The sequence below is a fragment of the Stegostoma tigrinum genome, chromosome 6 (assembly GCF_030684315.1).
Source record: "Stegostoma tigrinum isolate sSteTig4 chromosome 6, sSteTig4.hap1, whole genome shotgun sequence".
NCBI classification, from domain to species: domain Eukaryota; kingdom Metazoa; phylum Chordata; class Chondrichthyes; order Orectolobiformes; family Stegostomatidae; genus Stegostoma; species Stegostoma tigrinum.
The window spans coordinates 99,975,786-100,107,559 of NC_081359.1; the positions used below are offsets into that span (position 1 = coordinate 99,975,786).

The 131,774-nt window shown below is 42.8% G+C and overlaps 1 protein-coding gene across 1 annotated transcript; it reads right to left on the bottom strand.

The window, feature by feature from the left end:
- Nucleotides 1–52,504: 52,504 nt before the first annotated feature.
- Nucleotides 52,505–120,871, bottom strand: LOC125453583 (interleukin-13 receptor subunit alpha-2-like). The gene is made up of 11 exons (XM_059646793.1): nt 120,691–120,871; nt 91,750–91,903; nt 88,607–88,764; nt 86,531–86,678; nt 78,792–78,912; nt 78,311–78,486; nt 78,084–78,211; nt 73,154–73,298; nt 68,776–68,869; nt 59,671–59,761; nt 52,505–53,914 (listed from the first exon to the last, which is right to left on the bottom strand). Exons 2-11 carry the CDS (start codon nt 91,850–91,852, stop codon nt 53,828–53,830), a joined length of 1,251 nt encoding a protein of 416 aa, XP_059502776.1. The 5' UTR covers nt 91,853–91,903; nt 120,691–120,871; the 3' UTR covers nt 52,505–53,827.
- Between the last annotated feature and the right edge of the window lie 10,903 nt (nt 120,872–131,774).

A 131,774-nucleotide genomic window follows, 5' to 3' on the forward strand; every position in this document is an offset into this window, starting at 1 on the left:
ATACAATATGTAAGCAAGAAGGCTAATGGACCATTATCATTTATATGAGAAAAATTGAATATTAATGTTATACTGCAGTTGTAAAGGCCAGTTGTAAGGCCATATCTCAAATACTGTGTGCAGTTTCAGATCTCCTTATGTAAGGAAAATTTCAATGAACAAATAACAAAGAGCAAAGAAAATTACAGCACAGAAACAGGCCCTTTGGCCCTCCAAGCCTGCGCCGATCAAGACCTTCTGTCTAAACTTGTCATCTATTTTCTAAGAGTCTGTATCCCTTTGCTCCCTGCCCATCCATGTACCTGTCCAGATACATCTTAAAAGATATTATTGTGTCTGCGTCTACCACCTCCGCTGGCAACGCGTTCCTGGCACCCATCACCCTCTGCGTAAAAAACTTTCCATGCATATTTCCCGTAGCCTTTCCTCCTCTCACTTTGAACTCATGACCCCTAGTAATTGAGTCCCCGACTCTGGGAAAAAACTTCTTGCTATCCACCCTGTCTATACCCCTCATGATTTTATAGACCTCAATCAGGTCCCCCCTCAACCTCTGTCTTTCTAATGAAAATAATCCTAATCTACTCAACATTTCTTCATAGCTAGTACCCTCCATAGCAGGCAACATCCTGGTGAACCTCCTCTGCACCCTCTCCAAAGCATCCATATCCCTTTGGTAATGTGGCGGCCAGAACTGTACACAGTACTCTAAATGTGGCCGAACCAAAGTCTTATACAACTGTAACATGACCTGCCAACTCTTGTACTCAATACCCCGTCCAGTGAAGGAAAGCATGCCGTATGCCTTCTTGACCACCCTGTTGACCTGTGTTGCCACCTTCAGAGAACAATGGACCTGAACACCCAGATCTCTCTGAACATCAATTTTCCCCAGGACTTTTCCATTTACTGTATAATTTGCTTGTGAATTAGATCTTCCAAAATGCATCACCTTGCATTTGCCTGGATTGAACTCCATCTGCCATTTATCCGCCCAACTCTCCAATCTATCTATATTCTGCTGTAATCTCTGACAGTCCCCTTCACGATCTGCTACTCCACCAATCTTAGTGTCATCTGCAAATTTGCTAATCAGACCATCTATACCTTCCTCTTGATCATTTATGTATATCACAAACAACAGTGGTCCCAGCACTGATCCCCGTGGAACACCACTGGTCACAGGTCTTCAATTTGAGAAACGCCCTTCCACTACTACTCTCTGTCTCCTGTTGCCCAGCCAGTTTTTTATCCATGTGGCTAGCACATTCTGGACACCATGCGACTTCTCTTTCTGCATCAGCCTGCCATGGGGAACCTTATCAAACGCCTTACTGAAAGCTTCGGAGACCATTCAGGAAAGGTTTACTAGGTTGACCTGGAGTGAGTGAATTGTTTTATGAGGATAAGTTGGACTGATTCTGCTTAAGTTAAGAATAGTGATTGTTACTTGATTGACATTTATCAGACCCTGAATGTTGTTGTAAAGGTAATGTGGAATTTACACTTTATTCTTATTGGTCAGTCAAGATCTAGGAGGCACTGATTTAAAATTGAGGGTCATCCTTTTAGCACAGAGATAAGGAGAATATTTTTCTGCCCGTAAGGATTGTGTGCCTGTGAAATTCTTTGCCTTATCGTATGTTGGAAGTGGGATTGTTGATTATTTTGAAGGCATACGTAGCTAGACTCTTATTAGGTTGGGTATTCAAGAATTAACTGTTGTAGATGAGTGTAGAATATGGAATGCAAGAAACAAATAGACCAGTCATGATCTTATTGACTGGCCTGGCAAGGCCAAAGGAGCCACATGGTTTACTTCTGCTCCTGTAGCTTATGTTTGCATGCAAATGCGTCATTCTACAGAGCTCTATTAGGCCAGGCCAATCCAAAGATAACTCTACTTTCTCTCCATAGATGTTGCCAAACCTGCTGAGCTTTTCTAGCAATTTCTGTTTTGGCTTCTGATTTCTAGCAGCTGCAGTTCTTTTTAGTTTTTAATCCAAGGATGTGCAGGTTAGGTGGATTGGCCATGGGAAATATGAGGTTAGAGGGATGGGTTGGAGTTTGGATGTGGGTGTCATGCTCTTCAGAGGGTCAGTGCGCAATCAATAAGCCAAATGTCCTCTTTCTGTACTGTAGGGACCCTTTGATTCATCACTTCCCCCGCGCACCCCCACCACCCGCACCGCCCACCACGCAACCCCCCCACCCCCCCCCCCCACCCCCGCCCCCGATAGACGTATCCCAGCCACACTGGAGCAAGTGGCCAAAGGAAATAGTGACTGCCCCATCACATGTTGTGAATGGTCAATGGGTCAGTTACTTAGAATCATAGAACGCCTACCGTGTGGAATCAGGCCCTTCGGCCCAGCCTGTCCACACCAAAGCTCAAAGCATCCCACACAGACCCACCCCGCTATTGTTCACCTAATCTACACATTCCTGAACACTGTGGGCAATTTAGTGTGGCCAATCCACCGAGTCTGCGTGCCTTTGGACTGTGGGAGGAAACCGGATCACCCAAAGGAAACCCACGCGGACTCGGGGAAAATGTGCAAACTCCACACAGACAGTCACCCGTGGGTGGAATCAAACCCGGGTCCATGGCCCTGTGAGGCAGCAGTGCTAACCACTGAGAAACCATGCTGCTTGATACAGCTTACCATTTGTCGAGATTTACAGCCAACATACCTGGCATCACACCAGCACTGAAGCGCAAACTTCACAATATGCATTTGCGTGGGAGGGAAAACGTTTTTTTTGGCTAGATGATAGAATCCTGCTTGTGGATAAATCCACTCATGAGTTTACTGCAAAGTAGCAGAGTGAGGCAGCCAGCTTATTTGCTTATCAAATCTTCGAGGTTCTGCCCTCTTCCAGGGCATTGTGAGGTAGACTGGGCACTGCCCAGGGCCAGAAGTATTGAAAATAGGCCCTTTCATGAGTCAACTTTAATTAGGTTAGCCATTATTATGCAGGAAAGTCTTAATTTACCCTAGCTCAGCAACAAGCTGAGCCAATTTGCTTTAAAATAGTATTATGGAATCCTTTGCTTCTACTTGGGAAGAAAAACAAGGGTTTGGTTAATAACCTCAATCAAAAAACCATAACTCCTACAGTGCAGCTCTCCCTTAGAACTAGAGATTTAGGAAGTGGTGGAGAGAGACAATATCAAGTAGAAATTGTGCCAAAGTCCTACTCTTCTACATTAATATATTCATTCAACTCTTACTTATTTTCAACAGGAGTGGAAACAGATTAAGTTGATGTCCGCTTGTAAATTCCAACAGGCTTCAGCCAATAAAATAAAATGTGAGGCTGGATGAACACAGCAGGCCCAACAGCACCTCAGGAGCACAAAAGCTGACGTTTCAGGCCTAGACCCTTCGTCAGAGAGGGGGATGGGGTGAGGGTTCTGGAATAAATAGGGAGAGAGGGGGAGGCGGACCGAAGATGGAGAGAAAAGAAGATTGGTGGAGAGGAGAGTATAGGCGGGGAGGTAGGGAGGGGATAGGTCAGACCAGGGAAGACAGACAGGTCAAGGAGGTGGGATGAGGTTAGTAGGTAGGAGGTGGAGGTGCGGCTTGGGGTGGACGGAGGAAGGGATGGGTGAGAGGAAGAACAGGTTAGGGAGGCAGAGACAGGCTGGACTGGTTTTGGGATGCAGTGGGTGGAGGAGAAGAGCTGGGCTGGTTGTGTGGTGCAGTGGTGGGAGGGGACGAACTGGGCTGGTTTAGGGATGCAGTGGGGGAAGGGGAGATTTGGAAGCTGGTGAAATCCACATTGATACCATTGGGCTGCAGAGTTCCCAAGCGGAATATGAGTTGCTGTTCCTGCAACCTTCGGGTGGCATCATTGTGGCACTGCAGGAGGCCCATGATGGACATATCATCTAAAGAACGGGAGGGGGAGGGGAAATGGTTTGCGACTGGGAGGTATAGTTGTTCATTGCGAACCGAGCGGAGGTGTTCTGCAAAGTGGACCCCAAGCCTCCGCTTGGTTTCCCCGATGTAGAGGAAGCCACACCGGATACAGTGGATGCAGTATACCACATTGGCAGATGTGCAGGTGAACCTCTGCTTAATGTGGAAAGTCATCTTGGGGCCTGGGATAGGGGTGAAGGAGGAGGTGTGGGGGCAAGTGTAGCATTTCCTGCGGTTGCAGGGGAAGGTGCCGGGTGTGATGGGGTTGGAGGGCAGTGTGGAGCGAACAAGTGAGTGACGGAGAGAGTGATCTCTCCGGAAAGCAGTCAGGGGTGGGGATGGAAAAATGTCTTGGGTGGTGGGGTCGGATTGTAGATGGCGGAAGTGTCGGACGACGATGCATTGTATCCGGAGGTTGGTGGGGTGGTGTGTGAGAACGAGGGGGATCCTCTTTGGGAGGTTGTGGCGGGGGTGGGGTGTGAGGGATGTGTTGCGGGAAATGCGGGAGACGTGGTCAAGGGCGTTCTCGACCTGGGCCATCTCCAGCACATCCCTCACCTTCCTGGATCTCTCAGTCTCCATCTCAGGCAACCAGCTTGTAACTGATGTCCATTTCAAGCCCACCAACTCCCACAGCTACCTAGAATACACCTCCTCCCACCCACCCTCCTGCAAAAATTCCATCCCCTATTCCCAATTCCTCCTCCTCCGCCGCATCTGCTCCCACGATGAGGCATTCCACTCCCGCACATCCCAGATGTCCAAGTTCTTCAAGGACCGCAAGTTTCCCCACACAGTGTTCGAGAACGCCCTTGACCGCGTCTCCCGCATTTCCCGCAACACATCCCTCACACCCCACCCCTGCCACATCCTCCCAAAGAGGATCCCCCTCGTTCTCACACACCACCCCACCAACTTCCGGATACAACGCATCATCCTCCGACACTTCTGCCATCTACAATCCGACCCCACCACCCAAGACATTTTTCCATCCCCACCCCGTCTGCTTTCCGGAGAGACCACTCTCTCCGTGACTCCCTTGTTCGCTCCACACTGCCTTCCAACCCCACCACACCCAGCACCTACCCCTGCAACCGCAGGAAATGCTACACTTGCCCCCACACCTCCTCCCTCACCCCTATCCCAGGCCCCAAGATGACTTTCCACATTAAGCAGAGGTTCACCTGCACATCTGCCAATGTGGTATACTGCATCCACTGTACCCGGTGTGGCTACCTCTACAATGGGGAAACCAAGCGGAGGCTTGGGGACCGCTTTGCAGAACACCTCCGTTCGGTTCGCAATAAACAACTACACCTCCCAGTTGCAAACCATTTCCACTCCCCCTCCCATTCTTTAGATGACATGTTCATCATGGGCCTCCTGCACTGCCACAATGATGCCACCCGAAGGTTGCAGGAACAGCAACTCATATTCTGCTTGGGAACCCTGCAGCCTAATGGTATCAATGTGGACTTCACCAGCTTCAAAATCTCCCTTTTCCCCACTGCATCCCAAAACCAGCCCAGTTCGTCCCCTCCCCCCACTGCACCACACAACCAGCCCAGCTCTTCCCCTCCACCCACTGCATCCCAAAACCAGTCCAACCTGTCTCTGCCTCCCTAACCTGTTCTTCCCCTCACCCATCCCTTCCTCCCACCCCAAGCCGCACCCCCATCTACCTACTAACCTCATCCCACCTCCTTGACCTGTCCGTCTTCCCTGGACTGACCTATCCCCTCCCTACCTCCCCAACTATACTCTCTCTACCTATCCTCTTTACTCTCCATCTTCGGTCCGCCTCCCCCTCTCTCCCTATTTATTCCAGTTCCCTCTCCCCATCCCCATCTCTGATGAAGAGTCTAGGCCCAAAACGTCAGCTATTGTGCTCCTGAGATGCTGCTGGGCCTGCTGTGTTCATCCAGCCTCACATTTTATTATCTTGGATTCTCCAGCATCTGCAGTTCCCATTGTCACAGGCTTCAGCCAATATGTTGGTTTTTTTGTTTACTTATTTTGTTTTCAACCCATAATTGTCCCTTCCACGATATTAGATGGCCCAAAAGGGATAAACAAATTGGCTATTCTCGTATTTTCAAATTTGCCTGGGGATCAGATTTTTCTTCCCTGTCATTATTACTTTGCCTCAGAGTGCAGTAGCCTATTCAGAAGATGGAATATTCAGAGCAGTGCCTGATCACTGGGGGAGGCAGCTGCAGCAAATATCATGGCCACTCTGCACCAGAGGCAAGCCTTTTGAAATATTTTGGCTTCGCTGTGAAGGCAATCAGTCTCAATCTCTCCCTGAATGATAGACTCAATTTCTTAAACTGGGGGAATGCAAGATCAAATTGGTTAGAACCAGCGTCACAAGACAGTGCTGTAGCTTTAAAATCTCAAAGATGCTTGATGCCTGATTTGCACTGTTCTATCAGCTTAGCTTGCAACATTACTTCAGAAGATATGAATCATTTTGGTGTTTGCAATGATGGGAATATTGGAACTAGTTAGTCAAGATGGTGCTACAAAGAATGCACCAGGGAACTATTATTGCACCATTTTTATTTTTAAAATGTTTGCAATGTCAAGGCAACGCACTTTTTATACTTGCAATTCTTTTCTTTTTTCATCAATGCAAGATCTACGCCTGAACATCTCACAGGGGCCTAGATAACACTCAGGCATTTGATCCCAGTCTAAGGATGAGCAAATGCCTGGGAACACTGTTCAGTCTTTTTCCTTCGAGCCCTCTGAAATCTCACAATTCCAATCATTCTAGTAGATCATCTCCACTGCTGCCCTGACCCTACAAACACTTCAAATTCATGTTGCTTCTCTTTGTTCATCACTAATCTGCTTCTGTATGCTGGTTCACTATTCCACATTCCCAATTAATTAATACTAACCCTCTAACCTCCCCAATCCCTGTCAGTTAATACTAAGTCTATACCTTTCTCCACATCTCCTGCCATTTATAAGGAACTTTGTTTATATTCGATATAACGTAGAACTGGAGGAACACAGCAGGTCAGGTAGCATCAGAGGAGCAGGGAAATCGACATTTTGGGTTGGGACCCTTCATCAGGGGAATGGGGCTTGGAAATAAAAGGCGGGACCCCAATCCTGATCACCAAACCATCATCTCCCAGGCCATCAAAAATCTACTGCAAGCTCCTTTATATAATACCTGTCACAGAATACCTACAGTGTGGAAGGACGTCATTCAGCTTATCAAGTCCACATTAACCCTCCAAAAGGCATTCAACCCAAACCTACCATAGGCCCATAACCCTGCATCTTTTATGGCTAATCCACTTAGTTTACACATCTCCAGACATTATGAACAACTTAGCATAACCAATCCACCGAATCTGCACATCTTTGGAATAAAGAAGGAAGCGGGAGCACCCAGAGGAAACCCGTGCAGAGACAGGGAGAATGTGCAAACTCTGCACACATAGTCACGCAAGGCTGAAATCACTGTTAGTGAGAGAACTGCTGAAAGTTAGGTTGTATGGACGGGGTAACAGATACCAGTGGCACATTGACCAAAGCTGGAAGAGTGCAACAGGTTGCGTTTAATAGAATTCAGAGATCACAGAAGCTGGTGCAGATGGGGGAAACCGCAGGGATAAGAAAAAGTTATATCACAGAGGGTATGGGGTTCTAAAAGCAAAGATGAGAATTTTAACATTATGAGGCTAGAAAATAAAGTAGACCGGTAAAATGAGTGACAGGGACGAAGGGCTTTAAGAGTTGAAACAATGTCCTGGCAGAATCAGTAGCTCAGTTACAGGAATAAAAAAAACACAGTAAGTTAGCTTCATTCTGCTAATGGTTGAATGTTTATGCAGAGATGCATAAACAATTGATCGGCTATAATGACTGACATCTGCACAAAAGAACGAATGGAAAAAAGAAGGGAACTGAAAGTGTTAAAAATGGATCTGAAAACAATATTCAAGACATAAATAAAGAATTACTAAATTGTAGCTGGCACTCAGGGGATGGTAATCTGACAGAGGCGGAAGCTCTCAGTGCCAAAAACAACAGGAAATTAAATTTAGCAAAGGAAATTCCTGCTCGGGCCAGGGCCTATAAATGCAAAGAGTTCTCCATCTGACATAAAATCATAGAGAAATGCACAAAATTACAGGAACAGGAGTAGGCCATTCAGCCCATTGAATCATTGATAAGTCCATATTTTTCAAATATGAGAAAATCCTATCCCTAAGGATCTTCTCCAACAATTTCCTTACTACTAGCAGAAGGCTCACTGACCTGTAGTTTCCCAGATTATCCCTGTTGCCCTTCTTAAACAAAGCGACAAGGTTGGCCCATTCAGTTAGATCATGGCTGATCTCCACATACCTGTCTTTGGCTCATATCCCTTCATACCTTTGTTTTACAAAAATTTATCTCTCTCAGATTAAACTTAACAATTAATGTAGCACCCACTGCCATATGCACAATAAAGTTCCAAACATTTACCGGTGTGTAGGAGTGCTTCCCACGTCTGTTTTCAACAGTCTTGCCCTAATCTCAGAAAATGCCCCCTTGTTTGAGAATCCTCATGTGTTTAACTTTGTCCAATTTGCCTTCTCCTCTTAATATCTTGAGAATTTTAATGAGTTAAACCTTAACCTTCCAAACTCCCACATTTTCAATGTTAGGTATAATTCTTGTAAACCTCTGTTATACTCTTTCCAAGTCCAATATGTCCTTGCTAGCAACATTGAGGGCCGAAGAGCCTGTTCTGCGCTGGATTGTTCTATGTTCTAAAGTGTGCTGCCCAGATCTGCCCACAGTACTACAAGTGGGATCTAACTAGTATTTTGTATAAGTGCAGCATAACGTCTGCAATTTTATACCCCAGTCCTCTAGAATTCCATTAGCTTTCTTGATTAATTTCTGCAGAAAATATCCAGAGTTAATCCTCGAGTATCCCGAGGCAATCAAGGCTAGCTAGTAATTTGCACATGAGCGACTATCTGAACAAAAAGAAAGAAAACTACAAGTCAATCTGAAGGTCATCAAGAGAGCAGGTGTCAATCCCTCCACCTCTGGAACCAGGGCTATGGGCATTGCTGATGATAATTCCTGTGTCAATTCCTGCATCTAATGACTTCTTGAATTTATAATTCCATTATCATTACAAAACACGATGAAATGCTTCATATTGTCTTCATATTGTACAAATTCCCTTTCAAGCCACACACCTCCTCGTCAAAAAGTGAAAGGAACGATAAGTAGGGTTTAGGAAACTGAAGAGAGGCAGAGGCCTCAAAGAATAAAGTTAGTAGGAAAAAATCTAACAAAGAATTAAGTGAGCTAAGAAGGGCTATGAAACGTCTTGGTAAAACAAGATTTAGGAAAATCTCAAGGTGTTTTATACATAAGTAAGGAGCAAGAGAGAAGCTAAGGAAAGAGGAGGCCCAATCAAGGATAAAGGAGCGAATTTATGTGTGGAGAAGGAGGAAGTGGGTGAGGTCTTTGACAAATACTTTGCATTGGGGTATTCACAAAGAGAAAAGACATGGTGGATGGTGAGTCTTGGAAGAGTGTTTTTTTCTGACTGAAGATCTATGACAAGTAGCGTTCCGCAGGGATCAGTGGTGGGACCTCTGTTGTGTGCAATATACACAAATGATTTGGAGGAGAATGTATTGGCCTTATTAATAAGTTTGTGGATAGCACAAAGATTGGAGGAGCTGCGGATAGTGAGGAAGATCTCCAGAGGATACACTAAGATATAGATAGGCTGAAGACTTGGGCAGAGATAAGACAGATGGAGTTTAATGTGGAAAAATGCAAGGCAATTTTTTTGGAGGATCTAATGCAAGAGACAAGTATATAGTGAATGGCATAACTCTTTTCAACATACAGAGGAATCAAGTGAGGGATCTACGGTTCCCTAAAAGTGACAGCACAAGTGGACAAGGTGGTTAAGAAGGCAGACAACATGTTTGCTTTCATCAGTCAGTGCATAGAGTAAAAAACTGGCAAGTCATGTTGCAGCTGTGTCGGACTTCATTGAGGTCACGTTTGGAATATTGTGTACAGTTCTGATCAACATACTACCAGAAGGATGTGGAGACCTTGGAGTGTGTGTAAAAACGGTTTACCGGAATGTTGCCTTGTTTGGATGGTATTAGTTATGAGGAAAGACTGGACAAACTTAGGCCATAAGACCATAACACCATAAGGCATAGGAGTGGAAGTAAGGCTATTCGGCCCATCAAGTCCACTCTGCCATTTAAACCATGGCTGATGAGCATTTCAACACCACTTCCCTGCACTCTCCCCATAGCCCTTGATTCCTTTTGAGATCAAGAATTTGTTGATCTCTACCTTGAAGGCATCCAATGTCCCGGCCTCCACTGCACTTTGCGGCAATGAATTCCACAAGCCCACCACTCTCTGGCTGAAGAAATGTCATCTCATTTCAGTTTTAAATTTACCCCCTCTAATTTTAAGGCTGTGCCCACGGGTCCCTGTCTCCCCGCCTAACGGAAACAACCTCCTAGCGTCCACCCCTTCTAAGCCATACATTATCTTGTAAGTTTCTATTAGATCTCCCCTCAACCTTCTAAACTCTAATGAGTACAATCCCAGGATCCTTAGCCGTTCATCATATGTTAAACCTACCATTCCAGGGATCATCCATGTGAATCTCCGCTGGGCATGCTCCAGGGCTAGTATGTCCTTCCTAAGGTGTGGGGCCCAAAATTGGACACAGTATTCTACATGGGGCCTAACTAGAGCCTTATAAAGCCTCAGAAGCACATCGCTGCTTTTATATTCCAACCCTCTTGAGATAAATGACAACATTACATTCGCTTTCTTAATTACGGACTCTACCTGCAAGTTAACCTTTAGAGAATCCTGGACCAACACTCCCAGATCCCTTTGCACTTCTGATCTGCCAATTTTCTCACCGTTTAGAAAATAGTCCATGCCTGTATTCTTTTTTCCAAAGTGCAAAACCTCACATTTACTCACATTGAACTTCATCAGCCATTTCTTGGACCACTCTCCTGAACTGTCTAAATCTTTCTGCAGCTTCCCCACCTCCTCAGTACTACCTGCCTGTCCACCTATCTTTGTATCATCGGCAAACTTCGCCAAAATGCCCCCAGTCCCTTCATCCAGATCATTAATACATAAGGTGAACAGCTGCGGCCCCAACACTGAACCCTGCGGGACACCACTCGTCACCAGTTGCCATTCCGAAAAAGAGCGTTTTATCCCAACTCTCTGCCTTCTGTCAGACAGCCAATCCTCAATTCAAGCCAGTAGCTCACCTCGAATACTATGGGCCCTCACCTTGCTCAGCAGCCTACCGTGAGGCACTGTATCAAACGCCTTTTGGAAGTCTAGATAGATAACATCTACTGGGTTTCCCTGGTCTAACATACTTGTTACCTCTTCAAAGAACTCTAACAGGTTTGTCAGGCACGACCTCCCCTTACTAAAACCGTGCTGACTTGTTTTAATCTGACCCTGCACTTCCAGGAATTTAGAAATCTCATCCTTGACAATGGATTCTAGAATTTTACCAACTACCGAGGTTAGGCTAATCGGCCTATAATTTTCCATCTTTTGCCTTGATCCCTTCTTAAACAAGGGAGTTACAACAGCAATTTTTCAATCATCTGGGACTTTCCCTGACTCCAGTGACTTTTGAAAGATCACGACCAAAGCTTCCGCTATTTCCTCAGCCACCTCCCACAGAACTCTAGGATGTAGCCCATCGGGGCCAGGAGATTTATCAATTTTTGACCTTTTAGGTCTTCTAGCACTTTCTCTTTTGTAATGCCTACTGTACTCAACTCTGCACCCTGGCTCTCCCTAATTGTTGGCATACTACTGATGTCTTCCACTGTGAAGACTGACACAAAGTACTTATTAAGTTCTTCAGCTATTTCCTTATCTCCCATCACTAGCCTTCCAGCATCAATTTGGAGCAGCCCAATATCTACTTTTGCCTCTCGTTTGTTTCTTATGTATTGAAAGAAACTTTTACTATAATTTCTAATATTACTACCTCGCCTACCTTCATATTTGATCCTCTCCTTCCTTATTGCTCTCTTTGTTATCCTCTGATTGTTTTTGTAGCCTTCCCAATCTTCTGATTTCCCAGTGCTCTTGGCCACTTAATAGGCTGTCTCTTTTTCTTTGATATATTGCCTGACTTCCTTTGTCAACCATGGCTGTCTAATCCCACCCCGGATAATCTTTCTTTTCTTTGGGATGAACCTCTGTACTGTGTCCTCAATTACACCCAGAAACTCCTGCCATTGTTGCTCTACTGTCTTCCCCGCCAGGCTCTGCTTCCAGTCGATTTTCGTCAATTCCTCTCTCATACCCCTGTAGTTACCTTTATTTAACTGTAACACCATTATATCTGATTTTGCCTTCTCTCTTTCAAATTGCAGACTGGACTCTACCATATTATGATCGCTGCCTCCTAAGTGTTCCCTTACTTGAAGATCTTTTATAAAATCTGGCTCATTACATAGCACTAAGTCCAGAATAGCCTGCTCCCTGTGGGCTCCATCACAAGCTGTTCCAAAAAGCCATCCTGCAAACATTCCATGAATTCTCTTTCTTTGGATCCACCAGCAACATTATTCACCCAGACCGCCTGCATATTGAAGTCCCCCATGATCACCGTGACCTTGCCTTTCTGACATGCCCTATTTATTTCTCGGTGCATCTTGCGCCCCTGGTCCTGATCACTGTTGAGAGGTCTGTACATAACTCCCATTATAGTTTTTTTGCCTTTGTGGTTCCTCAATTCCACCCACACAGATTCCACATCTTCTGACCCTATGCCATTTAGTGCCGTAGATTTAATTCCATTCTTAACTAACAAGGCAACCCCACCCCCTCTGCCCACCTCCCTGTCTTTTCGATATGTTGTGAATCCTTGATTTGTTTTCCCTTGAACAAAAGCTGAGGGGGTGACCTGATCGAAGTTTACAAAATTCTGAGAGACACGGATATTTGGGGACTTTTTCCCACGATAGAACAGGTATAAGGTAAAAGGGAGCAAGTGTAAAGGAGATGTGAGAGGCACATAGGTTGGTAAGTGCCTGGAATGCACTGCCAGAGGAAGTGTTGGAAGCTGATATAACAGCAATGTTTAAGAGGCATCTTGACAGATACATGAATAGGCAGGGGATAGAGGGATACAGACCACATAGAGGCAAAAAGATTTTTTATTTAGAAAGGCATCATGTGTCAGCACAGTCTTGATGGTCTGTAGTGATCCTGTTCCAGCCGTTTATTGTTCTCCTTTCTTTGATTTGAAATTATATCACTGTTCCTTCACTGTTGCTATCTCAAAATCTTACAAATCCCTCCCAAACAGCATTATGGGTGCATATACTGTCCACGGACTGCAGCAATTCAAGAAGCCAGTCTACCTCCAACTTCAAAATCTTGTACATCCAGTCTTTGCAGCTACTGAACATTGAGATATTGGTCTGGATTATCTGTGGGCTGCGAGTGTCTGCATAGATGTTTTCTCTGAGGCTGCTTGCTCTTAATCTTCAAGTAAGGACCTTAAATTCCTTATAAGACCACAAGATTTAGAAGCAGGTGTAGGCCAAATTAAGCCATTCAATGAGTACATGGTTGATCAGATAATCTTCAACTCCATTTTCCTCCCTTTTCCTCAAACCCTTGCTTCCTGTACTGAGTAAAAATCCATTTAACTCAGCCTTGAATATACTTAACAGCCTGACCTTAACAGCCCTTCGTGTTAAAGAATTCCCCAAATTCACTAGCCTCTGAAAGAAGAAATTCCTCCTCATTCTTCACCCAGAGAGTGGTGGATATAAGGAATGTTCTGCTCCAGAAGGCAGTGGAAGTCAACTCTCCGGATAGTTTCAAGAAAGAGATAGATAGAGCTCTTAAAGATAAGTGGAATCAAGGGTTATGGGGATAAGGCAGGAACAGGATACTGATTGTGGATGATCAGCCATGATCATAATGAATGGTGGTGCTGGCTCGAAGGGCCGAATGGCCTACTCCAGCACCTATTGTCTATTGTCTACTGTCTCATCTCTGCTTCAAATATGGGACCTCTCATTCTGAGATGATGGCCTCTGGTCCTAGAATCTTCTTCCCAGGGTGAAGTTGGAAATGAGAAAGAAATAATCTTTCCATAACCACCCTGTGAAGTACCCTAAGAATCTTGCAAGAGCAAATTACAGCAGATGCTGGAATCTGCACTGAAACCAAAAAATACTGGAAATCACAATGGGTCAGGCAGCATTCATGGACAGAGAGCAAGCTAACATTTCAAGTCTAGATGACTCTTCATCAGAACTCAGATGAAGGGTCATCCAGAAAAGAAATACTAGTTTGCTCTCTCTCCACAGATGCTGCTTGTGATTTCTGTGATTTCCACTTTTCCAAGATCCCAAGAATCTTACATGTTTCAACCTGTTTCATTTCTCATTCTTCTATACTCCACCGAGTGAAAGTCCTACTTATTCAACCTGTCCTCATAAAATAGCCCCTCTAGTCTCAGGGTCATCCTTGTGAACCTTCTCAGGGCCACTTCCAATGCCAGCATATCTTTACTTGGATAAGGGGCCCAAGACTGTTCACAGTATTCTACCTGTGACCTGATTTGTGTCTTGTATAATTTTAGCAAACTCCTCCTACATCTATAGTTTGAAATAAAAGCAAATAATTCATTTATCTTCCCTGGTACATGCCAAACCTGAACGCTAACTTTTGTTTGGACTTTGCAAACTTCCAAATCCCTCTGTGTTATAGTTTTCTGCAGACTTTCTTCATTTAAATAATATTCAACTCTTCTATTCTACCTATCAAAGTGCATTTCCTCACATTTTCAGTTTTGGAACACTCCTTTCTTTATATCTACGTATAGCAGGCCTCACTACTTTAAACTATCTTTAATAATAGTCAAATAGAGCAAAATATATCTTCCAATTAAAATTGAACAGACCTGTTGATAGATTTTCATCTGATCTTCCTGGAAACATGAACACTCATGTTGACATTACCATCAAAAAAGCACAGCAACACCCCAACTTCCTCAGGAGGTTATGGAAATTTGGTATGTCCACAAAGACTATTCCAAATTTTTATAGATGCACCATAGAAAGCATCCTAGTTGGATGTATCACCGCATGAAATGGCAACTGCTTTTTCCAAGGCTACAAGAAACTATGGAGAGTCATGTACACAGGCGATCCATCATGCAAACCAGCCTTCCATTCAAAGACTCCACCAACACTTCTGGCTGCCTCAGGAATGCAACCAACATAATCAAAGGCCAACACCCCCAAAGCCCACCATTGTGATTATACACTCTTCCACCCTGTTTCACCAGGTAAAAGATATAAAAGTTTGTATATACAAAGAGATTTAAGAACAGTTTCTTCCCTGCTTGTTCTTAGACTTTTGAATGGGCATCTTTAATGTTAATGTTGGTCTCTCTGCACCTTCTCAGCTTGAACACTGTATCCTGTACTCTGTTCTGTTACCTAGATACACTAGTATAGTACAATCTACCTGCACAGCACGAGACAATACTTTTCACCAAACCTCAGTGTATGTGACTATAATAAATCAAATCATTGATGAAATCATTGGCTCAGTAGGCATTGGCTGTATATGGTACATGTTTGGCATGACAAAATTCAACCCTGTATTTCTTTTGAAGTCCTGACCATCACATTTATTATTGTGCTCTTGCTCTGCATTTTCTGACACGTAGATGTCTCCCAGGGAACTCCTGCAGGATTTCTTTTCATCGTTCAACAGTCATACATCTATAAATCCTCCACGAGTGTTCTGCTTGCTGCATCTATTCAGTTCTTGATCTCTTGGACTATATTCTAATCATCTTTACAGATAGAGCTTTCTGTTCTTTCTGTGCTCTGTGTCAACATTTTTCACAACTTTGTCTGGGATTCCCCTCAGTTGCCAATAAAGTGTTAATTATTGCCAAAGAGTGAGATTATACCTCAACAAGAATAATATCCTCTTTTTTCTGCTTATTTCACTGCTGATCCTCAGAGCACATCAACTGTTACTTACAACTTGCCTGAAACAAGGACTATTCCCTAGCCAAATCTTATCAGCCTAAACCTAAATCTTTGTAAGCTCAGGGGTATTTTGAGGTTTCTTTCGATCCCAGTACAATTACCATAAGCTTGTCATCTGCTTTGCCTAGAATTTCAGTCCCATGAGGTAGTCTGCAAAAATTTAGAATCTATATGTGACTGTACCATTTCTTTTCCTATGTTCGCATACCTCTGTTCGGTCTCCATCAAAGTTCTGACATAAAATCAACTCCCTTCTTCAGAGACCCAACCTGAAACATCAATTTTCCTGCTCCCCTGATGATGCCTGGCTTGCTGTGTTCCTCCATACTTTGGTACCTCTGACTCCAGCATCTGTAGCTCTTGCTATTCTAGTGAATAAACTTGGATTGTAATGTGAGACAAGATCAATAAAAAGTGGCTCCTCTTTAATCCATTCAAAAGGTGATATCTGTATCCACTTTGCATTGTTGCCCTTCTTTCAAACTCACTAATGAGCTGTGTAACAGCAGCTAAGTTGGGGATAAACTTTCCCATTTGATTCCCCAATGCCCAAGAAGCACCGTATATTACTTACACACTTCCATGCCAAACATTTTCTGATGGCTCTTGTCTTCCTTAAATCCACCACGATGCTCTAGAGAAGGCAATGGCCGAGTGGTATTATTACTAGAAAATTAATCCAGAGGCCCAGTTAATGTTCTGGGGTTCTGGGTTTTGATCCTGCATAGCAGATGTTGGAATTTGAATTAAGCATACAATGATGACCATTGTTGTCAATGGGTGGTGTGAAAAAATGAATCTGCTTCTGGAATCCCCTTTAGAGAAGGAAACTGCTGCACTTACCTCGTCTGGCCTATCCACCTCTCTGGACCCACAGGATTAACTCTCACACTGCTCTCTGGGTAATTAATGCTGACTTGGCCGTTGACATCCACATATTAGATTAGATTCCCCACAGTGTGGAAACAGGCCCTTCGGCCCAACAAGTCCACACCGCCCCTTGAAGCATCCCACCCAGGCCCATTTCCCTATAACCCACACACTCCTGAACACTATGGGCAATTTAGCATGACCGATCCACGTAGCCTGCACATCTTTGGGTTGTGGGAGAAAACCGGAGCACCCGGAGGAAACCCACGCAGACACAGGGAGAATGTGCAAACTCCCCACAGACAGTTACCCGAGGCTGGAATCGAACCTGGGTCCCTGGTGTTGTGAGGCTGCAGTGCGAACCACTGAGCCACCGTGCCACCCTCAAATCATGATTTTTTTTAAGAAATGCCTTGTGGTTGGATAATGTACCATTATTCTAGGCAGCTGGCATTTCTCATTGAATATAAGGCCCATGTCCTGTCCTGCCTTGAACATATCCCTAGCCTTGTGATCATGTTTCTTCCTTTTTCCATGTGCAAGGATATTTTTCTAATTGCAAATGTTGTCCTGTTTCCGTTCCAGAATTCTAGATATTGTCATTTCGGACATCCCAGGCATTGAGGAGATTCTATGTACTGGACTGTTGATACAATATCAGATGGATGGTGTAATACGGGCAGTCAAAGACCTTGTCTCATAGTCTGAGGCTAAAGGTCAGAAACAATTGTTTACATGTGGTTTTGTGAAAAATTCGGTGGTTGAAAATTTTGTCAAACTACTTTTAACTAATAAATCGTACTCCTAACTCCTTTGTTTAACTGAGTGGAATCCACAAACAACATTACTTTGCCATTGGATTGGGATCAATTACTAATCCCGAGCTCTACTATATCAGTTCTGTCACTGTCACTATGACTCTCATTTCATTTATCACTGTCAAATTGAGATATTTCTTCTCCCATGAGAGGATGAGGAATTTTTATGGGAATGTACAGGAAGTTGGGTTTAGAATACTGTTACAGAGTAATGATGCAATTTAAATAAACCTTTGAATAGCATTGGAAATCACGCCAAAGTTCTCCCTTCTCCATTCTGAAGTGTTGTATCCACTCTATCTCTAAGAAATTAAAACAAATATATTCATTTATGGTCAACAAAGAGTTTAAAAACAGAAAGTACTGGAGAAACTCAGCAGGTTTGGCAACATCTGTGGAAAGGGAAACAGAGCAATGGTTTAGAGTCTAATGATTCTTCAAAATTTAGATTTGAAAGGGTTTTTTTTCTCTCTCTCTCTCTCCAGGTGCAGGCAAATCCACTCAGATACTCCAGCACTTTTTGGGTTTTATTTCAGATCTTCAGCAATAAGACTATAAGACCACAAAAATGAGGAACAGGAGGAGGCCATTCAGCCCCTCGAGCCATTTCCATCATTTAATTGGACTATGGCTAATCCAACATTCCTCGCATCCATTTTCCCGTTTGTAGTGGTTAGAACATGGTCAGGCAGGTGGACCTCATAGATTATGAGTCCCTTGATTGGGGCTGTTAACTTGGTCTAATCAGAGAACCTTGGCTGACAGATATAAACAGTGGTATGAGTCCCCCTATATTTGTCCCCCTACAACCACACATCAACGAATACCAGTCACGATCGGACATAGAGCAGTTTTTCCGCCGTCTTCGCCTGCATGCCTACTTCTTCAACCGGGAACCCAACCCTCCTTCCACTGACCCCTTCACCCGCTTCCAACACAAGTCCTCCTCCTGGACACCACCCCCAGGCCTCCTACCCTCCCTCGACCTCTTCATCTCCAACTGCCGTCGAGACATTAACCGCCTCAACCTCTCCACCCCTCTCACCCACTCCAACCTCTCCCCCGCAGAACGGGCAGCCCTCCGCTCCCTCCGCTCCAACCCCAACCTCACCATCAAACCCGCAGACAAGGGTGGCGCAGTGGTAGTATGGCGTACTGACCTCTACATCGCCGAGGCCAGACGCCAACTCTCCGACACCACCTCCTACCGCCTCCTCGATCATGACCCCACACCCGAGCACCAAACCATCATCTCCAACACCATTCATGACCTCATCACCTCAGGGGACCTCCCACCCACAGCCTCCAACCTCATTGTTCCCCAACCCCGCACGGCCCGTTTCTATCTCCTTCCCAAAATCCACAAACCTGCCTGCCCTGGTCGACCCATCGTCTCAGCCTGCTCCTGCCCCACCGAACTCATCTCCACCTATCTGGACTCCATTTTCTCCCCTTTGGTCCAGGAACTCCCCACCTATGTCCGTGACACCACCCACGCCCTCCACCTCCTCCAGGACTTCCAATTCCCTGGCCCCCAACACCTCATATTCACCATGGACGTCCAGTCCCTGTACACCTGCATTCCGCATGGAGATGGCCTCAAGGCCCTCCGCTTCTTCCTGTCCCGCAGGCCCGACCAGGCCCCCTCCACCGACACTCTCATCCGCCTAGCGGAACTCGTCCTCACACTCAACAACTTCTCTTTTGACTCCTCCCACTTCCTACAGACTAAGGGGGTGGCCATGGGCACCCGCATGGGCCCCAGCTATGCCTGCCTCTTTGTAGGTTACGTGGAACAGTCCATCTTCCGCACCTACACAGGCCCCAAACCCCACCTCTTCCTCCGGTACATTGATGACTGTATCGGCGCCGCCTCTTGCTCCCCAGAGGAGCTCGAACAGTTCATCCACTTCACCAACACCTTCCACCCCAACCTTCAGTTCACCTGGGCCATCTCCAGCACATCCCTCACCTTCCTGGACCTCTCAGTCTCCATCTCAGGCAACCAGCTTGTAACTGATGTCCATTTCAAGCCCACCGACTCCCACAGCTACCTAGAATACACCTCCTCCCACCCACCCTCCTGCAAAAATTCCATCCCCTATTCCCAATTCCTCCGCCTCCGCCGCATCTGCTCCCACGATAAGACATTCCACTCCCGCACATCCCAGATGTCCAAGTTCTTTAAGGACCGCAACTTCCCCCCCACGGTGATTGAGAACGCCCTTGACCGCGTCTCCCGCATTTCCCGCGACACATCCCTCACACCCCGCCCCCGCCACAACCGCCCCAAGAGGATCCCCCTCGTTCTCACACACCACCCGACCAACCTCCGGATACAACGCATTATCCTCCGACACTTCCGCCATTTACAATCCGACCCCACCAACCAAGACATTTTTCCATCCCCACCCCTGTCTGCTTTCCGGAGAGACCACTCTCTCCGTGACTCCCTTGTTCGCTCCACACTGCCCTCCAACCCCACCACACCCGGCACCTTCCCCTGCAACCGCAGGAAATGCTACACTTGTCCCCACACCTCCTCCCTCACCCCCATCCCAGGCCCCAAGATGACATTCCACATTAAGCAGAGGTTCACCTGCACATCTGCCAATGTGGTATACTGCATCCACTGTACCCGGTGCGGCTTTCTCTACATTGGGGAAACCAAGCGGAGGCTTGGGGGCCGCTTTGCAGAACACCTCCGCTCAGTTCGCAACAAACAACTGCACCTCCCAGTCGCAAACCATTTCCACTCCCCCTCCCATTCTCTTGATGACATGTCCATCATGGGCCTCCTGCACTGCCACAATGATGCCACCCGAAGGTTGCAGGAACAGCAACTCATATTCCGCCTGGGAACCCTGCAGCCATATGGTATCAATGTGGACTTCACCAGTTTCAAAATCTCCCCTTCCCCCACTGCATCCCTAAACCAGCCCAGTTCATCCCCTCCCCCCACTGCACCACACAACCAGCCCAGCTCTTCCCCCCCACCCACTGCATCCCAAAACCAGTCCAACCTGTCTCTGCCTCCCTAACCGGTTCTTCCTCTCACCCATCCCTTCCTCCCACCCCAAGCCGCACCCCCAGCTACCTACTAACCTCATCCCACCTCCTTGACCTGTCCGTCTTCCCTGGACTGACCTATCCCCTCCCTACCTCCCCACCTACACCCTCTCCACGTATCTTCTTTACTCTCCATCTTCGGTCCGCCTCCCCCTCTCTCCCTATTTATTCCGGTTCCCTCCCCCCATCCCCCTCTCTGATGAAGGGTCTAGGCCCGAAACGTCAGCTTTTGTGCTCCTGAGATGCTGCTTGGCCTGCTGTGTTCATCCAGCCTCACATTTTATTATCTTGGAATCTCCAGCATCTGCAGTTCCCATTATCTCTGAGTGGTATGAGAGGTTCTGTTCACGCTGAGGGTTGGCTCTGAGAGAGCTGGATCAGTGTCAAGGACTCTCCATGTGTAAATAAAGGGTGACCTGGTCATGGCATACCAGCATCTGTGAAGTTATTTCACTGCTCTTTGCCTGTAACCCTTCATTCTCTGAATGATCAGGAAGCTGTCTGTCTCAGCCTTAAATATACACAAGGGGTCTACTCCCACAGCTCTCTGTGTTAAGGGGTTTCAGAGACTCAGCCCTCTGAGAGAAGAAATTCCTCCTAATCTCAGTCTTAAGTTGGCAGCTCCTTATTCTGAGGCTGTGCCCTCTTGTCCTAGATTCTCTCATGAGAGGAAACATCTTGTCAGCATTTACCCTTCCAAACCCTTTAAGAATTTTATAGTTTTATGGTTTGACTCTTGAGGACTTTAGCCAGAACAAGATATCTGCCAAGTGTTGAAGTAACTAGAACATAGAACGTAGAACACTACAGCGCAGTACAGGCCCTTCGGCCCTCGACGTTGTGCCAACCTATGAAATCAATCTGAAGCCCGTCTAACCTACACTATTCCATTATTATCCATTTGTTTATCCAATGACCACTTAAATGCCCTGAAAGTTGGCGAGTCTACTACTGTTGCAGGCAGGGCATTCCTCGCCCTTACTACTCTCTGAGTAAAGAACCTGCCTCTGTCCTATATCTGTCACTCCTCAATTTAAAGCTGTGTCCCCTCATGCTAGCCATCTCCATCCGAGGAAAAAGACTCTCACTGTCCACCCTATCTAATCCTTTGATCATCTTGTATGTCTCTATTAGGTCATCTCTTAACCTTCTTCTCTCTAACGAAAACAGCCTCAAGTCCCTCAGCATTTCCTCATAAGACCTTCCCTCCATACCAGGCAGCATCCTGGTAAATCTCCTCTGCCACCTTCTCCAATGCTTTCACATCCTTCTTATACTGCAGTGACCAGAACTGTACGTAATACTCCAAGTGCCATCGCACCAGGGTTTTGTACAGCTGCAACATGACCTCATGGCTCTGAAATTCAATCCCACTAACAATAAAACCTAACACACCGTACGATTTCTTAACAACCCTATCAACCAGGGTGGCAACTTTCAGGGATCTATGTACATGGACACTGTGATCTCTCTGCTCATCCACACTATCAAGAATCCTACCATTAGCCAAATACTCTGTATTCCTGTTACTCCTTCCAAACACCTCACACTTTTCTGTATTAAACTCCATTTTCCACCTCTCAGCCCATCTGCAGCTTATTTATGTCCCTCTGTAACCTGCAACATCCTTCCGCACTATCCACAACTCCACCGACTTTCGTGTCATCTGCAAATTTACTAACCCATCCTTCTATGCCCTCATCCAGGTCATTTATAAAAATGACAAATAGCAGTGGCCCCAAAACAGATCCTTGCGGTACACCACTAGTAACTGGTCTCCAGGATGAACATTTCCCATCAACCACCACCCTCTGTCTTCTTACAACTAGCCAATTTCTGTTCCAAATTGCTAAACCACCCTCAATCCCATGACTCCATACTTCCAGCAATAGCCTACCGTGGGGAACCTTATCAAATGCTTTACTGAAATCCATATACACCACATCAACCGCTTTACCCTCATCCACCTGTTTGGTCACCTTCTCAAAGAACTCAGTAAGGTTTGTGAGGCACGACCTTCCCTTCTCAAAACTGCCTAATAGTGAGCTTTACTTCTGTTTCACACCCTTTTACCTTCAGGTTGTTGGTTTTAAGTATGTTTTACGTCTCTTTGGCCTCCTTGAGGAATGCTGTCCTGCCTTTTCTTCAGTAATTTCTTGAACTTTTCCTTGTTGCACAATTTCAATTTCACTGAATATGTTCATTTGGTAGGATCTTTTATTTGTATTTGCGGTGATAAAGACACTGTAATTTGCAATATTTTCTGAAGTGTCCCAATCATCTATTCTTACAACACTAAGCACCTCTTGCTGGACATTCATCACATAGTGATTCTATTTTGAGCCACATCTTTTAATCCTAATATTGTTGATGATGCTAATTCCTGCTCTTTTGGCATTGAATTCTTATTCCACACCCTAACTCTTACGTGGTCCCCAAATAATTCACCCTTCAAAGTTCAGCACCTGCAATATCCTGTTGGCTAATTTTAATCCATTAAAGGGGCTTCCATTATTTATAGAATCATAGAGTCATAGAGTTTTACAGCACAGAAACAGATCCTTCGGTTCAACCAGTGCACGTTGAACATAATCCCAAACTAAACTAGTATCACCCGCCTAAATGTTAAAATCACTGATTAGATCATGCCTGTTTTATGAATAAATCGCCATTAGTGCTATAGTAGGCATTAAATACTTTAAGCAATACATCATGCTCTATAGTGTTGTCTTCCACACTTTGGCTTTCCGAAATAACATCTACTATTGGATCTATAGCATGTAAAAGCATGCTGATTTGATGACATAGCAAGAATTGATGATGTTGGTGTCTGAAATAACACAGTGTGGAGCTGGATGAACACAGCAGGCCAGACAGCATAAGAGGGGCAGGAAAGCTGGTGTTTCAGGGGTCCCGACCCGAAACATCAGTTGAATTGATGTGCTACCTCTTTGCTGGTTAAGTCTAAAGGCATCTTACAGGGTTCACGTGGCCATTATTCAGAGCTCCCACTACCAGGCTCATCGTGGACTTTCCACATTGTCAAATATTTGAGGTAGTTGTTAGGTCTCCAGAAGAGTTGCCATCCATATTGGCTATCGGTCTTGATTGAACTCGATGAGCACTTAGCTTTCCCTTATTATTACTACCATGTGATGATCCTGTATTTTCACTCTTTATCTACTGCCAGTTTGTCACTACATTTTGAAGTCTTCTGAGGTGTTTTTTTCATGCCCTTAGTATGTTATCTGTCTAAAAATCTGGAATCAAAATCTTAAAGGGGCTTTTTTCTTGCCTCTAGAATATTCTCCTTTTCTCGCTTTTGCTTTTAACAAAGTCTTCTGATTTTTTTTTGGAAACTTCTTGCTTTTTACTCAGGTACACCTTCAAACTGTCATGGTTCCATGTTCCCTTTTCAGCTGTGTCCCTTGGACTCTGTTGTAACTTCAGATCTTAGTTTTGGATTTCTTTTCCCCTTTGCTGCCAACACACTTAAACTTGTGCGATAAGTAAAAACTGCCACCTACACATTCATCATTATAGCATCATAGAATCCCGACAGTGTGGAAACAGGCCCTTCGGCCCGATGAGTCCACACCAACCACTGGAGCATCCCACCCAGACCCATCCCCCAATAACCCACCTAATCTGCACATACCTGAACACTATGGGCAATTTAGTGTGGCCAATCCACCAAGGCTGCACATCTTTGGACTGTGAGAGGAAACTCCATGCAGACACTGGGGAAAATGTGAAAAATCCACACAGACAGTTGCCCAAGGGTGGAATCAAACCCGTGTCCCTGGTGCTGTGAGGCAGCACTGCTAACCACTGAGCCACCGTGCCACCTCTATTTATTTGTTGGATGTGAGTGCTACAGGCTGACCAGTGTTAATTGCCTGATCCTTGTTGCTGTTGAGAAGATGATTGTGAGCTGCCTTCTTGAAGTGCTCCAATCTACTTGCTGTGGGTTGACCCACAATCCTGTCAGGGAGGGAATTCCAGGATTTTGACTCAGCGACAGTAAAGGAATAGCGATATACTTCCAAGAAAGGACGGTGAGTGGCTTAGAGGGGAATTTGAAGATGGTGGTGTTCCCATATATCTGCTGACCTGGCGCTAATGGATGGAAGTGGTCATGCGTATTTCTGTTTCTGTCTCCATGTGCATAGTTCCTGAAGTTGTTTGCTTTCTAAATAAGGATATTCAACTTGATATGCAGCCAAATACTTCTTTACTTATATCTGTATATATCTGGTTTTCAAATGTTAATGCCTTGCCTAAGACATAGAATCCCTACAGTGCTGAAAGAGACCTTTCGGCTCATCAGATCTGCACCGACCCTCCAAAGAGCAAGTTTCTGCTTCAGTGACCACTTTGAAGAACCCAGAGCATTAACTCTGCTTTCTCTCCACAGAAGGAAGAACGAAGACCCTAACACTGACCCCAGGGAACTCGACTATAAACTTTCCTCCAGTTCATAAACATCACTTAACAACAACTTTCTGTTTCTTGTCATTCAGTTAATTCATATCCGTGTTGCTACTGCCCCTTTCATTCTATGAGTGATAATGCTAGACCTGCTGAGTTATTTCAGCAATTTTTCAGTTTTTGTCCCTCTTCTGCATTTGCCTGTTAGCTTTCAATACACTTTCAAGAGTACAGCGCACAGGATTTGAAGCAATGTCCCAGTTCACGCCTCATCAGTGCTTATATAAGTTTAGTAAGATATACTTTATATATACTCAACATATGCTCTATGCCCCTATAAATAAAGCTTAGGAGACTTCGTATTTTATTAACCCATACTTTCAACCTGACCTCAGAAGATTCTCAGACAAACCTTGTCCATCTAGAAGAGCAAGGGCGGAAAATACATGCGAATATCATTACCTGCAATTTACCTTGACTTGGAAATATATTACTGTTCCTCCACTGTCACTAGAAGGCACCTCCTCAAGGGCACCTAGGAACAGACAATAAATGCTGGTCAGCCAGTGACACCCACATCCAATAAAAACCTGTCACCTTCAATGACTTATACACATATACACCCAGATCCCTCTGCTCCTGCACACACTTTTGAATTGTGACCTTTTATATTTTCTGTTTATGCTTGTGGAATCAAAATTAGTTACGTCACTCTTCACTGCACTAAATTTCACATGTCCCTTCTTTTAGCTTCATGATGCCTTTCTGAAGTTCAATGCGATCCTCCTCACAGCCCTCGATGCTTCCATGTTTTGAGGCACTCATAAATTTTGAAATAATGCCCAAGACCTAGATCGAGAACAGAAAAGGAAGAACCAAGGCCCCACTGATCCCAGGGAACTCCACTGTAAACCTTCCTCCAGTTCATAAACATCACATAACAACTACATTCTGTTTCCTGTCATTCAGTCAATTCCTATCTGTGACTGAAGCTGTTCCAAAGACTTGTGAAAAAATTATCACTCATGGAATAAAAAGAATAGCAACGCGGATGTGAATTGACTGAATGGCAGGAAACAGAATGTAGTTGTTATGTGTTGTTTATGAACTGGAGGAAGATTTACAGCGGAGTTCCCTGGGATCAGTGTCAGGAACTTGGTTCTGCCTTTTCTGTTCACGATCTAGGTCTTGGGCATTATTTCAAAATTTGTGAGTGCTACAAAACATGGAAGCATCGAGGGCTGTGAGGAGGATCGCATTAACTTCAGAAAGGCATCATGAAGCTGGAAGAAGGGACTTATAAAATTTATTCGCATGCCCTCGTTAACTTGTTTACTTTCAAAAAATACATAAGGTTTTCAAGAATGAGTTAGATTTAGTTCTTAGGGCTAATGGGATCTATACGTATATGGAGCAAGTGGATCAGACTCAAAGAGCTGAATGGCCTAGTCCTGCTCCTATAATTTATCTGAGGCTACACATAATTTGTACTCAACAAATCCATGCTGTAATTTTTTTTAAAATGTTACCTCACATTAACCTGACGATTATTAATTTTGTCTTCAATTGTCATTAATTGAAGCTTCCTCACTGAGGCTGAACTTTCCGTCCTGCAGTTTCTGGCCTGATCTTTGATCTCTTTCTGAACAAGGGTAATTGTTCAGATCTCTGACGCCATCCACGAGTATACAGAAGACTGGAAAACTATGACCAGTGACTCTGCAATTTCTTCAAAATCCTTACATGCATCTGAAATCAAATCATAGCGTCATATGGCCAGGAAACAGGCCTGTCTGCCCAACTAGTCTGCACAGGCCATGTTGCCAAACTAAACTAGTCCCAGCTGGTTGTGTTTGGACTATTTCCATCTAAACCATCCAAACCTATTCATGGACTTCTCCAAATTTCTTTTAAATGTTGTAACTGTACCTGCGTCTACCACTTTCTCTAACCATTCATTCCACACACAGACAACCCTCTACGCAAAAAGGTTGCCTCCTCATGACCTTTTAAACCTTTGCCCCCTAAGTTTGAGCTCCCTCATCCTAGGGGAAAGACCCTTGCTTTTCCACCTTATCTATGTCCCTCATGATTTTATAAACCTCTATAAAGTAACCGCTCTCCCTCTTATACTCCAGTAATAAAAGTCCCAGCCTGTCTAGCCTTTCTTACACCTCAAACCATCCACTCCTGGTAACAACCCGGTAAGTTTCTTCTGCGCTCTCTTCAGCTTAACAATATCTTTCCTATAACCAGGAGACTAGAAGTGGACATGGTACTCCGGAAGAGGCCACACCAACAACCTGTATAACCTCAACATAATGTCCTAACTCCTATACTTAAAGGTCTGGGCAATGAATGCATGCTTACTAAATGCATTCGTAACCATTCTGTCTACCTGTAACACAATTTTCAAAGAATTATGTACCTGAACCCTAGGCCTCTCTGTTCTACAATACTATTCATGGTGCTACCATTAACTGTATACATTCTGCACTTGTTTGTTTTACCTAAATGCGATACCTTGCATTTATCCAAATTGAACTCCATCTGCCACTCCTCAGCTGATTGACCCAATTAATCAAGGTAGATTCAAGGTTTGGACAGACTGATGTATAATCAGTAAGGGAATCAAAGGAAATGAGGAAAGGACAGGAAAGTGGAGTAGGAATGTCAGATTAACCATGACCTCATTGAATGGCAGAGTAGACTCATTGGACTAAATGGCCTATGTAGTGATTGTAACAAGGTCGGCCAGGTGGATCTCACAGAATATGAGTTCCCTGACTGTTGACCTGGCCCCAATCAGGGAGCCCTGCCTGTCAGAGAGAAACAGAAGGGTCAGAGGTTGTGCTCATTTTGAGGATGCCGAATCAGTATCAAATAATACATCCTTGTAAATAAAGAGTGACTTGGTAACGCGATGCCACCATCTGTGGAATTATTTCAGCGTCAATACGAGTAAAAAATATCCCACTGGTGAGATTCACTTCTACCTTTGAATTGGTGCAAGCATTTCTGGCATCAAGCAATCATTTAGGAAACTTGACTCTCTTGATCCTGCCATCGAAGACTGGGCTCGGGATGTGAAAAGAATGTGTTACTTTTTCCAGGCAAATGCTCTTGGGGCAGATGAAAAGCAATGAACAATTCTCCTGACAAGTTCTGAGCCTGCAGTTTTTCAGTTATTATGAGCCTACGTTTTCCTGAGTCACGAGATACTAAATCCTTTCAAGAGTTGATGGATTTAATCAAGGAAATATTATGACCCCAAGCCTGCTTGAATTTGAGACCCTATCAGTTTGCTCAGCAATTTGAGAACCCAAGGAATCAGTGTCAGGATTTTTAGCAAGATTAGGACAACAGGCAGAGGCATGGTACTCTGTTTTAACCCTTATTGAGATACTGAGGGACTGTTTGAGTTGGGGGATTAATGATATAACCATACAAAAGCGCCTTCTAGCTGAAGTCCAACTGGACTTCAAACAGGCATTGTTTTGGCTTTGTCACTAGAAAATGCAGGAACAAAAACAAAATTGCTGGAAAAGCGCAGCAGGTCTGGCAGCATCTATGAAGGTAAAACACAGAGTTAACGTTTCGGTCCGGCGATCCTTCCTCAGAACTCAAAATGCAGCAAGTTGAGTGTATGAGTTACAAGACAAACTGATGGAAGTGGACACCCTTGCCAGGTTGACTGGCCTTGGGGGACACCACTCGACTTAAGGCAACTACATAGCCTCATTCAGAACATATCCTGAAAAAAGGGAAAAGTGTTTGGTCCAAGCACTCCAAGTGTCCTATGTTGGACATAGTGTCAACAAAGACTGGGTTACATCCATGGAAAGATAAAGTGAGGACAATCAAAGGTACCCTGGCTCACACCTCTGTATCAGAGCTTGGCCCTTTCCTTGAATTGGTGAATTACTACGGAAGCTCATATGCAACCTAGCCTCCATCCTGATACTGTTACACCTGCTATTGAAAAAAGGTCAGCCTTGGAATAGGTCTCTGAGCCAGCACGTATCCGTTAGGGAAATGAACAGCTTTCATCGTCTAAGGTGTTGATGTATTATGATCCCAAGTGAGATCTAATGCTGACATGTGATACCTCCCTGCACAGGATAGGGTAGGGTTGGCTCACAGACGACCCAATGGAGAGGAATGCTTAACAGCGGACTTTGGCTAATGCAGAGCCCAAATGGGCCCAGATAGAGAAGTAAAGTTTGACAGTTATCTTTGCTGTGAGTAAGTTTCACCAATACCTTTACAGACATAAATTTGTAATAGTAACAGACCACAGTTCCCTGCTAGGACTACTTAAATAGGACAAGGCCATGCCACACATAGCTTCAGGTCAAATTCAGTGGTGGGTTCTCATTCAAAGTGTGTACAATCACAAGTTGGAACACTGCCCGGGAGGCCTAGTAGCAAATGCAGATGTCTTGAGCCATGTCCTGCTGGCAGGTGCACCCCATTTGTCCTCACATACCATCTCATCAACCTTCGCAACCAACGTATCATCCTCTACCACTTCCACCACCTACAATCCAACTAGACGTATTTCCCTCTCCACCCTATCCGCCTTTTGTAGGGACTCTGCTCTTGGCGACTCCCTCATCTGCTCCAGAATCCCCCATCAACCCCTCCCACATCCATACCTTTCTCTGCTGCCAGTGGAAGAGTCTGCCTGTTTTAAACTTTCTGGGCATGCTTCCTGTCACCACTCAGCCTACCTCTGCACTCGTGTCTTATGGTCTTGTATGGTTCTTATCAATTTTAAGTACAATCTCTCTAATAATTCCTCCTGTTCAATTTTAAGCCCTTCAATGTCTGAATTATCTCCTATTATTTTGAATCCAAATTAGACATTGAGCCAAATAATATGTTTGGACAGATGACCAAAAGTTAGGTAGGCTTCAAGAAAATCAAGATTATAGACAAGAGAGAGGTAACAAAATTAAAGAAAGAAATTCCATGGTGACGACACTATGATAGGATAAGGATTCAATGGGAATTGGGTGACTAGACCACAAACCACTAAGTGAGTCATACTGTCAGAATTCAAGCAACTCTTCTGATTGTGTGCTTAACTATTTGTTTGGCCATAAATCTTATTTTCTCTATTTGAACTAATCATCTGATTGAATTCATTTCTTTGCTTGTTATGTCCTGTATTTCCCAGACATTGAGATATTGACATTTCCAAAGTCCTGAAGCTTTCTCCGAATATACTTCTCAGATTTCACAATATGCTATGGGCTAATGACATTATTTGCCAGCACCCAACAGTGAGTCAGTCATCTGTGATGTGGTATTCTGGATATGCATGCTCATAACGATGCAGTTCTCACTCTTTACAAATAAGATCTCTTACCCAACCTCAAATTCACATAGACCATCTCTGCTACCTCCCTTCACTTCCTGGAGCTCTCTGTCTCCATCTCTGGTAACGGCCTCAACACCAGCATCTATTTCAAGCCCACCAAACTCCCACAGCTCCCTGAATGACACCTCCTCTTACCCATCCTCCTGCAGGAAAGAAATCCCCTACTCCCAATTTCTCTGCCTCCACCACATCTGCTCCCAAGATGGAGCGTTCCACTCCCACACATCCCAGGTGTCCTCCTATTTCAATGACCTCAGCATCCCCCTTCCGGTGATCAAAAATGCTCTCAGCCACATCTCTTTCATTTTCCACATCTCTGCCCTCAAACCCCCTCTCCCCAACAAAAATAAAGACAGTCACTAGACCCCTCTCTTACCTCCATTCAAGGCCAAAAACAAACCTCTAATATAGAACATCCTCCAACTTGGTTTACTGTATCTATTGCTCCCAATGTGACCTCCTCTTACATCGGTGAGACCAAATGTAGACTTGATGACAATTTTGTAGAGCACCTGCACTCTGTACACGACAAACGCCAACACTTTCTTGTCACCAACCATTTCAACTCCCCTTCCCACTCCCTGGGTGACATCTCTGTCCTGGGCCTCCTCCAGTGCCACAAGCTGGAGGAGCAACATCTCATATTCTGTCTTGGGAGCCTCTAGCCCGATGGCCGAAACATATAATTCACCAGTTTTAAAGTGTTCCCACCACCCCCCTATCCCGCACCCCCCCACCCCGGCCTCATTTCATGTCCAACCCTCCCTCTTATTCCCACCTCCTTGATCTGACACAACCTGACCATCTTCTCTTCCCACCTACCCACCCCACTAATCCTATTTGCACTCACCTATCACTATCCCACCTGCCTTCCCAAGCCCCACCCCTCCTCCTTCAATTCATTTCCCAGCTCCTTTCCCCACCCACCCCCACCTCCCTCCTCTACTTCTGAAGAAGAGCATTGACCCAAAACATAAACTTTCCTGCTCTTCTGTTGCTGCCTGGCCTGCTGTGTTCCTCCAGCTCCATGCTGAGTTGCGTCAAGAGCTCAGCCTAAACATGTTTTCATTACTAGTGGTAATAGCATTCACATTGGACTCAAGCTGTGAAAATGACTATGTCTTGATGTTTTTCCGCTCTTCATTTTCCTCCAAGTTTTAACCCTTTTGGTCCTAACCTCTCCTGGAAGCACTCTCTCTCTTAGCCCCAGCCTACCTCAGGCTTGAGGACTCCCAGAAGCTTAGTCCAAGGACTATTCTCTCTGTATGAGCCACAGTTTTGTTAGGAAGGGAGTTCCAGTCTTTTAACCTAGCGACGGTAAAAATGCAGTGATTTAATTCCAAATCAGGATGGCATGTGCCTTGGAGGACAACTTGAAGGCAGTGGGAATCTTCATGCATTTGTCCTTCTCAGTGGGAAAGTTTGAACAGTGCTGAGGAAGAAGGCTTGCTCAGTTCATGCAGTGCCTGTTGTACATTGACTAATGGTGGAGGTAGTGAAGCTTAACTGCTGGTAAGCTTACTTTGTCTTGAATGAGTCCAGCTACAGCAGCATTTGTTCAGCATAATGGGAGGGTATTCCATCACCCTCCTGAATTTTGCCTTATTGATGGTGAATAAATTTCCATAGAATCCCTACAGCGGGGGAATAAGGCTATTCAGCCCAGCAAATCCATACTGACTCTCCAAAGAGCATCCCACCCACTCACCCCATTACCTTATCCCTATAACCCTGTATTTCCCATGGCTAATCCACCTAACCTACAGATTCCTGGACATATGTCAAATTTAGCATGGCCAATCCACCCTGTCCTGCCATCTTTGGACTGTGGGAAGAAACTGGAGCACCCGGACGAAACCCACGCAGACACGGGGAGAATGTGCAAACTCCAGACAGTCACTCGAGGCTGGGATTGAACCCAGGTCCTTGGCACTGTAAGGCAGCAGTGCTAACCACTGAGCTAATGTGCCTTCCTGAGGAGCCTGGGGAGACAGGAGGTGAATTACTCACTGCAGAAACCCAAGTTGTTTTTGTGGCTGTAGCTGTTCTTCTAATTGATTTAACATTACTATGCTGCAATCCAACAATGATTCCTGTGTTGGTTAGCGTGTCTCAGTGCCAAACACATTAATCACCATGCAGTTGGGGAAAACTCCAAACCTGTTGCCTTTCTTTGCCTGAGAACCTGCTTTTCATTGAATCGTTTCTACAATTGAGTCTGTTAAGAATGGATTGTAATATGTGAACACTTTTGAAACCTTTGAAACTCAATTTCACATTAACTTTCTCACCCGCCCCACCCACAACCCTCAGTGTGCAACTGTTCCAAGAGGTACTGTAGCAACTCAATAATGCTCCTTTGGTAGTACTTTGAAAACTTACAACCTTTAGTACCTAGAATGACAAGTGTAGTGGGCATATGAGAACACCGCCATTTGCGAGTTCCCCTGAAAGCCACACATCAGCCTGACTTGAACTATATCAATGCTCCTTTACCATCAACCAGTCAATGACTTGAAACATTCTTCCAAACAGCACTATGAATGTGCCTACAACAAAAGTGAACTCCCAGAGTACAAGAAGGCAGCTCATCATCATCTGCAACAGGACGTTTAGGGATGTCCGATAAATACTGGCTGAACCAGAAATGCCCACATCTCACAACAGAACAGAAAGAAAAGACATTAGCGAGCTTTGAGAAGATTTGTAGCTCAGGTTGAGGTTCTGGATGTGAGTTTGCTCGCTGAGCTGGAAGGTTAGTTTTCAGACGTTTCATCATTGAAAAACATTGCTTGGACAAAGTTTAAACGTGGTGTGTAAGAGTGATGGGATCTAAAGGGTTTACTGATGTCCAATGGGATATAAAGGACTGATAACGTCTAGCAGTAGTACCAATGGAAATTACACTGGACCAGTAATCCAGAGTCCCAGGTTAATATTCTGCTGACATGAGAATGAAACCCACCTTGACATACAATGAAATGTGAAGGGATTCTCATAATGGAGTGGTGGAGTACCTATCTCTGAGCCAGGTGGCCTGACTTCAAGTCCCACCTGCTCCAAAAGTGAGCAGTAACATCTGTCTTAAAATGTGGTTTATAAACTACCTATTCCTGGGAGCATCTCAGTTTTGCTCTTCGTGTTAACAGTATGTAGTTAAAGCAATAGTATGTACTTACCGTAAATATAAGCCTAATATATCATTAGAGACAATCACAGATCTTAGACATAATGAATTAAGCTATTAAGTAATATTGATAAACTTATTTATAGTTCAGGAAGATTGAGGCCATCTTCTGCTGAAGATCTGATGTAGGCAGCCTTCCGCAGTGGTACTTGTAGCCTAGATCAACAATAACATGAAGCATTGGTGATGATAAATCTGCCCAAAATATTTCAGATTCTAGTTTATATTTAATACAACATGAGACACAGTCACAAAGGGATCCAGGGACAAACATTTACAAAGGGTGAAAAGTAGCAACAAAATTTATCAAAGCAGTTCAACAGAAATAGAATTCAAAACATATGTAGGAATTCAGAGGCATTTAACACAGATGGGTGCATTTTAAGCTCTTAAGATGATCATTACCTAACAATCTGGCGCAAATGATAATTTCGTTGTGTGGGAGTAGGCCATTTTACCCATTGAGCCCACACCATCCCTCAGAAGAGCATCCCACCCAGAACCATCCCCACTGTGCTATCCCTGTAATCCTGCATTTCCTGAGGTTAAGCACCTAGCCTGCACCTCCCCTGACATGATGGGCTATTTAGTATCCACCTAACCTGCACATCTTTGGACTGTGGGAGGAAACCAGAGCACCGGAGGAAATCCATGCAGACACAGGGGGCAACGTGGAAACTCCACACAGACGTTGCCTGAGACTGGAATTGAACCCAGGTCCCTGGTGCTGTGATGCAGCACTGGGCCAACATGCCACCCACCTGTCACTTAACAACTCAAGCCTGGGGGTTGGGCTTGTCGGTAGAGCTAAACTGTTTCATTATCTGCTAAATTGCAAATGGAGTTGAACACTGTACAATCTTCAAACAGTCTCAGTTCTAATTTTAGGGAAGAAAAGCCATTGATTCAAAGCTGAGTTTATGCTGTTGGCATGATGAACTCCTGAAGCTACTATCTAGGACTGAGACATTTAGTTTTTAAAGCTACCATCTATATCAACATATTATGACTCCATAGGGGCCATGATTGCCTATGGCGTTATCACTAAAATAATAATTCACAGACCCAAGTAATGGTCTGGGGACTCGGGTACAAGTCCTGCCATGGTGGAATCCGAATTCAATAATAGTCTGGAATTAGGCGTCTAATGATAGCTATCAAACAGTTGTTGATTGGAAAATCCCATCCTACTCTGTAATGTCTGTTAGAGAAGGAATTGCCGGTCTAGTCTACAGCAATGTGATTGATTCTTAACTGCCTTCTGGGCAACTGTATATGGGCAATAAATGTTGCTCAACCAAAGGACATCCACATCCTGTGAATGATTTTTTCAAAAATCATTGAGAGATTTAAATACAATCATAGATGCATACAGTACAGAAAAGAACCTTCAGCTCATCAAACCTGTACCACCAAAATATATTACTACCTACACTTTCCCCATTGTATCCCTCCTGTCTAGGTGAATTGTGGCAGGAATATATGAGGTGGTAGTGTTTTATAGAAGGTTTCGTAACTCCTCTTACTTCTCAAATAAAATCACTTTAACTCATAGCCTGCAGAAAGTCCAAAAGCTAAAGATGTCAGTTGTGTAAGTTATTACTGATTGTGTCTGATACAGGCCACAATTTCTATTGTTTTTGCGATGATGTAATGTGACACTCTAGATCTCCAAATCCTAGGGTATAAAAGGCTGCACAGGCAGAATTGTGACTGGGTGATGTCTCATTGAGTGAAACAAGAATCTCATCTAATAGGCCATAAAAAGGAAATATTTCGCAACATCTCAAAAAAGGAGAGCGCTAACCATAAGTCAGCTCATCTTCATTGGGTTTTCTTAGAATCATAGAACTCCTATGGTGTAGAAGCAGGCCAGTCAGACCATAAAGCCCACACCAACCCTCTGAAGACCATCCCACCCAGACCCACCCTTTTACCCTATCACCCTGCATTTCCCATGGCTAATCTATCTAACCTATACATGCCTGGGCACTGTGGGCAATTTAGCATAGTTAATTGACCTAACCTATACATCTTGGACTGTGGAAGGAAAACTATCGAGGCACAGGGGAGAACGTGCAGGTCCCTGGCAGTGCTAACCATTGAGCTACTGTACCACCCTTGTACCTGAATTTGCTGATGCCACAGTTGACCTCATGCTATTGTTGGTATGCTCGGATTATTGGGTCCTAGAGCTTATCCTCTGTCACTTTGTATCTTCATTTCCTCTGTCTTCAGTTGCAGGACAGCTTTAAGAGATAACTGCAATCTTCCACCATCTGCTGCTTCTAATATCCCACCTCCAACTCTTCAGAGCTACCGAAAAGTGCAGCAGTGGACACTATCCTTGGCTCCATGTTCCAATTCAGTCAGCACAAGAGGAGCTGTGAGCTTGCAATGTGGTGCTGGGACTGCAATATTAGTTGAACACTTAAAAATGAGTTGCTGCTTGGCCTGCTGTGCTCATCCAGCTTCACACTTTGTTAGTGCTGAGATGAGCACATTGTGTCTGTACAATCCCCCAGAAGTGTCCAGCAGATGGAGCTAAGGGAGCAGCATTTATATTCAATGAAGCAAGTACAAGATTGATCATGTAGAACTCTTGGCTGCCATTTCACATATTGTCGGTGAACTTCGTGTTACTGTGTGGAATTCAGTGGAGATTGTCTTAAAGCCAAGTCATCATGATGCCTGTAATAGTTGTAATCATATTCACTAACCTAGACATTGGGGTTATGAGTCAAGATGATGCAAGATTATTTCTGTGGAAATAGTTAAATTGTGTAACATACGTTTGGGAAGAAAAATATCATTTCAACTTAGAGGAGAACAAATTTCATGGGAAATTAGTCACATAAACCATTAAGATATACAATCACCTCCTTCCCAATATAGAACATAGAACATAGAACATTACAGCACAGTACAGGCCCTTCGGCCCTCATTGTTGTGCCGACCTGTCATATCGATCTGAAGCCCATCTAACCTACACTATTCCATGTATGTCCATATGCTTGTCCAATGATGATTGAAATGTTCTTATGGCCAGTCACCTTATCTCTCCTCACCAACACCACAGACATAGCTTATAGGTGAAGCAGCAATTTACCTGCACTTCATTCAATTTAGTCTACTGTATTCGCTGCTCAAATGGGCCTCCTGTACACAGGGGAGACAAACTGCAGAATGGGTGGCCACTTTATGAAACACTTCTGCTTTGTCCACAAAAATAACACCAAGTTTCCTGCCTGCCAGGTCAACACATCACAACACTCCCATGCCAACATTTGTCTCAGGCTTGTTGCAGTGCTCCAGCGAAGTTCAGCACAAGCTGGAGAAACACCACCTTACTTTCTGCCTCGGTATGTTACTACCCCCAGGACTCAATGTTGAGTTTAACAATTTCAGATGTGAACACCTTCTTGTATGTTCGTTACCCAACCCCAGGTCCTGTTCTGTATAGGTTGCTCCCAGCAGAGGCAAGCCATTTTCAACTGTTCACAGTTCCAATTAGCACCCATTCAAAATTTGTCTCTCTCCAGTTTATCAGCAATCCCTGTCTTGCTTTTTATTATTCCTCTCTCAGGGCACGATCTCCATTTATTTGACTCGTTCCTTGTTCTCCTCTTAACCCCCCCCATCACCAGACCCAGTCAGCAGCATAAATACTACCATTTCATAGCTGCTTTCAGTTCTGGTGAAGGGTCACAGATCTCAAAATATATAATGGTGCAATAAAATAGTTTGACAAGTCGGAGTGGATTTGAACTATGTTCAAAAACAAAGTTATTGGAAAAGCTGAGATAATAAAATGTGAGGCTGGATGAACACAGCAGGCCAAGCAGCATCTCAGGAGCACAAAAGCTGACGTTTCGGGCCTAGACCCTTCATCAGGGCCTAGGCCCGAAACGTCAGCTTTTGTGCTCCTGAGATGCTGCTTGGCCTGCTGTGTTCATCCAGCCTCACATTTTATTATCTTGGAATTCTCCAGCATCTGCAGTTCCCATTATCTCTGATACTATTGGAAAAGCTCAGCAGGTCTGGCAGCATTTGTGGAGGAGAAGATAGAGTTAACGTTTCGGGTCCGGTGACCCTTCCTCAGAAATCATGAACTATGTTATTCATTTTGTTGTCAGATTTTTCCAAAACTTGTAAAACTGTTTGGGATTCCTGAGATTATGAAAAACACTAGATCCTTCAAATCTATATCTTTTGACAGTTTTCTCAGAAGTTTATCTTGCAATAGATGCAAGAATAAATTTGCTTCTATGAAAAATTTCAGGCACATAGACATAAGGTGAAGATGCGGACCACTTAATGGCTTTAATTTCAGATAGTTTTGTGTTTATTTTTAGTCTCCTTATTTAGGAAAGGACATAATTATTCTGGAAGCAGTTCAGAGAAGGTTTATAAGAAAAGCACTGAGAAGCGAGCTCACTGTAATATATAAGATCCTGAGGGACTTGGTAACATTGATGTTGAAAAAAGGCTTCCTCATGTGGGAGAGATCAGAAATCTGGTTACGTTTCAAAAATGAGAGATCTCAGTAGACAATAGGCAATAGGTGCAGGAGTAGGCCATTCGGCCCTTTGAGACTGCACCACCATTTATTATGATCAAGGCTGATCATCCACAATCAGTATCCTTTGAAGAAATGGATGAAGTGATTTCTTTGCATGAATAGAGTCATGACACTATGAAACTTTCTTCCACAGAAAATAGTGGAGACAGGGGCATTGGACATTTTTAAGGCAGAAGTAGACAGATTTTTGATTAACCAGGCAGCCAAGGAGTCTTGCAGGCAGGTAGGGGAGTGAGGTTGAGGCCAAATCAGGTCAACTTTGTTTTTATTAATCAGTAGAATCAATGTAAGGTCTGCGTGGCCAACTTGTATTCCTAACTTTTAGTTATGATTTTTGATTATTTTATTTATGCAAGGGATGAGCACCTCATTGGCTAGGGCAGCATTTATTGCCCATCCCAGACACCAGTTAGGCATCAACCACATTACTGTGGGTCTGGAGTCACACGTGGACCAACCAGATAAGGACAGCCATCCACAGCATTGAAGAGAGTTTGGGGATCCAGCGGCTTCTGCATTGACGAAATGGTCCTCAAGTCTACTTGTGGCTGCTGTGGGAGGGCCCAGTTTGAGCAGTGTCTGTGCCCAGCACAGATTCCTACACACAGAGGTGGAGGGGTGTTTGGTCCCAGGACGAGACTGGGCAGCATCAGCAGTGGCTGCATCAGTGAGCAGGGCTTGAAGCAGACTCATATCGGCAGCTGAGTTGAGTTTGGGCCAATGCGGTACCTGGTGGCACTGGTGGCATCCTCGTTGGTGAGGCCCAGCAAGGACTCATAATGGCAATTGCATTGGGGGAGGCAAGATGGCATGGAAGAAGAGCGATTCAGTTCCAGTAGTGGCAGCACATTGCAGGGAACTTGTGCCTGGCCACTAGGCCTGTGGCCCACGGTAGAGCACTTGATAAGATTGATTGTAATGTTGAACACTTTTCTTCATTTCTTTATTCAAATGCCTTTATAGTCGATGTTGTGCTTCTTTTTCCATGTTTTAAGATGACGCCAGAGAGTGGTGGCGCTAACACAGCCCTCGCTGTATTTTGTAACAAACTATATGTCAAAATTAATAAAGTACATTAATGAATTAGATGGGAATTTCCAGCAATCGACAATGGATTCAAGGTCATCATTCGACTCTTCATTCCAGATTTTATTGAATTCAGATTCCAGCATCTGCTATGGCAGGATTCAAATCTAGATCCCCAGAGTTTCTGGATTAAGAGTCCAGCAAAAATATCACTCGGCTGTCACCTCGCCTAATACTGATATTGTATATGTTATTCACAATGTCTATATGGTCATATATTTATTTACATCTGCCTTACTTTCATTTGGGAGACAGAAACGTGTAGATATGCAATGGCGCAAATAGGAATTATTTCACTTCTCTCCCTCCCTAACTAAGCTGTGGAAAAAGTTTTGCACCAGCTGGACAGCTGTTTGTCAAAAGGCAGCACTTCCTTCATAATTAAGTATGAACATTAAATATTGACCCAGATAATAAAGCCTACATTCCATAAAGTATGAATAAAAAAAGTCTTGTCTCATATTACGTTAGTTATATAGCACGGAAACTGGCTTTCAGCCCAACCGCTCCATATTAGTTTTCAAGCTCCACACAAGCTTACTCCCATTATTATTTTTCTATAACTTTTGCCTTAATTCTGTCTCCCTGCCGAATGAACTTTTGCCTATGTGAACATGATATGATGGACAAGACCAAACCCTGTCAAAACGTATTAACAAAATAGTGTAGACCCTAATATTTTCATATTTTAAAGACAAGAGCCAGATGTTGTGTTCCAGATGCAATTTGATTGGTCAAAATACTGGTTTTGAAGCAAAACCCTACTTTTCGTACACCAGTTAAAAGTTAAAAGATAACAAAAGAAAAAGAAATGAAATTAGAATAACAATTCTATTGGAAAACTTAACAGAAGAATAGATTAGTTTATTATTAACAGCAACTGTTCCAATGTAATAACATCCCATAAATAGACCCTTAGCAAGGACAAACTCAGTAAAATAGATTGCCTCACATGCAATTCTCACATCAGGAAAAGAACCCCCAGCTTTTTGCTGTCACGGAGACAGGAATAACAGCTACAATATCCAGCTTCAAGACCCCAGCCGGAACTGCTACTGAGAAGAAAAAATCCTGCTTCTGAGGGAACCTTAATCCCACCGATTCTGGCCGCTTCTATTATTCCAACTTTTAACAAAAAACAAAGCTACACAAACTGTTTACTGTATTGGCCCTGAGTAGGCTGCTTGGTAGCTCTCTCTCAACCTTTCTTCAATAAAAAAACGACAAAATGCACCTTTTAAAGGCATTGTATTGTCACAATGAGAAGCTCTTTTTTTAAAAAATAAGAAGATGATTCCAAAAATGTTGAATTTGCATTAAGATTGACACAATCTAATGATGTTACTCAGTCCTAGGGTAGACTAGACTGATGGAGACAGATATGTCATCTCTGGAAACTTCTAGTCTATTTGATAATGCCTAGTTTGTTGATGTAACTTGCTGTTATCATGCAATACATTGTTTCATGTTTTGTAAGACAAGTGCCTCTTGTTGAGACTCGCTTGTGGTTAATCCTCTATCACTGTTAATTATATAGTCCCTTAGACTTAATTGAAGGGAGGATTGTGGGCAACTCTCCACCCACACAACAAAGCACTGTCATTTGGGACTGTCACAGACAACATGGTGATCAGCAGTTGAAACTTTGCAAAAATACTGAGGTAGCAATAATAGAATAGCATCATCATTTTGAGAGCATTCAATCATTCAGTCTACAACTGCACACACTTAACCAGAGAAGTGGTCAGCAGCTATTGAGGAAGTAGCAACAATATAAAACCAGCGTTCTAGGTGAAAGCCTTCACCTCAGAGCTGGTAGGAGGTGCAAGTAAAACAGTAAGATCTTAGAAGAGGCTCACAATGTGCAGTTACAGATTCCACACAAATAAATAATTCAGAGTTCCGTCAGTAAAATCAACAATCCCAATGGTCAAACGAGGGAAAAGTGTTAAAATTATGCTGCAAAAGAGCAGTTTGGGAGGGATGGAAGAGAAAAGGAGTATATTTTCCTCTAAATTGAGCATTGCCACCATTGTGAGGAGGTCCACAATTTTTGCCTAGAGTAGAAAGAATCGAAACATTAATTTCTATCAAGTCAGCTGTAATGGAAAAGACATAGAGTACATTTAAGATGACAAAATTGCAAATTAAAGATTTTGAAGGCAGAATCTAATGGCTTAAGATGATTAGAAGAGTTTAAAGATGGTGACAAGATCAACACATTCATAACTAAACTACAATTTTAACATGAAAATTTATGAAAGCCAATATGATAGATCAATATTTTTAAAAATTGTGTCAAATGACATGCCTTTTTTCTTTTAATTAGCTCATGGGACATGAGTGCCACTGGCTGGGTCAGCATTTATTGCCCATCCCTAGTTGGTGGTGAGCTCCCTTCTTAAACCGCTGCAGTCCACATGCTGCAGAAAGACTTGCAATGCCTTTAGGGAGAGAATTCCAGGATGTTGACTCAGCGACACTGAAAGATCGATGATGCATTTCCAAGTTAAGATGATGAGCAGCTTGGAGGGAAATTTACAGGGAGTAGCGTTCCCATGTATAAACTGCCTTTGTTCTTCCAGTTGGAAGTGGTTATGGGTGTGAAAGGTGCTACCTCAGAATCTTTTTGTGAATCTTAGGCTGTGAAATGTGACGAAACATCCATTTTGCCTGTGAGGTAACATCAAACTGTGATTGTGGCTGCAGAAGCTGAGAGGCCTCTGTTTTGATCATTAAAAATGCAGGGAATTGCTAGTAAGCAGGAAAGTAAAATGGTTTTGTGATATTAATAAATGTTAATCTCTTTAGAAGAACCTCATATAACATTGCTATAAAACTATAAGAAACTTGCAGATAAAGAAAAAGCAATTGCTATTATGACGGAGTTTCAGGATTGAATAGTCTTTGATACTGGAGAAGTTAGATGTCATTGTTTTCGTATGGGATGAAAACCTTTAAAGCTAAACATTAAGATGATGAGCAGCTTGGAGGGAAATTTACAGGGAGTTAAACATCACAGAATCATTATATCCTTGAGGTTCACAACAAAATAGCATTGAGTCTAAATGACCTGAGCCATATTTAGAGGAATAAGCATTAAGACCATATTAGGACTAAGTACACAGAGAAATAATGCTACAAATAAAGTTTTACTGCCAGAGACAGGCGAAACATAACATAGGCTTTGGTGATAATGGGAACTGCAGATGCTGGAGAATCCAATATAATAAAATGTGAGGCTGGATGAACACAGCAGGCCACGCAGCATCTCAGGAGCACAAAAGCTGACGTTTCGGGCCTAGACCCTTCATCAGACATTGACATAGGCTTTGACAGCTTTGAGTAGCAGTTCTTAAAACACAGAATTGCTTCAAAATTAAATGTTAAATTTGAAGCTAAACAAAATAATACACTATTATCCAGTGTATCCATCAACAGATGATATTATGAAATGTGAAAATATAAAACAAGGCAAAGATAATTTTTGAAAAATTCCCAATTGCTGTTGATATTGTAATTTTAATCCGTGAACAAACAAAGTCATTGAGGTTTAACAGGAGTTCAGTGTTTAGAGTAAACTGCAGATAGTGTCATTAATTACCTTTACAGGTTAGTAGAGAGCTGCAACCATGGAGTTTTGAAAGCAGAATTCATAAAAGACAGAAATTATTGCTGTAACTAATTGTGAGTCTTTTTCAGATTGATTACAGTACAAATAGAAAGTTGAACTTGGAGAGAGAGGGAAAAGATTCAGGGGCCGATGGGGCAACTTTTCACGCGAAGGGTGGTGCGTGTATGGAACGAGCTGCCAGAGGAAGTGGTGGAGGCTGGTACAATTACAACATTTAAAAGGCATCTAGATGGCTATATGAATGGGAAGAGTTTAAAGTGATATGGGCCAAATGCTGGCAAATGGGACTGGGTTAATTTAGGATGTCCTGTAAAAATCTGTCAGCACAGGCTTGGACGGCTGAAGGGCCTGTTTCTGTTCTGTTTTGTTATTTTCCTCTTTGTTCTGGTCGACATGGATGAGTTGGGCTGAAAGGCCTGTTTCCATGCCATATGACTCTAAAACTATTTAAATTGTGCTGGAAACAGAAACTAGGAAGACTCGTACAAATCTTGACAGGAGATGGGCGATTTTATCACAGGATGGTAACAAAACCTATCCTCTTTATAAGGTGTAAACACTCCAGAGTCACATGAAAGGCCTATACAACGTGTAGTCCAAAAAGAATTCAGGTTGTCACAGCAGATCTTGTGACTAGGCCCGAAGGCCAATTTATTTTCATAGCTCAAAAACATAAAACCTAGAACTGCAGATGGTGGAAATCTGAAACAAAATCAGAAATTAATGGCAAAACTTAACAAATCTGACGCACCTATGAAGAGAAGTTAGTGTCAACATTTACAGTCCCGTGACTCTTCTTAAGAACAATATTTTCACTGTCACCCTTGCTCCTACCGCAGTGAACTATGCACCTCAAGAGTTTTTAAAAACCCTTGAAATTTAAAAAACTAAGTCTTCCCTCTTAACCCACACAACTTGAAAACAAAAATCAAACTTATCCACTTTAGAACCCAAGATTCCAAAAAATAATGTCATGACACTGCATCACATGATAATTAGATAGGCCCTTAGACACAGCACAGAAAGCAGGATTGTTCTGTTCACTTTTGTTGCATTTCCACTGTCAATTTGGTTGTGATTTTGTACCAGTGCCCCACTAGGAGCCATCTAACTTAAATAAAGTTTTAAGTGTAGAAAGAAAAGATGATTACAAACTTACCTTAAACACGAGTCACCAGCATTGGCACTGAAACATACAACAGTTTACCTGACAGAGTGTCACGGTTTAGGAGTAATAATCTTAAAAGTTAGAAAATAATCTGGGTGAACTTTAAGGATAACAAACACCAGGGCAGTCAAGTACATAGACAACACTTCCGTGCAAATCAGTACTTGGAATCACTTAACATTGTACAAGTAAATCACATAAAGATATGAATGACATCTTAGCACTTGCTTACATATCAAACTCAGACATGCACAGGGCATTTTAGCTGTTGATGAAAATCAGTTTAATTCACTGGCATTTTTACAGTTGTTGTTAAGGCAACAGGCATTCCTGAAATATTGCCACATTTCTCCACGCGAAAGTTGCAACTCTGCTTTAAAAAACGCTTGAATTAAAAGTGGCAATAAGAGGAGTTGATTGCTGTCAGTGTATTTTGTTTCATAATATCTGTTGTTCTTGTTGTAACAGAGATCTGTGCAATAACTAACAAATTTACATAGCTGCAGGAAAGCTGTACATGGAAGTAGCTTTTCTCCTTAAATTTTTCCTCAAGATGTCACAAAACCAGCAGGAAGTACAAGATAATAAAATGTGAGGCTGGATGAACACAGCAGGCCAAGCAGCATCTCAGGAGCACAAAAGCTGACGTTTCGGGCCTAGACCCTTCAGGAAGTACAAGTCAGCTGCTATGTTGCAGCTTTAGAAATCGCCGATTATATTATTAACAATTATTATCATGTCAAAAAAGTATTTGTTTGATGTTAGTTTGTCCTGTATTTCAACAAACTGAAGTAATCCAGTTAAATTTCACACATTAATTAAAATAGCAGCAGCAGGCAAGGGAAATTAAACTTCTGTAAATGCTGCAGGTCCGAAATAAATGTTCTGGAGAAGTACAGCAGTTTTGGCACCATTTATGGAAAGACAAGCAGGCTTCCTATATCAAGTCTGACATCATAGTTCTTCAGAACTGACCAAAGACTCCCAATGACCTTGAAACTTTATTTCTCTCTCCGGAGATGTTGTCAGATCAACAGAGATTCTTCAGTAATTCCTGTTTACATTCCTGTCCAGTATCCCACTGTTAGTATCATCTACAGCCTTTTCATAAATGACAAAGTCTGATGACAATCTACATCCTTGGTTTGTCTGAGAAAACTAATATCATTTTTGACAAGTAAATATTTGTATTAAAAAATTTGCATTTATTTATGAGATAAAAACTAAAGAGTGAAAAATGAAATTGCCACACTCTTACTCTGCCGTTAGACTTCACACACCTCACGTGAGGGCAGAGGTGGAGAAAGAGGATGTTTCCTGGTTACCAGGGTGGGGGTTGAACCCATGCTCTTAACATTGATCTGATTTAGCAAACAAACCAGCTAACCAAATGTGCTAAGCAATACCTGCACAGAAGTGGACTTCACTGAAGAATGGTCACTGGACCCAAAAAATTAGCTCCACATTCTCTACACAGATATTGCCAGACAACAATTTTTGTTTCTTGTTTCAGATTTCCAGCATCTGCAATTATTTGTTTTATTTATTACCTAAGTTCAAGAGCACAGGGAAAATAAGAGACTCCAAGTCACAGGCGCAATATACAGCACTATGAAACTATCTTACTCGCTTGCATGAAAGATTTTCATAGAGTACTCTTTCTGCATTTTTTTCAATGTATGCTCAAAATCATTTTAAAAAGATCTTTGCAACTGTAATAGAATGGAGATTATTTTATCAATGAGATTATATTTGCTCACTACCCTTGAATAAAAAGGAAAACTTTCAATGTCCTATTCTATCACTAATTCAAAGCTGAAATGTTTAAAGAATGTCCAATATGAGTGCAATGGATTGATTATTTTCTTTCTCTACTGCACTATTTGCAGATCGACAATCAAATTGGAAAATGCATAAAGTGTATGATTGAGCATTAGTATGGGTCTTACCTCATTGGACAATCATAAGATTATCATTTACTCTCTTGAGTTCAGTGAGATGTTGGCTGATCTGTGACCAATTCCATTCATTTCTTTTAAAAAATCACTTGGGGATATGGGTGTCGCTGGCTGGCCAGCATCTTTTGCCTGACCCTAGTTGATCTTGAGAAAGTTAGTGAATTGCCTTCTTGAACTGCCACAGTCTGTGTCATAGGTAGACTCACAATGCCATTCAGGAAGGAGATCCAGGATTTTGATCAAGCAATGCTGAAGGAGCGGTGATATAAACTGACCTTTGCCCCATATTACTGCATACATTCAGTTAACAAAATGATTCAAAATTGTTAATTGATTTAATTTTTGATTATTCATATTTTTCTCTTACTCCTTACCTATTGATGGCTTGGAAATAATGTCAGTTTTGCATATTGAATGGAAGTATATGTAGTTATTTGCCTGCTTTTCATTATTGATTGGTTATTCTGGCAGTGAGTAAGCTCTGTCAGACAATGTTCCTGTTGCTACCTTTTAAGATAATGGTGGCCTATAGCTTCTTAGGTGATGTTACTTCAGAATGATTTACAGTGTTCCAACTAAACTCAAATGTTGTATTTTTGCTTTTTAATTTCTTGTTTTCTTTTCCTCTGTACATAAAGACCAGCATTCTTTCAGTCTTTCTGATTATATGTTATTCCTATCCAATGCATTTTAACAATCAAGGTACATGGAACTTTATATCATATATACTCTGTGTATATTGTACTCTCTGTATATCACATATCCTCTGTGTAACATATATACTCTATAATACTTTAAGGTCTAAAGTAGATGACCTCACAATTGCTTACATTGAAATCCATCTGTTACCCTTTACCCATTCACTCAACATGTCTTTGTAATCGTATGCCCCTCATCAACAATGTTGACAAAGCTCCTTTCCCTGTGTAATTGGGAAAGCTGGGTGTGTAGAATCTATTCTATCATCCCAGTTACCAACTCATGTCGTCAATTGTTGAGACCCGAGCACAGGCACTAGTGGGATGCAACTAGTCATATTCTGCTCATCAGAGTCCCTGACCATTACTCTGCTCCATCTCTTGTCACTCATCCATCTCCCAACCATTTTCCCTCAGTTCCACAAGCTTCAACATTAGCTAAATGGCTTTAATGGGAGACTTTATCAAATGCATTTCACAAATCTGCATATGCAATATTTCCCTATCAATGACTCGTTACTTAGAATCATAGAATACTAGAACTCCGACAGTGTGGAAGCAGGCCATTTGGCCCATTGAGTCCGCACTGACCATCCAAAGAGCATCCTACCCAGCCCCACCCACCCTACTCTCTCCCTATAACCCTACATTTCACAATGATAATCCATCTAGTCTGCACATGAGCATACACTATGGGCAATTTAGCATGGCCAATCCACCTAACCTGGACATCTTTGTATTCAAAAGATTTGATTAAGTTCATCAAGCATGGTCAGTTATATCAAATATGCAATTTTCTCCTTAGAAATTGGGTTATTCAATCTTTACGAAGGAATGTAGTAATTTCTCAAGACTAGTTTAAAATTCCCAGTTTCCCAGCTCTCACTAACATAAATGGTGCAATCACATGTTGTTTCCAATTTAAATTATTGGTTCAAGTTAGACTGCCTGTGATAGTAGCAAGGAGCCATTGTCTCACTGTCTCAATAGAAAGACAATTGATGATAGATTAATATGAAGTGTTGCCAAAGGTGAAGTCAGGAAGGCAGGAATGCATAGAACTTCATTGTAGTCCTGAATCACTGAGTTTCCTGCTCCTCGGATGCTGTCGGACCTGCTGTGCTTTTCCAGCTCCACATTTATTGACTCTAGCTTCCAGCATCTGCAGTCGTTACTGTCTTCGTGGTAACCTCAGCTGGTACGGGAACTGAACCAGGCTGTTGGCATGACTCTGCAAACTAGCCATAGAGCAAACTGTACTAATCAACACACACTGGCTACAATTATCTCATCTACACCTGTCGATAATCTAAGGTGGAAATCACCTGGTCCTGGGATTTGTCAATATACAGTGTGTCTCAGGTATTTTTCAATGACACAGCTCCGAAGTAAATACAAATTGTCATCAAAATACAATTTAAAAATATTCAGCATTATTTTTGCATTATTAGGATTTTGCAACCCATTTAAATACTTAATCACCATTTACCATTGACATAGCTGCAAGCAAAACTGCCTGAGAGATGGCAGAATTAAGTAATTATAAAAGCTATGGGCGAATAGACAAAGCTATATTTTTACAAAGTGCACATACATTGCTAGAAACAGCTTCACCTTTAAGCGGGGTTGGGGTGCGGTAGGATGGATTTTTAATGTGCAACTGAATGAGGTGCAAATACATGGGGCATTCTGGAAATATCAGCAAGTCTGCAGGGAGGGAGAGGCAGAGAATGGGCAGGAATTTCTTCCATCTTTGTGAACCTGGTGTTGAGGGGCAACGGGTTCTGTACTTAGCGAGAGTCAGATCTGCTCAGCGCTATCTCGAAAAGAAGCCCTCTAACTGTTTGCCTCCAGGTTTGTCATCCCATCAATGTTGTTGAGTGGGGCTTTGACACCATTGGCCTAATCAGATAACAGATATCTTGGTAGCTGCACACTCTCAGCAGGTCTACCAGGATAGGGAAGCATTGTCATTGCAGGATGGTGACTGTGAGAGTGCATCAGCTTGGAGATGATCCTACTGGCCTCCACATGACATATGGAAAAATAACCATCTGTGATAATAGGTATTGTTATGGACCAGACCAAATCCCTTCAGATATATCCAGGAGGTAGCCTGGGCCCTAACTTCTATTTTATTTAAAGGCAACTGTAAGGTACTGTGTTCCAGATGTAATTCAATTGGCTGTACAACTCAGCTTTAAGGCAAACACACTTTGTTTTTACCTCTGGTTAAAATACAAAGGAAAGAAAGAAGGATTGATATAACTTTAACCCTATTGGAAAACTTAACAGAACAATATTTAGTTATTCACTAAATAGAAACTGCCCCAATATAGTAAAAATCCATTAACACACCCTTACAAAATATTGTTAGAGTAACAATAAGGTCCGTCTAAATAGTGTGGCATTTTCATCTTTATCTTTTTTCCTAAAATGTTCAGGAGTTATGATCAGAATATGTAATTGTCTCAGGCACATTGCGGGTAACATAAATGTTAAAGTGTTGCAATGCCAACACCAAACTCAAAGTCGCCTTCACAACTGTGGCAAATTTCTTTTGATGAATATTCAACTTTTTTGGAAAATTGCCCAAAAGGCCTTTCTTCTCAGCATCTTTTTCTAAGAGTTCAGCACCAACACCCACACCATTCGCATCGATAGCACCTCGAATGGCTTTGTGTAATTAGGTGTGGCTAACACTCAGGCAGTGGTTAACACAGCTTTCAAGTTGTCAAATGCCTTCTGACATTCCTCCATCCATTGAAATTTTATGCATTTCTTCAACAAGTCAGTCAGTGTAGCAACCATACTGCTAAAAACTTTCATTAAAAACCATTCAGTCCAGGAATCGTAGTACTTCCCTCTTCATTGATAGAATGGGAAACTCCCTGATAACCTTCTCTTTCACATCTCATGAGGCTATCTGTCCATGCCCAATGATGCAATTGAGGAATGTGACTTAGTCTTTTGCAAACTCACTCTCAGCCATGTTTATCAACAAGCTCACCTTCTGAAGTCGATTGAAAAATTCCAATCAATGCTCAAAATGTTCCTTCCCTGTGTGATGAAAAATCCAGATGGCCTGTGCACACTAAGCAATTAGATAATCCCAAAGTGACTTTATTAGTTAGCCTTTGAAATGCATCTGGTGCATTTTCCATTCCAAATGATGTAACCTTAATCTGGTAAAGTCCATTCTGTATCATGAAGGCCAAAATTTCCTTTGGTATCTTAGGTAAAGGTACCTGCCAATATCCTTTGAGTAAGTTTAACTTGGAAATTTAGGTTACTACACTAGGCATCTAACCCATCTGTGATCCAGCTGTATCATTCTGTATTTCCAAAACAGGGAATTTCTCTATTACTCCTACAACCACTTCACCACTTTCATTGCACTCTCCAACTTCACATTATATAGTGGAAGGTTGCTCTCGTCTCCATGAATTCCACATATTACCACCTTTTCTGGCAGTACTCTTTCCAAAGTACATACCTCCTCATCTCTCACCATCAAAGATTGACTTGGTCCTGTAGATCTTAAAATTTTAATCTCTTTATCTATTCCCCTGGTACACATGACTAAACCTTACCAACCCAGGTATATTCTTTAAAGAGATCTGATACTTCGTTGTTAACTAACCCCTAGCCAAGTCATACATTCTTTTGCAGCTTTTTAACTTCAATTTGAATCTCCTTTACCACTTCAACAAAACTTATTGGTTATCCTGTTTACCATATTTACCCTCCCAATGCTTTTCTTAAAGCACCACCACTGTGACTTCATGTGTCCTACTTTATTACAGTGAAAACTCCTGAGCTTTTATAACTTCTCTTTTGCCATCATGGGTTTCCTTTTTACTCTGTGGCAAACTATCTTTACTACCTTCAATGAGATTGACTTTTCGCTTATCTCCCTGAGGATTTCTCTTTTCCCCAATTTCTGCCCCTCACAGATTGAGATTGATGTTGGAAGCCAAACTTTGATTTCTAGACCAACCCATAATCATCTGCCATTTCCGCTGCTAATCTTGCAGTTTTAATTCTCTGCTCTTCCTCATGAGTTCTCACTACTTCAGGTAGTGAATTTTTGAACTCTAGGAAGTGATTTTTTCAATGCCTCCAGAATAATTGTCTCTGTAAGAGCATCGTATGTTTGATCTATTTTTAATGCCTTTGTCCACCTATCAAAGTTACTTTGTTGATCCATTCAAACTTCCTATGTATGTTTGACCAGGTTCCCTCCTTGGATTCCTAAGACATTGTCTGTTAGCTTCTGGCATTAGCTCATATGCACATAAAATGGCTTTCTTCACTGTGTTGGTGTCCCCAGCCACCTCCTCTGATAGTGATAAAAATACCTTACTAGCTCTATCTACCAATTTTGTTTGAATCAACAATACCCATATGGTCATTGGTCATTTCATTTGTTTAGCCACTTGCTTAAATGTAATAAAAAAGACTTCTACATCCTTTTCATAAAACTTTGGTAATGCTTGAACATATTTAAACAGATCTCCTCAAACTTCTTGGCTACAATGCGTTTGCTCTTCCTCACTGTCCTCCTCATTACTCCTACCTTCTACCTTTGCCTCCAACATTTTAAGTCAACTTTCCTCTTTTGTTGCCAATTTCTGAAATGCAAAACCTCTCTTTTTCCCCCTTTCTACTCTCTTTTTCTCCCTCTCTTCTCTTTCTTCCACTCTTCCCTCTCTTTTTCCCCTTTTTTTCTGCTAGGGTCATCCTTTCTTTCTCTTTTTGTTCTGCCAGGGCTTATTTTTCCTTTCCTTTTCATTCTGCCAAGGTTATTCTCTCCTCTTCTTTTTCATCTGCTTTTAATTGTAATTCAAACAGTTTCAATCTCCTTTCTCTCTCTTTTTCTTTCGCCATTGCCTCAAACTCACGCTGCTCCATTTGCAATTAAATTTTATCTATTTCTGATGATTCTGAATGCATTCCAAACACTTGCAAGTTTTCACTTATAGCCACAATTATCTCACCTTTCCTCAAAGACACAGACAACTCCAAATACATGTTGCTTGCCAGTCCCCAAAGTTTTGCCTTTCTCACTTTCTGTAAATTACCTGAAGTGATGTCTTCCACCACTAGGAGATAACCCGTGACAAAAGAGCCATTATCACACAAGGCATACCCTATTTAAACTGACTGAATAAAACGTAGTAACACCAACAGTCACTCCTCACTACCTTCGATCCAATAATCTTAAACCCAATCTGGCACACGGAGATTTTGATCCTGACAAGAGCCACCAATTTGTTGTGCACCAGACCAAACCCACTTCATTTTCTTATTTAAAGGCAGAGTAAAGTGCAGTTCTCCAGATGTAATTCAATCAGTCACATCACTCAGGTTTAATCAAAACGCTCTTTATTCTCACGCCCAGTTAAAATACAAACCAAAGAAAGAAGAATTGTTGAAAACAAAGTGTGTGGCTGGATGAACACAGCAGGCCAAGCAGCATCTCAGGAGCACAAAAGCTGACATTTCGGGCCTAGACCCTTACTCTGATGAAGGGTCTAGGCCCGAAACATCAGCTTTTGTGCTCCTGAGATGCTGCTTGGCCTGCTGTGTTCATCCAGCCTCACACTTTGTTATCTTGGATTCTCCAGCATCTGCAGTTCCCATTATCAAAGAAGAATTGTTGTAGTTTTAACACATTTGGAAAACTTAACAGAATAATAGTCTATTTAACTACAAAGCAGGAGCTATTCCAATATAGTAATATCCCATAAACACAACCTTGGAAAAGGCAACTTCAGTACAATAGATTGTCTCATATACAGTGTTTCTCCAATCTTAAAGCAGGTAACATCAAGGGAAAATTTTAGCAGAGCAATAGAATGTCAGCTTTTTGCTTTGGCAGAGAATTGTATAGTATCTTCCACAGCCAAATTCAAAACCCCAATAATTGAAAGCTAAATTAAAAGCCTGGTTCTGTGGGATGCTGACTCCACCCATTCATGCTGCTTCTATTGTTCTAACTTTAAAGAAAGGGTGTCTCAAGCTGTTTACTTTATTGGAAGTCACTTCTTGGAAGTGAAAACTCTCTATCTCTTTTTAAACCTCTCTTCAGAAACAAAAGGATAAAATACTCCTCTTACAGCCACTGTATTGCCACAGTATACATTGCAACAGAAGGGAAATTCCTCAGTTCAATCTGATCTGGCCTTGATTACGACATTCACCGCCAATAGGCCAGCTCACTTGTAGCTTACTCAGACAGATTACATTAGGGAGGACACCTCCACTGAACAGGGTAGATGAAGTCAAAAACAGAAGTTGCTGTATAAACTTTCGGGTCTGGCGGCATCTGTGGAGAGAGAACAGGGCCAATGTTTTGAGGTTCAATGACCTTACTTCAGAATTGGCCTGTAATGTTTATTCTGCTTTCTCTCCACTGATGCAGCCAGACCTGCTGAGTTTCTCCAGGAATTGCTGTCTGTGTTTCAGATTTCCAGCACCTGCAGTTCCTCGTTTATTGTCTGGATTAGGTTAGATAAATTGGTTGCTGGCTGCTCCAGCAAAATGCTGGTGCATCCACTAAAACCACTTGCGCCTGCAGCCTTTAAAGGTGCAAATTGGCTTATCATCTCTGTACAGCAGAAACCAAAAGACTTCCTTGGTTTTCCTCGAGAAAAACCACACTTCCTCAAACCAAAGCTCCTGGCTACTTTTCCAGGCCGATCACCATTATCCACCACCATGGCACCAAATAAATTCAATGCAATATTTCTGGTCAGCGTCATTGTTCTAGAACTAGTATGAGCCCTTGAACCTTGAATGACAATAACTCAGAGCTTACACTGCAATAGATAAGCCATGGGAGAAGTTAAGCATTAGTGCACAATTGGCCATGTCAGTTGGCAGATGCACAGATTGGTGGTGGTGAAAGTTTCCTTTTTCATGCTTCATTCTGGGGACTTTCTTCAATGACAACTGGGTGACATTCATCAACTGTTGAGACTGGTATCCGACAGTTTATCCAATTCTGTTCAGGAAAAGAAAAGGCTGACTTTAATATGAAAAGTTAGTATTCTTGTGTTAGTTTTCATTGTATCATACAATGATATTCTACAAAAGCAGGCCATGCCGTCCGTCATATCTATGCTGGCCCTTTGAGTCATGTCATGGTGTTAGTTCAGAAAGGCACAGTTTGGCCCATTGTGTCTGTGCTGGCCTTCTGAGTGAACAGTTCACAAGGCACCCTCCCTGCCTTCTACCTGTAGCCCCAGCACGTCTTTCCTTTTCAGATGCTAATCTAATACCTTCTGCCACCTCTATGGAATCTTTGAGGGACTGCATTCCAAATCCGAGCTGCTCACTATGTAAATCTGAGCAATCTGGTTCTTGGTCACCATGAGTAGTTTTTCCCCATCAGCCCTGTCTAAAGCATACCTACAAACCTCTAAATTTGGAGTTGAAGTAGGCTACTCAGTTCTTCAAGCTTTCATCTCTTTCCTAACAAAATCTGATAACCCCACATCCCCACCTCCCTCCATGAACTTTTTAACCTCCTTATTGCTTTTCAAGAATCAACCACCTCTACATGGTGGCTCAGTGGTTAGCACTGTTGTCTCATAGCACCAGGGACATGAGATTAATTCTATCTTCAGGAGTCTGTGTCGAGTCCCCATGCTTGGTCATGCTAAATTTCCCCACAGTGGGCAGGCTAGATGAGTTAGCCATGAGAAATGTAGGGTTACAGGGATAGGGTAGGGGTGTAGGTCTGGGTGGGACACTCTTTGGAGGGTCGATGTGAACCTGATGGGCCAAGTGGCCTGCTTCCACACTGTAGGGATTCTATGATTATACCTTTAAAATACTTACTGTTTCCTCCACCTTTTGAGAAAAGAGTTCCAAAGACTTACTACTCTGAGAAAAAATTCTTCCCATCTCTGCCTTAAATGGATGAGTTGTTATATTTAAACAGTGACCCATAGATGCTGATACTCCTCAAAGAGGAAGCATCTTTTCCATATTGATCTTGTCAAGACTACTCAGGATCTTAAATGTTTCAAGCATGTAGTCCTTTACTCTTCTAAACTCCAATGGACACAAGCATAGCTGCTTCAACATTTAGTCATAAAACAATCCTATTCCAGGTATTAGTCTAATGCACCTTCTCAAAAACAATTTCCAAAGCATTTGCACCCTGTCCCATTAAGGTGACCAATACTGTACAGCATATTCCATGTAGGATCTCACCTATGCCCTACGTAACTGAAGGGCAACCTTACCTTCATTGCCAATTCTCCTTACAATAATGATAAGATGCCATTAGGTTTCCTTGTTACTTAATTAATTAAGCTAAGTGAATAATCTTTACTGTTTTGAACATATCACTCCAATCCCCTCTCAACATTCCCTTCTTTAGGAAGGACAGATCCACTTTATCCAGACCAATGAAGTTCATCGTCTCTCGAATCATTCTCATGAATCTTCAATTCCATCTCTCTTGAATGCCTTCAGAGCCTTCTCGAAGTGTGGTGTCCATATCTGGACGAATACTCCAGCTGAAGTTGAACTATTGTTTAAAGGTAAACATATTATAGTCTCAGAGGGCCACTGTCTCATTTCAGAAAGATGACTGGTGTTGGGTCATCATGTCTCAGGCAAGGACAGAAGTTGAGTCTTTCATTGCAACCCCAACCAGTGTAGGAACTAGAACTATGCTACCAGCATTCAGTCGATATTGCAAGCAAACAATACAGCCAAACAAGCAAACCAATCCCCTTACCTTGCCTAATATAGGCTTAACATTGCTTACTTGTCTTTATGCTGTCTGTGTCTCCATCAATGGCTCTCTCAACCTGTCCTTATTCTGTCAATGATTGACACACATATACACCAGAGTCCCTGTGCTCCTGCACCACTTTCAGATATTTTATATTGCTTGCTTGCATTCTTCTTAACAAACTTAAATTACTTCACATTCCTCTATGTTGATTGTCATCCACCACTTGTCTATCAGGCCATAAGACATAGGAGTGGAAGTAAGGCCATTCGGCCCATCGGAGTCCACTCCGCCATTTAATCATGGCTGATGGACATTTCAACACCACTTCCCTGCACTCTCCCCGTAGCCCTTGATTCCTTGTGAGATCAAGAATTTATCAATCTCTGCCTTGAAGACATTTAACGTCCCGGCCTCCACTGCACTCTGTGGCAATGAATTCCACAGGCCCACTACTCTCTGGCTGAAGAAATGTCTCCTCACTTCAGTTTTAAATTTACCCCCTCTAATTCTAAGGCTGTGCCCACAGGTCCTAGTCTCCCTGCCTAAAGGAGACAACTTCCCAGCGTCCACCCTTTCTAAGCCACAGTCATTGCCAGCTAAGTGCTGCAACCTTTCTATGAACCTTTGAAGTTTATCACTGTCTTTCTTGCCGTTTTCAATGCTTTCAAGTTTTTTATCGTCTGCAAATTTCAATATGGTGCCTTGGGCATTATGTTCAAAGACTTTATAAGTTCCTAACATCAACCCCTCTGAAATCCCACTATAAACATTCCTCCAGTCTGAAAAAACAATCAGTAACTATGATCCACTGCCAATATTTTGCCTGTGTTGCTAAAGTCACTTTCATTGCACTCTTTATCGGAGAAAGATAAAGTTCTCTGGAACTTTATCAAATGCCTTTTGGATATCTATGTAAACAAGATTAACCCTCATCTGCCTTCTCCGTTACCTTTACAAAAAAAACTCTAGAAGCTTTATTAAACATTAATTACCCTTTATAGTCCATGCTGGATACCCTTAAGTAACCCATTTTCTCCCAAGAGATAAGATGGATCTGTGCTGAATCATTTCTAGAGAATTCCTCACCATTGAAGTCAAACTGACTGGTCAAGCTATTCAATTTCCCAGTCACATATTGTTTTTTGAGCTCTTGTAGTTATTTTCTTTCAAGTATCATTCTATGGCTGTACTGAAGGTTTCTACAGAAATGGCTTTCAGTATCTCTTCAGTTTACATATCCCAGGTCAAAAGACTTCCTCTTGTTTGCTGGTTCTTTTACCTAATACTTTAAATCTGTGATCCCTGCTTACCCATGCCTTCTGCCAAAAGAAACAATTTCTCCTTCTTTGTTTTGTTAAAACATTTTTATGATTTTGTATATCTGGATTAACTCTATCCTGTATCTTCTGTGGCAGCGATATTGAGAACAGATTGCTGAGATCTCCTGGAGAGCAAGCTAAGCAGAAGGCTCAGCAAAGACTGTTGAATTTTTAACTTTATTGCTTTATTTTTCTTGTTTATATTAAGGAGGACTTTAATGTTACCAATAAAGTTTTCTTTACTTTTCTACTCATTCTGTGGAGGCAATTTTTAAGTTTTTTAACCTTGTTTCTTCCACTACTTTGTACCTGCTACCTTTGTAACTAACATGGCACTGCGTATGGCAACATGATACACTTTTCACTGTGCTCTAGTGCTTGAGTATACATGGCACTAAAATCTAAATCTAAATTTAAATGCAGCAATCATAGCTTCTTCAATTTTTCTACATCACTGCAGCCTCTTCATGTATGGTGCCATTCTGGTGGGTCCCTTTCTGAGTTTTGCCTTGATATCTTCCTCAAAGTTTGGATCCTAAAACTGGGCATATTAATTTACCTGAGACCTAACCCAGTGTCTCAATTACGCTCATCTTTTTCACCGCAAATATTTTGAATTACTACTGCCTTTTTTGATATTCTCTTATGGGATGTGAGCATTTTTTCCGTTTCACTGTTTAAATAAATATGTTCTGATTAAATGGCGGAGTGGGCTAGATGGGTCAAATGGCCTTACTTCCACTCCCATGCTCTTATGCTCTTATATTCATGAGACATGAGTGGTACTGGAAAGGCTGGCAATTATTGCCCATTCCTAACTGCCCTTGAATTGAATGATTTGCTCTAGGCCATTTCAGAATTTCAGTTAAGAGTCAACTATATAGCCAAGAGCCTGGAGTCACATATAAACAAGGAGAGATTGCAGATTCCCATCTCGAAAGGGCATTGTTGAACAGGATGGGTTTTCCAACAATCAACATTTGATTACATGACTGCCCATAGTATAGCTTTTTTTTTAAATCCACATTTTTATTGAATTCAAATTTCACCATCTGCCATGCTGAGGTCTAAATTGTTGAATTAAAAACAGAAATGACAGCGTCTGATTTCTGACATTACCCCTCCATCACTGCAAACATTCCTTGTTCCTCTCTGACACGGGCCCCACCCACAGCTCTTTCTCAAATATATTGATGATATCTTTAGTGCTGCCTCCTGCCATTCCATTTGGAATATCATCAGTTTTGTTTCCAATTTCCATCCTCCCCTCACCATCACTTGGTGTAATATTGACTCATCTCTTCCCTTTCTTGGCTCCAATGTTTCCATTTCTGAGGACAGGCTGTCCACCAGTATCCATTAGAAACCACTGACTTCCACAGTTACTTTGATTGCACCTCCTCACATCCTATTTACTGCAAGGATTCCATTCCATTCTCCTAGTTTCCCCATATCCATCACATCAGTTCTGATGATGCCACCTTCCACCAGCCCGGCTCCAACAAGATAATAAAATGTGAGGCTGGGTTCTCCAGCATCTGCAGTTCCCATTATCACGGCTCCAACAAGACTTGCCTTTTCTTCAACCAAGGTATCTCACCTCCCATTCCCCTAATGTGGTTGATAGGGTCCTCAGTTAGGCCTTCACCCATTCCTTTCCTGCCCAGAATAATACCAGGGTCCCCTTATCCTTAATTTTCACTCGACATTCAAAGAATCATCATTTGCAGTTTCCACATCCATCACAAGATACATCTTCTCCTTCCCTCCACTATCAGCTTCCCACAGGGATCATTCGCTCTGTAATACTCTGGTCCACTATTCCATCACCCTGAACACTTTCTTCCTCCTCCATGGGACCTTCCTATGTAATCATTCAAAGTGCAAGACATGCTCACTCACCTCTTCACTCCCTCCTCAATGTCCATGGCCCCAAACATGCCAACCAGGTGAAGCAACGTTTCACTTATACTTCTTGCAATCCAGTTTACTGCATCTGCTGATTACAATGTGGTGTGGCAGGAGCAAATGCAGACACGGTGACTGTTTTACAGAATGCATTCAGTCTGCCACAGGAATGATCCTGAGCTCCCAGTTGCTTGCCATTTCAATAAACCACCTTGCCATCATGCTGACTCTTCTGTCTCGGCCTGTTGCAATGTTCCAATGCAGCTTCATGAAAACTCGAAGAATAATACTTTATTTTCTGCTTCATCACTTTATCATATTGAATGGCACAGCATGCTTGAATGTCCAAATGCCTTATCCCTGGTTTTTTTACAAGATCTCTATCTGGTGGGTGACAGATTGCCATTATGACAGCAAAAGTTAACATTTTACCCCGAAACTCTGCTTCACTAATAGTGTTATTTCTGTTTTGCTGAAAATGAGCACCAAAACGTTTGAACCCTAGGGATTTCTGGCACTTAGATCTTCAGATACTCTCAATATTAATTCCCAGCTGAAACACAGAGTGAGAAAGAATAATAGCTTGTAGAGGCTTGCACTTCCACTCAACATTGAAAGCCATTACTTGTAAAAGACTGACAATTTACAATGCATGCCTAAAGAGAATTACTTCTAAAATTGATGATGTTACATTTGCAGGCAAAGCACAAAGTGCAACATTAGCCAAAAATTATCAAGCAACTAAAATGTTTGGCCATGAAGTACAAAGCTTTTCATTACCTGGAAATCTCCATTGTATTCTTCAAACAATGCTTTGAACTTCTTTTGAGGATCGGGAATTGGTTTGAATGCAATTTCCAGTACTCTGTACCTGAGCATGTTCAATGCATTAAATTAATCCACATTAGCTTTACATTATTTTGCGTTTTGAATATAGTAGGATTTTGCGGTAGATCATGATTTGGTTTGAAGAAAATGTGCGCTATCAGGTTGGCAGCCCATTTCTGATTTCTCCCCTTTACTATCTCCATTGAAGTCAATGGGAAAGATGTAAAATGAGCTGTCAAATAACCTACACACATTTCCGCGATCCTACAGTTAAAATGTGCCTTTTGTTCGCTAGAGATAATGGGAATTGCAGATGCTGGAGAATCCAAGATAACAAAGTGTGGGGCTGGATGAACACAGCAGGCCAAGCAGCATCTTCAGAGCACCTTGCTCCTTTTGTCCCCCTACAACCACACATCAACGAAATCCAGTCACGATTGGACATAGAGCAGTTTTTCCGCCGTCTTCGCCTCCACGCTTACTTCTTCAACCGGGAGCCTAACCGTCCCTCCACTGACCCCTTCACCCACTTCCAACACAAGTCCTACTCCTGGACACCACCCCCAGGCTTCCTACCCTCCCTCGACCTCTTCATCTCCAACTGCCGTCGAGACATTAACCGCCTCAACCTCTCCACCCCTCTCACCCACTCCAACCTCTCCCCCACAGAACAACACCATTCATGACCTCATCACCTCAGGGGACCTCCCACCCACAGCCTCCAACCTCATTGTTCCCCAACCCCACACGACCCGTTTCTATCTCCTTCCCAAAATCCACAAACCTGCCTGCCCTGGTCGACCCATCGTCTCAGCCTGCTCCTGCCCCACTGAACTCATCTCCACCTATCTGGACTCCATTTTCTCCCCTTTGGTCCAGGAACTCCCCACCTACGTCCGTGACACCACCCATGCCCTCCACCTCCTCCAGGACTTCCAATTCCCTGGCCCCCAACACCTCATCTTCACCATGGACGTCCAGTCCCTATACACCTGCATTCCGCATGCAGATGGCCTCAAAGCCGTCCGCTTCTTCCTGTCCCGCAGGCCCGACCAGTCCCCCTCCACCGACACCCTCATCCGCCTAGCTGAACTCGTCCTCACACTCAAGAACTTCTCTTTTGACTCCTCCCACTTCCTACAGACCAAGGGGGTGGCCATGGGCACCCGCATGGGCCCCAGCTATGCCTGCCTCTTTGTAGGTTACGTGGAACAGTCCCTCTTCCGCACCTACACAGGCCCCAAACCCCACCTCTTCCTTCGGTACATTGATGACTGTATCGGCGCCGCCTCTTGCTCCCCAGAGGAGCTCGAACAGTTCATCCACTTCACCAACACCTTCCACCCCAACCTTCAGTTCACCTGGGCCATCTCCAGCACATCCCTCACCTTCCTGGACCTCTCAGTCTCCATCTCAGGCAACCAGCTTGTAACTGATGTCCATTTCAAGCCTACCGACTCCCACAGCTACCTAGAATACACCTCCTCCCACCCACCCTCCTGCAAAAATTCCATCCCCTAATCCCAATTCCTCCGCCTCTGCCGCATCTGCTCCCACGATAAGACATTCCACTCCCGCACATCCAGATGTCCAAGTTCTTTAAGGACCGCAACTTTCCCCCCACAGTGATCGAGAATGCCCTTGACCGCGTCTCCCGTATTTCCCGCAACACATCCCTCACACCCCGCCCCCGCCACAACCGCCCTAAGAGGATCCCCCTCGTTCTCACACACCACCCCACCGACCTCCGGATACAACGCATCATCCTCCGACACTTCCGCCATCTACAATCCGACCCCACCACCCAAGACATTTTTCCATCCCCACCTCTGTCTGCTTTCTGGAGAGACCACTCTCTCCCTGATTCCCTTGTTTGCTCCACACTGCCCTCCAACCCCACCACACCCAGCACCTTCCCCTGCAACCGCAGGAAATGCTACACTTGCCCCCACACCTCCTCCTTCACCCCTATCCCAGGCCCCAGGATGACATTCCACATTAAGCAGAGGTTCACCTGCACAGCTGCCAATGTGGTATACTGCATCCACTGTAACCGGTGTGGCTTCCTCTACATTGGCGAAACCAAGCGGAGGCTTGGAGACCGCTTTGCAGAACACCTCCGCTCAGTTCGCAACAAACAACTGCACCTCCCAGTCGTAAACCATTTCCACGCCCCCTCCCATTCTTTAGATGACATGTCCATCATGGGCCTCCTGCAGTGCCACCATGATGCCACCTGAAGGTTGCAGGAACAGCAACTCATATTCCGCCTGGGAACCCTGCAGCCCAATAGTATCAATGTGGACTTCACCAGTTTCAAAATCTCACCTTCCCCTACAGCATCCCTAAACCAGCCCAGTTCGCCCCCTCCAGCCACTGCATCCCAAAACCAGTCCAACCTGTCTCTGCCTCCCTAACCTGTTCTTCCTCTCACCCATCCCTTCCTCCCACCTGAAGCCGCACCTCCATCTACCTACTAACCTCATCCCACCTCCTTGACCTGTCCGTCTTCCCTGGACTGACCTATCCCCTTCCTACCTCCCCACCTATACTCTCCTCTCCACCTATCTTTTTTTTTCTCCATCTTCGGTCCGCCTCCCCCTCTCTCCCTATTTATTCCAGAACCCTCACCCCATCCCCTTCTCTGATGAAGGGTGTAGGCCCGAAACGTCAGCTTTTGTGCTCCTGGGATGCTACTTGGCCTGCTGTGTTCATCCAGCCTCACATTTTATTATCTTGCTCCTTTTGTGCTCCTTTTGTTCTCTACACAGACTTGAAATGCACATTAAAAAAACATGATTTATACATTACGCCAATAAGAAAAGACTTTATATTAGCTTCACCATTGTGAATTATTTGAAGAAAGAAAGAAAAGAAAGAACAAAAAGAAAAGGACAGGAAGGAAGAAAGAAATACATTTCTAGACACTAAAGGCGTCAAGAAACATGGGGTAAGAGTTTGCTGTTGAGACAGAGGATCATCCATTGCATATTAAGTGGGAAAGTTGGTTTGATATTCAAACAGCCTATTACTGCTCTTTGTTTTAATTAATTCACAAGGTGAGTGTGTCATTGGCTGTGTCAGCATTTATTGTCCATCACTGTTTGCTCAGAAGGCTATTAAGTGTCAATCATATTTCTGTTGGGTCTGGAGACACATGTAGGCCAGAGCATGAAAGGATTGCAGATTTCCTTCTGTAATGGACATTAGTAAACCAGATGGGTTCTTGTCACAATCAGCAGTAGTCACATAGCCACCAAAGCTTTTTCCCAAACTCAAATTTCACTATCTTCCATGGTAGGTTTCAAACCTGTGTCCCAGAATATCGGCCCAGGGACATTACCACAGTGCAACTGCCTCCCTGTCCCCTACTTCCTATGTTCCTCTAAGAGCATTAGTTTCTAAGCTCTGGGTTTAGGGCAGGCTTTTATCCAGTGAAGAATTGAGATATCATGGTGATCCTACTTCAGGAAAAGGACTAGCAGCTGGGATTGTCACAATTGACAGCTAAATAATCATCCCTTTTATAAGTTACACAAGTCAAAATGTAAACTGAATGCAAATGTGAGGCTTCACTTTGGCAATGTGCAAGAACCCACCACCTTGTTCATTATGGCTTTATCTGAGCAGCAGAGGGGACTGGAGCCAGGCGTGTGAAAGCACATTCAGAAGAGGAAGCCACAGTGAAAATTGGCAAGGTAGGGCATCTGTGAGGCTGAGCTCTATGTAGACCATGCATTAGAGAACTGGTTACGCTGCAGTTAGTAACATGAAGGCAATCGAGAAAGGCTGACTGCTTGACGATCCAAGAAAACCAGGCAGGTGGTACAGGAGAGGTGTGAGGTCCTGTTTGACAGTTGGGTTCCCATTCTGGATACAGGTGAGACCAATGGCTTCTCAGAGGACCGCAGCAAGCCTAAGGCCAGATGTGGAGGAGGAAATAAAGAAGAGTGGTATTATAGATAACAAAGTGTGGAGCTGGATGAACACAGCAGGCCAAACAGCATCTCAGGAGCACAAAAGCTGACGTTTCAGGCCTAGACCCTTCATCGTGTGATTGAGGATTTGTTAGTTACGAGATCAGACAACCATTTCCATGACAGTAGACACAACTACGTTACCTGGTACTAGGGTCAAGGATGTCACAGGGTGGTTGCAGGGCATTTTTCTGGGGATAGTGTTGTCATCTGTGTTGGTACCAATTATATAGGTAGGAAAGGGAATATAGTCCTGTTGTAAGGATTTAGGGAACTAAGTAGAACAATAAACAAGCAAAATCTCAAAAGTTGTAATCTCTGGATCACTAGTACCATACACTATTGAAACAGAAATGGTCAGACAAGACACATTCATGTTTTAAAGATGATGCAAGAGGGAAGCTTTCAGATTCCTAAGACTGGCTCTTGGGAACTGGATGGATACACTTGAACTGAGCTGGACTGACTTTCTTCTGGGGCATTTTTGCTGGTGCTTTTGGGGACACTTTAAATGAAACCTGTCGGGTTTGGAAATGAGGGGAGAGTACCAGGTTGCACAAAGTACTGAGAGAGACAGTGAGCATTAGTGACCAGTAAGTTAATAAATAATAAGTTACAGCTGCAGTAAGGTAGGGATTAAAATTTTCTAACTCATAGGTATACTGCATGTATGTGAAAACACAGAGTGTTGTAAATAAAACTGGGGAATTATGGATGTATATTGCCATGTGGAATTAGAGTTCACAGCACAGGAAAAGATCCTTTGGTCCATCGTGCTCACACAGGTCTTCAAACAGCGATCTATTCTAATATCATTTTACTGCACTTGGTCTGTATGCTTGTATATTATGAAATTTATAATGTTAATATAAAGATATCTTAAATGCCTTGATGGTTCACTCCTCTATCACCCTGTTAGGCAGTGAGTTACAGATACCCATCTCCCCCAGGTGAAAAATATCATCATGTCCCTACTAAATCACTTGCTTCTTAATTTACTGTACAGCTTGGTTATTGGCCCCTCTACGAAGGGGAAAGTTTTCTCCCTATCTACCCTGTCTATTGGCCTCAGAACATTGTACACTTCAGCCAGATCTTCTTCAGCTTTTTCTGCTGTAAGGAAAACAGACACAGTTTATTAAGTTCAGAGATAATGGGAACTGCAGATGCTGGAGAATCCAAGATAACAAAGTGTGGAGCTGGATGAACACAGATGCTGCTTGGCCTGTTGTGTTCATTCAGCTCCACACTTTGTTATCACAGTTTATTAAGTCTCATTTTACAGCTGAATTTTCCCAACCCAGGCAATATTCTGATGGATCTCCTCTGCATCCTTCTTGCACAATCACATTCTTCTGATAGTGTTGTGACCAGGCTGCACTGCACCTGTGGCATAACTAATGGTGTGCATAGTCCAATCATAACCTCACTGCCCTTGTGTTCAGTGCCTTGACTAAGAAAACAATTATCTCATATGTCTTCTTAAAATCATTTAATCTAGCCATCCTGCTGAACCATAGAAACCCCACAGTGTGGAAGCAGGTCATTCAGCTCACGCAGTCTATGCTGATCCTCCAAAGATCATCCCACCCAGATGCATGACGCACCCTATCCCTGCATTTTCCAGCCGAGACAATTCGGGCAATTTAGCATGGCCAATCCACCTAACCTATACATCTTTGGACTGTGGGAAGAAGCCAGAGCAGTTGGAGGAAACCCACAAAGACAGTCGCATGAGGCTGGAGGTAAATCCGGGTCCCTGGTGGTGTGAGGCAGCAGTGCTAACCACTGAACAACCATGCTGCCCAGTACTCTGCTTTCAATAATCTATGGAAACAAGATTCTTTTGTACTTACGTGCAGGGGATAATTTGTGACTTTGTGGGTGACACAGGACTTGTAATAAACAGGAATTCTTGTAAAATATAGAAACCCGATCCATCTTTTCCATTAGGTTGCATCTAAAATACATGTCAATTTGGGAATTTTTGTGCACTTTGTTATAGTGCGGGAGCTAATTTCTGAATTTGTGGGTGACACGGGGGTTAAACGCATTTTATCTTTGAGGTGAGAGTAAAACTTCAAAGGAAGTGAACAAGTTGGTAGAGTGGGCTGATGAGGTTCAACGAGGAGAGGTGGGAGGTGATAGCTTTTGGTAAAAAGAACATTGAGAGACAGTGTACAATAACAGGACATTTCCTGAAAAAATGTGCAAGAAGTTAGAGACCTCTGCATACATGGAGTAGCACAGTGGCTCCGAGGTTAGCACTGCTGTGTCACAGCACTAGGGACCTGGGTTTTAATCCAGCCCTGGGTAACTGCCTGTGTAGAGTTTGCACATTCTCCCCGTGTCTGCGTGGGTTTCTGCTGGTTGCTGTAGTTCGCTCCCATAGTCCAAGGATATGCAGGCTAGGTGAATTGGACATGGTAAACACAGGGATAGGGTTGAGAGTGGCAGGTCTCACTGGGATGTTCTTCACATGGTCATGGTGGGGTTGATGGGCTGAATGACCTGTTTCCACACTGTAGGAATTCCATGTGTATAAGTATATATTGAGGATAATAATGACATGCCTCTAACTTTGCAGTTCTCCCATCTAATCCTCAACTTCTAACAGTGGTAAGGGATTTTCTCTGTTAATTCCTTTAAAAATGCTGAGGAGAAAGGTTCCACAATCAGATCGGACCATAACAATTGATATTTCAGTATATCAAGCAATGGAAAATGAAGAGTGTTTTAGAAATATGGCTGCAACTGGAAGATGCACAAAAGGTACAATTGAGAAAATGCCCAAGTTTCACAGGGTCAATGATGTCCAAAGATAACAACTGAAGTTTTGTATAAGAAGCAATAAGTTGGATTTAATGGAGAATTGTCAATTATTGTTTTCAGTCACCATGCTAAAGGGAGAATTTAAGTCACCTGAACAGATTTGGACTATCTTTTTAAAAAAAGCGGTATGAAAAGAATGGATGACTAAGGGAGATGAAAAGGAACTGAAAGGAAGAAAGAGGGAAATGAGGGAAGAGAGAGAAAAGGGGAAGAGAGAAGATATATGGCGTCTTACATAACCTCAAAGTATCAAAGTTCATTTTGCAACCAATCAGTTGCTTAAACATGACGAAAAATAATCATGAAGTCATTAGAAATGAACTCAAATAGGGAATAGAAAAATTCAAATAGGGAATAAGAATTGACAAAGCTTGGGAAGTGGGAATTGGTTCAAGAATGATGCAGCTGAAACTGTCTATTTTTAAAATTTAACATTTTTCCTAATCCGTTTGTTCAGGAATGTTATTACTTACCTCTGGAGCACGTTGGGATTTGAACCCAGGCCTCCTGTTTCAGGAATAGGGACTTTACTACTGCACAACAAGAGATGTGCCAGCAGAAGCTGTTAACTCTGACAGTTAACTGAATAAATTCAAACCAGACGAATCAGTCTGATCGATCCCGTGTAGATGTGAATGGGCTCCTTGTTTCTCAATTAGTTGATAATCGACTCTCAGCAAACAGCTTTTGTTTTTACATGACTCATTGGTCTCTATGTGAGACTGCACTTTCCTCTGTCTCTCCACAGATGCTGTGTTTCCACAGACCTTTCTGTTTGTTTTTATTTCTGACCTCCTGAAATCTGCAGTGTTTTCCTAATATTTGGGTCTTTTTGTTAACTCAAAATCCAACAGCTTAAAAACAAGTGAAGGAAAGAGCTACTCTCGCTCTGGATTGTTTACTACAGTGAGCAGGACATTGGTTTTAATTCTTGGGAAATGCCAGAACAATCCTATTTTTCATTGTGATTCACCATAAGATTGATAGCACTCAATGGGGAATGTTGCTGAACAAAGACACCTTGGGGTGTAGGCTCATAGTTCCTTGAAAGTGGAGTTGCACGTTGACAGGATAGTGAAAAAGGTGGGATAACAAGGTGTAGAGCTGGATGAACATAGAGCAGGCCAAGCAGCATCAGAGGAACAGGAAGGCTGATGTTTTGGGCCTCGACCTTTCTTCAGACCCCTCCTTCCTGCTCCTCTGATGCTGCTTGGCCTGCTGTGTTCATCCAGCTCTACACCTTGTTATCTCAGATTCTCCAGCATCAGCAGTTCCTACTATCTAGTGAAAAAGGTGTTTGGTGCACTTGGTCAGTACATTGAGTATAGGAGTTGACATGTTGTATTGTGACTGCATAGGACATTGGCAAGACCACTTTTATAATGTTACCTTCAATTCTGGTCTCCCTGCTATACAAAAGATGTTGTGAAACTTGAAAGGGTGTGGAAAAGATTTAGAAGGATGTTGCTGGGGCTGAAGGGTTTGAGCTACAGAGACAGGCCAAGCAAGTTGGGCCTATTTTCACAAGAGCATCGGAGGCTGAGAGATGACATTGTATGGGTTTATAAAATCACGAGGGGCACGGATTGGGTGAAAAACTAAGATCCTTTTTTCCCCGGAGTGGGGGAGTCCAAATCTAGAGGGCTTAGGTTTAAGGTGTGAGGGGAAACACATAAAAGAGACCTAAGGGGCAGATTTTTCACGCAGAGGGTGGTGCGTGTATGGAATCAACTGGTTGAGGAAGTGGTAGAGGGTGATACAATTACAACATGGATACATGATTAAGAAGAGCTTAGAAGGATATGGGCCAAATAGGAGTAAATTAGTTTAGGATTTCTGGTCGGCATGGACAAGTTGGATCAAAGGATCTGATTCCACGCTGTACAACGTTATTACATTTTTCCACCCCCAGGCAAATGGTATGTGCAACCAGTGAAGATGCATTTCGGAGGGTTCTGCTGGTCTCACATCAGGCTCTGTTGAGAGTCTGGGTGTTTCACAGTTGACCCTCAGGACCCTAGCCCTTTAACAGGTTGTAAAACAACTGAAGCCATTTTGAATCTGAACCTCATGCCACTGAGAGCCATGAATTACAAATCAATGAACATTTACATGGAGATTTAACTTCTCAATGTAAACATTCAGATCATTCTATTACCACAAATAAGACCAATATAACCAGCATCTGATCAACATTAAACAACTAAGTAGGTTCTGGATCAGAATGAAACTTTGGATGGAAAATTACCTTCTGAATGCAAATATTAGAAGAATTGCTACCATAGCTATCACTATGGCCAACATACGCAGGATCCAATGCATATTAAACGACCTGGTAGGTTCTGTTAAAAAAAAAAGCAATCAAAATAGGTCAGAAATAATATTTATGCCCTCAAAAGTTGTGAAAGTTTCTAAAAATGAGTTGCAATGCAATGAAACACACTATAATAGATTAGGGAAAAAAAATTAAAACAAATGAGCCTCAGAAAATAGGTTGCATCCTTATTCATCATGTCCAGTGTTTTATAAAACCAGGGAACCACCCTCATTCAGTGCAATCAAATCTTTAGGCTCTCTTTTCAATAAAATGAGCATGTTAACATTCAAATCAAATGAAAGAAAATGTGCAAACTGTTCCCAGTGTGATCTACATATTTGTCTTTTATTGAAGGATTTTCCTTCTTCCCAATATCTATCCATCACAAAATGAAATAGCTGTTGCAAGTTAGATTTCAATTTATCCACTAATCCATATTCATCCACCATTTCTGCAGCCCTTCTTGCTGTTTTAACTTTCTGTTGCTCAACATGAGTTCTTATCATTTCTGGAAGTGAGTTTTTAAACTCCTCCAGCAGTAACCTCTCGAAGATCCTTGCATTTCTTTTCTTCCTTTAATGCTGTCATCCACTGATCAAAGTTGCTCTGTTTAATTCTTTCAAACTCGATATAAGTCTGAACTGATTCTTTTCTCATATTTCTGAACTGTTACCAATGTGCTTCTGGTGCCAATGTGTGGGCACCCAAACTTGCCCGTTTTACTTCTTCATATTCCCTGACACCTCCTCTGACAGCACCGCAAAGTCTTCACTAGCCCTGTCTACCAACTTTGTCATTACCCACATAGATTCTGGCCAATTCATCTGGTTAGCCAATTCCTCATGGGAAATTTAAAAAGGCTTCTACATCTTTTCCATTGAATTTTGGTAATGTTTTGACATATTTGTAGATATCCCTAGCAGTTCTTTGGCTACAATGGGTTTGCTCATCATCACTCTCCTCCTCACAAAACCTTTCTTCTACCTTCATTTCCGTCATTTTAAGTAGCTGTCCTATCAAATTTGCAATATCCAAAGGCCAAGCTCTCTCTCTTTTTCTTTTTGTCTTTCCCCTGCTTGTAACCGTAATTCAAATTGTTTCAGGTCCCTTTCTTTCTCTCCTGCCCTGGCTTTTCTTTCCCTTGCTTTATGTTCTAACTCCAATTGTCTAATTTGCAATTTTTTTTTCTAACTCTGTTGCACATAGCTGTTTTTCTCTGATCTACCTAAATGCTTGATTAACTCCGTTACTATTTCAGCTTTCGCCTTACCCCTAGATAAACCCAATACTAGCCAACCTGCTAATTCTAAAAGTGTATCAGAGATTATAGGAACTGCAGATGCTGGAGAATCCTAGAAAACAAGGCGTGGAGCTGGATGAACACAGCAGGCCAAGCAGCATCTTAGGAGCAGGAAGGCTGATGTTTTGGGCCTAGACCAAGTGCTTCCTTTTCCTTTCGTTCCAAACTTTCTTGGCAAATTTGGGAAGCATCTTTGACCCCCAGAAACTCTTCAGCAATTAGAGAGCCATTTTCCTAATTCTGATTTAGCTAAAAATAAGCAACTAAAATTGAACAGATTTTCCACTTCTGACTTAAGTTTTTTTTAAAGATCTAAGACTCTAGTGCCCAAGTCTGTTTTAAAATCTGCTGGGACCTTTCATACCCTAAACCTGGTCAAATCAGTCAAAATCCATGGGATCCATCCAAATCCATTGCAATCCCGGGCACAAGTCCCCAGTCTGTTATAAAGCAGATAAAATGTGAGGCTGGATGAACACAGCAGGCCAAGCAGCATCTCAGGAGCACAAAAGCTGACGTTTCAGGCCTAGACCCTTCATCAGAGAGGGGGATGGGGAGAGGGAACTGGAATAAATAGGGAGAGAGGGGGAGGCGGACCGAAGATGGAGAGAAAAGAAGATAGGTAGAGAGAGTATAGGTGGGGAGGTAGGGAGGGGATAGGTCAGTCCAGGGAAGACGGACAGGTCAAGGAGGTGGGACGAGGTTAGTAGGTAGATGGGGGTGCAGCTTGGGGTGGGAGGAAGGCATGGGTGAGAGGAAGAACCGGTTAGGGAGGCAGAGACAGGTTGGACTGGTTTTGGGATGCAGTGGGTGGGGGGGGAAGAGCTGGGCCTGTTGTGTGGTGTAGTGGGGGGAGGGCACAAACTGGGCTGGTTTAGGGATGCAGTAGGGGAAGGGGAGATTTTGAAACTGGTGAAGTCCACATTGATACCATTAGGCTGCAGGGTTCCCAGGCGGAATATGAGTTGCTGTTCCTGCAACCTTCGGGTGGCATCATTGTGGCAGTGCAGGAGGCCCATGATGGACATGTCATCTAAAGAATGGGAGGGGGAGTGGAAATGGTTTGCGACTGGGAGGTGCAGTTGTTTGTTGCGAACTGAGCGGAGGTGTTCTACAAAGCGGTCTCCAAGCCTCCGCTTGGTTTCGCCAATGTAGAGGAAGCCACACCGGTTACAGTGGATGCAGTATACCACATTGGCAGATGTGCAGGTGAACCTCTGTTTAATGTGGAACGTCATCTTGGGGCCTGGGATAGGGGTGAGGGAGGAGGTGTGGGGGCAAGTGTAGCATCTCCTGCGGTTGCAGGGGAAGGTGCCGGGTGTGGTGGGGTTGGAGGGCAGTGTGGAGCGAACAAGGGAGTCACGGAGAGAGTGGTCTCTCCGGAAAGCAGACAGGGGTGGGGATGGAAAAATGTCTTGGGTGGTGGGGTCGGATTGTAAATGGCGGAAGTGTCGGAGGATGATGCGTTGTATCCGGAGGTTGGTAGGGTGGTGTGTGAGAACGAGGGGGATCCTCTTTGGGCGGTTGTGGTGGGGGCCGGGTGTGAGGGATGTGTTGCGGGAAATACGGAAGACGCGGTCAAGGGCGTTCTCGATCACTGTGCGGGGAAAGTTGCAGTCCTTGAAGAACTTGGACATCTGGGATGTGCGGGAGTGGAATGTCTTATCGTGGGAGCAGATGCGGCGGAGGCAGAGGAATTGGGAATAGGGGATGGAACCCTTCACCTGCACATCTGCCAATGTGGTATACTGCATCCACTGTAACCGGTGTGGCTTCCTCTACATTGGCGAAACCAAGCGGAGGCTTGGAGACCGCTTTGCAGAACACCTCCGCTCAGTTCGCAACAAACAACTGCACCTCCCAGTCGCAAACCATTTCCACTCCCCCTCCCATTCTCTAGATGACATGTCCATCATGGGCCTCCTGCACCGCCACAATGATGCCACCCGAAAGTTGCAGGAACAGCAACTCATATTCCGCCTGGGAACCCTGCAGCCTAATGGTATCAATGTGGACTTCACCAGCTTCAAAATCTCCCCTTCCCCTACTGCATCCCTAAACCAGCCCAGTTCGTGCCCTCGCCCCACTGCACCACACAACCAGCCCAGCTCTTCCCCCCCACCCACTGCATCCCAAAACCAGTCCAACCTGTCTCTGCCTCCCTAACCGGTTCTTCCTCTCACCCATGCCTTCCTCCCACCCCAAGCTGCACCCCCATCTACCTACTAACCTCATCCCACCTCCTTGACCTGTCCGTCTTCCCTGGACTGACCTATCCCCTCCCTACCTCCCCACCTATACTCTCTCCACCTATCTTCTTTTCTCTCCATCTTCGGTCCACCTCCCCCTCTCTCCCTATTTATTCCAGTTCCCTCTCCCCATCCCCCTCTCTGAGGAAGGGTCTAGGCCCGAAACGTCAGCTTTTGTGCTCCTGAGATGCTGCTTGGCCTGCTGTGTTCATCCAGCCTTACATTTCATTATCTCTGATTTAGCTGTAATAGGTCTGTGATCGACTTTTCAGTCATAGATCACTGTTCCCTTCAACATGGCAAGTTGTCCTGATTAAAACAAAAGACTCTGCTGTCTTGACAGTACAGGAGAAGAACAATCAAAAGAAAGAGGGAATGAGGCATTATGTTGCAGGACCTGGCCTGCCTTGTCGAGTCACAAAGCACCTGCTTGTTTTCTGCAGGAATGGTGGCTGGCTCCATTCAGGTCTACTCACAAATCATTTCAGGCAGGCTTCAGGAATGGAAGGGAAGAGGGAAACTGCGTGCAGATTTCACTTCCTTTAACTTTTATCTCAGTGCAACCCCATTCAAGCTGAACACTGACAGTAAAAAAAACTTAAAGACTCTGAAAAAACACAGTCCACAATCTGACCGGCAGCAAAAGCCCCCATATCTTATAAATTCTCAATCCATGCTGCAAAACAGGAGCAATGAGGAATCCACAATGCACATAACAGTTAGCAAAGGCTCATGAAAAGTATGGAGACAGATACCTTACCAATAAAAACCTCATTGCTCCATTCACTCCAAAACATATTCTCGTTGCAAGTATGTTTTGCCTTTCTTCTTACTTTCAATGAGTAACGTTTTGTGGGGTTGATACTTCCAAGGACATACTTTGTTTCTTCCCCAGCAGAGAGAAGCTAAAAGCAAAACAATTAGTCATGCAGAGCTCACGTGCCGGAAAGAAACTAGAAAATAAAGGAGGCCTATTTCCTGAGATAGTAGGAACTGCAGATGCTGGAGAATCTGAGATAACAAGATGTAGAGCTGGATGAACACAGCAGGCCAAGCAGCATCATAGGAGCAGGAAAGCTGACGTTTCGGGCCCAGACCCTTTTTCAGAAATGGGTTCAGAAATTTCAGAAGAACGGTCTAGGCCCAAAATGTCAGCATTCCTGCTCCTATGATGCTGCTCGGTCTGCTGTGTTCATCCAGCTCAATACCTTGTTATCTCAGGCCCATTTCCTGTTTATTTTTTCACCATGAGTTATCATGGTCTGACATGCATTGCCATAAGTGGAAGCAAATTCAACGGCAACATTCTCGAGGCAATAGTATCACATTCCAGAGAAACAAAAGTATTTTACAGAAATGGGGAAAGAGCAGATGAGCAGGACCAACAGCAAACATGACTTCAAATAAAAGTCAGCCAAGCCCAGTTGGCTGATTGGCCTCTTTCTGTTCTGGATGATGGAGTGAAGTGAACATAGAACATAGAACATTACAGCACAGTACAGCCCTTCGGCCCTCGATGTTGTGCCGACCTGTCATACCGATCTCAAGCCCATCTAACCTACACTATTCCATGTACGTCCATATGCTTGTCCAATGACGACTTAAATGTACCTAAAGTTGGCGAATCTACTACCGTTGCAGGCAAAGCATTCCGTTCCCTTACTACTCTCTGAGTAAAGAAACTACCTCTGACATCTGTCCTATATCTTTCACCCCTCAATTTAAAGCTATGCCCCCTCATGCTTGCCGTCACCATCCTAGGAAAAAGGCTCTCCCTATCTACCCTATCTAACCCTCTGATTATTTTATATGTTTCAATTAAGTCACCTCTCAACCTTCTTCTCTCTAATGAAAACAGCCTCAAGTCCCTCAGCCTTTCCTCGTAAGACCTTCCGTCCATACCAGGCAACATCCTAGTAAATCTCCTCTGCACCCTTTCCAAAGCTTCCACATCCTTCTTATAATGCGGTGACCAGAACTGTACACAATACTCCAAATGCGGCCACACCAGAGTTATGTACAGCTTCACCATAACCTCTTGGTTCCGGAACTCAATCCCTCTATTAATAAAAGCTGAAACACTGTATGCCTTCTTAACAGCCCTGTCAAGCCGGGTGGCAAATTTCAAGGATCTATGTACATGGACACCGAGATCTCTCTGCGCATCTACACTGCTAAGAATCTTACCATTAGCCCTGTACTTTGCCTTCCGGTTACTCCTACCAAAGTGCATCACCTCACACTTGTCTGCATTAAACTCCATTTGCCACCTCTCAGCCCAGCTCTGCAGCTTATCTATGTCTCTCTGTAACCTACAGCATCCTTCGTCACTATCCACAACTCCACCGACCTTAGTATCGCCTGCAAATTTACTAACCCATCCTTCTACGCCCTCATCCAGGTCATTTATAAAAATGACAAATGGCAGTGGACCCAACACCGACCCTTGCGGTACACCACTAGTAACTGGTCTCCAGGATGAACATTTCCCATCAACTACCACCCTCTGTCTTCTTTCAGCAAGCCAAATTCCTATCCAAACTGCTATATCTCCCACAATTCCATTCCTCCGCATTTTGTACAATAGCCTATTGTGGGGAACCTTATCGAACGCCTTGCTGAAATCCATATACACCACATCAACCGGTTTACTCTCATCTACCTGTTTGGTCACCTTCTCAAAGAACTCAATAAGGTTTGTAAGGCACGACCTTCCCTTCACAAAACCGTGCTGACTATCCCTGATCAATTTATTCTTTTCTAGATGATTATAAATCCTATCCCTTATAACCTTTTCCAACACTTTCCCAACAACTGAGATAAGGCTCACTGGTCTATAATTACCAGGGTTGTCTCTACTCCCCTTCTTGAACAGGGGAACCACATTTGCTATCCTCCAGTCATCTGGCACTATTCCTGTAGACAATGACGAGTTAAAGATCAATGCCAAAGGCTCGGCAATCTCCTCCCTGGCTTCCCAGAGGATCCGAGGATAAATCCCATCCAGCCCAGGGGACTTATCTATCTTCACCCTCTGTAGGATTTCTAATACCTCTTCCTTGTGAACCTCAATCCCACCTCGTCTAGTAGCCTGTATCTCAGTATTCTCCTCGACAACATTGTCGTTTTCTAGAGTGAATACTGTTGAAAAATATTCATTTAGCGCTTCCCCATCTCATCTGACTCCACACACAACTTACCACTACTATCCTTGATTGGGCCTAATCTTACTTTCGTCATTCTTTTATTCCTTAAATACCTATAGAAAGCCTTAGGGTTTACCCTGATCCTATCCGCCAACAACTTCACATGTCTCCTCCTGGCTCTTCTGAGCTCTCTCTTTAGATCTTTCCTGGCTACCTCTTAGCCCTCAAGTGCCCTAACTGAGCCTTCACATCTCATCCTAACATAAGCCTTCTTCTTCCTCTTGACCAGAGATTCCACCTTCTTCGTAAACCACGGCTCCCACACTCTACGGCTTCCTCCCTGCCTGACAGGTACATGCTTGTCTAGGACACACAGGAGCTTTTCCTTGAATAATCTCCGCATTTCTACTGTGCCCATCCCCTGCAGTTTCCTTCTCCATCCTATGCTCCCTAAATCTTTCCTAATCGCATCGTAATTGCCTTTCCCCCAGCTATAACTTTTGCCCAGTGGTATAAACCTATCCCTTTCCATCACTAAAGTAAACATAACAGAATTGTGATCGCTATCACCAAAGTGCTCACCTACTTCCAAATCTAACACCTGGCCAGGCTCATTACCCAGTACCAAATCTAATGTGGCTTCACCCCTTGTTGGCCTATCTACATATTGTGTCAGGAAGCCCTCCTGCACACACTGGACAAAAACTGACCCATCTATAGTACTCAAACTATAGTGTTCCCAGTCAATATTTGGAAAGTTGAAGTTCCCCATGACAACTACCCTGTCTCTCTCACTCCTATTGAGAATCATCTTTGCTATCCTTTCCTCTACATCTCTGGAACTATTCGGAGGCCTATAGAAAACTCCCAGCAGTGTGACCTCTCCTTTCCTGTTTCTAACAATGAAGAATGATGGGAAAATATTTGTGTGGAGGATAAAGACCAGCATGAACCTAAAGGGCAGAATGGCCTGTTCCTTGTGCTATAAAATGCAGTATGATTTAAGTTTAAGAAAATTTGTGGAAGATTGTTCTTTAATAGCAATGATTAGAGATACACATAGAGAATGTGCCGAGATTAATGGCCCAAATATTAAGGCTTGTACAAAACAGCAGGTATATTTGATCCCTTTGAATCCAATTCACTCTTAAGTGAAGAAGTGTCACTGGACTTAAAATATTAACTCTGGATTTCTCTCCACAGTCGCTGCCAGGCCTGCTGACAGTTTTCAGCAATTCCTGTTTTTGATTCACTGTTCACTGTAACTTCCCCTTTCCATCTGATGGGTGATAGCTCGCATTCATGTTGTGAAATCAGATTGACCGTCAGTGTTGCATTTACTAGACGCCAATCTTCTGGTGCTTTTCTGAAATCTATAAATCTCTGGAAAATCACAGCCAGCACATCTAATTTCGTTTAGAGCTCTAAGATTAGATTAGATTACATTACGTACAGTGTGGAAACAGGCCCTTCGGCCCAACAAGTCCACACTGCCCCTTGAAGCATCCCACCCAGACCTATTCCCCTATAACCCACACACCCCTGAGCACTACGGGCAGTTTAGCATGGCCGATCCACCTAACCTGCACATCTTTGAGTTGTGGGAGAAAACCGGAGCACCCGGAGGAAACCCACGCAGACGCAGGGAGAATGTGCAAACTCCGCACAGACAATTGCCCGAGGCTGGAATCGAACTTAGATCCCTGGTGCTGTGAGACTGCAGTGCTAACCACTGAGCCACCGTGCCACCCAAAGGGGTTGGTCATCAACTTCTGGAGACTTGTCAGAATTTAATCCATTGAATTTCTCTAGCATTTCTTGCTCTGCTGACATCAATTTCTATAATCTTCACTGTCCTTTAATATATGTGCTACCCGTTTGCTGGTATGCAACTTGTGTCTGTTATTTAAAAGATAAACAATTTTTTTTTCTGGATTATTTCCTCAGTTTTCGTAATATATCCCATCTCTACTTCCAAACGGCGAAGTATCACTTTAGCTCCTCTCTTCCTTTCTACATATCTGTAAAAGCAACTGTTTTTGTTTTTTTATATATTTCTGGCTTTGATACCATAACTTTTCCATTTACCATTAACATTTAGGTGACCATTTGTTGATTTCTAAAACATCCCAGTTCTCAGATATGCTCCAACTCTGCGGATCATCAGACACTTTTTTTTAACTAATACACTCATTAACTTTCAACATATTCCTTTGTGGATGGCTATTTGTCACGGAAGTTCTGTTTTTCAATGCAATGCATTTTTGTTGAATATTTTCAATTACTTCTTTAAACATTCTCTACTGCTGTTTGCCACCAAATCTCTGTGTCTACTCACACAATTAACATTAGCTAATTTACCCCTCACACCTCTAAGCAATTGGTCTTGCTTAAGTTTACGGTTCTTGATTGTGGTTGGGATATGTTGTGTTTAAACCTACAATGAGATTTGAAATTCAATATTAAACACGATAGTGGATTTTTAAAGAAACATATTAATTGCTTGCAACTCAAGAGAGTAAAGGAAGGAATATATACATTTACCTCAGTACTACCTTGATCTAAATTTGTGACATTCAATTGATATTCAGTGCATTCATTATCTGGAGGCACGTCCCACATCACTGTCAGATTTGGTAAAACCCTAAGATTTTCTGGCTGGTTGTATATCTCTGAAAGTTAAGATGACAAAAGGAATTCACAATCAATTGAACATTTACTGCAATGAAAACCACTTCAACCCAAATGTCACAAAGCAGAATATCTCATACCATGTTCCTGTGGGTTAAATTCTGTATAATAGGCCTGAATCAATGTGGAATTACTTGATCCATTGATACAGAGTAAAATCTTTTCAACATCGACTTTGATTTCAGCAACATGGCAGCCCTGTCTGCCATGCTCATCCACAAAATAATGGGTACATTGCGCAGTGTTCCCGTCCTGTCTTAAAGGGAAAGTACTTGCAATCAATATACTAAAAAAGCAGCAAATTGTATTAGAACATAGAACATAGAACAATACAGCACAGTACAGGCCCTTTGGTCCACGATGTTGTGCGAAACTTTTACCATAAACCGAAGGTCTATCTAACCTCTGCCACTGCATTATACTATCATCCATATGCCTATCTAATAGCCGCTCAAATGCCCCTGCTGAGACTGACTCCACTACCCTCTCCGGCAATGCATTCCACGTGCCATTGCTCTCTGAGTAAAGAAAAAGTATTATGCATCCACATTTGATATTTACCTGTAATACATTATATATCGGGTATCATGTGGTGCCTTGCTGCCTCGTCTCCATGTACAATTCATAAATGAATAATTATAGATGATACATGAGACGTCAGAAGCCAATGTTTCTTGGTCACCTGTAATAATAAACTGGGTTTCAATCAAAAGATATTGCAATATCAACTGCTCATTAAATGAATTATGAGTGAACAGGATTTCTGTAAAGTGTTACAGCACAAAAAGATGTTTTCTTTTGTAAAATTAATTCTACCGCATGAATCTGCAATATAAAAAAGGAAAGCATTATGCAACCTCTTAAGCAGATCAGAAGGACAATTATGACCTTCTTTGATGTAGGATATAATTTTCACTCCCTGGAGGTAGCGAAGTGGAGAAATAATTGCGTGAGTTTCGACTGGAAAAAAACTCACATGTTTCTCACCACCTCTGTCTTAAATGATGGATAAAAAGTAGCTCTGATGAAGAGCCAATGGGTTTGAATGGTAACTCAGCTTTCTTTCCACAAATGTTGCCAGACCTGCTGAGTTTCTCCAGTAACTTCTGTGTTTCAGATCTGCAGCATCTGCAGTTCTCTGATTTTCAGTAAGAAGCAATGTAGACTCTAAGCCGATCAGTGTGCAGGCACCATTCCCAGTATTGACTTTGTTTTGGACACCACTGCCAAGCACAGATCTCAGAAGTCTGGGGAGGCTATTCAGGGAGTTAACAGTACTATCGCCGGTCAGTTAATCCAGAAGACCCAGATAATGCTCTGGGAACCTGGGTTCAAATCGCCTCATAGCAGATGGTCCAATTTGAATTCAATAAATGCCTGGAATTAAGAATCTGATAATGACTACTGACCCATCATCGATTGTTGGAAAAACCCATCTGGTTCACTAACACCCTTTAGGGAAGGAAACTGCCATCCTTACCTGGTCTGGCCAACATGTGACACCAGACCCACCAGCAATGAGGTTGACTCTTAACTACCCTCTGAGCAATTAGGGATGGACAGTACACGCTTCCCTCATCCCTGGAATGAATAAAGGGAAAAAAAATAGCCTGTGCAGAAAGAAACAAAATTAGGGGGAACATGATGTGAGGATGACTATGGGCAATTTGCTTCACTCACCAGCAACTAAAGTGGCCAAAGATTGTGCGGCCATGTGGTGGCTGTACAGGACATTAGTTAGGCCATTTTTGGAGTAATACTTTCAATTCTGGCCTCCCTGCTTTGAAAGGACTTAGGGAAACTTGAAAGTGTTCAGAAAAGAATTACAAAGATGTTGCCAGGGTCAGAAAGTTGGAGCTACAAGGAGAGGCTAAATAGGCTGGAACTATTTTCCCTAGGTCGTCAGAGGCTGAGGGGTGATGTTGTAGCGGTTTAAAAAATCATGAGGGTCATCGATAGGTGAATAACCAAGGCCGTTTCCCCAGAGTAGGAGAATCCAAAATGAGAGGACATTGTTTAAATAGACAGAGGAAAGAAGTAAAAAGGACTTAATGGGCAACATTTTCATGCAGAGTGTGGTTCGTGTATGAGGTACCAGAGGAAGTGGTGGAGACTGGTACAATTACAATATTTAAAAGGCATCTGGATGGGTACATGAATAGGAAAGGTTTAGAGGGATATGGGCCAAATGTTGGCAAATAGGACTAGATTCACTTAGGATATCTGGACAGCATGGACGAGTTGGACTGAAGGGCCTGTTTCCATGCTGTACAGCTCTACGACTCTAAATAGCAATGTGGGAGGCTCAGTTTTTCACCTCATCACCTACCACTCTGATGGCTAGGAAAGGTGAGTTATTTCCCAACTGGGAAATGGTAGCAACCCTCCTGCCAAATTGTGGGGAGACGGCCTCCAATTGTCCCAACTCTGGTGGGGTCCCAACAAGTGCCCTCTGAAAGCCAATACCCTTGCCCTTCCCTCAGTCGCCTCACCCAGCGCCATAACTATAAAACCATTATGAGCAGCCCCAGTTGCTTTTGAGATATTGATGATAAGCCTTCTTTTAAAAAAACTGCAGCTAATTTGAAAAAGACATTGTTGATACTTCCAGCACATTGAATCAGTGACAAAGAAGGAATGACAATTTAGGTTGAAAACCCCATGGTATGAGACCTGGAGAGGAATGCCCAATCCTGGGCAGCACACTTGGCTAGGACGTGAGCACTTTTGAAGGTTTTGCAGAAATGCCTTACATGAATTTGTCCAAGGATGAGGGGTAACAGTTAAGTGGACATATTGCTGAAGTAGAGAGATAGTAGGAACTGCAGATGCTGCAGAACTTGAGATAACAAGGTGTAGAGATGGATGAACTCAGCAGGCCAAGCGGCATCTTAGGAGCAGGAAAGCTGATGTTTCTGGCCTGGACCCTTCATCAGAAACCCAAAACGTCAGCTTTCCTGCTCCTAAGATGCTGCTTGGCCTGCTGTGTTCATCCGGCTCCACATCTTGTCACCTTATATTGCTGAAGTAGTTCTATTAAAGGTTAAAGCTTTTGGCAGATATGAAAGAGGTGCTCAGGGCTACAACTGGAAGAAAGTAGCCCCATTTGTGGAAGGATCAGTAACTAATTTAAGGTTACTGACAAGGCAAACAAAAATAATGTGAAGTAGATTTTTACACAGAAAATGGTTTGATTCTGGTAATGAACTGCCTCTGCTTGCAAGTGTGTAGCCAAATTCAGCTCTAACTCCATTTATAAATTTGCTGATGACACCTCTGCAGTGGATTACATCTCAAACAATGATGACATTGAGTTCAAGGAAGAGATAGAGAGCTTTGTGGCAGGGTGTACAGACAACAATCTCTCATTAAATGTCAGCAAAACAATGGAGTTAGCATTGCTTTTAGGAAGTGGAGTGGAAGACACCCCCCTGTCTGTATCAGTGATGCTGAGGTGGAGATGATTGAGAACTTCAAGTTTGCAGGAATAAATATCACCAGCAATCTGACCTGGTCATCTATGTTGACACTACAGTCAAGAAAGCACGCCAATGCCCTTACTTCCTCAGAAGGCTCAGGAAATTCAGCACATTCACAACTAAGTTACCAATTTTTAAAGATGCACCACGGAAAGCATCCTATCTAGATGCTTCACAGTGTATTACATAGAACATTAGAGCACAGTACAGGCCCTTCGGCCCTTGATGTTGTGCCGACCTGTCATACCCATCTCAAGCCCATCTAACCTACACTATTCCATGTACGTCCATATGCTTATCCAATGATGACTTAAATGTACCTAAAGTTGGCGAATCTACAACCGTTGAAGGCAAAGCGTTCCATTCCCTTATTACTCTCTGAGTAAAGAAACTACCTCTGACATCTGTCCTATATCTTTCACCACTCAATTTAAAGCTATGCCCCCTCGTGCTCGCCGTCACCATCCTAGGAAAAAGGCTCTCCCTATCCACCCTATCTAACCCTCTGATTATTTTATATGTTTCAATTAAGTCACCTCTCAACCTTCTTCTCTAGAATGAAAAAAGCCTCAAGTCCCTCAGCCTTTCCTCGTAACACCTTCCCTCCATACCAGGCAACATCCTAGTAAATCTCCTCTGCACCCTTTCCAAAGCTTCCACATCCTTCTTATAATGCAGTGACCAGAACTGTACACAATACTCCAAGTGCGGCTGCACCAGAGTTGTATTATGGCAACTGTTCTGTTCAAGATTACAAGAGATTACAGACAGTTGTGAAAACAGCCCAGTCCATCATGAAAACCAGCCTTCTCTCCATTGACCCTGCCTACAATTCCATCTGCCTCAGGAAAGCCAATGTAATCAAAAACCCCTCCAAACCTGGTTATACTCTCTTCCTCTAGGAAGAAAATACAGCAATTTGAAAACACGCACCAACAGTTTTAAAAACAGCTTCTTCGCCAATGTTACAAGATTTATGGATGGACCTCACATATATTAGAGTTGATCTTTCACTGCTCCTTCTCTGTAGCTATAATACTATATTCTGAATTCTGTTTTATTACTCTGATGTACTTATGTAAGGTATGATTTGCCTGGATAGTAGGCAAAACAATACTTTTCACTGTATCTCAGTACATGTAACAATAATAAATGAAATGAAATGCAATGAAATCAAAAAGACTTTCAAAACAGAGTTGGGCCAGTACCTGAAAAGAAAGAAAATTGTAAGAGTGTGAGGAAAAGGCAGGGAAATGGGGATAAGAGAATTGCTGTTGCCGATAGAATTTCTTATGTTACTAGGAAGAGATAACACAGTGTGGTGCTGGAGGAACACAGCAGGCCAGGCAACATCAGAGGCACAGGAAAGCTAACATTTCGGGTCTGGGCCATTCTTCAGGAATTTTTCTAAAGAAGTGTCCCAACCCGAACCATCAGCTTTCCTGCTTCTCTGGTGCTGCCTGGCCTGCCATTCCTCTAGCTCTGCACTAAGCTATCTCTGATTCCAGCATCTGCAGTTCTTACTATCTTCATATATCACTAGTCTGCTTCTGCTCTATGCTCTTATTTCCTTTACTTGTGCATGCCTATTTTTGAAGCTACTATGCAATCTGCTTTAACCAAATCAAAACAATATCTGAATAAATCAAAATCTGAATAAAGATAAATAATTATGAACTGCTCTGAAATTATGGTGTCTGTCAGAAAACTGCATACTTCTAAAAAATCTGTGAACCACATTTCTAACTTTTAAGGAAAAAAGTCCCAGCCATTTGTAGTTGTTTTGTTCATAGATCATAGATCATAGAATCCCTACAACCATGGAAACAGGCCCTTCGGCCCAACAAGTCCACACAGACTCTCAGACCATCTCACCCAGACCCATTCCCCTGTAACTCACCTAATCTACACATTCCTGAACACTACAGCTTGTTATTTTTGTTTACTATGAAAGAGTCAGCCTCTAACACATCAATGCAGTCACAAATTCTTTCCAGGATGAAGTCAGACTGTCCAGTACAAGTATGCAAATTCTTAACAGCCAGATTTTTTTTATTAAACTGGTGGTATGGTGCGTAGTGCTGACCATTATTATGTGGTAAAGTGGACCATAAATTAAGGATCAACCCATATGCTGTTGACTAAGGAAATCCAAAAGTTGTAGGTTTTTTTATGCATTCCAGAATCAGCCTTAACAATGCCTCAACAATACAGCAATAATTGACATATTAGAAATTGCATGAATTTGAAGATTAGATCAAGGCTGTGATCTTAGAAAACAGAACTGCACAGCTCAGGAATGGGCCCTTCAGCCCACAATGTTGTGCCAAAAATGATGCCAAATTAAATTAGTCCTTTCTGCCTGTCCTTAGTCCATATCCTTCCATTTCCTGCATGTTCGTGTGCTTACTTAGAAGTCTCTTAAACACCCCTCTCTTAAGCACATACATATTAGTTGTTGGGTAGTTGTCAGTTAGATAAAAAATGAGCACCCTCTCTTCACATTTCTCCACACTCTTTCAAAGGAAATTACTTAAAATAAGTTTAAAGCTTTCTGTATAAGAACAACAGAATGATGTTCATTGCCTCTGCAGCAAATATATGTGGTGGCTTGAATGAAATTATATCTTTCATTCATTAATGGCTTGAGGACATCCCTGGCTAGGCCAGCATTTATTATCTAGGGCAGTTAAAAGTTGACCACATGGCTGTGGGCCTGGAGTCAGCTGTAGTCCAAGCCAGGATAACAATTTCTTTCCCTTAAGGATATGAGTAAGCCAAATGGGTTTTTCCTGACAATTGATTCATGGCTATCATTAAGTTCTTTATTCCAGTTTTTTTTTAAAATTCACATTGTGCTGCGGCAGGATCTGGACACAAGACCCCAACACATGACTTCAGTCTCTAATTTAACAGCCCAGCAACAATACCACTAGACTGTTACCTCCCATGATACTAGTATCCTAGTAAATTCCAAACACAAGGGTTCGCAACAAGGAACTCTGTTCAGGTGAGTAATTTCTTCTCTGTAATGGCCTGTTTCAAACTAAAACATATTAAAAAAATCTTTCTATTTTACATAGTGCATTTAACCAAACTTCCCTGGGTACCTCAAGATAACCACGAGAGAATAGGCAACATCACAGAGTTGTTTCTCATTGGACATAAATAGTGCAGTATGGGAGGGGTTACAAAGTTGGTCAGTTGGTTGAAGTCTATCTATCAGAAGCATGGAGGAAAACATATGCAGAGAAACATATGGAATAGAATTACTGGAACCAGACAGTAGAACTTATGCAATGAACTTTTCTGCAACGTAACAGTAACATCGAGTCAGGTATATCTCTGACTGCCATGTATTGTAATAATTTGTCTTTATATGTAGTAAATGTGTTATAAAGTCGCTCAAGCATAAAGACTATTTATGACCTTGCCTTCTCCTCGGCCTGTCTGTCTTGAACCAAAATTCATAGTTGTGTGAACAAAACAATACAAAAATGGACTGCCTCGAAGGAAGGAGAGAATTGGAATAGATGGGTTGTTTTCAGCATGGCAAACAAAAACTGGTGGCATGCCACAGAGATCAGCACTTGGGTCTTATCTATTTATAAGCCACTCACACTGAAGGGTCAAATTTGCAAACAGTGCAAGTTTAGATAGTGAAGCAAGTTGAGAATACAGCATTAGGCAGCTGCAGAGTGATGCAGATAGATCAAGTGGGTGGGCAGAAATAGCCTCTCTGCCGGCGGTTTCAGGGTAGAGGAAGATTGTGATAGCCATATTGTTCTCCCTTAGTTAGACACGTGCAAAAAAACAAATTGTAGATGGACTTTCTTGAAAATATTCTGAAATCCACTACACAGACGAAAGGCTTACAGAAACTGCTAATCTGAGATAACACAGTGTGAAGCTGGATGAACACAACAGGTCAAGCATGATCAGAAGAGCAGGAAAGTTTGACATTTTGGGTCGAGACCCTTCTTCAGAAATGGAGGGGGGGAAAGGGGTTCTGAAATAAATAGGGAGACTGGGGAGGCAGATAGAAGATGGCTAAAGGAGAAGATAAGGTGAGAGGAGATAGACAAGTCAAAGAGGTGGGGTTAGAGCCAGTAAAGGTGAGTGTACGTGGGGAGTTAGAGAGGACAGACAGACCAAGGAGGCGGGATGAGGTCAGTGGGTAGGAGATGGGGGTGGGGCTTGAGGTGGGAGGAATGGTTAGGGAGGCGTGGACTAGCTGGGCTGGATTTGGGACGTGCTCGGGGGCAGAGAGATTTTGAAGCTTGTGAAGTTCACATCGATACCCTTGGGCTGCAGGGTTCCCAAGCAAAATATGAGATGCTGTTCCTGCATCTTTTGGGTGGCATCATTGTGGCACTGCAGGAGGCCCAGGATGGACATGTCATCCGAGGAGTTGGGGGGAGGTGGAGGGGGGAGTTGAAATGGTTCATGACTGGGAGGTGTAGTTGTTTGTTGCGAACTGAGCGTAGGTGTTCCGCAAAGCGATCCTCAATCCTCATAAGACAAAAGGCTGTTCAGCCCAATGTGTTCATGCCTGTGTTTTTTGTGTGTTCTTCCAATCGTCAAAGATGGAGGCTGGCAATCTTATAGACATTAATACACACACCCATGCAAGTTGTTTTATATATATATGTTGCACAGTTGTAACATTTATCAGGATGCAGAAGTCTGCACACGCTCATTGATTAATTTAATTCATACATATAATTTCTTTTAAAAATTATTCTTTCACAGGAAGCAAATGGTGCTGGTGAGATCAGCATTTGTTGCCCACCTCTAACCACTGTTGAGAAAAGACCATACCTGGTGGTGGTTGGATAGCTATTACAGTCCAGTTACTTTCTTTTTTAATTATTTTGCGCCAAGTCAGGACCATACTTTTAACTCGTATGTAAACCCCCCGGTGTAATTCAAATGCTTTTGTGTATTCTGGCTCCAGAAGCCTGGAATCCTGTGATAGAAGTTCAAACAAATAATTACTGTCATTTGTGATCATCCTCACTTTAATTATGTCTTTTCTGCATTTTAAACTTTGCTAAATAGTGGCAATAACGAATAGGTTAATATTTGCTCTTGAACCACAAGATTCTGGAATTAAGGCCCCCTTAAATATCAATGCTCATACTGCAGTGCACTACCAAATGAATTCAGTTCCTCCTTGTCTGGTTTGAAGAGAACACTCATGATTTTGGATCCATCTATCAAAATACCCACTGAGCCTTATCCTCCCCGTGGAAAATGGTCCCAACTTCTCCAATCAATTTTCATACTTGAAGCTTCTCTTTCCCGAGTCTTTCTTGGGCTTTCTCAAAATCTTTCCTGAAATGTACTGCCCAGGACTGGAAACAACACTCCAGCTGAACTTCTCCAGCAATTTCGGTTGTTTCAGATTTTCAGCATCAGCAGTCCTTTGGTTTTTGTTTGAGGAATATTAGTGTTTTGCTCAACATAACTTCCTTGCTCTCATACTCTATGCACTGTTAATTAAGTCTAGGATCCTGTATACATTATTAACTGCTCCCTAAACTTGTCCTGCCAGTTTTATGGTTTATGCACAAATGTACAAAAGACCTTTCACAGGGCCTTCTGCTCCTGCACTGCTTTTTGAATTGCATCCTTTATTTTGCATTATCTCTCCATGCTCAAACTTCCAAATGAATCAAACTCCAAAGGAATTACTTCACAGTTTTCCACATTGAATTTAATCCATGGCTTCTCCACCCATTTCACCATTTCCAAAGTGTGTACTGACAACTCTGATGGGCTTGATTGGAAACCAATTAAATGTTGCCATCAATTAACTTACTCTTTCTTCCCTTCCCTATCTGTACCACCAGAACAATTGACCTCAAGGGCTGATGCATGAAGGAATTCAAGCATTGTGTTTATTTCCTTTGGAATGATGTGGGCAGGGTCAGAGGCAGTATGAAACAAGGAAGGCGAATCATCATTCAAATCTATCTATTACTGTCTAATGATGGTGGTTGTTGGGGGTTGGGGAGGGGTTGCAAAAACATAAGGAAGTAAATCTAATAGTGCGGAGACCTGGGTCATTACACTAGTGTGTGCTTCTTGTGATCAGGATTTTGAGTGCTAGCAGTTTGATAACACATAACCCACACTGGGACAGAGGTTAAAATTGTGTAATCTACATCTTTGCCATTTTAATGAAGCCCTTTTCCTCTTAAACAGACAACCCTCCAGTGCCTAATTTCAGACCTTGAAAATGGTGATGGACCATTTGATCCCATTCCCTGTCTCATCATGTTGAAGGTTTTTGGCAAAAGGCATGGGGAAGGTATGAGGAAGAATATTCTTAAGCAGTCATAATGGCCATAACCTGGAACCTCTACCTGAAAGTCTTCAAGTGGAGAGGATGAATGACTCATGAATATGGACCCTTGAAGAAAATAAATGGGAAGGAGTGAGAGAGTGCTACTGACTGAATTTTTCTGCGGAATGCCAGCGCGGATTTGATGGACCAAAGGGCCTTCCTTGCATCATAATGCCTCTGACTTTAATTTAAGCTCTTACCTACATCATTCCCAAGAAAATAAACCCAATAACTAAGATTCCTTCGTATATCAAGTTCGTATGTTGAATTGTGGCTGCAGAGATAGAAATTCATCATTTTTAATTGATTGTAATATTTAGGTAGTCCCTAATCAACCTGATCAGAAACATTAGGCCACACCTCAGAAGCAAGCAGGGACTTGAACCTGTTTTACCTAGCTCTGAACTTGGATCACTACCAGTGTACCACAGTGGAGAAATCAGGATGGGTATAATCTCGTCAAATCCTTCACTAATCAAAAAGCCTTAAATTATAATTACTTGAGATTAGATTTTAAAGATAAAGAGGAAATAACAAAATCTTACTTCTTGCCAAGTTTGAGAATCGAAGTACTTGTACTCAAATGGATATCTAACACATATATTAGCTTTTCTGATTTCACTGAGGCTATCATTCCAAGAAATTGTCAATTCCCCGAGCTGTCTGTCCACAATCATGAGGTTGGTCGGCGGATTAAGATCGGCTGTTTAATGACAAGTGAAAACAATTCAATAAGTAGAAAAGGTAATTGTAAATATGTTCAGTTTAGTTCACATTCTCGTTGCAGTTCAACATTAACAGCCACTGACAGAAAACATATGCCCTCCTGGAGACTTAACACAATTCTTTGTCACCACACAAGGTGGGAATGTTCACTTCAAATCCCATTCAAATCTTTCCTGCATAGAAACTTGGAAAATAGGAGCAGGAGTAGGCTATTCAGTCCTTCAAGCCTGGTCTGTCATTCATTACGATCATGGCTGATCATTCTACTCAGCTGCCTGATTCTGCTTTTTCCACATATCCTTTGCTCCCTTTAGCCCTGAGTTCTACATCCAACTCCTGCTTGGAATCATGCATTTCTTAGTCTCCACTGTTTTCTGCGGTAACAAGTTTTACAGGCCCTTTGGTTGATGAAATTTCTCCTTAACTTAGGTTCTTTACTGGGATTCTGAAAACAGTCAAAATGTCTCACCCTCACTGAGAAGGATCCACTCATTGTTTGATCCATAAGTCTACACTTAGTGAAAAAAAACAAGTTAGCTAAATTCCCAATTTTCTCATAATTCCCAACTGTGCTGCAAATTTCATCAGTTTGCCCAGAAATTGGTTCTGTCATTGAAAAGATCTATTATGTCCTTCTACATTCTTCAAGAACATACTCCAGAGGAGAAATTATTTCTTATTTTAGCCTTATTAGTTTAGGAATCAATCTTGTGGCTATTTTCTGGACTCATTGCAACACCCTCTATTCCTTCCCTGTAAAAAAGAAACCTCACATCTCAGTTCCTATGCTACCATACTGGAGAGATGATGGCCTAGTGATATTATTGTTGGACTGTTAATCCAGAGACCCAGCTGATGTTCTGGGGACTGGAGTTCAAATCCTGCCACAGTAGATGGGGGAATTTGAATTTAACAAAAATCTGTGTTTAAAAGTTGCAGGATGATCATGAAACCATTGTTAATTGTCAGGAAATACTCATTTAGTTCACTCAAGTCTTTCAGGGAAGGAAACTGCCTATCTGTGACCCCAGACCCACTGCAATGTGGTTGGCTTTTAACTGCCCTCTGGGCAATAAATGCTGGCCAAGTTAGCAAATCCCACATCCCATGAGGGAATAAAAATTAATAATACCAAAGTTAGGTGCAATTTCAAAATTGCTACTTGTAACTTGGGTGTCACATCCCTGGATACAAAATATAAATCTTTCCTGGCTATTTATAAACACCGAACCAACAGTTTTAGTAACCAGTCCACTGAAGCATTTATATCTCCTTCCTGTTTTGTTACATCAAGCACCGCAGAATTTCTGTTTCACACTAATTCTAAACTGTCAAAACTCATCATTTTACAGGTGGTAGTATTAAGATTCACCCATCATTTGTTTAGCTAGTGGCCTTGGTTGTTCAGGTCCCTGGAGATGACTGGCATAGGTGACAGGTACAGCACACAATATTGCCTTACTTGCAAACCTAAGCACAAAGGTTGTTAATCTGCCCTCCGAGCCTTTACAAAAATGATAACTGGCAGGCACTTAACAATTAATCTGTGTGAGTCTCCATTCTGCCAGCACCCTGGTCATCATCAATGCTTGTTCCTCACCCTTCAGTCACGCATCAAGCCAAATGTATATCTTGCCATTTATCCATTTTGTACCAGTCACATGGGGTAATGTTAAATGTTTATCACAATGCTGGTAGATCATGGTAGGTCATGCTAATCACCTCATCCTTTGTCATTGATTTTATGATCATCATTAAGCTCCTGGTTGTTACTCAAGTGTAAAAAGAGCTCTTGTTGTGCACATGATAGTTTTTCTGCCTCTAATCCAGGGGGTGTACAAGTTCAACCACTGCTGGTTCTGGAGGTATCAGTGCCAGCTCTGAACAGGCTGATTTTGGGGAAAACGGTCAGCTTTCCTGCTCCTCCGATGCTGCTTGGCCTGCTGTGTTCATCCAGCTCTACACCTTGTTATCTCGGATTCTCCAGCACCGGCAGTTCCCATTATCTCTGATACTGCTCATACATAATGTAGACTTTAGGAAATGAAGACTCTTTCTAATCACAAATTGTTTTATATAATTAATTGTTAGTGGTATCCTCCTTCAGAGCCCCAATTGCCTTGCAACCCCCAGCCACCAGCCCTAACCATTGCATTGGATCACACATTTGTAATTTGAGGAATCATTCCTCGTCTCTTTTTATGAAGATCGTGTTACACATTTTCTGCTTTCTAATTCACATCATGTTCCTTTATTCCAATAAGCTCTGAAGAAAAGTAGGGGCATTACAGTCAATGAAGTTAACCTTGAAGGGTCATTAAAGCGTAGTTCTTGACAACAAGGGCAAACATGGTGAACTAATCTGGTTTTTGCTGTTTTTGGATGTGGCTAGGATGAATCAGAATACAAAGAGTAGTTCCTGCCTCTTCCAAATGTGCAAAGGAGTGTCTGACATTGACCTGAGGGTGTAGCATTCTCCAGTCATTAGGAGATCATGCATCCAAAAAATGTTTCACTCACTTCAAATTACACAGAAGTGCCAATCTGTTTTGAGCGCTTAAGGGTCTATAGTGGGGTGTGATACTATTGTCTTCCAAGTAGATCACACTGCACTCTGTCATGTGCTCCTCTCTTAACTTTGACACCATTGTTCCCCTTTTCAGTGGCTAACAGTCAAAACATAATGATTTAGCAATTCCACCATTTTTCTCTGAGTGTAGACAGTAGGCACAGTACCCTCTCGATTTTAAGTGTCTCCCTTGCCTTCCAGCCTCCTAGTTGTGGGGGTGGGGTGGGTTTGAGGGCAAAAAATGCCATTTCATCTGGAGATGTTCATAGGTACTAGTTTAGAAATAAGGGCTTTAGGGAAGATGGAAGTGGGATTCAGAAGAAGGTGCTAATGTTGTTGAAAGGAAATGGGAAGAAAAACTAACTGCATAATTGGTATTAGTTTAATACTTACAAAGGTTTCCTTGGACTTTCGTGCATCTACTATCTAACTCCACTGGTAAAACAAAGGAGATTACAAGGCAACAGGCAAGTGGGACCATAGTGGAAATCTTCATCTGAAACACTGCCTACTCCGAAAGAAGGTCAGATGCTGATGATGAAACACCCTGGAAAACAGCAACATGAAAAGAACATTGGATTATCAATTTAGAAAGAGTTTTGATATAATGGATATATATTGCTTTTAACTCAACTTTAAATCAGGGCTGTCAGGAAGGCAAGTCGCATAAACTGTCATGCAAAAGATAACATCTCAGACAGTGTCAGCTGAGCTCGCGGCTCGAATTCAGAGATGAGAATGCCACAATATAACCACATTGACCAAGACATGAAGGAGAAGAAGAGGAAGTTTGGAACAGAACTGAAGTTGGAAACTATTGGGTTAGTTTTTCACAATGATCATACGACAGTCTTTGACAAGAGAAAGCCTGTTCCTACCACAGAATTACAAAATTGTTACAATCCAGAATGAGCCCAGAATTCCTGCAATGGCTTTCCAAGTAAGCAATACCCCAAGGGCCAATGCCCTGTCCCTTCCCATTATCTATTTTCTAATAATTAAGCTTTGATAGATTCTGCTTTAACCATGACCTTCCCAGATCTTATTTGTGCTTTGGAGCTGGAAATTGTCTTTATCTCAGAACAGGAACAGCATATTCCACCAGTTCCTATTTTTATATTGATACACGGCAGTCATCAATAAGCCAGATCAGTGCCAGCTGTACCATACCAATGCCATTCATTGTGCATCAGGCAGGAACTAGTAGATATCATGATGAAAACCCTGATCCGGTGCAACAGTATCATTCTTTCTTCCAGCTAAAACAGATGGGCCTACATATTTTATATGCTATAGATCAGAGGGAGGGCTTCAACTTTAGCAAAGGGAAACCTATGAAGCAAAGCTTTTAAAAGTGCAAATAAAAGCAGAATACTGTGGATGCTGGAGAATAGAAATAAAATCAGGAAATGCTGGAGAAAATCTGTATCATCAGTGAGAAACAGATTAAATATTTTGAGTCTGATTCAAAGGAAAAAACATATTCCCTCATGGGACATGGGCATCGCTGACAGGTCCAGCATCCATTGCCCATTCCTTGTTGCCTTGAGAAGGCGTTGGTGAGTTGCCTTCTTGAACAGCTGTAGTGCACGTACTACAGGTTGACCCACAATGCCATTCCCTTGGAGGAGGGTGCTTTTCGCATGTGTCTGCTGCCATTGTCCTTCCAAATGGATGTGGTCATGGGTTGTGTAGGTGCTGTCTCAGGAGCCTTTGTGAATTTCAGCCGTATACCTTGCAGATGGGCAATAAATGCTAGCCCGCTCACCAACACCCACAAACTGAATGAGAAAAACACCCATGCTTCTGACCATCAGTGGTGGAAAGAACAGAAACTTGTGAATCTGGTACCTATTAAGCTGGTTGCTTTGCCCTGGATGGTGTCAAGCTTCTTGAGTGTTGTTGGAGCTGCATCCATCCAGGCAAGTGGGGAGTATTCCATCACACTCCTGACTCTCCTTTAGAAAAGGTCATACCTGACTCAAAATGTTAACTTTGTTTCTCTCCCAATAGATGCTGCCAGAACTGCTGAGTTTCTACATAATTTTCTGTTTTTATTTCTCCAAGTGTCATTCTCCTTTAATAATGTGCTACCAGTGGAATACGAATGGTGTATCTTGATAACATACATTAAGAGGTGTATAGGTTGTGTTCCTTGATAACATACCATCGATGATATGTGAGTGGTGCATGTTAACAATGTGGTATTCTTATTTGTGAAAGCTACACTATTTCTCATTGGCTTCATCTATCGGTGAGGAGTCCATCGATTAAAATCTGAGAATTCTAAGTAGTTGTCACATTCAGCATCTGACAGTGACAGAGATCTGTTTATTGTATGTGTGTGTACATGTGTGCAGTGGTGGGGGGAGATGCAGAGTTAAATGAGGCCTGAACAACACCAAGAGGAGAAACCACAGGAAGCTGTGAGAAACTTGGTCAGCTAACACAGTGAGGGTTGACGGTCTGGGTGAGTTCACAACCATAGATTGTTCATCACATCTTCTTCCAATATGATTTTGAAAAGAATCTGCATGAAAGCAAATGGTGGCTAGCAGGAAACTCACTGCATATGATCTGTTCAAAGCAAGAGTAATTTTCATTGACAGAGAAGGAGGCACTATCAGAATATTGACCACTGATTCTTTTTAATAAAACTCATCTTATCGACCGAACGGCCTGGTAGGTTTTAACCAGGTTGAACAAGGACCCTGGCAATCTGGGTAAATGAATGACTTTCATTTTATGGAGAAATTAGCTGCGAGAACTACCATTATTCTCCTTGTAAGATAGGGTTGACCTGCATATAGTTAGGGAACCTTAATTTAGATATTTGTGGATTTTATTCTTTTTGCCAATTCATGGGATGCGGGCGTTGCTAGGTAGCATTTATTGCCACCTCTAATTATCCAGAGGGCAATTAAGAATCAACCACATTGTTGTGGTTCTGGAGTCACCTTTAGACCAGGCCAATTGAGGTCAGCAAATTATTAATGAACCAGGTGGGTTTTTACAACAATTGACTGCAGTTACATTCCATATATTTATATCACAATCTGCCATAAATCCAATTCCTCACAACATGAGTCTGGCAATCTGGAGAATTACTCCAGTACCATGACCACTGGTCCACCACCCACCAAACCAACCCACCACCAACCTCCTGAAAAGGCACTGATGCTCTGCCTTCTTGAATCACTGCAGTTTAGATGCTGTAGGTACATCTACAGGGTGAGATTTCCAGGACTTTGACTCAGCGACAATGAAGGAATGACAATAAACTTCCAAGTAGGATGGTTAAGGATTTGGGGGGGAACTTGCGGGTACTGATGTTTCTTTGTATCTGCTGCTCTTGTCCTTCTGGTTGGAAGCAATCATGGGAAGGTGCTGCCTATCGTGTCTTCATATTTTTCTTATGAAGCAACGAAAGATGGCTAAGCCTAGGGCATGACCCTGAGGATTCCCTGCAGAGGTGTCCTGTTCAGTCTGGTCCTAATTCTCAGACTATATCCCCTAGTTCTAGAAACCCCAACCAGCGGAAATAGTTTATCTTTATCTACCCTGTCTTTTCCTGTTAATATCTTGAAGAATTCAATTAGATCACCCCTTAACCTCAAAATTCTAGAGAAAATAGACCTAATTTCTATCAACACTCCTCATAACTTAACCCCTAAAATTGAGGTATCATTCTTGTAAACCTACATTGTATTTCTTCCAAGGCCAATATATCCTTCTCAAGGTGAGGTGTCCAGATCTGCTCAGAGTCCTCCAAGTAAGGTTGAACCAGGGTTTTGTATAACTGCAACATAACTCCTATGTCCTTGTACACTAGCCCTCTAGTTATTAAGGCCAGCATTTCTTTAGCTTTCTTAATTAGAAATTGAACCTGCGCTGTTGGTGTTACTCTGCAAAGCTCAGACAGCGTGAGTACCAGGGACACACGCTGCCAAGGTGTGCAGCAGATAATTTGGACTGTGCAACATTCTACTGCTGCTATTAGGAGTTGATTCCCCCAACTCACAATATTCTGAAGCATTCTGAGCCCAAAGACAAACAGAAACCTTCTGATATATAATTCCATAGAAATGTTGAGAAATAAATGAGCTTCTGAACCTCAGCAACCTAGGCATTGACAATTTGCAAGTGACTGCGAATCTATTCCTGTGTTGATTTATACATCTGCTTTTCCAGGAAAGCTCCTCCTTTCGGTTTGTCTTCCAACAAATAGGGAAGAAAAAGACAAGAATCCCCAGGGGAAAAACTATTTCCAAGCTTTTCACTTTCGTGGAAATTCCTAAGCGAGAATGACTTGTGACTGTGACTTCTGAATGAGGTTAGGGACATTCAAAGATTGAAAAACGCAAGACAGCCAATTGCAAATAATTTTCAGTCTCCTGGAGCCATGAAACTCTGCATGGTATGTTTAACATTGTCTTTCCTCAGCTTCCTTCCTTAACAACAAAACTTAATTTGGTACACGTTGGGTTATAGAATCAAAGATACAAGTGGAAAGTGTTTGGATATTAGCGAAGAATTAGATTCAATTCAATTTTGAAGTCTACGTTTCTCCCTGACTGACACAACCATGGATTTCCTTTTCTTTGCTGGGATTGCTGAGCACTGTATGCAAATGGTCCTGGAGAAATGGAACTTGGATTTTTCAATCCACTGAAGACTCAGCTCAGGTTCATTCATGCTCCGAATGCTTCCCTGAACCATCAAATGGAAGTTGGCACCAGATGCTAGAAAACAGCAGAACAACATAGAGGATTGCCCCAATTAAAATCATCTACTTTTCCTCCCTTCAAACGGGAGGAGGAAGAATAGAAATGTCAGAGATGGGTTAGTGGGCAGACGACAGGAGAGAAGAAGGTGAGTAGGCAGGAAAGCAAAGGAAGCGTACAAAACTGGAGGAGATTCATAGCGAAATGCAGATGACTAACATCCAGGGCACGGAGACACAAATGGTCAGTCATTCCTCAATATCGCCAAGGAATTTTACACCAGGAGGTTGATGTCATTGTTTGGACTCATGATGTTGTGAATTAGGGGTGCAGTCAGAGTGATAGAGTCATACAGAATGTTCCAACTCTTCCATACTGACCAAGTTTCCCAAACTAAACCAGCTCCATTTGTGGGTAGTTGGCCCATATCCCTCTAAACCTTTTCTATCCATGTAACTGTCCCAATGTCTTTTAAATGTTGTTACTGTACCTGCATCTAACAAGTCCTCTGGCTGTTCATTTCACGTATGAGCCATCCTCTGTGTGAAAATGCTGACCTTCAAGTCCCTTTTAAATCTTTCTCCTTTCACGTTAAAAATATGCCCCCTAGTTTTGGTCTCCCCCTTGGGGAAAAGACATTTGCTATTCACCTTATCTATGCTCCTCATGATTTTATAAACCTCAATAAGGTCACCCCTTAACCTCCTACACTCCTCTGAAAAAAGATCCCAGCCTAGCCAGCTTCTCCTTTTGACTCAAACTCGCCAGTCCTGACAATATCCTGGCAAATCTTTTCTGAAACCTCTCCAATTTAATAGTATCTTTCCTATAGCAAGACAACCAGAACTGTACACAGTAACCCAAAAGAGGCTTCACCAATGTCCTGTACAACCTCAGCATGACATCCTCACTCTCATACTTACTGGTTTCAACAATGAAGGCAAGCATACTAAACACCTTCTTAGCCACCCTGTCAAGATGTGATACAAATTTCAAAGAACTATATGCCTGCATCTGTAAGGCTCTCTGTTCAGCAACACTCACCATGGCCCTTCCATTCACTGCATAATTTCTGCCTTTGTTCATTTTACTAAATTTTACACACTTGGAATATTGTGTTGAGTTCTGGTCACCTCATTATAAAAAGGATATGGGAAGCTTTAGAGAGGGTGTAAAGGAGATTTACCAGGATGCTGCCTGGACTGGAAGGTAGGTCTTATGAGGAAATGTTGAGGGAGCAAAGAAGGATGAGAGGTGACTTGATAGAGATGTGCAAGATGATGAGAGGTATCGATAGAGTGGATCGTCTGAGACTTCTTCCCAGGGCAGAAGTGATTGTTGCGAGGGCCCATAATTTTAAGGTGATTGGAGGAAGGTATAGGGGAGATGTCAGAGGTAGGTTCTTCACACAGAGAGTGGTGGGTGTGTGAAATGCACTGCCAGCAGTGGTAGTGGAGTCAGATACTTTAGAGACTTTTAAGCAACTCTTCGATAGGCACATGGAGGATAATAAAATGTAGGTATGCAGGGTAGTTTGATTTAGTAGGATAATAGGTCAGCACAACATCACGGGCCAAAGGGCCTGTAATGTGCTGTATTGATCAATGTTCTACCTTCTAAAATGCAATACCTCACGTTTATCCATTTGAGTAGCAGTTGCAAAGGTTGACTGGTGTGACCTGAGCTGGGGAATAATGGAGTTAGGGTGGATGGGGAAAAGAGTTTGCAGAATTGTTTGCCCCAAAGGAAAGGTGTGTGGGGGCTGCAGTGACAGTGCACAGCATGAGGGACCTGAGTTCGATTCCACCCTCGGGTGGCTATCCTAGTGGAGTTTTCACATTCTCCCCGTGCCTGCATGGGTTTCATCGCACAGTCCAAAAATGTGCAGGTTAGATGGATTGGCCATGATAAGTTGCCCTGTAATGTCCAGGGATGTGTTGGTTGGGTGAGTTATGGGTGAGAAATTCAGGGTTACAAGGATAGGGTTAGGAGGAAAGTCTGGGTAGGATGATTTTTGCAGGGTCAGTGTGGACTTAATGGGCTGTATAGCCTGTTTCCACACTGTAGGGATTGGATGATAATGTGTAATCATGCTCTCTGGAACAATCTGAGATGCATTTGGTAAATTTGTTGCCATCAATCACTTTTATTGGAATTCATCAAAGTTCGTGGTACTATGTTGGAAAGGATGCTCACATAATGTCATCAGCAGAAGAGGGGTTCAATGTATTTGCCTTACATGATAATTAATAGCAAGCTACAATACATTTGAGACATAAAATGAACGTCTTATGTAACGTTTAAGAATGTGCACATATTACCTTTAGCTATATGAGCTTAACACCAGAACAAAAAACAGTACAACTGTTCAGAGTAATCATTTACTTCTCCCAGATACAGTCACTTTTAGCCTGATGGATGAAGTCAGTCAACCCTTCAGGTACTCGCTGCCTTTTACAACACTGGGAACAACAGAGGAGGGCCACAAGTGTATGGGGACTGGGGTCGATGGGGAATAAAGGGGTGGGCAGAACTGAGGGGGGGTGGGGAATGGGGAGCAAAGCTGAAATTGATGGAAGGGTAAGTATTGATTTGAAGGGCCATAATCCCAAACCTGTTAGAGTTAAGTCAGAGTCAAAAGCTGAGTATATTGTGGGAAAATGCCTGCAGTTCACGTGCTGACATAGCGTGGTGGCACCATCAGAACAGGCTCCCATGGAACCATTTCTGAAAACAAGATATTTGTGATCTCCCTGTGACACTCAGTAACACGGAACATTTCAATATGCACTGCTATTGGACCAGAGGATCCGGGAAAAGTGTGGGCGTTTGTGCCACAAATTCGTTGATGTTAAACAATATGTGTCGCTGAGCGAGTAATCCAGAATTCCACAGTAATGCTCGAGGGAAATAAAAACCGAAAGGTCTGCAGATGCTAGAAACGAGAAATAAAAACAGCAATAATCTGGAAAAGCTCGGCAGGTCTGGCAGCATCTGTGGAGAGAAAGCAAAGGTAAGGTTTTAGATTAAGTGTCCCTTTCTCAATGTTCTGAGGAAGGGTCACTGGATCCGAAAATTTCATCTGATTTCTCTGCACAAATGCTGCCAGATCTGCCGAGCATTTCCAGCGCTTCTGTTTATGTAATGTTCTGGGGATATGGTTTTGAATTCCACCGCGGCTGATGATGAAATTTGAATTCAACAAAAAGCCAGAAAGGAAAAGCTGGTCTCATACCACTATGTAACCAGTGCTGATTGTCATCAAAAGTCATCTGGTTCACTCTTGTCCTGAGAGGAAAGAAATCTGACATCCTTCCACAAGAACTACATGTGACTCCAGGCCTTTAAAAAATGCATGATTGATCTAAAACTATCCGTTGGGCAATTAGAAGTGAAAATAAATGCTGGCCTAGCCAATGGAGCCCACATCCCATGAGTGAAGAAATAAACTATTTAAAACATGATGGGTAACAGGCTGCTTTCCCTGGAGTGTTGTAGGTTGAGGGGTAGCCTTGTGGATGTTTACAAAATCATGAGGGACATGCATAAGGTGAATAGCCAAAGTCTTTTCCCCAGGGTAGCAGAGCCCAGAACTAGAGGGCATAGGTTTAAGGTGAGAGGGAAAAGATTTAAAAGGAACCTAAGGGGCAACTTTTTTCACACAGATGGTGGTGTGTCTATGGAAGGAGTGCTAGAGTAAGTTGTGGAGGCTGGGACAATTACAACTTTGAAAAGGCATCCGGATGGATGTATGAATAGCAGGAGGTGGGGAAATGATGGCCTATTGGTATTATCACTGGACTGTTCTCCCACCATGGTCGATGGTGGAATTTGAATTCAATAAAAAATATGTGGAATTAAGAATCTAATGACGACCATGAATCCATTGTTGATTGTCAGGAAAAAGTCATTTGGTTCATTAATGTCCTTTAGAGAAGGAAATTGCCATCCTTACCTGGTCTGGTCTACATGTGACTCTAGAGCCACAGCAATCTGACACTGAGCTGCCCTCTGGTCAGTTGGGGATGGGCATTAAATGCTACCTGGCCAGTTACACCCGCATCCTATTAATGAATAAAGGAATTGGAATGGTTTAGAGAGATATGGGCCAAGTGGTGGCAAATGGGAACAGATTAATTTAGGATACATGGTCAGCATGGGCACGTTGGGCTCAAGGCTCTGTTTCCATGCCATACAGACATGTGGCTCTATAACTGTAGCATGTCATGAAGAATGCGTACTTACATATAATCTCTGTCATATTACACATGAATGCTATTGTCACACTGCCATAAAAATAATGAAGATTACAAATGGAAATTGGAACAGTGTTGGTTTGATGACATCTGTTCAAAATATTACCATTCCCATTTGCAGCAAAGATATAAAAGCAAAAGCATCTGGCAAACAGAGTCACACATCTTTTGGAAATTGGCAGTGGGTCAAGTACAGGTGACACATGGACATTTACACAGTTCTAACAGAACAGCAGAAACTGGTGATTTCAAAATTGCTTTCAAAATCAACTCCACTAACCAAAAAATTTCCCTTGAGAGCAACTTTGTTTGGTATTTAAGAAGCACAGGTTGTGATGTAGTTTTCAGTGTAAGTGATGATATAAGTTGGACACTAATCAGTTAGTGGTCCTTTAATGCCTTTTCAACTTTTTAGTTCCAGCAATGAAAACGAGCTGACAAATGAGCCAATAGTTTGCTATCATCTATTTAGTACCACAAGGAAATGTCAAAATAATCCTCACTATCTATGATATGTAACGCGTGAGAGAAGTGCTATTATTGTGTGCAATTCTTCACAATTATGCAATGACAGAGGTATTCGTTGTACTGAGGATTGACTGTCAATTATAGAAAGCATCCAATATTGCTTTCAGAGAATCGAAGCTTGCAATTATGTAATGCCTTTCATGATTTCAAAATATCTTACAGTTAATTAAGCACTGTGAAATGTAGCCACTGTTGCATTGACAGAAGTCTGGCAGGCAATATGGGCACAACAAGCTCAGTCAAACAGATGTGAGACAATGACATATAATCTGTTTCTATTGGTCTTGAGGAATAAATGCTTTCCACTAGACCAGGGAGAACTCCCCTCCATTTCTTCTCACTGGGCCACGTGGTCATTAATGTGTACTGGGAAAAGCAGATGTCACTGAGTCATAGAGGTCAACAGCTCAGAACAAGGCATTCTGCCTGTTGCAGAGATAATGGGAACTGCAGATGCTGCAGAATCCAAGATAACAAAGTGTGGAGCTGGATGAACACAGCAAGCCCAGCAGCATCTCAGGAGCACAAAAGCTGACATTTCGGGCCTAGACCCTTCATCAGAAACGGGGATAGGGAGAGGGTTCTGGAATAAATAGGGAGAGAGGGGGAAGTGGACCGAAGATGGAGAGAAAAGAAGATAGGTGGAGAGGAGAGTATAGGTGGGAAGGTAGGGAGGGGATAAGTCAGTCCAGGGAAGACGGACAGGTCAAGGAGGTGGGATGAAGTTAGTAGGTAGGAAATGGAGGTGCGGCTTGAGGTGGGAGGAAGGGATGGGTGAGAAGAATAACAGGTTAGGGAGGCAGAGACCGGCTGGGCTGGTTTTGGGATGCAGTGGGGGGAGGGGATGAGCTGGGCTGGTTGTGTGATGCAGTGGGGGGAGGGGATGAACTGGGCTGGTGTCATGCAGTAGGGGGAGGGGACGAACTGGTCTGGTGTGATGCAGTGTGGGGAGGGGAAAAACTGGGCTGTTGCATCTGTCCCAGTCAAAACCAACTATCTAATGAATCAAACCTTATTTTCCAAAATTCAACCCTTAGCCTTGAATGCCTTGGTATTGCTAGTGCACATCTAACTATGTCTTCAATGTCATGAGGGTTTCTGCCTCTCCCAACCTTACAGACAGAGTTCCGGATTCCTACCATTCTCTGGGTGAAAATAGTTTTCCTCACACCTCCTCTAAACCTTCTGTCCCTTTCATTAAATCTATGCTCCCAGTAATTGATCCCTTCATCAAGAGGAAAGGTTTCTTCCTGTCTCTACTTATGCCCCTTATAATTGTGCGCATTTCAATCATGTCACCTCTCAATCTCATCTGCCACAAGGAAGACAATCTGTCCAATCTCCCTTCATAACTGAAATTCTCCAACCCAGGGAACACCCTGGTAAGTCTCCTCTGTACCCTCTCCAGTGTAATCACATCTCTTGTATCATGTGGATTCCAGAGCTACACGCAATACTCTAGCTGTGAATTGTGAACCGGAACCTGTGAAATTTCAGCACTTCATGGGTACTACTCTGGAATTCCAGACCAAACTTGGTGCTCATTTGGTTGTCATGAGATTGAAATCACAATCTTCAGTCTAAAAGAGCAAGACAGCTGCTGCTGATCTTGTTTTCTTAAAAAAATACCTATTGCAGACTGAAAGATTAAGATCTACCACACTGTCTCGAATCTATTTTAACAACTTGGGGTATGGCAGGACCCACAAAGCATCTCACAAGAGCACCAAAAACAAATGATAAAAGGAAACCTGCAAGAGACATAAGAGACAAAGAGAAGAACATTTATAGCTATGTAAAGGGAATGCAGCTGCTTAAGAGTAGTATTAGCCCAATAAAGGCTGGAACTGGGGATATTGTCAATGACCATGGCTAAATAGCTTACACGCCAAACAATTATTTCGCTTTAATATCCACACCAGACAAGGAAGATAGATTGCTAAAAGTCACAAAGAAATTAGTGGAGCTTCAAGAACAGGGTCTAAATAAAATAATGCTGAAGTAAACGATCAGTAATAAGGGCATTAGTAGTAGTGAAGATTGACAAATCATCGGGACCTGGAGGTTTCTGTCCATTGGTATTAAAGGAGATAGGAGACCTCATTGCCAATGTCCTAACCGTAACTTTTCAGAGTTCCCTACATTCAGGAGTTGTACCTCTGGATTAGAAGTTTTCTTGTGGCACTCTGCTCTTTAAAAAGGATGATAGAGGAAACCAGGGAATTACAAACCAATTAGCCTTAGATCAGCTCTGGAGAAATTGTTGGAGTCTGTGATCAAGGATCAGGTAACTGGTCACCTGAAAATTTTCAGTTGATCGGGGAGAATCAGCAGAGATTCATGTCTGATGAACCTCATAGAGTTTTTTTGAAGAGGCAACAAATGAGATGGACAGAAGTAAGTCAATGAATATTGCTTATATGGACTTCCGGAAGACTTTTGATAATGTCCCAAACAAGAGACTGCTAGCCAAGGTGGAAACGTACAAAATGCAGGGCAAATTACTGACATTGATAGGAAAGTAGTTGAAAGCGAGTAACAAGAAACAAAGAGCTGTAATAATGGATAAGTGATCAAACTGACTGGGTGTGACGAGTGGTATCCTGGAGAGATCTGTGTTCAGGCCTTAATTATTCACAATATTCATTAACAACTTGGACAGTGACATAAAAAGTCAAATATCCAAATTTGTTGATGGCACAGCATTGTAGACAATGTTGACGACAGCATAAAGTTACAATTGGATATTGATAGAATAAGGGAATGGGCAAATCTGTGGCAGATAGATTTTAATCTGAGCAAGTGAGAGCTTATCTATTATGGGGTAAAAGGTTTTTTTTGGAAGGTACAAGATTAAATATAATGGAAGTCAAACAAGATTTAGATGTTCAGGCCCATAGCTCTTTAAAATGCCATGACCAACCGCAGAAAATATTTGAAAAGGCTAATAGAATCCTTCCCTTCATATCTAAAGGGCTGGAATATAAGAATGCAGAAGGTATGCTGTAGTTATATAAAACAATATATATAACTCTGAGGATGTTTTGACCCTGGATGGAGTTCAACACAAGTCTACAGTAATTATGATAACAAGGTGTAGAGCTGGATGAACGCAGCAGGTCAAGCAGCATCAGAGGAGCAGGAAAGTTGATGTTTCGGGTTGAGACCCTTCTTCAGAAAAAGGGTCTCATTTTTCCGAAGAAGGGTCTCGACCCGAAGCGTCAGCTTTCCTGCTCCTCTGATGCTGCTTGGCCTGCTGTGTTCATCCAGCTCTACACTTTGTTATCTCAAGTTCTCCAGCATCGGCAGTTCCTACTATCTCTCTGCAGTAATGATATCTGGGCTTCAGGATTAAGTCATGAGGAGAAATTAGACAAATCACACCTCTATTCTTTAGATGGTTAAGAGGTAATCTAATTGAGGTTTTCAGGATTGTAACAGGAAAAGACAGGGTAGACAAAGATAATCTATTTCCACTGGTTCAAAATTTTAGATACTAGACTATAGTCTAAGAATTAGGGACAGGCCATTCAAGAGAGATGTTAGGAGGTATTTCTACATACAAAGGGGAGAGGAGGTTTGGAACTCTCTTCCTCAACCATCAGTCTATGGCAATTTCATTGTTAAATTTAGATCTGCAATAGACATTTTTTTATTAAGCAAGAGTACCAAGAGATATTGGCCCAAGGCAGGCGTACAGAGTTAGGAGAGAGATCAACCATGATCTTATTGAATGGCAGAACAGGCTCATGGGGCTGAATGGCCTACTCACATTCCTATGTTCCAATGTTCCTCTTGGCGCTGCAGTATAGGTATTCAGCACTATAGCTGGAATGTTGTCAGGGCCCTGGCCTTTGCAATATCCAGTATATCCAGCCATTTCTTCATATCATGTGGGGTGAATCAAATTGACTCAAGTCTGGCATCTGTGATGCTGGGGACCTCTGAAAAAGATGGATCATCCACGTGGCACTCTTGGCTGATGATTGTTGTTCATACTTCTGCCTTACCTTTTGCACTGATGTGCTGGACTACCCTATCATTGGCAATGAAGATATTTGTCGACCTCCCTCCTCCAATGACTTGTTTAATTGCCTTGTCCATTCATGACATGTCGAGAGATTAGATTCATTCTGTTTTTGTGGAATTGAGTAGCCCTTTATACTATTCGCTGCTGATGCTGTTTGGTGCACTATTAGACCTGTTTTGTAATTTTATCAGGTCAATATCTCACTGAGACATGCCTGATGCTGGTCCTAACACCCCACTCTGCACTTGTCATTGAGCCAGGATAGATCCTTTGGACTGATAGTAATGTTTGGGTGGGGTATATGCTGGGGCAATAAGGCTGCTGATTGTGTTAGAGTTAATTTTGCTGCTGCAAGCTCACAATGCCTCAGAGCTGCCCAGTGTTAAGTTGTTCAACTTTTGAAGTTTGCAGTTCGAAATCTGTACCATTTGACACGGTGATAGTGCCTCACAACATGATGGAGGATGATATGTTGGGACTTCATCTCCACGAGGACTGCGTGGCGGTCACTCTTGGCCATACTATCATGGACAGGTGCATTGGCAGTGAGGGTGAGATTAATTTGTTTTTCCCTCTTGTTGGTTCCCTCACCATCTGCCACAGACCATTCTAGCAGCTTTGGTTTTTAAGACCCGGCCAGCTCAATCAGCAGCGCTGTTACTGAGCAGCATTATAGTCTCCCATTCAGAGTACATTTTGTACCCTCAGTGCTTTCTGAAAGTGCTGTTCAACATGAAGGAAAACTGATTCACCACACAATGGAGGGCAGTATGTAGTAATCAGCAGAATGTTTCCATGCTCATGTTTGACCAGATGCCATGAGATTTCCTGTTCAGAACATCCAGGACAACTTCTTCCTGACTCCCGTGTACCATTGTGCCACAAGATGGGATTGTCCTCAAGGACTAATGTTTTTCTGTTTACCATTAATGAGAGGGCTTTATATTTCGGACATTTTACTTGAATTTAAACTCCATCCAATGATGTGGTTGGGCTTGAAAGCACATGCACAGAGCTTTAAGGTGGATTGCAAGATTAATAGTCCAGAGGCAAAAAAAAGCTTGCAATTATGTCATGCCCTTTAACAAACTGATTACTTCTCAAAACGCTTTGGCAATTAGTTATTTTGAAGTCTTGTTTTGATTGGAGCATGGGAAACATGACAGACAATTTGCCCCCAGCACAAACTCCCCAAATAGCAATGAGATTGGTCAGCAGTTAAGTTGTTTCATGATGTTATTTAATGGATAAATCTGCAGTCTTTCTTCAGAATAGTGCGTTGGGGTTTTGCTTTTATGTCTATCTGACAGTCTATTGAACATTTCATTCAAAAGATGCCTGAAAGAGAGCCACCTGAACCTCAAAACATTAATCCCATTTCTCTCTCCACTGATGCTGCTAGACCTGTCAATTTTCTCCATCACTTTCTGTTTTTAATCTAAGAGAGAGGGGTCTTTCGGGAACAAAGTGCAATATATTTGTGGTGAAATTTAGGAGATATTAGAACTGAATATAAAAGACATGTCCAACGTCTAAGTCCAAATTATATACTATGGAACAATTCCTATTCATTGTAAGATGGATTTCATACACAATGCACAAGTGAGGGTGACTGAAAAGATCGCGTAAACAGCCTAATGTAAATTATAACTAGTCACAGCAACAAGAATGAAGGCCACTTTTTTTGCAATCCAGTGAAAAGCTACAGATGTGTTCCTTTAATGTGTTAGTTTCTTCACCCAAAGAGTGGTGAGCCTGCAGAATTCATTACCACAGGAAGTATTTGATGCCAAAACATTGAATGTATTCAAGAGGTGGCTAGATGTAGCAATTGGGGTGAATGGGATCAAAGGTTATGGGGAGAAAGCAAGATTAGGCTACTGAGTTGGATGATCAGCCATGATCATGATGAATGGCAGAGCAGGCTCAAAGGTTCAAATTGCGTCCTCCAGCTCCTATCTTCTATGTATGTTTCGAAGTTTCTAGTTGAGACAATGAGTCAGATAGAGGAGCCACAGATGAGTTTCAAAAGTGTGTGATGTGCCAAGAGTACACTTTCAATGCAACAATGATAAGAACATCATTTTGTTGGGCAAATGGTGATGAAGACAAGGGTAACAGTGACTTCATGGTAATCAGTAGCAAACTTCACATAATATAGCACCTCTATTGCAGTAAAACTTGTGGAAAGTACTTCTCTGGACAATAATTAAATAAAATCTTTCACTGGGTCGCGGGAGGAGTTACTTGGAAATCCAACAAAAGGTTTGGTTCAAGAGGTTCAAGGGGTATCTTCAAGAGAAGCAGACATACTTAATGAGCTAATTTCAGAGATTCGGCTCGCAGTATCTAAAGACCGAGCTGCCAGTGGTGGTGTGCTTAAAATTTTGGGATTTAAGAGAGGTCAGAATTGGATGAGTGCTGATATATCTAAGGAAGTGAATGCTGGAGGAGGTTAGAGAGATAGGGACCAGTGAGGCCAGCACTGATTGGTGACCTGAACTGGGACTTGAAAAATGGAGTATTGCTCAATTGGGATCCAATGCAAGCACAACAAGTGATTGGGGAATGGAACTTGGTATGAGTTAGGATACAGGAAACCAAGATTTGAATCAAATTGAGCTTATGGGTGGTGGAAGATGGGAGGCCAACCAGGACTGTATTGGAATAATCATTTTGAGAGGAAACAAAGGGAGTTGTGCGGATTCAGCAGCCGGCAGAGTTGGACGATTTCCCAGAGATGGAAATTATTGACTTTGGTGATGACAAAGACAAAAACAAAGACAAGCACAGGAATTCCTGGAAGCTTGGTTATCAACCCCCGGTATAATAATCAAACATATTGAAATCAATCCCATCTACATACCACTATGAAGCAAAATCGGATACAGAACTAACCACCATAATACGGCTAACCAAGCAGCATCAGAGGAGCAGGAAAGCTAACGTTTTGGGTGGAGACCCTTCTTCAGAAATGGGGGAGGGGAAAGTGATTCTAAAATAAATAGGGAGAGACGGGGAGGTGGATAGAAGATGAATAAAGGAGAAGATAGGTGGAGAGGAGACGGACAGGCCAAAGAGGCGGGGATGGAGCCAGTAAAGGTGAAGGTTGGTGGGGAGTTAGGGAGGGAATAGGTCAGTCCAGGGAGGATGGACAGGTCAAGGAGGAGGAATAAGATTAGACTCGATGAGGATGAGCTGTCTGTCTCCTCTCCACCTATCTTGTCCTTTATCCACCTTCTATCCGTGACCCCTCTCTCCCTATTTATTTCAGAATCCCCTTCCCCTCTCATGTCTAAAGAAGGGTCTCAACCTGAAACATCAACTTTCTTGTTCCTCTGATGCTGCTTGGCCTGCTGTGTCATCCAGCTCTTCACCTTGTTATCTCAGATCCTCCACCATCAGCAGCTCCTACTATCTCTACCCACTAAAACAGACCGGACCATATAAATTCAGAACAGAACAGTACAGCAGTGCTTCAATGGAGACTAGGCAAGTCTAAAGATGTCACGTAGAAGGGAGCTGAAATGTTTGGACAAAAACCAGTCGGCACAGCGAGCCAACCAATGAGACTAGCCACAAACCCAGCTACAGAACTTTGATAAAACATAAAAAAAAAGTCTTTTGGCTAGAAACTAATCTTAGGCTCAATGTAAGTCTAGTTCAGGGTCAGACAGGAAGTGGGTCAAGTCAGTGGCTAGACAGGAAGTTTGTAGTGGAGACCAAACATCAACCAATTGGCGTTTTCGGTATTTATTATGAAGACATTCTGCTATGAACAGAACTGAAAGCCAGGTAATCATCATGATAATTTAATGGCAGTGGAACCATCAAGAGAGTTAGTGATGGGTTAGACTGGATAGCATCAGCTCATTTGTGTGAATGGATGCGGTGTTTTCGGATCTGTGGCCAAGGGACAGTAGATTACATACGGGATCGATCTAAGGAAAACACAAAAGCAATAATGTTGGAGAGCAAAGAGAAATTTTTGGATGTGAAACAATGAGATTGCTTAGATAAAGAGGAATAATGCCAGCTGAGAGCAGTGTCACTCAGATAGACAACGCTGGAGTGGCCTTGGAGTGAGATGGGACGTCATCCATGTCAAAGGTGTAAACAAGACAATAGGGACCTTTGACACAATCATGTTGAATGATTTTGATAAGATGTTTATTGACACTGTGGCAAGGGAAGAAAATTGATTGAGGGCATTCAGACATGTAGTTCTAGTTCACATTAGATCAAGCTTTAGTTTTGCTGGTGGCAGCCAGTCTAAAAACTTGGGGGAGAAAAGGCAGGTTGGAGATAGTTGCAAGGACAGAAGAGCTCTGTGAAGGCAGAATTGTGTGCCGTTGCTGGAAGACACGACGGGGGAGCGCAATAATACCTGAGGAGCAGGAACCATTAAAAACATCAATGAAAATGGAGATCAAGAAAGGAATTTGGGCGGTCAGCAGAACAGTGAGATAGAATTGAGGGAGCAAAAAGGTGGATCTCGTTGACAATATGAAGTCAGTGATGGCATGAGGGCAGATAGAAGAAATTGCAAGCTGCGAGTACAGGGTCAAACCACAGGAAGGTGCTTATGGCTCCTGGACGAAGGGAAAGGAAGATGCAGGTGGGAAGAAGAGAGAATCAGCAGAGGCAACTGAATGGACAGTATTACTGGATGTGAGTTTGCTCGCTGAGTTGGAAGGTTAGTTTTCAGACGTTTCGACACCATTCTAGGTAACATCATCAGTGAGCCTCCGACGAAGCGCTGGTGTTATGTCGCGCTTTCTATTTATCTGGTTAGGTTTCCTTGGGTTGGTGATGTCATTTCCTGTGTTGGTGATGTCATTTCCTGTTCTTTTTCTCAGGGGATGGTAGATTGGCTCCAAATCAATGTGTTTGTTGATGGAGTTCTGGTTGGAATGCCATGCTTCTAGGAATTCTCGCACGTCTCTCCGCTTGGCTTGTCCTAGGATGGATGTGTTGTCCCAAATACCTTGCAATAACTGTGACAAACACTACATTGGACAAACTGGCAGAAAGCTAGCCACCAGGATACATGAACATCAACTAGCCACAAAACGACATGACCCACTATCACTCATATCCTTACATACAGATGAGGAAGGACATCACTTTGATTGGGACAACACATCCATCCTAGGACAAGCCAAACAGAGACACGCGCGAGAATTCCTAGAAGCATGGCATTCCAACCGGAACTCCATCAACAAACACATTGATTTGGAGCCAATCTACCATCCCCTGAGAAAAAGAACAGGAAATGACATCACAATGCAGGAAATGACATCAGCAACTCAAGGAAACCTAACCAGATAAATAGAAAGCAGGACATAACACCAGCGCTTCGTCGGAGGCTCATTGATGATGTTACCTAGAATGGTGACGAAACGTCTGAAAACTAACCTTCCAGCTCAGCGAGCAAACTCACATCCAGAACCTCAACTTGAGCTACTAATCTTCTCAAAACACGCTAGGACAGTATTACTCTTAATGACAAAGAAGTTCAAAAGCTCTTCAGTAGGAACAGCAGATGCTGGATGTTCTGAACTTAGCTCTTCATTTGTGGTTGGTGGTAAGAGTGGAGAAGACAGAGAGGGGGGTTTTGAGAAGATGCTTTGCAGTAGAGAAGATTTGCAGATATTTAATATCGCATAATGCATATGTTCTAGTCAGATGTGACAATTAATGGCTAAAATATTTTTCTATGATATACAATCAAGTCAGCAACCTTATACATAAGGGAACAGAGATGAAGACACTAGTGGGTGAATAGCCAGGGTGTGTGTGTGTGCATAAAAAAGGAGGTGGGAGAGAGAGAGAGAGTAACGTGCTTGATCGAGAGGAAGCTATTAAGCAGTTGTTCGCTACAAAATGCTGTGGTAAAAGAAAAGCCAAAGGCTTGAGAGATGGGGTCTTGAAAGCATAGCTGCTAGTGAATTGAGAGCAAGTTGTTTTAGAGTCGTGGATTCATAGAGATAGACAGGTCAGAAATAGACCCTTCGGTCCAAATTGTCCATACTGACCAGATATCCTAAATTAATCTACTCCCAATTGACAACATTTGGCACATATCCCTCTCAACCCTTCCTACGCAGATACCCTTCCAGATGCTTCTTGAATGTTGCAATTCAACCACCTCCAGTACGTCCTCTGGCAGCTCATTCCATACACACACTTGGATACAACTGAGCCACAGACTATAATCAGTAAAGATGGACAGCAGCAACTCCTCCACGATAATCCTTGGGACTGGTGTCCTTCAAGAACGTGTTATCAGGCCCCTGTTGTATTCACTGTACGCCCACGAGTGTGTAGTCAAATTCCATATAAATGCCATCTGCAGATTTGCTGATGACACCACTGTTGTAGACTGGAAATCAAACAATGATGAGTCAGAATACAGGAAGGAGATAGAATGCTTGGTGCCACAGTGCAATGACAACAATCTCTGTCTCAGTGTCAGCAAAGCGAAATAACTGATCATTGGCTTCAGGAAGAAAGGAGGGAGGCACACCTCTATCTATGTCAACGCAGCTGATGCGGAGAGGGTTAAGAGCGTCAAGTTCCAAGGAAAGGCGATAATCAACAACCTGTCCTACACCTCCCATGTAGATGCATTGGTCAAGAAGGCGCAATACACCTCTTCTTCCTCAAGAGGCTTAGGAAGTTCAGCATGTCCATAAGGGGACCATCATTAACAGTTACAAATGCATCATAGAAAGAATTCCATCTGGGTACATAGTGGCCTGGTATGGCAACTGCTTCACCCAGGACCATAAGAAACTACAGAAGGTTGTGTGCGCAGCCCAGACCATCAAAGGAGTCATCCTCCCAACAATGGACTCCATTTATACCACTCGATGCCGCAGGAAGGCTGCCAACATCATCAAAGACTCCTCTCACCCTGGTAATACTCTCTTACAACCTCTTCCAACAAGTAGAAGATACAGAAGCTTGAACACATGCAACAACAGTTTCAAGAGCAGATTCTTCCCTGCCGTTATTAGGCTGCTGAATGTACCTCTCTAATTTTAATCTAATGTTGACCCTGCCTTTGTATACCTCCTGTGCAGCCATATGCTCCTTGTATGCCTCACTCTGTCTAAACATCCTGTGATTTGTTTGTCTTTGTTTGTTATGATTGGCTTGTATTGCTCGTAAAACAAAACTTTTCACTGTACTTAGGTACATCTGACACAGATATACCACTGTACTGTTGGGTAGGGAATTCCAGGGTTTTGATTCTGTGACAGTGAAGGAATGGTAGGAATATATTTCCAAATCAGGATGATGTGCAGTTTGGATAGGAGCTTGCAGCTGGTATTCACATATATCTACCGTCCTTGTCTTTCCAGATGGTTTTAATTGGTGTTTTTCGAAACACCTTGCAGAGTTACTGCTGTGCATCTTTGCAAGTGGTACAATTGGTTGCTACTACGTATCAGTGATGGAAGAGTGAATGCTCAATTTGATGGATGGTCTCCACCAAAGAGATGTTTTCTCCTGGAGGGTGTTGAGCTTCTTGAGTTTGTTAGGGTTTCCCTCACCCAGATAAGTATTCCATCACATTCCTGACTTGTGTCTTGTAGAAGGACATTCGTTGTGGAATTGGAGATGAGTTGCTGTCACCAGGATTCCTAGCCTCTGAGTAGCTCTTGCAGCCCAACATTCATATGGCTAGTCCAGATCAGTTCCTGATGCTGAGCATGGGGATTCAGTGATGGCAATGTTATTGAATATCACTGGGCTGATGGCTAGGTTCACTTAGTTGCAGACATTATCTACCTGTCACTTGCATGGGGATGCGACTGTTATTTGCTATGAACAGTGCAAGGCTAAACACAGGGCAGCAGGTGATTTAAGGCACGACAATGCAAGATATAAAAGCTGAACTGCAAGCAGTGTGATCAAAATATGATTCTGCTGATTATACGGTGCTTTCACTCCCCATGACTAATCGGTCCGGTTTTAGGTACAGGATATGATTTTATTTCCTTTATATCACCACAATAGTTCAGAAAGAAATAATCACTGTTGTCCTTTCAAAATTTTCATTAGGATGAGTGATTCAAAGCAATTTCTCCTTGACCTTCTCTCTGATGACACCAACTCCTAAATTACTTCAATAATGGGATTTAATGCCCCCACCCTAGCAGGTGTCAGGGAAAGAGAGAAGATCCCACTTCTCACCAGCATCCTTTGGTCAAGCACAGGGAGTTTAGAAGGTGAATTTCTTGCCCAGAAGCCTACTGAGAGCAAAAGTAGACAAATAAGGTTCACCTAAAGGGCCTCGTTCCTATCAGCTGTAGGTGTGGGACATGGAATCTCATAGAAAATTCACCCAGAAAATCCTGTCTGTCATGCCTGTGGGCTATCGGAGAGGTTTGGGTAGAGAGGAATGGTGGGGAAAATCCCGGCAGACAGCTCCGAGTAAACAACCTGGAATTCAGACCAGAGGAAGGCAATCCTTGCTGCCAATCTCTCCTATCCAGCTCACTTTCACGCCACCCTGCCAACTAGGTATCTCTCTTGCAAAAGGCTGAGTGCAGTACCGGCAGTGGCCTCAGATCTTTGAGGTGCTGTGAGTATCAGAGAGTTGTCAGCCATTGATTGCCCTGCATCCTCTGAGGGGTGGGGGTACAGAATAGGATATCTGCTCTACCTGGGGATTAATTCACTGGGAAGGCCCAACACTGTCTATGTAAGTTCCTGTTTGCCTTAAAGTAATATCCTGAAAGTGGTCTGTTACTTGAGTGGGTTCAGAGATAATGGGAACTGCAGATGCTGGAGAATCTGAGATAACAAAGTGTGGAGCTGGATGAATGCAGCAGGCCAAGCAGCATCTTAGGAGCACAAAAGCTGACATTCATACCAGTGTTGCAGCCAATGGTTTGGCAATTAAATCCTGTCCGAATGCAAAATTTCTTCAGCCGGGGTCAGAGCACAGTCATTGGGTGGTGCAGGTGGAAGAGCAGGATCAGACTTGGCTTTAATACTAAGTTCCTGGAGCATTACATATAATGTACAGTTCAGAAAGAAGCCAGTTGCTCCAACCACTTAAATATCCTGACATCTTCCTCATCTTAATGTACCATCATAACCCTTCAGTCCATCTTCTCAATTATTGAGCTTCCCCTTAAATGAATTAATCCTATTCATTTCAACTCCTCTCTGTGACAGAGTTCCACATTTTTTGCCACTTCTTCAAGCAGTGCAGTTTCTGCTCTAGCATCAGAAACTGACCTGAGAGAATGAAAAATGGAAGTGATTCAAAAATGATTCAAAAGTGTCCATCTGTTCTGGGAATTAAATGCAATGTAAAAACTCCCTCAGACCTACGCCGTGGTATAAGAATATTCCAGCTCAAACAGGCAGCTGTTGGTCATCCCGTCAAAGAACTTGAAACGTCTTCAAAACTTCCAGTTGTAACATCAGTCACCTGGGGTTTCCAAGGGTTTCCACGGAGAGGGGCCGACTGGCCTACTCTTGTTCCTATTTCTTATGATGTTGTGGTTTCACAATAGACACCAACAATTCTTTGTAAAAGAAGCTACTATTGCACAAACCCTTTTCGAAGAAAAACACACATTGTCAAAGAGTCAACATTCATAAGAGTAGACGTCTTGGTTTGCAAATGTGAGCAAATGTAATTTGTTTCAGAATCAAGTGCTGAGTGAGAACTAAGACAGTAGATCAGAGCAAACAGCTTCTCAGCAAACTACATATAACTATACATTAAAGATGTACACTTTTTAACTATGATGTGGGAGGGACAAGAGCCATGCCTCTCTCAACTATTGCCCTAGATCCTTTACTGAACTATAATTGTCTCCCTTTCTAAATTCTTGCTTGACAATGATGTTTCTGCCTCCTCTTGTAGAATGTAGAGTGCTACCATCTTAAAACAGGAGCACCTTCACAAATGAAAACGTTCTTACTCATTTACAGCGGAACAAAATGAATGTCATTGAAATAGCAGACGTGGTGTTCATTCATGAATTAAAAATGATTTGTGTTTCACTCTCTTGAAACTTACTTACTTGAAACCTTAGTTTGTCAGTTTACTATCCTGTTAGTAAAGTGAGTCACACAGACAAGTTGCTGGATCATGCTGTCCTTGGAAAGACCATTTATTTCTTCCTTCTACACACTTCTGCATCAACCTATCAGGCTTAACTGCCTGCTGTCCTCTCATTTTTACTCGTTATAAACTTCATCCAAAATTTTGTTGCCATATCCTATTCTGTTTCAAGTGCTGCATGCTCACCTTATCACTGCATCGCTCTCATTGACCTGGGCTCCACTTGATTAGTCCATTAAATTTCTCAAATGAGAATCTCTGATCCACATGTTTGAATCTATCAACGTGATACCTCATCTTACATACACAATTGTCTCTAGTCCTACAAGACTATTCACACCTTCAGATTTCCTCTTTATATCCAATGCTATCATATCTAAACTTCAACTTCAACTCCTCTTTCCCACCTGCTCCCCAATTGTCAGACTACAGCTCTGTCCATCACAGCCATAAGAATACTCACTGATGGGCCATCAGTAGTAGAAAATTTCCGAAGAAACACAAGCCTTTGAAATAAGAAATTTCTCCTTATCTCAGTCCTAACTGATCAGCCCTGTCCTGAGATTCTGTACCCATCTTGTGAATTCTCTAGCCAGGATAAACAACCCCTCAGAGGTGTCGAGCAGCTTTAGCATCATCTGAATTTCAATGCAATCAATTCACACAAATTCTAGACAATCTCGGCCTTAGTTGCTTTGCCTCTCATCATAGGATAGTGTCCTCATCCCAGGAACCAAACTCTCCAATGTTTGCTTATTCACTTCCTTCCTCAGCTATGAATACCAAAATTGGACCCTGTAATCAAGTGATCTAATCAAAGCAGTGTAAAATTGTAGCAATGCTTCATTATACTGGTCTCCAATCTCCTTGCAATAAATCTAATTTGCCTTCATAATTATTATGTTAATTGCATTCTCACATCCCTTGTTCCTTGTATGAGTACATTCAGAACTCTCTGGGCATCAATATTTAGAAATTTCAAGCATCTTATAAGATATTCTGCTTTTTTTTCTTAGTACCAAAGTGAATAATGTCACATTTCCCCACACAAAATGCTCTATCTATGCCTTTAATTTTGTAGCTCTCACTAGCAACAGCCTACCAACGTAATATTATTCCATGTTTTTGTTACATTAATCAAATCTTCATTTATTAGTACTTTACCCCCGAATTAATGTGCGCTTGATTTGTACACAAACCTTTTATAGAGGTACATTATCGAATCTTCTTGAAGCTCCAAACCCCCATTTACCACATAATAAATTACACTCTCATAAAAAAAGTCCTTCAATCAATTTATCGTTGTCCTTAAAAAAGGATAATCCTGCCAATTACTGCCCTATCATTTCACTCTGAAGATCATCACCAGTGTAGTCTAGCAGCTCTTGCTTAACAATAACATGCTTGCTAGTCTTCAGTTTGGGTTCCACCAGGGCCATTCAACCCCTGACTTTATAGAGTCTAGGTTAAAACAACACACCATTTTCCACTTGGGGACCCTACAGCTGACTAACAACAGGGGGTGTGTAGTGGCAGACTGTGTGATAACAAGGCCTGTTGTGTGGGATGGGGGTGCTGGCTCATGGGAGAATTTAGGCCCTGAAATTATTTAACTCAATATTGAGTCTGGAGGGCTGTAGGGTCCCCAAGTGGAAAATGGTGTGTTGTTCCACCAGCTTACGTTGGGCTTCACTGGAACATTGCACAGGTGAAAGAATTGAGGTGAAGCGAGAGTATCCGACCGTGACATCAAGGCTGCACTTAAGACCATAAGACATAAGACCATAAGACATAGGAGTGGAAGTAAGGCCATTCGGCCCATCAAGTCCACTCCGCCATTTAAATCATGGCTGATGGGCATTTCAACTCCACTTCCCTGCACTGTCCCCGTCACACTTGATCAAGTGTGGCATCCAGGGAGTTACCATTGACCAGAAACTGTATTCGACCGGCCATATAAACACAGTGACCACAAGAGCAAGGCAGAGGTAAAGAGTTCTGCAGTAAGCAATCAATCTCCTGATTCCCCAAAGCCTGTTCACAATCTACAAGATACAAGTTAGGCATGTGATGGGTTACTCTACCCTTGCCTGGATAAGTGGAGTTCCAACAACATTGGAGTTGAAAGGTAGCAAATATTCACTCCGACCAGCATTGACTCTCAATAGTAGCAACGTGTACAGCTACAAAGTATGCTGCAGAAATTCGACTACTCTCCTGAGACAGTGTCTTCCAAAGCCAAGCACATTCCATCTAGAAAGCCAAGTGCAGCAGATACATTGGAACACCACATTCACCTGCAAGTTTCCCTCCAAGCTTTTTGCCATCTTGACTTGGAAATGTATCACCATTACTTTGCTGTCACTGAGCCAAAGTGTTGCAATATCCACTCCGAGCAATTTGGCTGTACCTGGACTGCAGCAGCTCAAGGGGACAGCTCATCAACACCTGATCAAGGCTGGACAATAAATGCTGACTGAACCAATGATATGCACATGTCACAAATGCATAAAAATGCTGACTTTGATCATACTCTAACTTTCCGAGTGCTTTGTTTGAGGCTTCCTCAATAACAAATGTCAATATTTTCTTGGTGACTGACATCAGGCCGCTGCCCTGCAATTCCCTATTTTTTCTCTCTTACTCTTCTTGCACAGTGTGCTATTGTTGCTCAATGACAAAATGCTGCAAACTATTCCAGAATCTCAGAACATTTGGAAAATTATAAGTGGTTAATTCACCATCTTTGCAGCTACCTATTTTAGAAATCCAGGATCAACATTGTAAATTGATTGCCCCAATATACTTGCGCATGATAATTCCTTTCTGATTCACAGAGGGGATTGAACTAAAGCAGCTAAAAAAGACAGAGAATGGAACAGAAGAATTGGTTTGAATTCTCAGCAATTAATGAGAAATGAGCAGGATTGCTTTTAATTATTCTAAAGAAGGCTCGCTATACTCGAAATGCTAATTCTGCATTCTCTCCACAGTCGCTGTCAGATGTGCTGAGTTTCTCCATCAATTTCTGTTTCTGTTGTAGTCCTAGTCTTAGCTGTGATAGTTCTACATAACTAAACCCTGTACAACTTGCTGGTTATCATGTTAGAAATACCATATTGCTTGATAGCACTAGAACGCTAGTAAAATCCCTTAAATCAAGCAGCTTTTGACAAAATAAAGCACTGGAGGTTGGCTAACATATTTAAAGCACTTGGAATGGGAGACCATGCAGTACCATGAATTAAGGATTGAGTAACAGGCAAGAAAAAGAAGCCATTGGATCCCTAAAGTGTGGAAACCGGCCATTCAGCCCATCAAGTCTCACTTCCTATCCCAACCCTGTAACCCTGCATTTCCCATGGCTAAACCTTCTAGCCTGCACATCTTCGTACTATGGGAGGAAACTGGAGAAAACCCATGCAGACACAGGGAGGATGTCCAGACTCCACACAGCCTGAGGCTGGAATTAAACCCAGGTCCCTGGTCAGTGCTAACCACTGAGCCACTGTGCCACATCAGAGAGCAGGAATAATTGGTTCATTGTCATATTGTCAAGCTGTGACTAGTGGGGAACTCACAGGATCCTCACTTTGCCCCACTCTGAATACAGTACATATCAATGATTCGGATGTAGGGAGAAATGTAATATTTTCAAGTTCACAGATGACACAAAAGAGAGTTGTGGGAGCATGGAATGCGTTGCCAGCAGCAGTTGTGGAAGCAAGGTCATTGGGGTCATTTAAGAGACTGCTGGACATGTATATGGTCACAGAAATTTGAGGGTGCATACATGAGGATCAATGGTCAGCACAACATTGTGGGCTGAAGGGCCTGTTCTGTGCTGTACTGTTCTATGTTCTATGTTCTATGTTCTAAAACTGGCTGGAAAGTATGCTGTGGGGAAGTGCAAAATGCCTTCAAGAGAGTTTAGATAGTGATCAGGCAAGGATGTGGCAGATGGGATATTATATTAAAAAATGTGCAGTTCCCCAATTTAATAAAGGAACAGATGTGAAGAGTATTTCTAAAGTAGTAAGATGTCCTGCAGAAGAGCCACTTGACTCAAAATGCTTTTTCCACAGATGCTGCCAGACTTGCTAAGTCCTCTGTTATTCTTTATTTCAGAGCTCCAGCATTCTAGTTCTTTGGTTTATTTTAGAAAGAATATTATTGCTATAGAGGGGAAAAGTTTCACTTGGTTTGTTTTCAGAATGGTGAGGCTGTCCTATGAAGAAAAACTGGTCAAAAACTAGACATGTATTCTCCAGAGTTATGAAGAGTAAGAGATGATCACATTAAAACTTACAAAATAGTTAAATAGATGAACAGGGTAGATGAGGATAGGATGATTCACTGGATTAAATAGAGTAGAACTAGGAGATGCAATGCAAAAATAAAGATGAAGCCATTTCAGACTGATATAATTTACTCAGAGGCCTGCGAACCGTTGACAGGCTGAATAGCACACTCCTGCTCCTATGTTCCCAATTCTAGCTCATTTCCCGACAGCCAGGCTTGGCTAGACACTAGGTAGTCAAAAAGAGGCCAGACCACATTGCTTTGTGAGGAACATCTAATTAGAGAACAATAATGTAAGAATACGATGTAAGATACAGATGAGGAAAAATTCCTTCTTTCAGAAACCCACTATTCTTGGGAATTTTCTATCCCACAGAGCAGTGGAGACTCAGCCATTGGATATATTTAAGGCTGAGTTCATCAGACCTTTGAATAACATGGGAGTGAGGTCGGAAAGTGAAGATAAGGCCACAATTAGATTGGCCATAAAAACCGAAAGACCTGCAGATGCTGTACATCAGAAACAAAAACAAAGTTGCTGGAAAAGCTCAGCAGGTCTGGCAGCATCTGTGAAGGAGAAAACAGAGTTAATGTTTCTGGTCTGGTGATCCTTCCTCAGAAGTGATGGTGGCTGGGAAAATGTCAGTTTATATGCAGAAAATAGGGAGGTGGGTGGGGTAGGGAGTAAACAATATGATAGAGCCCAAAGAGAGAGAAATACAGGTGGACAGACAAAGGAGTTGCTAACGATCAGGCTGGGAGGGTGAATAGTTGTTAATGGGGACTGTTAGTGACTAACAACAGGGGGTGTGTAGTGGCAGACTGTGTGATAACAAGGCCTGTTGTGTGGGATGGGGGTGCTGGCTCATGGGAGAATTTAGGCACTGAAATTATTTAACTCAATATTGAGTCTGGAGGGCTGTAGGGTCCCCAAGTGGAAAATGGTGTGTTGTTCCTCCAGCTTACGTTGGGCTTCACTGGAACATTGCAGCAAGCCGGGGACAGAGACACAGGCCAGGGAGTAAGGTGGTACACTGACGTGGCAGACTGGCCATGACGTTATTAGACAGTGGAGCAGAACTGAAGGGCAAAATGCTTCAATTTCTTATGATTTTTATCTTTGAAAGCCCAGCAAAACTGTTTCTTCACATTTAACATTTAACTAAGTGGGGAGTATTCCTGATTTTTCTTTCTAATTGCTGCACAGGCTTTGCGGAAATGAAAGAGAACTGAGAGAAAGTGAAAAAAATAACTTTAGAAGAGATAAATTGTTGCATATTTACTAGAAAAGTTAAATTCATGGAAATGTAAGCTAAATCAATAAAACAACATTTACGGAAAGCTTTTTCTATGGCAAGCTTATACTGGGTCAACTGAAATAGCTAATCAAAGTCTCACCGTTAACATGGGAAGAGAAGGGTTTGAGCCAGAGAGAGAACTGTCCCCTTTTCTTTCCGAGACTGGTAACAGGAACGGTCAGGAGCTCTTAGATAGTACAGCTGGCGTCACCTCCAAGTGTATGCGCTTTCATATGCAGCACGGTGTGAAAGCTTCTATTTAAGAGGGAAGTCTCTGCTAATCATGCTGTAGCTGCTGAGGTCACTCTTTAATAAGCAGCACTTCCTGTAAATCTCATTTACTGTAATCCCTGAAGCCAGAGTTAATGCATGCAGAGAGCCACTGCAAACATTTCTTACGAGCCAGATTTCGTCTACACTCAAGGATTTGGTGCAGGAAATGCATGGGAATACAAATTTTCCAAGTTAAAATCAGTCCTGTTCTGTGTCACATTCTTGGAATTATACTAGCTTTTTTTTATTGGAACTGAGTCTAAATTTTCTCACAACATGACTTACTACAGCATCTGTTGGAATGCAGTGGGCAAAGAAAATATCTCAATTATAACTAAAGATGGGAAAATGCTTCGCCTTGCCTCTTCTGACCTCATCCTAAAAGAAAGCAAACTGCCTGGCCATTCATTCTGATTATCTCTCAGAACAAATTAATATTGAACTCTATTAATTGCTTATGCTTGAGCATCATAATGTTTTATTTTGTTTGTTCTAGGGAGATGAATATTTTTGGCAAGGCCAGCAGTAAGAGTTATTTCGAAGAGGCGAGCTGCCTCTTTGAACAGCTGCAATTCTCGTAGTGTAACACCCACAAGCTCTTTTCTGATGGGAGTGCCAGGATTTGGACCCGGCAATGCTGAAGGAATGGCAGTGCATTTCCAAGTCAAGACCTTGAGCGACTTGAAGGGGTACTTGAAGGGGGTGGCTTTCCCATGTATCCGCTGCTCGTGTTCCTTCCAAGACATTGATAGGTTTGAAAGGTGTTATTGAAAGTGGTTGAGAAGTTTGCTGCAACACTGTTGTTGTATGGTGTACACTGCTGGCACTGTGCACAATTGGTGGTTGGAGTGAATTCTTAAGGTGTGGTGGATGGAGGATCAAGCAAGCTGTGTGCTTTGGCTTAGCTCATTCTGAGCTTTTCGAAAGTTGTCGCAATTTGTGCTGGTGCAGGGAAGTGGGGAGTATTCCAGATTTTTCTTTCTAATTGCTGCACAGGCTTTGCGGAAATGAAAATCGAGCTCCTTTTCTTTTGGCCTGCTTCTTTTTACACGACACAGCATTTATCTGGCTGGTACATTTCAGTTTAAATGTGTTGTTACCATTTTCTTGGAATGATCCTGCTGATTATACCAATCTTATTCTGCTGTGATTGTTGATTGAAATGTCTCAGTCATCAACATGGGTCGGTGAACTGAAAATAGATGACACAACTTTGTTAGCCCACTTTTTATTTGTAATGATTCCAGTAAGGTAGATGAGTGGACATGATTCCAATCTCAACCCTTTAAAGATTACTTTGTAACATGCTATTGCTGAAGGTTCCTAGAAAGTAAAGAGATAAACTAAAAGAAATTACCAGTATCCAGATTAATGTCAAGACAAACGAATACTGTAAGTAAAAGTTCCCGTTATGTCTTTGTGGTTTCTAGTTGGGATCATAGAGTCATGGAGATGCACAGCACAGAAATAGACCCTTCAGTCTAACTTGCCCATGCTACCCAGAAACCCTAAATTAACCTAGTCCCAATTGCCAGCATTTGACTTAAACTCCTTAAAGCCCTTCCTATTCATATTGCTTGAGTCCTTGGTTATTGAATTGAAATGATTATTACATGAAGTCAGATTCACCAGCTACAAAGTCTTCCGGAGTTAAGCAGCTGTTGTTTTCTTGTAACAGCAGATTTAGGAAGTAGCAGCATTGAGATAGAGACAGAGAGAATTATAGAGAGAGAGATAGAAGTAGAGAGATAGCTAGAGAAGGTTTCTAATTCCTCACCATTTATGTGGCTATAGCCCTTTCAGATTGCCTGAACATTTTTAGTATAACTGTGGCTGATTTCTAAAGCAAAGCTTTCTCTTAGACTGGGAGCTCTCTTCTCTGAAGATACTACCTTCCGGGAAAGGTCTGTTTTAAAGTTGTGTTAGACATTTATGCAGACCAAAACTCAAAATGGTGGCATGCTATTCTTTGGGAATCAATTGTGCTGAGTCCACTTAAAGTTCTTTTCTCTTCTTGGCAAATCGCACATTCTCACAGCCAACACTGACTGTTTGCAAGCTCCTGTGCACCTCAATTGGCTGGACAGCTGGTTTGCAAAGTAGAGTGACACCAACAGTGTTGTGTTTAATTCCTACAGGGGCTGTAGGGTCCTGTTTTCTTAACCTTGCGTCTTGCTGAAGGCATAGTGATGGTCAGGTTAAACAGGCTCACAGTCATCTCCCCCTAATCAGAGAGCAGCCTTACGGTGCTTTACCTTTGACATGTCTCTCTCTAATCTCTTTGGAGCTTGCAATCAGATGAGTTGTAACTTTTAGCTTCTTGTGTGTAGTTACACATAGCAGCCTTTAAAACCTGAAACAGCTAGATCATAACTATGCCATGATGACAATAGCCTCTGACATCTTTCAGCTTAGGTGTTGCTTGATTGCAAGTGGAGGTCAAAAAAAATCTTTAGTAGAGCATGATGACGTTCAGAAAATAATAAGAAATCTCTTCTGCTCTGAAACTGAGCCTCTGTCTTGTGGTTTGTAACATTCTCCTCAGAGGAAGAAGAAAACAAAACAGCGGAGTAAAGCTGACAAGTTTGGCTGAAAGGAAAATCCACCTCATGACTCAAGTTCCAGTGCTATAGTGCTGCTGTTTGCTAGTTTAAAAATTAGAAAGAGCTGAACAGGAAAATGTCAGAAAAGCACTGCAAATTCATAAGGACGAAAGGCAGAGAGTAGAGTTTCCTGTTGGAGCACAACCAGGAAATTACCCTCGACTGACCCAGGTTTCTTTCGAGTAGATATGGAAATCCATAAGTAAAATCACAAAGAAAGATTTTTCACAAAGCAATGAAATTTACAGTATAGTAGAACACATTTTGAATTTTAATCACTGATAGTTTGAATCCCTCTAGTCTCTATATGATAAAAGCAACGGTGAGTTCATTGGGGAAATATAGCGAGATCAGAAAATAAGACTCCTGACTTCAAAAAATGTCTGATTTTCCAAATACTTTAAGAATGGAATGTGTGTCCCTTAATTGAGAGATAAGAGGTCCATTTACAGGCATTAATCATGGAATTATTGTGGTCCAAAAGGAGGCCATTCACCCATTGTGTCTGCTCTATCACCTACTGTCAATCACTTGCCTTTTCCCCATTTTCCTGCACACCACTTTAATCCATAAAAAAATCCAGTGTCCTCTTGAATGCTTTAGTTGAACTTGCCTCTTAAACGTTCCCAGGCAGTGCTTTTCATTCCCTAACCCATGATGTTGAGGACAAATCATAACCAAAAGCAGTTTTCAACAGGTCATTGTCGTCACAAATGGATCAGGCAGAAATAATCAGAGATGACCTGAAATTACAATTCCCAAAGAGAATCCAAGGACCCATAAGTAAATCTCCTTCCAATTTTGTCCTGTTGTGAGGGCCTCCAGGGGTTCTTGAGGTAGATCTGTGGCTGTGTGACTTAGAGGGATTGTTACTCACAAGCTGCTCACTGGCAAAGGGACAGTTTCCTCTCGCATGCATATTCCACCACATGCTATTATAAGTGATTCTATGTGACTTTGGGGTTTTTTTATTCATTCATGGAACAAGGGTTTTGCTGGCTAGGCCAGCATTTACTATCGCAGAGGCACTTAAGATTCAACCACATTGTTGTGGATCTAGAATCACATGTAGGGCCAGACCATAAAAGTATGGCTGTTTCCTTCCATAAAGGGCATTAGTGAGCTAGATGAACTTTTCAACAATGGTTTCACAGTCAACATTAGATTCTTAAATGCAAATTTTGATTGGATTCAAATTCCACCTTTTGCTGTGGTGGAATTTGAACTCGGGTTCCCTGAGCATTATATGGGTCTCTGGCGTAACAGTGCAGCAACAATACCACTAGACCATTGCCTTCGCTTGTGAATAGGGGCTTGGGGGAAGTAAGTTTCAATAATCCAAACAAACTTACAATCTCATACTGTATTTGGGTGTCTTAACTTATGCAGCATTTTCAGAACAAGGAAGGCAATATCAATGGTCCACTTACAAGCATCTCATGAACCCTTTGCCTGAGTCTTCCGTGCCCACTGTCAGCAGAATTGTGCTAAGCCGTCATTTGTCCATGATGTACACGCTGAGTGCTTACATTCCAAAGAAGCTGTTCTGTTTCTGATATTCCCCAAACAGGCTCATTAGAAACATGGCAATGGATCCAGCCATAGAGGGGATTATCATCAGCATGGAGCGAATGCAATAAAGATGCAGATAAAGTGAGGAGATACAAAAAAACGCCAACAACGTTAGGAGAAACAGCAGCCTACAGCTGAACAGTCTCCACAGGAAGACGTTACAACAAAAGGACACTTCAGAATCCAGAGGAGATCCAAAAGGACCAGAAGATTCTATCTTTCTCGAAGGTTTTTGAAAAATTCATCGACGGCTGGGCCAGCACTTTTCATCCGCCACTTCTAGTTTCATTGTTATATGCAAGTCAGCTGATTATTAAATTAAATTATTTTGATATGTAGAAACGCTTACCCATGGGCAGTGGAGTAGGGTTTCTGAGCAGCTTCTCCCTATCAACTCTGTCCATTGTCACACATCTTCTGAAGTCCTATCTCTGAGGCATGTCACGAGGTGTGATCTCTTCCCTAGATGTCAGTTTGGAGATGGTGCAGCAAGTTCAGCTCTGTTCCTCTGCCTTCCTAATGCTCCTTTAAGCATGGAAGGAGGATGTCTTTGATGTGCAAGTCAGGGACGTTATTGAAGTGTGCTTTAAATGACTGCACTTTATGGTAGAGCACCCCACTATAACAGAATTTTTTATTCATTTACAGAAGGTGGCCAATGCTGGCTTGGCCAGCCTTTCTTGACTATCCTGAACTTTGAGGCAGTTCAGAGTCAACCAGATTGCTGTGGATCTGGAATCTCATGTAGGCCAGACCAAGAAGTCCGTCAGATTTCCTTCCTGAAAATACTTTCCTGAGGGCAGTTTGTTATGTACATCATATGTACTCCCCCTCCCATTCCTTAGATGACATGTCCATCATGGGCCTCCTGCAGTGCCACAATGATGCCACCTGAAGGTTGCAAGAACAGCAACTCATATTCCGCTTGGGAACCCTGCAGCCCAATGGTATCAATGTGGACTTCACCAGCTTCAAAATCTCCCCTTCCCCTACTGCATCCCAGAACCAGCCCAGTTCGTCCCCTCCCGCCACTGCATCCCAAAACCAGTCCAGCCTGTCTCTGTTTCCCTAACCTGTTCTTCCTCTCACCCATCCCTTCCTCCCACCTCAAGTCGCACCTCCATTTCCTACCTACCGCCTCATCTCGCCTCCTTGACCTGTCCTTCTTCCCTGGACTGACCTATCCCCTCCCTACATCCTCACCTATACTCTCCTCTCTACCTACCTTGTTTTCTCTCCATCTTCGGTCAACCTCCCCCTCTCTCCCTATTTATTCCAGTTCCCTCTCCCCATCCCCCTCTCTGATGAAGGGTCTAGGCCCAAAACGTCAGCTGTTGTGCTCCTGAGATGCTGCTTGGCCTGCTGTGTTCATCCAGCTGCACACTTTGTTATCTATCATATGTCATTGGCTATTCATCTGGCTGTGTTGTTTCCCCAGGGCGTGTCATTCCTGTGGCATTTGTTCTTGCTGCGGTGTGAGTTGGTGTTCTATTTCTGTTGGGTTTCTGCAAAATTTTGGGTCTGATGGTTAATGTGTAATTTTTGCAGTCGGTGCATTCACCTCTTGCTTATCAGCCTTGTGCTGTTGAAAGAAAAGCTTCTGCAGTTGGGTGGCTGTGACAGTAGTTCTGATGGTATATCTAAGTTGATCACTTCCTCCACATGCGACCATCGCTGAGCCAGCAATGGCCACCTCTAGTAAATGCACGGTTATAGGCCAAGTGCTGGAAAATGCGATTACAGCAATCTAGGTGGTTGTTTTTGACTTGAACAGAATGGGCCAAAGGTCCATTTTTGGTGCTATAGGCCTACATCTAGACTAAGAAAGACATGGTGACAACATTAAAGTGAAAAAGCAGGAAGACAAATTTTATTTTAACAAGACTATTAAAATATTGCCAGCATCAAGCATTGAAGAGCGATTCAGAGTGCAAAAACCTCCATGCTCTCATTAAACACCAAATTGCCACTTATGTTGGTGTTTAATGAGAACGCGGAGGTTTTTCACTCTGAATGGCTCGTCATTTATAAACAGAGGGCCATAGTAGCTCATGATAATGTTGGGAGTGCCATATCGGCTGAAGAATGTTTTAGGCACTCAACAATTCCAGTGATAGTTGCTTAAGACACCTGGTCTACCTCCCAGTAGCCGGAGTTGTTGTTCGCTGTGACAATGTAATAAGCTCCATTGAGAGTGAAGAGGTTTACTCCCAGATTCATCCATGTTTTAAAAAGCAAAATGCAAATGCTGTAAATCAGGAACAAAAACTGTCCTGAGCAAGGGTCACCGGACGTGAAACGTTAACTCTGTTTTCTCCTTTACAGATGCTGACAGACCTGCTGAGCTTTTCCAGCAACTTTGTTTTTGTTTCACCCATGTTTTGCCTACCAAATGGTGCATCATCAGTGGCTGTCTAACTTGTTTATCTTGTTTTGGTTGGTTCTCAGTACAAGAGGTGCACTGGCTAATGTGGTCCTTGATTTTAATGCTCATGTTTAGCTACGAGAGCATATCTTTTATCGTCTTCATACATGATATAATTCCTTGATGACTTATTTGAATGCAGTTCTCAACTCATTTTGGAAAATGACTGTTTCTTTAATATAAAATAACAAGGTGTATAGCTGGGTGAACACAGCAGGCCAAGCGCCATCAGAGGAGCTGGAAAGTTGACATTTCGGGTCTAGGCCTAGACCCCTAAGCCCAAAATGTTACTAAAGCTCAGATGTGCCCTTTACACTCTGGGACCATCTTCTTATCGCTGCTTCTTGTAACACTTGAAGATTGGCATCTTGTTAGATAAATTGCTTGATTTCAGCAAGGGCCTTCTCTGTTATCTGCAAGATCTTTGCTGGGTTGATGCCTTCCAAGGATGGTGAGCTCCATTGAACATAAGAACAAGTGAACTAAGAGCAGGAGTAGATAATTCAGCCCTTCGGTCCAGCTCTTTCAATTAATACAATCACAGTTGATCTCATCTCAGTTTCAACTCCACTTTCCAGCCTACAACATGTTACTAATTAAAAATCTGTCTAGCCCCTCCTTAAATCTACCCAAATTTCTGTCATCCACTGCACTCTGGGGTAGTTAATTCCATAGGTTTCCAACTCTTTAAGAGAAATAATGTCTCCTCATCTCTGTTTAAAATCTGCTACCGCTTATCCTAAACTATGATCATTCACTCTAGATTGCCTCACAAGAGGAAACATGGTCTTGACATTTACTTTTTCAATTCACTTTAGCACCTCATATTACCAAATTAGATCACCTCTCATTCTTCTAACCTCCAGAGAGTAAAGTGCTCAATCTCTCTTCATAAGATAAAACTCTCAGCTCTGGAATCCATCTGGTGAATCTCCTCTGAACTGTCTCTGAAGCAACTATGTTCCTCCTCAGAGATAGTAAGAATTGCTGATGCTGGAGTCAGAGAAAACACAGCTGGAGGAACACATCAGGCCAGTCAGCATCTGAGGAGCAGGAAGGGTCCCGATCCAAAGTGTCAGCTTTCCTACTCCACTGATGCTGCCTGGCCTGCTGTTTTCCTCCAGCTCCACACTACATTTCTCCTCAGAATTAGGAGCCAAGATTAACTGCAGTACTCTAGATGTGCTCTCACAAGTGTCCTGTACAATTGCAGCAACACTTCGCTATGTTTGGACAGTACGCCTTCAGCAATGAATGCCAAAATTCCATTTGCCTTCATTATTACCTGCTGTACATGAAGACTAGTTTTCTGTGATTGATGCATGAGGACACCCAATTCCTCTGCACTGAAGCACTCTGGAGTTTGTCTGTATTTAGAGGTTACTGTTGAGTTCCTCTGACCAAAGTGGATAAGCTCACTTATCCACATTAAGCTTCATTTACCCAAGTTTGGCTCATTCATTTAACTTGTTTACATCCATCTGTAAATTTCTTATTTCTTCATTGCAACTCGCTTTCCTATCCATTTTAGTACCATCTGCAAATTTGGCAGGAGTGCTTTCCATTCCTGCAGGTATGTAATGGCAGGCGAGGACATTTGGAGCAGAGATGGAAATTGAGAGGCAGTTGTGCACCTGGATACTTCCTGCTGCCTCGGGAAAGCGACCAACATAATCAAATACCACTCCCACCTCAGTTATACTCTCTTCCATTCTCTTCTGTCGGTCAGAAGTTACGAAACATATATAAAGAGATTCAACAGCATCTCCTTCCCCCTGTTATCAGACCCTTGAATGGGCCTCTCTAATGTTAATTCTGATGTGTCTCTCTCTGCACCGTCTCTGAGGCTCGAATACTGTACTCTGCGCTCTTGTTCTGTTACCCTGCACTTTGAATGGTACAATCTGCCTAAAAAGCATGCAGAACAAAAGTTTTCACTGCATCTTGGTTTATGAGACGACAATAAATCAATCAAATCAAAGCAAGGGCAGGAGGGAATTGGCTTTCATTAATTTGTTCATGAACATACTTACTCTATACCTGCTCCCTAGAAAGTTGGCCCAACCAAAAGTCTGCAATGAAACATGCTAGAGATCACTTAGTGTCTCTGGGGAAGCTCCTGTCCACCACTGGAATAACATCAACAAGGGTGAATTGAGAATTAATTAGAATTACAATTAGATTTCATGTCACATACTTAAATGAGCACAATGAAAAGTGTATGTCACCACATCTGGCACCATCTTAGGTACAAAATTCCCTGGGTGTAGCTTTTCCATGTACAATTCACAGAAAAATAGAGAAGTGACCAAAAAAAACGGCCCAGCCTTGCAGACAAATTATAAAATGGAGAGAAAAAAGTACAGAGAAAGAGTTCCTGGCCTAGTCCATGTTGATATCTAGCCTCCCCGAGACCAGAAGTCCACACTGAGACCGTGCCATGCAGAAAGGCCACCACGTACCACCTGAAGACCACCACACTGGGCTGCTGGGAGTTTGCCATGCTGTGTGGAGAGGATGCCATGTCGGGTTGAGAGAGTGCCTGGTAGATCCCACACTGAGGCCAGGAGTTCCAAGGCCAAGAGATCTGAGGCAGCCAGGCTAGAAGTGGTCAGCCTGAACTGGTGGCAAAGTAAGGAGGGGCTTGGGCATCTTACCACCAGAGACGAATTGAGTGAAGGTAGGAAGTGGCAAAGTTCACCCTTCCCCCACCACCCTCCTGCCCCATTCAGTGCCCATTGTCACCACAAGTATGACACAAAGACCTCTAGATTTTGTCCAAATTAATTTAGGCTCTCTCCCTCCTGGGACCTTGTTCAATCTGCTGAACATTCTCTGTATTTTCTGCTTTAATTTCAGCTATTTTTACAGTCAGCTGCTTGTTCGCAGAACAAAGCAGCATCTTCTGTGTGTGAATAAACCTGTGACCTCCCCCACCCACACCACTGCTCCACTTTTGAAATGAATTCCTGTTTTAGCCCCGGGTGAACTTTCTCAGTCAGTGCCTGTCTGCACTGAAATAACACCCAGGAGGAATCCCCCTCTCTCCATCTTGCACAAGCTGCTGCTTAACGATCACTTTTTACTTGATCACAGGATCGTAACAGATGTCAAAAGCTGCATCCTGGGTTCAAGCTCAGAGAAAGGCTCTGATGCCTCTTAAGCTAATTCAATGCAACCGTTTTTTTTCTGGCAACCCCCTCCTACACTTTAACAACGCTGGAGCTAAGAAATTTATGAAGTTGCACCAGAGTGAAAAAGTAAAGGAAAAGAGACGTGGCATCACTTGAAAATGGATAGACTAGCCTTGATAATTTGAATTATGCAGGGAAGTTTGGAATAGTATGTATCATTTGCTACTTTTAAGGGTTTTTCCTTTAGGGTCCTTTGCATCTTAAAGAGAGAGGTAGAGTGCAAAATCAAGATAAATAAATTAAATAAACAAATCATTGGTTAAACCTCAGTGATAATGGGAACTGCAGATGCTGGAGAATCCAAGATAACAAAGTGTGGGGCTGGATGAACACAGCAGGCCCAGCAGCATCTTAGGAGCACAAAAGCTGATGTTTCGGGCCTAGACCCGAAACGTCAGCTTTTGTGCTCCTGAGATGCTACTTGGCCTACTGTGTGCATCCAGCCTCACACTTTGTTATTTTGGTTAAACCTCAACTTTATTTTCTTCTTTCATGGAACGTGGACATCACTGAATCATAGAATCCGTACAGTGTGAAAGCAAGCCATTCGGCCCATCAAGTCCACCCAGGCCCACCAGAGGGCATCCCACCCAGATCTACCACCCCCGCTGACACAATGCCTGTTACCATTCGTTTCCCATGGCTAATTCACCTAATCTGCAAGATCCCTAGATACTACAGGGCAATTTAAAATATGTCTAACCAACCTAATTTACATATATTTGCATTGCGGGAGGAAACCATAGCATCCAGAGGAAACCGACGCAGACAGTGCAAGAACTCTGGCACGACAAGGCAGCAGTGCTGACCACCAAGCCACCATGCACCCCCCCCCCACCCCACCCCCCCGCCCCCAAATCACTTGGAAGGGCCACAGGATCCTTGCCAATCAGGCACTTGACAGGCCACAGACATGCCTTCCCTCAAGTTCTAGGCCCCCATTCGAGCAATGGAAAGCCAATACCTACCCGTCCCTGTAATGTAATGGGATTCTGATCAGCAGCATGTATAATGATGCAGAGATGCAATGCATGTCACATCCTGATGTGCAAGAAACAAAAGGCCAACAGCACCATGAGAAGAAACGGGAGCTCCATTATAAATGATAAGTTATGGT

Coding starts and splice junctions, on each gene's coding strand:
- LOC125453583 (XM_059646793.1), bottom strand. CDS start 91,852: ATGAAGATTTCCACTATGGTCCCACTTGCCTGTTGCCTTGTAATCTCC. Junction 68,870..73,153: donor GAGCAATGAGGTTTTTATTG/GTAAGGTATCTG, acceptor TTTTTTTAACAG/AACCTACCAGGTCGTTTAAT. Junction 59,762..68,775: donor CTAATATTTGCATTCAGAAG/GTAATTTTCCAT, acceptor GAACATGCTCAG/GTACAGAGTACTGGAAATTG.